Source organism: Bos javanicus, chromosome 26, assembly GCF_032452875.1.
Source record: "Bos javanicus breed banteng chromosome 26, ARS-OSU_banteng_1.0, whole genome shotgun sequence".
NCBI lineage: Eukaryota > Metazoa > Chordata > Mammalia > Artiodactyla > Bovidae > Bos > Bos javanicus.
Genome location: NC_083893.1, coordinates 21,461,118 through 21,603,309, shown reverse-complemented (window position 1 = coordinate 21,603,309; position 142,192 = coordinate 21,461,118). Strand labels below are relative to the sequence as shown.

General features: G+C 50.0%; 1 protein-coding gene, 1 long non-coding RNA gene, 1 other non-coding gene and 1 pseudogene across 14 annotated transcripts in view; 2 read left to right on the top strand and 2 right to left on the bottom strand.

Moving 5' to 3' along the window:
* Positions 1–17,453: 17,453 nt before the first annotated feature.
* On the bottom strand, positions 17,454–17,573 carry LOC133239697 (small nucleolar RNA SNORA70; annotated as a pseudogene).
* A 17,251-nt stretch (positions 17,574–34,824) lies between these two features.
* On the bottom strand, positions 34,825–125,924 carry PAX2 (paired box 2). 12 transcript variants are annotated; one of them, XM_061403137.1, is made up of 15 exons: positions 125,774–125,924; positions 125,253–125,363; positions 124,815–124,938; positions 119,847–119,912; positions 114,189–114,299; positions 110,559–110,727; positions 109,636–109,833; positions 83,159–83,244; positions 81,540–81,659; positions 75,964–76,032; positions 56,837–57,012; positions 54,475–54,601; positions 40,023–40,124; positions 37,699–37,785; positions 34,825–37,219 (listed from the first exon to the last, which is right to left on the bottom strand). In XM_061403137.1, the coding sequence occupies exons 2-15, from the start codon at positions 125,274–125,276 to the stop codon at positions 37,098–37,100; spliced, it is 1,581 nt and encodes a 526-aa protein (XP_061259121.1). In that variant the 5' UTR covers positions 125,277–125,363; positions 125,774–125,924; the 3' UTR covers positions 34,825–37,097. The 12 variants fall into 12 exon arrangements, with proteins under 12 accessions (XP_061259121.1, XP_061259122.1, XP_061259124.1 ...); XM_061403138.1 differs by having other exon boundaries at positions 110,559–110,724; positions 125,253–125,924; XM_061403140.1 differs by having other exon boundaries at positions 34,825–37,238; positions 125,253–125,923.
* Positions 85,337–85,409, top strand: TRNAG-UCC (transfer RNA glycine (anticodon UCC)). Its single transcript has one exon. It is a non-coding gene; the product is annotated as a tRNA-Gly (tRNA).
* A 10,287-nt stretch (positions 125,925–136,211) lies between the features above and the next one.
* The window catches only part of LOC133239294 (uncharacterized), a 12,978-nt gene continuing 6,997 nt past the window's right edge, over positions 136,212–142,192 (top strand). Inside the window, exon 1 of the long non-coding RNA XR_009733787.1 lies at positions 136,212–142,192. This exon is cut by the window's right edge and continues 3,436 nt beyond it. This is a non-coding gene — a long non-coding RNA (uncharacterized LOC133239294).

The following is a 142,192-nucleotide window of genomic DNA, read 5'->3' as shown; positions in this document are numbered from 1 at the left end:
ATGTGAGCCCAGAGGCTTCCGGGCTGCACTTGGGGTCTTGCTGCCCCCCTGCCCATCCTGTGTCTCTACTGCAGTCTCTCTTTGTCTCTCCCCCTTTGTGCCTTCATAAGGACCACCCTCCCTCTCCCCCTTTCCCTGTCTCTGCCTTTCTTTCACATCCTGCTCCCCTCTGCCCACTGCTTTCCTCTCCTTGTGCCTCTGGGGGTTTCTAAAGGTGGTCATCAGGCTGGGCCGGAGCTGAGGTCAAGGTCTCCAGGAATTTCCTCCCTAGTTGGGAAATTCTGTTACCACCGTACCCTTCAGCAAGGAGACAGGGGTCCTGGCTGGTAGTAGTCGCAGGTACTTAGGTCTGTGACAGGGCCCTATGGCCAGTGGGGGCAAGCTTACTGTTCTTCCTGTCTCTGAGATTAAGTGCCTCCAACACCCTACTTCCCACAGAATGCTGTGGCTGGACCAAACCCTCACCTCCTTCTCAGGCCATTTGGTCATTCTTTCGTTCAACAATCAGAGGGCACGTATGATCTGCTAAGCATTATGCCAGCCAACCTGAGGGACAGACCCTTGAGGGAGGGAGGACTTGAGGGAGACAGGTGTGCAAACAGATCAAGATTCTGGTTTTCCAGGGGGTGGGAGAGAGGGCCCAGTGAGGGCCAAAGAAGGCTGAAAATTCTATGGGTAGGGTGTGGAAGCCTGGGGAGAATCATAGAGAAGGGGGCTTTTTGCTGCACTCAAAACATTTTCTCTTTACAAAAATAATCTTGCTCAATGCAGAATGCTGAGAGAGCACAAGAAAGTTCAAAGGAAAACAAAAACAAAATAGAGCCTCTGAAGAAAACTGTGGAGAGTCTTACACAATGATTGAGTTTTACCTAGTGAATAGTAGGTGGTGATGGGGAAACTGGGGGTGGTGTTGGAGAAGGGCATTCCGGGCAGGGGTGGGGCATGAGTCCAGGCACCCTGGCATAAATTCATGAAGCTTGATAGCTGTGGGAGGAAGGGTTCTGCAGGCTGGCTGAGAGGCCTGGCCCTTGTTCGATAGAGGGGCCACCCTGGAGAACAGGGAGCAAGTGACTGGTGCCATCCTATTTTCCAAGTTAGGATAGTTATTCTGGAGGATGGATTGAGGTGGTTGAGGCTTGAAGCAGGGAGATGAATTAGGAAATCAGTGCAAGAGAGACAATGAGAAGTCATGACTGGGTTATTACAGTGGGAGAGGAAACCATTGGGAAGGCAGAATGAATAGGACAGGAGACTGGTGCAATGTGGGGGTAGGGGTGAGAGACAGGGAGGAGCCAAGAATGAAGGCCGGGCCCTTGGCTTGGTCACTAGTGTGGCTGGTGGTGCCATTCATTAGGAAGGGAAACTCAGAAGAGGGGCAGGATCAGCGTGGGGGTCGGGGGTGGGGGGGCTGAGTGTGAGATGGAAATAACCAGATAGAAATGTTCAGTTGACAGTGGAATACAAAGGTCTAGAGCTTGGGGGGGTACATTTGGAAGTCACTGTTCATTTCTACATATTAATCAAGTATTTACTGAGTGTGATATTATAGATTGGGCTGGGGATGTGGTGGTGAGTGAGGCAGGCTGTGCTCCTCCCTGGTGGGGCTCACAGCCATCATTGGAGAGGTGGTCACTGCAGCCATGAGTGTGGATGAACTTCCCAGAGGAAGAAGAGAGGAAAGAGCCAGCATCACAGGGTTGGAAGAGCAGTGGCCATGGAACCACGGTCTCTGTCTCCCTCAAATCCTGGAAGTTCGTCCAGGACGCTTGTTCCATTTTCTTCCTAGATAAGCTTTGCTTGGATGTCGCCTGCGGTCCCCAGCTCTCCCGGCTTGCTCCCTGCCAGTGAGCCCATGGACACACACACGTGTGTGTGAAGCAGCCAGGCTCCCTGTGTCTGCCCTGCTTCCACATATCAGGTCATGGAAGATCAGCCCAACAGACTCCAGTTCTAGCTGACATGTCAATCCTCTTTCAGCTCCCGACTTTGTTTGAAAGACAATGAGACTCCAAACCCCTTCTTGATCTGGCCTCTGCCCAGGTACCCCGACTCAACTCCAGCCCAACCTCCAGAAGCTCCAATGGCTATCTTCCCAAACTAACTCCCAACCTCTGGTCAGCCCTTGCTCTCCCCACCTCCAAGCCTGGAACATGCTCTTTCTCTGACACCATCTCCCTCTTTCATCCAGCCAGGTCAGCTAACTCTTAGTTACCCAGCTCAAGTGTCTCCCAACTGAGGGCTTTTCCTCTCTGTCAGAGCCCTCTGAGGGTCCCTGTCATGAGCTTCTCTTTATGAAGAGCTTATTAGCTCTGTAGTGATTTGTCTATTTGCTTGTCTGTCTCTAACTCTATGTAAGGAGATACTTTAAGGTAAGGCTTGTTTTTTGTTCATGTTTATAGTCCCAGTGACTAGTGCAGGTGCTCAAAATTATAGGCTGTGCATATTGAAGGTGGGCTGATGTTGAGATAGGGCTGGGGTTGGAGGTGGGGCATGTTGAGATAGGGCTGGGGTTGGAGGTGGGGCTGGGTGTTGAGGGGAGGTGGGCTTGGGCATACGGGTAGGGCCGGTGGGGGTAGGACAGAATATTGAAGGAGGGGCTGGGTGTTAGAGGTGGAATGGGTGGGTGCAAGAGAAAGGGTGGTTGTTGAGGTAGGGCTGTGTTGAAGGTGGGCTAGGTGCTAGAGGTGGGGTGGTGTTTGTGTAGTGCTGTTTGGGGTCTGGAGGGACGATAGTAAAGCAGTGTTGAGTGGTGAATAGGCAACTGGGTGTGGGAGAAAGGGGGCTGGGTGTTAAGGGAGATGGATTTGGGAGCACAAGAAGAGCCCCCTGGAGACCTCTTCAGAGTTCTGACTTTTAATGCTGCTGATCCAGCTCTTCCTCGCAACCAGCTTCTCCCCAGAAGGGGAGAAGAAGAAGAGAGGAGACCCGGGGAGAAGAGCCTAAAAGGGTGAAGAAGGATTTTCATTATGAAGTTAATTAGCTTCAGAGCCGCTGCACCTTTCAGGACGAGGAATTAGAGGGATTTAATTGCTTTATCAGCCTTCCCTTTGATTTTCAGCAATCAGGCCGATTCCATTTAATTTAACTGCCACAGACGAGGAGAAAATTGATGCGCTCACCTGCCTCCGAGCAGAAAGAGAGAGAGTGGGGAAGAGGGAGAGGGGGAGCCAGAGAGACTGGCGAACAGAGTCTGCAGATTAATGAAAACCAACAGCATTTGCTCGCAACTGGAGATGAAGTGTGCCCTCGAGGTGTTTAGAATTGTGTGTGTGGCTGTGTGATTGTGTGCGCACGACCGTGTGGGAGTGTTTGTGACTCTGAGTAACTTGGTTGATGTGGAGGTAGGAATGCGGGTGAATGTTGGTACTTGGCTGTAGGTGAGTGACAGCAGAGGTGTGTGACAGACTCTTGAAGACTCCTCATACATGAAGAACAGCAGTGTGCACACGGATGATTGTGTCTGCTGTGTAGCCACGAATGGTGACTACCTGTGTGTCACTCATAGGTAAGAATTTCGCTGTTTGTAAAGTGCACACCTATTAGTTCATTTCTTCAGCAAGCACTCAGTGAATCCCTGCTTAGAGCCAGATGCAGTGCTGTGGGGCAAAGATGACGAAGATAGGGTCCCTGGCTTAGGATTCATAGTCCAACAGAGAAGACGGATGAGTAAATAAATGTCATAGTATTGTGCTGCATGGCTTGCTCTGGGAGCACTGTTCTGGAAGGCCTCCCGGAAGAGGTGACTTAAAAGACAAGGAAGTTTCCAAGAGGAGGAGGGATTGATGGAGTTGTGGTGTAAGAAGGGCATTCACCCAGAGGGAACAGTGTATGGCGCGTAAGGAAAGGTGGGCTTCCCAGGAGGGCAGACCCCAGAGCAAGAAGGATTTTGGGTCAGACTAAGAGATGGACTTTTCCTATAGGGTACTGAGTGGGAAGTAACCCTGCCAGATATGTGTATTAGAAAGGCTTTGACAGAGGATGGATTAGCAAAAGCAAGAGCCAGAAGTCAGGAAGCTAGTAACAACCATTGCAAGATCCAGGGGTGAGACTGTGAGGTCAGAGGGAAGGTGGAAGAAAGAATGGATTAGATGGAACGGGCAGAATTTGGGGAGAGGGATAGGGCAGAAAGTATTGAAAATTTATAAGCATCTTAGTAGTAGGTGATTACATAATGGGAGATATTAGAGGAAGAGCAAGTTGGGAGATAAAGTCTTGAATATGTACGGTTTGAGATGAAACTGAATATCCAGGTTCAGGTATACAGCAGGCAGCTGGATATGAGTCTGAAAGCTCAGCAGAGACTTCTAGCCTAGAGACAAAATGAAAAGAGCCATCAGCATGTGCGGGTAGAAAATAATGCCATAGGAATGGATGCGACTAGCCAGGGGAGGTATGGAGATCAAGAAAAGAAAAGGGTCAAGGGCAAAATCCTGGAGATCACTCATGTGAGTGAGACTGGAGGAAGAAACAGAATCAGGGAAAGATGATGAAGAATCAGACAAAATTGAGAGAAAGTTAGAAAAGAGGAGAACATTGAGAGGTTGAGTTTGGTTTTGGAAACATTGAATTTGAGCTTTGCTATGAGACATCCATGTGGAGGTGTCCAGGGGACAGGATTTAGGACTCAGAGCTCTCAGCATGAGTGAAAGCTTGGGGCTGTGAAAGTTCATGATGGAACCTGGTACGGCTGACATATAGGATGAATGGATGTAGAAGACAATGAGATTGGAGAAGAGTTGGAGTATATAGGGTTGTGAATAGCAGCTTATAGGTTAGTACTTTAATCTGAGGGCACGAGTTTTTGACTGTTTTGAGTAAGGCAGATGACTTAATCAAATGTTCATTTGATAAATATCATTCTATATTTAGAGGCAGATGACTTGATCAAATGTTCATTTGATATATATCATTCTATATCTAGAGATTTCCCCTTCAAATCAGAGCTTGAGACAAAGACTTTATTTGGGAGATGATCCCAGGGAGGAGTAGTGGAGAAGTGGGAAGGGTGAGACAGAACAAAGCTGGTGGCCATTGTGGGTAACTGGGGCCCAATCCTTGGCCCCCTCAGTAATCATGTAGAATGTATGTCAGAATTGTCCCTCTAAAGCATAGGAAGCTGAGTGTTTATATACTGACTGGTTGAAGGTTGCCCTCTGGGCCATTACATTCCCTTTCTTAGGCAAGCTGCACTGAAATCAGAAGTGGGCTGAGAAAAGGAGTTGCTCAAAGTAATAAAAGCATCTGCTATTTTCTGACAGTCACTTGGGAGATGGATTAAAGAGAGAGGTGAGAGATAGAGATACCAGTGAGATGACTGTCATATTCAGACAATTCGAGATGAAGAATGTAGGTAGGAACTGATGGAAGGATCATTTTAGAAGCATAAAATTAATGGGATTTGAAGATAGGGCATTTGGGGTTTGTGGTAGGTAGAATAAGGGCCCCTCAATATCCATATCCTAATCCCAAGAACTGGTGAATATGTTGTGTTACATGGCAGGGAGAAGTAAGGTTGCAGATGGAATTAAAGTTGATAATCAGGTCCAAGAGATTATTTTACATTATCTAAGTGGCCCAGTGTACTCACAACGGCCTTTGAAAGTGAAAGGAAAGCAGGAAAGTCAGAGAGTAGCTATGCTACTGGTTTTGAAGATGGAGAAAGGAGCTATTAGCCAAGGAATGTACACAGCCTCCAGAAGTTGGAAAAGTCAAGGGAACAGATTCTCCCCTACAACCTTCAAGAAGGAATGCAGCCTTGCCAACACCTTGATTTAAATGCAGTGAGACCGCTTTTAGACTTCTGATCTCCAGACCTGAAAGATATTATTGTTTGAAGCTGAGCTTGTGGTAATTTGTTAAAGCCACGACAGAAAACTTATTAGTTTAATAAAGGGTCCAAGAAAGAGGACTCTCAAATGATTCCAAGATTTCTAGCTTGGGCTAGATAGGGAGGAATTCACTGAGAAAGGGAAGAGAAGTAAATCTGGGCAAAAAGCTTCTGAGCTATTTTAACCATGCTTTGTGTAGCTAGAGAGACGTCCATGTGGAGCTACACCTATGGAATATGAAACCAGAGTAGGAAAGAGTGAGGGTAAGAACTCTCCATCAGTGCAGTGCCATTTAAAGCTGTGGAAGCAGATGAAGTTACCTAGCAGAGGATGAGGACAGAACCTTGGGGAAATGCCAATGAGTTGGAGTTGATGGTGTTGTTGCTGATGTTGGCGGTCTGTTGATTTTTGTTTCCTCTTCTTTTATTTTAATAATTTTTATTTATTTATATTTTGGCTGTGATGGGTCTTTATCATTACTTGGGCTTTTCTCTTTGTCACGGCAAGCAGGGGCAACTCTCTAGTTGCAGTGCATGGGCTTCTTTTTGCGGTGGCTTCTCTTATTGCTGAGCATGGGCTCTAGGGCATGGGCGTCGGTAGTTGCAACTCCCAGACTCTAGAGCACAGACTCAGCAGTTGTGGCGCACAGGCTTAGTTGCTCCTCGGCATGTGGGATCTTCCCGGATCAGGGATTGAACCCTTATCTTCTGCGTTGGCAGGTGGATTCTTTACCACTGAGTCACCAGGGAAGCCCAATCTCCATTTCCTCTTTTTTTAAAAAAAAAAATTTTTTATTTATTATTATTATTTTTTACTTTACAATATTGTATTGGTTTTGCCATACATCAACATGCATCCGCCACTGGTGTACACGTGTTCCCCATCCTCCCACCCTCCCATCTCCCTCCCCATACCATCCCTCTGGGTCATCCCAGTGCACCAGCCCCAAGCTTCCTGCATCGAACCTGGACTGGCGATTCATTCCCTCTTAATGAACTGTTTGATTTCCAGTGTTAGTTTGGTGGCTTCTACTCTCAATCCTTCACTGTCCCCCACCTTCCCTAGTCCCTTTCTCAGGAGGTGGCCTGCTGGGCTGCTCTGTACTGTTGTACAGGTTGTACATTGCACAACTCTAAGGACGTCATTCACCAGACTTTGGTATGAATATGGTGCCCTCCTAGAGTTGTCAGTGTACAACCTTGCCAACAGTCCATGAAGGCTTCATCAGCCTGTTTAGAGAGATAAGGAAAGAGACTCTTCCTAGCCTCTGACTATATATCCAGAGTGTCAGCCTTGGCTTGAATCCAAGATGCAAAAGAGGTCTCAGGAGCAAGGCCCAGACTGAGACTGGGAGCAGCCTCTGGAAGGGATGGGGCCCTGGAGGCAGGCTGTCAGGTGTTCAGGCCTGGGCCTTCTGTCAACCCCCATTCCTTGGGAGGACGGCTCTTCCCTCTTCCCCTGGCACCCCACCCCTGTTGACTGCCTTTTGATTAGAATGTGGGCTCTAACTTGGAATTAACCTGATTAATGTAATGAAGGCAGGGCCGGCTCAGCACCGCCTGGTGATGAGGGGAGATGGATCGGGAGCGAAGGCGCTCAGATGGAGGCGAGGCCGTAATTGCTGCGTTTACTGCTACCTGCCTCGCTGACCCTGCTGTTTAGCCCATTAATGATGATGCACAAACCTCACTTTCCAGAGATAATGACAGAGGATCTCAGGGGAGGGGACAATTGGAAGCAGAGGGAACTGGGGGTATGGGGTCTCAGGAAGACATGGGTCTGAGGATGGCTTCCTGGAGAGGGTGAGAGATGAGGGACATAAGGCACAGAAGTGTATGGGGAGACAGAGGGTGCAAAGGTAAAATCTGGGGGCTTTCTCTAGGCGCCTGCCTCCTTAGGATAGTTTAGGAGAACTGCCTGGAGCAGGGGCTGCTACAGCTGGCAGGGCTCTCTGCCTGGGCGGGAGGCCAACACCGCTGCCTCCCCAACTCAGGAGGACTTCCTGAAGAAGGGGCCTTGGGAAGAGGAAAGAAAGCCCAGGGAGCTGGGCAAGGGCTAGCAGTGCCTTTCACCTTGCCTCCAGCACTGGCCTAGGGCAGGGAGGAAAGCATTGTGGGAGGTCAAGCAGAGTCTGAGGGGGCATGGTGTGGGCACATATATGTGCACTCATGTATTCAGCACGAAGAATCTGTGGGTAAGTCAGTGGGAAGCCTTATCACCTTGATTAACTCCTTTTGTTTTATTTTTGGCTGCGCTGGGTCTTTGTTGCTGCAGTGGGCTTTCTCTAGTTGTGACAGAGAGGGGGCTACTCTGTAGTTGCAGTTCATGGGCTTTTCATTGCAGTGGCCTCTTTTGTTGTGGAGCCAGGCTCTAGCGCACAAGGACTTCAGTAGTTACAGCACTTGGGCTCAGTAGTTGCAGCTTGGGTGCTCTAGAGCACGGGCTCAGTAGTTGCCATGCACAGGCTTAGTTGCTCTGCAGCCTTTGGGATCTTCCCCTGGACCAGGGATTGAACCCATATTCCCTGCACTGGCAGGTGGATTCCTAACCACTGGACCACCAGGGAAGTCTCTGATTAAACTCCTTGATGCCTCGAAGAAGATGAAACATGTGTTCCTGATCTTATATGCTGCCTTTCCATGTACTTTATCCTTATCCATCCATGTACTTCATTCATTCATTCAAGACAGTTCAAGGATTGTACTGGTTCTGCTGCAAACCTGCTGACCCCACTGGGCCCTTTCCCCTTCTGGCCTCAGTTGGCAACTCTGTAAATGAGGGGCTGGAGCAGGGGATTAGCCCTGATGTGTGGTGCAGGGGTCCAGCCTCTCTTTACTGACACCTGTAGTCTGCCTGGGACTCCCAGTGGGTGGAGGGCCCTCTCAGAGGAGCCCTGAGACAGTGGGAAGCTTCCCTGCGTCTGCTGGACCCCGCTGGGGCTCCTACACCTATGTCCTAGCTTTCTAGTTGTTGCTTTGAATTTAGTAGTGGCTTTGAGAACCCACATTAAGCTCATCAACAGCAACTCCCTGGTTACTCTCACATGTTGTTGTTTGTTCGCTAAGTCATGTCTGACCCTTTTGTGACCCCAGGGACTTGTAGCCCACCAGGCTCCTCTGTTTGTGGGATTTCCTAGGCAAGAATATTAGAGTGAGTTGCCATTTCCTTTTCCAGGGGATCTTCCTGACCCAGAGACCGAATCTGAATCTCCTGCTTGGCAGGCGATTCTTTACCACTGTGCCACCGGGGAAGCCCTGTTCTCATATGAGCCGCTGACAAACTCTGTCTTGGGGCACTGGGGTGATTGATTTGTGACACAAATCCAGACTTTGTATTTATCCCTTAAATTACATTATGTTAATTTTGATCCATTACTCCAAGCTGTCTCTGAGACCCTAATTTTTTCCTCTACCATTTAACAAATTTTATATCTTCTGATAATCGGATGAGCTTGGAGGTCATTAACAAAAATAGAGAATAGGAGGGCCAATAATGCAGTCATGGGAGCAAGCTCTGGCAAATTCTTTTCAACCTTACAGCATCTCCTTTTTCCTTTCCTTTCTCCATTTTGACCACTGGTTCTCGGTGAACCTACCCTGGTTTTTCTGTGCACAGATGTTCTCTGTTTAGTGCTCATGCACTGTGAGTGATGCATTTTCCAGCCAGAGTGCAAACCCCGTGAAGACAAGAACCACAATTTCCCTGTTTGTCATGGAATCCCCAGTGTCTGGCTCTCTTTCTGAGACTTAGAGGGTGCTTACTATAGAGTCATTGAGAGACTTAACGACGTAAATGACTCCTCTGACAGAAATGAGGGTGGTACTGGTATTAGGGTAGGACAATTATGGTACAGTTGTGCAAAATGTTGGGAACATAATATGTGTATGGGGCTTCCCAGGTGACTCACTGGTAAAGAATCAACCTGCCAATGCAGGAGACGCAGGTTGGATCCCTAAGTCAGGAAAGTCCCCTGGAGGAGGAAATAGTGACCCACTCCAGTATTCTTGCCTAAGAAATCGCATGTACAGGAGAGCCTGGCAGGCTGCAGTCAAGGGGTGGTAAGATTCAGACACAACTGGGCCACTGAGCACACACACATACACTGTGTACTCAGACCCCCACCTTCCAGCCTCTGCCACTAAGCCTTTGGTGTGAACGGGTAGAGAGGAGAGGGATATTTGGTGGAAAATTTTAAGCAAGAACTCTGGAGTACTTCTAAAGAGAGAGAGAGTGTGTATGGAAAGTGGGGAAAGAGTGCAAGTGAGCATGCTTTGGGGTTGGGTAGATTTGGCTTTGAATTTTTTTTGTTCATTAGCTGAATAATGGAAGGTGATTGCTTATCATTTTAGAGCCTCCATTTTTCATCTGTAAAATGAGCCTAATAATATCTATCCCCCTCAGTTATTGTGAGGAGTAAACACAATGACAAAGTCCCTTAGTCCCCGGCTGAGGCTCAGCTCTGTGCCAGTGAGCAGGAGCCCCACCTCCTCTCCCCTCCCCTCCTTCTTCATTATAATGGAGATTGAAACTTTCAGGGAGAAAGAGACAAGAGAGTGTGAGGAATGTTATTTGTGCTCCAAAATTAGTATTTTCTGCACAATTACCTGGGAATTCAACTTTAGTCTGGGAAGTCAACTTTGAAACTTTTTTAAAAAAAGCTGTTTCCCCTCATTATATGGATTCAGTTCAGTTCAGTCACTCAGTTGTGTCTGACTCTTTGTGACTCCATGGACTGCAGCATGCCAGGCTTCCCTGTCCATCACCAACTCCCAGAGGTTGCTCAAAATCATGTCCATCGAGTCGGTGATGCCATCCAACCATCTCATCCTCTGTCGTCCCCTTCTCCTCCTGCCTTCAATCCCTGCCAGCATCAGGATATTTTCCAATGAGTCAGTTCTTCGCATCAGGTGGCCAAAGTATTGGAGTTTCAATTTCAGCATCAGTCCTACCAATGAATATTCAGGATTGATTTCCTTTAGAATTGTCTGGTTTGATCTTCTTGCTGTCCAAGGGACTCTCAAGAGTCTTATCCAATGCCACAGTTAAAAAGCATCAATTCTTCGGTGCTCAGCTTTCTTTATGGTCCAACTCTCACATCCATACATGACTACTGGAAAAACCATAGCTTTGGCTACACAGACCTTTGTCAGCAAAGTCATGTCTCTGTTTTTTAATATGCTGTCTAGGTTTGTCATAACTTTTCTTCCAAGGAGCAATTGTCTTTTAATTTCTTGGCTGCAGTCACTATCTGCAGTGATTTTGGAGCTCAAGAAAATAAAGTCTGTCACTGTTTCCATTGTTTCCCCATCTATTTGCCATGAAGTGATGAGACTGGATGCCGTGATCTTAGTTTTCTGAATGTTGAGTTTTAAGCCAACTTTTTCACTCTCCTCTTTCATTTTCATCAAGAGGCTCTTTAGTTCTTCACTATCTGCCATAAGGGTGGTGTCATCTGCGTTTCTGAGGTTATTGATATTTCTCCCAGCAATCTTGATTCCAGCTTGTGCTTCATCCAACCTGGCATTTCACATGATTTACTTTGCATATAAGTTAAATAAGCAAGGTGACAGTATACAGCCTTGGCATACTCCTTTCCCAATTTGGAACCAGTCCGGTGTTCCATGCCCAGTTCTAACTTGCTTCTTGACCTGCATATGGATTTCTCAGGAGGCAGGTAAGGTGGTCTGGTATTCCCATCTCCTTAAGAATTTTCCACAGTTTGTTGTGATCCACACAGTCAAAGGTTTTAGCATACTCGATGAAGCAGAAGTAGATGTTTTTCTGCAATTCTCTTGCTTTAACATCCATAACCCATTATATGGGCTATGGCTGTTAATTGAAGAAAAACTAGAAAATTCAGATGTCCAAAATATAGCATTTAATCCTACCACCCACAAATGTGTGTGTGCTTATGGGGAACATGTTGCACTATTTAGTTTTAAACACATTGACTTGGGGTTGCAGAGGAACTTCCAGGTGGAGGTGTCTGTTAGGCTGATGGACATGTGAAACTGGGAGACAGTGAGCAGAGCTGAAGATAACAGGTTAGGAGTTGTCAGTGTGTCTGTGTGACCTCTGCAGCTGTGGAAAGGGTCACGGTGACTGAGGAGGGGTCGGGTTGAAGGCTAAGGGTGGGACCTGGCAGCACCAGCCTGTGAGGGGCAGGTAGAGTTGGAGCAGCCAGTGATTAAGGCTGAGCATCCCCATCAGAGAGGCTGGGAAAAAATCAGGGGTGTGTCATCAGGAAGCTGAGAGAGAAGAGTGGCCCAAGCAGGTGGGAGTGGGCAGCAGTGTGACCTGCTGCAGGGATGTCAGAGAGACCAGTGGGGTTTGCAATGGGAGCACATGAAGACTGTGGCTTTGTAAATCAACTATACTCCAATATAAAATAAAAATTAAGAAAAAGACCTTGGTTGAAACAGTTTGCCTAGGATAGTGGGGGTGGAAGACAGGTGATAATGTGATGCTTTTGAGATTCATCCATGTTATAGCCTATATCAGAACTTCATTCCTTTCTATGACCAAGTGACATATTCCATTGTACAGATAAACCACATTATATACCACATTTTGTTTCTCTTTTTGTTGATGAATGGGCATTTTCCCTCTAAATCAGAAATCCATTCATTCAAATGAAACATTTTTTATCAAAATACTAACTTGGAGCCTGTTTTCCATTATTTTAAACAGGAAAAATGGAAACAGGTTGTGTGTCAACTTGAATCTTTCAACAAATTTCCTAAAAAATATAACTCAGTTCAGTTCAGTTGTTCAGTCATGTCCGACTCTTTGTGACCCCATGAATTGCAGCACGCCAGGCCTCCCTGTCCATCACCATCTCCTGGAGTTCACTCAAATTCACGTCCATCGAGTCGGTGATGCCATCCAGCCACCTCATCCTCTGTCGTCCCCTTTTCCTCCTGCCCCCAATCCCTCCCAGCATCAGAGTCTTTTCCAATGAGTCAACTCTTCGCATGAGGTGGCCAAAGTACTGGAGTTTCAGCTTTAGCATCATTCCTTCCAAAGAACACCCAGGGCTGATCTCCTTTAGAATGAACTGGTTGGATCTCCTTGCAGTCCAAGGGACTCTCAAGAGTCTTCTCCAACAACACAGTTCAAAAGCATCAATTCTTCAGCTCTCAGCTTTCTTCACAGTCCAACTCTCACATCCATACATGACCACTGGTAAAACCATAGCCTTGACTAGACAGACCTTTGTTGGCAAAGTAATGTCTCTGCTTTTGAATATGCTATCTAGGTTGGTCATAACTTTTCTTCCAAGGAGTAAGTGTCTTTTAATTTGATGGCTACAGTCACCATCTGCAGTGATTTTGGAGCCAAAAAAAAAAAAAAAGTCTGATACTGTTTCCACTGTTTCCCCATCTATTTCGCATGAAGTGATGGGACCAGATGCCATGATCTTCGTTTTCTGAATGTTGAGCTTTAAGCCAACTTTTTCACTCTCCTCTTTCACTCTCATCAAAATGTAACTAGATCCCAGTAAATGCCTATACAGAATTAACAAATTATTACATTAGGATGTAAAAAGCTCAGTATATTGCTTCGTGATAACCAAACAAGAATATAGCTGTAATGAATGGTTGCTTTGTTAGCAGTAAGTCTTCTTAGCCTCAGTCACACTCCAGACTCACATCCCATTTGTTGACACTTTTCAAAACATTTACACATGATTCTGATACCCTATCAATTCTATTTGAAATGTAACTTGGGATTTTTCCCATCCATCAATATGTTTAGAATGCCATATTGAGCTTTGGGGATGCAAATACATATATATTTTCCCTCTGTAAACAAAAACTGACAAACATTACTGTGATTGATATACATGGGTTCTCTAAGGTTGGGGTACTAAAAGCCTAATGGTGTTTTTCCGGAAAATATTAATAAGGGAACATTTTCTACAGGATATGCCAACATAGTTAAACAAAAAATCCAAAGTATATGTTCTATATGTACATGTGTGTGTGTAAGTGCATGGAAGAACATACACCAATCTAGTAACAATAAAGAATGGGCAGAGATCTATAGAGATATTTCTCCAAAGAAGACATACAGATGGCCAAGAGGCACATGGAAAGATGATCAACATCACTAATTATTAGAGAAATGCAAATCAAAACTACAGTGAGATATCACCTTACACAAGTCAGAATGGCCATCACCAAAAAATCTGCAAACAATGAATGCTGGAGAGGGGGTAGAGAGAAAGGAACCCTCCTACACTGTTGGTAGGAATGAAATTGATACAGCCACCACAGAGAACAGTATGGAGATTCCTTAAAAAACTAAAAATAGAGCTACCATGTTATCAAATAAGCCCACTTTTTGCCATATATTCAGATAAAAACATGGTTTGAAAGGATATATGCACCCCAGTGTTCACTGCAGCACTGTTTACAATAGCCAAAACATGAAAGCAACCTAAATGTCCACCAGCAGATGAATGGATAAAGAAGATTTCTTACATATATACAATGGAATATAACCCAGCCATTAAAAAGCATGAAATAATGCCATTTGCAGCAACATGGATGGGCCTAGAGTTTATCATACTAATTGAAGTAAGTTAGTCAGAGAAAGACAAATATCATGTGATATTGCTTATATGCAGAATCTAAAAAAATGATGAAAATGAACTTATTTTCAAAACAGTAATAGACTCAAAGACTTATAGAATGAACTTGGGGTTACAGGGAGGGATAGAATGGGAGTTTGGGATTGACATGTACACACTTCTATATTTAAAATAAAATGCCTTTCCAAATATAAAATAAAAATGAGAAATAAAAAAATGAATATAATAAAAGAATGAACTAGAATTAGAAGGACTGATCAATGATAAAGGTTTGGCTTTATCTGTAATATTTGCATTTTAATAAGTATGTAATACTTGTGTGATTAAACATAAATGAATGAATGGATGGGTGAATGAATTAATGAATGAATAAATAAGTAAATAAAATTTTAAAATGTGTTTAATACCCAGAACAACCTTTGGGTTGTTGACGTTATCCAACGACAGAGAAAAGAGCTGCTATCTATTCTTTTTCCTTCTTTCCAGAGTGTTGAGGAGAATGACTTTAAATCAGAAATAGCAGGAAAAATTATGATTAAAAAGATCTAGGTCCAGACAAGTGTCAAAATCACATGGAATTAGGAATCTGCTTTTGGTGACCTTCATGGAATCCTGGCAGGTCAGAGGGGTGCTACAGCATGTAAATGGACAAGGACTACCGTAATGCTCAGCAAGGAGTAGACAATAGATTTGGAAATTGAGGACTGTCAAGATTGAGATTGACTCCTGGCAAAATTCTAGAAATGATTATTATATATAGGGTCTGGCAATGCCTAACAAGGAAAACATGTCTACCTTTTGGCAGAAGCCAACATGAGTTCTTTAGGAATACATGCCAAAGAGTAGATAAGGACACTTTTGTTGATAAGGACACTGAACAAGGAGGTTAGGGGAATCCTGAAGATACTGTTCTTTGATTTCAACAGGGGATGAAGCAGTTTGTCCTATTATCTTTGTGGATGCAATGAAGAAATGTGGGCTGATGATGACCCTGCTTGGAGCATTCATAAATGGTGACTCACTGTACCCAAAGAAGTGTGATGATGGTAGGGGTTATGTCTTTCCAGTTGGAGGTTTTTGAACCTGGTCATGTGATGTTTCTATCAGTGGCTCAAATGAAGATGTAGGTGTCCAGCTCATCACACTTCCAGATGACACAAAGAGGACCAGAATCACTAACAGGCTGGATGACAGAATTGCAATTAGAATGATCATGACAGGCTGGAACAATGATCCTACATGAACAAATGACACTTGGAGGAGAGTGGATGTGGAGTCCTACAGGCAGGCTAAAAAGGTCAGAGATGCAAACATAGGCCTGGGAGTCCTGGTTTAGGGATGAATCACTTGAAAAAGACTGAATTTATGTGACAGCTAATTCATTGTGGATCAATTGTATGATCCGGAAGTATGATGACTCCCAGGCTCCCTACCTGCCTTAGTAGATGCAGAAAGCTTGAAACAGGAAAGATTAATGGTCCCACTAAGGGTCCATATTTGGAGAAGGAAATGGCAACCCACTCCAGTGTTCTTGCCTGGAAAATCCCAGCAACGGGGGAGCCTGGTGGTCTGCCATCTATGGGATTGCACAGAGTTGGACACGACTGAAGTGACTTAGCAGCAGTAGCAGCAGACTAGTTTTTGGAGAAGGAAATGACAACCCACTCCAGTACTCTTGCCTGGAAAATCCCATGGACAGAGGAGCCTGGTGGGCTGCAGTCCATGGGGTCGCTAAGAGTCAGACACGACTGAGCGACTTCACTTTCACTTTTCACTTTCATGCATTGGAGAAGGAAATGGCAACCCACTCCAGTGTTCTTGCCTGGAGAATCCCAGGAACGGCGGAGCCTGGTGGGCTGCCGTCTATGGGGTCGCACAGAGTCAGACATGACTGAAGCGACTTAGCAGCAGCAGCAGCAAGGGTTCATATTTTGCTAGGTTCAAGGCTGAAGACACTTCTTCAGAGTAATGTCCAGGGTAGGGCAACCCACATTGGAAAGGACCTAAATACCAAATCCTATTAGAAGAGTGGCCATAAAATATTACCTAAACTACAGTACATTTGACAGTAAAAGAAAGTGTTATTAACAATTGCAATGCATAATAATTCTACTTTTGAAACATCATTGGAAGAACTGGGATTTTTATACAAAAAAAGAAAAGGAAAAAAAAAAAGAATGCTGGTAGCCAAATGGCTATCATATGAGAAGGGGAATAGATTTCTATGGCCTATTTTTTTTTGACAGGTAAGTAGGTTTTACTTTTTTTACTAGTGGGTATGAGTTAAGAGGGGACAGTACCGTGTCTCTCATGAGTGCAGGACCCACCATTTGTCCAGGGGGCCACAATTAGGGATATATTTGACCCCACAGCCATCTGGGGAGAGCCGCTCTTCTGCCACTATCTTTTCAAAGTCATCCCCATTAAACTTAGTAACTCAGCTGGTTAAGAATCCTCCTGCAGTGCAGGAGACCCTAATTTGATTCTTGGGTAGGGAAGATAAAATACTGAAAATTCAAATAAATCATACTGTATTTTTGAAAGTTAGTCTTAAAAGGTACAACCTTTTCCCTGGAGAAGGGATAGGGTACCTATTCTAGTATTCTTGGGCTTCCCTGGTGGCTCAGATAAAGAATCCACCTGCAATGCTGGAGACCTGGGTTCGATGCCTGGGTTGGGAAGATCTGCTGGAGGAGGGCATGGCAATCCCCATGGACTGAGAAGCCTGGTGGGCTACAGTCCATGAAATCGCAGAGTCGGACACGACTGAGCAACTAAGCACACACACAAACTTAGTAAATCCTCACTTCTTGGAGATGTGGATCTTCTGATGGCCAGGGAGCTTGAACCTGGCCCTGAGGAGGGCCTCAGCCACACGCTCTTTGTTCTGCAGCTTGGTGCAGATAGACACTATGATTTGGCCAACGTGGACCCTGGTCACTGTGCTCTGGGGCCTTCCAAAGGCACTTGCGCCTACCTGTCTGGAACCTAGATTGAGGACAGCATGCCAGCATGAAGGTCCTGGAAAGGGCTGTCTCCAGGGTCCCTTTGAGCAACCCACATGGACAACAGGCTGCATATACTGTTTGCAGGCATTGCACACTCAACCCTGATGGGGAAAAGCGCACAGTCGGTTTAACTGGCTGCAAATCTATGGCCTATTTAAAAAAATTATTGTTTCAAAAGGGATACTTTCTCACTGAAAAAACTTGAAATGATAGCCAACTCTTTTCTGTCAAATTGGGATGATACTAGTATCCACCTCAAACTGTTCTGAGGGTCAAATGAACAGTGAATGTATGAATTTGTAAGATAGCATTTAAAATGTAACTGTTTACATTTGTTTTTTCTGTTTAACAGAAAAAAATTCTCCCTTTCCTCACTACATTTCATCCCCTATATCCATCATGTGCCTCAGAGGTAGCCATATTATTAATTTGTTAACATTTTTTAATGAAAAAAATTTAAACTTTATGCCTACATGATACTGGTGTGGCAACATCTTGATATTGGCTAACTCTGAGTGGTTAGAATATGGGAATTCACTGACTATTCTATTTTCTTATATCTCCGAAATTTTCATTAAAGATAATTATGTAACTCAAAAATTTAACTAATAAGGGTGAGAGCTATTCCGTATTAGGTCCTCATGGACTACCATTGAAAATTGTTTAGTGACATCTTCTGATATTTGCTTCCCTATTTCTATTGAAATATCATGTTTATCTTGCTTTTTTGACTTTTCATTTTTTAGATACTTTTATTGACTATCTATTATGGAAGATGAGAATTGGGCTATCTTATACCATCATCTATATTCATTTTATCTATGTTCATTCTTTCAATATACTTTTGTCACAATTCAGAGTAAAATCAATATTTTGTGTTTATGTATATAAAAGTGTAAATATTTCTTTTCTTTTTTTTAACGGCTGAGTTATGTTGTGACTTTCATCACATTTTATTTCTTGCATATCTTTTCTGTTTTTCTTGGAGTTAATAATTGCTTCAGGTCCTCCCCTGCCACCAGTGGTTTGCTAAATTTTCTAGTTACTTATTTCTAATCATTTCCAAATTCTCAACAGAAATATGAAATATTTTATTATTGTCAAGCATATTTTGTAATCTACTGTTACCATATTTTTATTGGTGGCATCCTTTTCGGACCTATAATTTTCCTATTCAAGGCCATCACTAACACACATGTCCCTTCTGAGTAAATTTTAAATTAATTAATTAATTAATTTTTGCCCATACCATGCAGCTTATGGGATCTTAATTCCCTGACCAGAGATTGAACCCACACCCTTGACGGTGAAAGACCAGAGTCCTAACCACTGGACCACCAGGAAATTCCCTTGAGCAAAATTTTTTATAAGGAAGCCCCTCTGGCCAGAAGGATTGTAGAAAAGAGCTTCTTGAGTTGACAAATTACAGAATAGTGCTCTCTTTGGGAAGACTGATTAGTAAGGGTATCTTCTTCCCCAAGGTTTGATGCACCCCTTCACCAGAAATGTGACTTGGGAAGCAGAGCACTAAATGGGTTTTGGTTCTCACTCATGGTCCCCACACGAGACATCTTTAGTCAATTACACAGCTGTATGTGGTATGCCTGTTCTAGTTCCTGTGTGTACTGGTTCCATGGATACACAGCACACCTGTCATTTTGGGTTTTTCCTTCTCCATAATTTTCGTGATTCCCCTCATTTTTCTCCTGTGTTAGATCTTTTGCTTACTGAGTTGCAAGTATTCCTCTTTCTTAGTTTGGCCTCTTTTTTTTTTTTTTTTTGGCTGCACCATGTACCTTGTAGGATCTTCGTTCCCTGACCAGGAATGGAATCCAGGTCCATGACAGTGAAAGCGCAGTCCTAAGCACTGGACTACCAGGGAATTCCCTAGTCATCCAGTTATTTTTAAGGAAAGAAAGCATGGGGATTTTTGGAAGCTTTGGAATTGTGAAAAATATTTTATTCTCACACTTGAGTGATATTTTGTTTGAATATAGAATTATACATTTGAAATCCTTTTTTCCTAAGAATTTTGAGGGTATTGTTCTTTTATCTAATAGTTCCATTGTTGCTGTTGAGACGTTTGCTGCCATTATTATTTTCAAATTGCTGTATTTCCCCTCTTTCTTTCATTCTGGAAGCTTCTTTTTAACTTTCGGTGTTCTAAAACTTTATTATTATGTGCTTTGATGTGGTACTTTGTAAATCCTTTGTGCTGGGTATTTGATTGTCCTTTTCAATCTAGAAATTTCATGCCCTTCAACTTGGGAAAATTTTTGGAATTATTTTAAAAATAATTTTAAACTTTTAACTTTAATGAACCTTTTAACTTTCATTTTCTTTGTCCTATTTTTTTTTTTTCCTGAGAGTCCCATTAGATGTTTATACTTTCTGTACTTATCCTTTATTTTTCTTATTTTTTTCTTTTCTAATTTTATCTCTGAGACTGTTCTTCTACCTTCTGGATATTTTCTTAACTTTACCTTGAAAATCTTCTATTAAATATTTTTACTTTTGATGTTATGTTTATGAATATACACCTATTCATATATGCACATATCAGTTCAGTCAGTTCAGTCACTCAGTCATGTCCAACTCTTTGCGACCCCATGAATTGCAGCATGCCAGGCCTCCTTGTCCATCACCAACTCCCGGAGTCCACCCAGACTCACGTCCATCGAGTCAGTGATGCCATCCAGCCATCTCGTCCTCTGTCGTCCCCTTCTCCTCCTGCTCCCAATACCTCCCAGCATCAGAGTCTTTTCCAATGAGTCAACTCTTCACATGAGGTGGCCAAAGTACTGGAGTTTCAGCTTTAGCATCATTCCTTCCAAAGAAATCCCAGGGCTGATCTCCTTCAGGATGGACTGGTTGGATCTCCTTGTAGCCCAAGGGACTCTCAAGAGTCTTCTCCAACAACACAATTCAAAAGCATCAATTCTTTGGCTCTCAGCCGTCTTCACAGTCCAACTCTCACATCCATACATGACCACAGGAAAAACCATAGCCTTGACTAGACGGACCTTTGTTGGCAAAGTAATGTCTCTGCTTTTCAATATACTATCTAGGTTGGTCATAACTTTCCTTCCAAGGAGTAAGCATCTTTTAATTTCATGGCTGCAGTCACCATCTGCAGTGATTTTGGAGCTCCCCAAAATAAAGTCTGACACTGTTTCCACTGTTTCCCCATCTATTTCCCATGAAGTGATGGGACCAGATGCCATGATCTTCGTTTTCTGAATGTTGAGCTTTAAGCCAACTTTTTCACTTTCCACTTTCACTTTCATCAAAAGGCTTTTAAGTTCCTCTTCACTTTCTGCCATAAGGGTGGTGTCATCTGCATATCTGAGGTTATTGATATTTCTCCTGGCAATCTTGATTCCAGCTTGTGCTTCTTCCAGTCCAGCGTTTCTCATGATGTACTCTGCATATGAGTTAAATAAGCAGGGTGACAATATACAGCCTTGATGTACTCCTTTTCCTTTATACATAGGTATTAATATCTAGAAGATTACTAATTATTATTATTCTCTGAATGTGCCTTAAAAATACACAATTTTTGTTTCACAGAGGTCAGTTTCTTTACATCTCAGACTATTAATTATAGATTTTTTTGGGGGGGGGATTGTTTTTAGTTTTATTCTTTTCCCTGAACTGACTTTGATTCTTTCACATTTTTTTTGTGGTAGTTAATTCTGGCCTTTATTTCAAGTTAGAAGCTTATTTTAAATCATTAGTATCCTTTCTAGTCCATCAACACAAAAGTAAGGCAATAAAAGATTGAAAACACTGTGTGCATGTTTGAGATCTGTTGATTAGGAGATACCATTTAAAAGTGATAAGGTGGGGACCCAGATGTTTTGTGGAAGACCCCAATTGCCAGAATCTAGAGGTATTTTATTTTGGACTGGTCATTTTCTTCAGAATCTCTATCTTGGACAACTAAGCAACTGAATTTCTAAAAAGTCAAAAGAGAGGAGACAGAGATCCCCAAATTTAACTAGTTTATTTTAATATAAAAGTGGTTTAAAATTTTATTATTTCAAACATATATAAAAATAGAGAGACTAGTATAACAAGCATAACTAACAATTATCCATTTATAGCCAGTCTTGTTTTATATAGTTCCCCACCACTCCAACCCCCAGACTTGTTTCATAGCAAATCCCAGACACCATATCATATAATTTGTATATAAGTTTATATTTCTAAAATAAAATGACTTCTTAAAATGATCATCATATCACTAGCACATCTGAATGTGTAATTTGTGTCATATTTATTTTTTCCTGATTACCTTGTAACTTCTCCTCTTCCTAATCCTCTTCCTCTTTTTAACTACTTGCAGGATTCAAGTATATTGCAATTAGTGAATATGTTTTTTAAGTCTCTTTTAGTCCACCCTTTTCCCCCCTTGCAATTTCTGCATTGAAGAAGAGATTATTTGCACTAAAGTTTCTCACAGTCTGTGGAAACTATGCCAAGAAGAGCCTAGATCATAGGACTTCTTAGTGGTCCCGTGGCTAAGACGCCGTGCTTTGATTCGATCCCTGGTCAGGGAAGTAGATCTCACATACCACAACTAAGAGTTTGAAGGCTGCAACCAAAGATCCTGTGAGCGTCTACTAAGACCCAGAATAACCAAATAAATAAATATTAAAAAGAAAAAAGAGAAGAAGAAGAGCTTGGATCAGATTGCATCCTTGCGATTTCTCTATTTGCTTATTTTTGGCTGTACTGGGTCTTTGTTGCTGTGCTCGGGCTTTCTCTAGTTGCAATGAGAAGGGGCTACGCTCCAGCTGTGGTACACGGGTTTCTCATTTGTGGTGGCTTCTTTTATTGTGCAGCATGGGTTCTAGAGCATACAGGCTCAGTAGTTGTGGTGCAGGGGCTTAGTTGCCACACAGCATGTGGAATCCTTCGTGATCAGGTTTCAAACTCATGTCTGCTGAATTGGCAGGTAGATTTTTAACCACTGGACCACCAGGGAAGTCCCTTGTGGTTTCTTTGTTTATTTTGTTTCCTGTAAAATGGTAGTTACAGCTAAAGGCTTGATCAGATTCAGATTTGATTTTTTTTTTAAATACTACTTTTAAAGATTTTTTTTGTTTCTTTGTATTTTCATTAAGAGGCACATAGTGTTCTGTTGTTTCTCTTTTTGTGAAACTAACAGCCATTGACAATCACTGAAATCTGTTACTCCACTGGGGTTGCCAAATGGTGATGCTCTAATTGTATCCATTCCTTCTTCCTTTGTTAGTTGGAAGACTTCTATAAAGAGAAACTTCCCTTCTTCCACTATTTGATTTCCTGAAGTACAGTTCTTATAAGAAAAGTAGTAGAAATGCTTGATTCCTTTTATTTATCAGTTTCCCAAATAATGAGTTAGTTCCCTCCCTCCTCTAAAGAAGATCATGAAGATTTTTCTTTTAAGTATAATGATGAACTCATGGATTTAAATATGTCTGATGAATTTCAGTCAGATCATTGATGCTCAATTATTGGTCAATAGGAGCCTCTAATGGGCACCTAAGTCCTTTTAACATGATCCTAGTAATCTTTGATAGCTTTCTCGCTTCCTGTTATGACAAGATTTCCTTGATCATCTTGTGTATTAATTTTTCAAATCTGACATCTTCCATTTCCCCAAAGAGTCCTGGGTGCTTTTAGTGCAAAGTGGTATTTAAAGACCAGAGTCTAGGAACAAGAGGTGTTTACAGCTATCGAGTTGGTTAGTTTCTTGTCCTTTTCAGTGCACAGAGCCAGGAATTGAATTTTTTAAAAGATAAAATGCATCAAGAGTTACTATTTATACATCCAATTAAATCCAGAACTATGGGGGTTTTACTTATCTTAATTGATCTTCCATTTGGTTTGTTTGTTTCTCCCACACCAAAAAAAAAAAAAACTCCAAGCATACAAATATCATTGCTTATTTGCTTAATCAGTGTATGCCCCACTAGAGAATACATATTTGGTCAACTACTAGGTTTCAAATTACTTGGAATAATTTCTCTATATGTGGTTATTATACGAACTCAATAGAGTTAAGTTCATTTGTTTTATTTGGCTTTTGCTTTTGGGGGGATTGCTTATTGATTTAATTTTGTTGTGACATTATGTAAAATATTTACATGGTTCTAAAGTCATATCTCGGAGAAGGCAATGGCACCCCACTCCAGTGCTCTTGCCTGGAAAATCCCATGGATGGAGGAGCCTGGAAGGCTGCAGTCCATGGGGTCGCTGAGGGTCGGACATGACTGAACGACTTCACTTTCACTTTTCATTTTCATGTTTTGGAGAAGGAAATGGCAACCCACTCCAGTGTTCTTGCCTGGAGAATCCCAGGGATGGGCGAGCCTGGTGGGCTGCCGTCTATGGAGTCGCACAGAGTCGGACATGACTGAAGTGACTTAGCAGCAGCAGCAGCAAAGTCATATCTACAATATAAGATATCAGTGATGGCAACCTTCTACCCTGTCTTCTCCATTTTGTTTCCTCGTTTCTTCTATAGATGAATGTTTTAAAAAACCTTGTTATCTTTCCATTTTGTAAAATGATACATTCATAAAATATGCATTCATATTCCTCCTTTCTTATATAAATACTTGCCTATTATACACACTTTATCCACCTTAATATTGACCTTTTAATAAAATTTATGTCTAGGAATATGTTACATTATTTATGTTGTGATTCAACTTGTTCCCTGTTTTGCTTCTTACCTAGAGGGCCAAACTTCTTAAAGCAGATAACACAATGTCAAGGGCATGGATGTACTTTAAAAGGGAGATGGACCTTGAATTCCAGCTCTACCCCTTTCTTGCCACATTACCACAATATAACTTCAGATTATTCACCAGTAAGGTCACCCATCATTTCCTGGTTGACATTAGTAAATTGTTGTATGGTTGTGCTGTTTTTGGATTATGCCACTACAGCCCTACCGAATCACTTATACCAGCTGACACATCCTTACACACTATATTATATCAGGGCCACAAGAACACGCAGAAGAACTATGCCAACAGGTCTTAATGACCCGAATAACCACGATGGTGAGATCACTCACCTAGAACCAGATATCCTGGAGTGTGAAGTCAAGTGGGCCTTAGGAAGCATTACTATGAGCAAAGCTAGTGGAAGTGATGGAATTCCAACTGAGCTATTTCAAATCCTGGAAGATGATGCTGTTAAAGTGTTGCACTCAATATGTCAGCAAATTTGGAAAACTCAGCAGTGGCCACAGGACTGGAAAGGGTCAGTTTTCATCCCAATTCCAAAGAAAAGCAATGCCAAAGAACGTCCAAACTACTGCACGATTGTGCTCATTTCACATGCTAACAAGGTAATGCTCAAAATCCTTCAAGTTAGGCTTCAGCAGTATGCGAAATGAGAACTTTCAGATGTACAAGCTGGATTCAGAAAAGGCAGAGGAACTGTTGCAGGAAGGGGAACCCTTTCCAGGGCCTGAAACTGGGCTCTTATCTAACGCTCAGAAATGAATTGTCTGAGGAGACACATGTGTTGACAAAGCAAGAGATTTTATTGGGAAAGGGCACCCAGGTGGAGAGCAGTAGGGTAAGGGAACCCAGGAGAACTGCTCTGTCACATGGCTCGCAGTCTCGGGTTTTATGGTGATGGGATTAGTTTCCAGGTTGTCTTTAGCCAATCATTCTGACTCAGAGTCCTTCCTGGTGGTGCACGCCTTGTTCAGCCAAGATGGATGCTAGAGAAAAGGATTCTGGGAGGTGGTCGGACATGTGGTGTCTCCTTTTGACCTTTCCTGAACTCTTCCAGTTGCTGGAGGCTTATTAGTTCTGTGTTCCTTACCAGGACCTCTTGTCATAAAATAACTCATGCAAATGGTTACTATGGTGCCTGGCCAGGGTGGGCGGTTTCAATCAGTGTGCTTCTCCTAACAGAACCAGAGATCAAATTGCCAACATCTGTTGCATCATAGAAAAAGCAAGAGGCTTTTTCTGCTTCTCTATGCTAAAGCCTTTGACAGTGTGGATCACAATAAACTGTGGAAAATTCTTCAAGAGATGGGAATACCAGACCACCGTACCTGTCTCCTGAGAAACCTATATGCAGGACAAGAAGCAACAGTTAGAAACAGACATGGAACAATGGACTGGTTTAAAATTGGGAAAGGAGTATGTCAAGGCTGTATATTGTCACCCTGTTTACTTAACTTCTATGCAGAGTACATCATATGAAATGTTGAGCTGGATGAATCACAAGCTGGAATCAAGATTGCCAGGAGAAATACCAACAAACTCAGGCATGCAGATAACACCATGCTAATGGCAGAAAGTGAAGAGGAATTATAGAAGAGAGTGAAAAAGCTGGCTTAAAACTCAACATTCAAAAAACTAAGATCATGGCATCTGGTACCATCACTTCATGGTAAATAGATGGGGAAAAATTGAAAACAGTGACAGATTTTATTTTCTTAGGCTCCAAAATCACTGTGAATGGTGACTGCAGTCATGAAATTAAAAGATGCTTGCTCCTTAGAAGGAAAACTGTGACAAACCTAAGCAGCATATTAAAGAGCAGGAACATCACTTTGCCAAGAGTTTTTCCTTCTCCTCCTCGGATCAGCCCTGTGTTTCACATGCATCCACATTGCAGCACAGAGCATGCTTCCTCAGATCCTGGGTTTTGCTCTTTTAGCAAGCCCTGGCCATTTTCTCTACCATTCTAACCTCCAACTACCTGCAGCCTCCTTGGAACCCACCCAGCACAACTGACTTAAGTCAGTCTGATGGGCTCACAGATTGACTGAGTGTTCTCTGAGGGTTTCTCATCTTTCCAGCCACCCCAACATATCTTGGGTTCCCAAGAGAGGTCTGGCTCTGGGGAACATGGCTCCAGAGTCAGGCCAGGCTTAGGGCCAAGACAAGATTAGGCTTTTATTCTTTCATTTATTTATTCAACAAGTATTTTCTGGTTTCTATTAAGTGCCAAGCTCAAAGGATAAAGACATGGAGTCCATTCTCATGAAACTTAACATTTGGTGGAAAGAGAGACAGTGCTGAAGTAGGGTGACATGTTGATGGATGGGTAAGTTTGGGAGCTGTGAAATCTAATCACAGGTTCAGGGAAAGCTTCCTGGAGGGAGTGACATTTAATCTGAAATCTCAAGGATGAATAGGAGTCAGTCAAGTGGTGGGGATTGCAGGGTAGAAAGAACTTTTCAGGCTGCAAGAACAGTGTCTGCAAAGGCAGGAAGGGAAGGTCGTTGGGGCTGGAGTAGAGAAAGCAGGGGGGAAGTGTGCTGGAGGCGAGGCTGGACTGGTGGCAGAGGTTGGGACTCTGTGGCTTGCGAGTCAAGAGTTTGGGCTTCACCCCCTGCAGGCCCATGGTGGTCTACCAAAGAGTGTTAAACCAAAAAGTGTTAAACTGTGTATGTGTGTGCTGGCGGGGGAGTACACCAGAATATTATTTGCATTTTTAAAGATAACATTAGCTACAAGCAAGACAGAGCAGGCAGAGTTGCTGAACGTGGTGATGGGGAGCTAGAAGCAGGTGGCCCAGATTTGCTGTTTCCAGGAGGCTGAACTGACAGGACTTGGATTCTGATTGGCTGAGTGGATGAGGGAGAGGGAGGAGTCAAGGAGAACTGGTAGGGATCTGACATAAGCAGTTGAGTGGAAGATGGTGCCATTCTCTCAGATTAGGATCAATGGTTGGGACAGTCATGCCTTGGACTCTGCACAGAGAGTCACTCAAGATGGTTGAGGGTAATGATGGGGGCACATATGGGGCCTAACCCAGTCAAGGGGCCAGAGAAGCCTTCCTGGTTTAGACAGCTGATGGCAAGGCCTTGACTAAGTGTGTCCGAGGGTCCAGGATATGAGGTTGGGCTTAGGGTTGGGATCTGGGGACACCTGGAAGTTGAGGGGGCAGGCGGCCTGGAGACTTGGAAGTGGACTTAGGGTGGCCAAGTCCTGGGTGACTCTAGCCTTGGTTAGTGACAGACGGCTGGGCTGGGCCGGGCTGCCCTCTCCTCCACTGATAATTAATCCCGCACGGGGGCCGCGGGCGATGACAGGGCTGTCTAGCGTGCACTTAAGCATTAAATGACCAATTTCTGTCAGACTAACTTCCCCAGCCTCCCCGTCCCCTCCTCTGCCGCCCACCCCCCGCCCACACCCCCTCCCTCTGCTCCCTGCACTCTGAGTTTTTCAGCAACTGATGGCTCCTGGTTCATTTCTGTGGAATTAATTGGTCCCTGAATGAATTCTGTTGACAGGGCAATTTATCATGTGTTTGGGCTGACAGTGCGGGTGTCGGGGGGTAGGGGGGTGGGGAGATGAATGGGGGGGCTGAGATGAAGGGGAGGAGGGGATCTGGGTTGGGGTGAGTATTGACCGTAGATAGGGACCTGGGAGGTGCCAGCCCCAGGGTTTGGGGTGCCATAGAGCACCCCCAATCATGGCTGCATGCTTTGCTACACATCCTTGATCCCACAAGTTTGAGAGAAAGCCCTAAATTGGAGAGGATCTCCAAACTTTATCTGACTTCTCCCCTACCCTTCAATCATCTCAAATGGGGTGTCTTCATTGGGGGAATTCAGCACCATGCTATGTTAATCCTCTGAAGGCTAGAATGGTGCTGGGGCTCTGGGATAGAATAAGGGAATGTGTGTGTGTGTGTGTGTGTGTGTGTGTGTGTGTGTGTGCATGCTCATGCACTCAAGGAGCAAAGGGACTGATTAGTCTGGGGGGTAAGGGGGCTGGTCCCCGGGGAGTTGGGCGCTCAGCCGGCCTGGCTAACAGGGGCCTAAGGGACTGGCTAATTAGAGTATTGGGATGATCTGGGCTGGGGGAGTGTTGTGGGGAGGCAGGACATGGAGTTGGCCCCCAACAGCTTCTTTCTTTGTCTCCCTCCCATGTACCTTATCCGGAACCCTCAGTGGTCTCCACCATTCACCTAGAGATCTCTGGGCAGACACTGGGGAGAGAGAGAGGGAAAGGCAGTAATGACTCCCAGGTGGGAGAGATAGCAACAAATAAATAAATCCATGCCTCCTTTCCTAGCTTAAAAAGTCCCCCATCCCCTTCCCTATCTGAATGTATCCAATCTTCCACAGAGCTTTCTTGAACTCCTCCTGACCGTAGAGATTGAAGGCTACCTACCACATATAACTGCAGAAGCTTAGAATGTCAAAGTGGGAAGGCATCCTAGAGGCCATCTGGTTTTACACAGGAGGCAAGGACAGAGACCCAAGGGGCTTGTTGAAGGTCACACAGTGATCACGGGAGCCAACTTCTGGGTTCATGCTGCTCTCAGCTTGGAGATGCCTCTGTACACACATGCTTTTCGTTCTGCCTAGAGGCTGCATTTCCGGTCTGAGGATTCCTTAGGGAAGGGGTGGCTCTTCTATCAGTCAGTTCAGTTCAGTCGCTCAGTCGTGTCCGACTCTTTGCGACCCCATGAATTGCAGCATGCTAGGCCTCCCTGTCCATCACCAACTCCCCGAGTTCACTCAGATTCATGTCCATTGAGTCGGTGATGCCATCCAGCCATCTCATCCTCTGTCGTCCCCTTCTCCTCCTGCCCCCAATCCCTCCCAGCATCAGAGTCTTTTCCAATGAGTCAACTCTTGGCATGAGGTGGCCAAAGTACTGGAGTTTCAGCTTTAGCATCATTCCTTCCAAAGAACACCCAGGGCTGATCTCCTTTAGAATGAACTGGTTGGATCTCCTTGCAGTCCAAGGGACTCTCAAGAGTCTTCTCCAACACCACAGTTCCAAGGCATCAATTCTTTGGCGCTCAGCTTTCTTCACAGTCCAACTCTCACATCCATACATGACCACAGGAAAAATCATAGCCTTGACTAGATGGACCTTTGTTGGCAAAGTAATGTCTCTGCTTTTCAATATGTGGTCTAGGTTGGTCATAACTTTTCTTCCAAGGCTCTTCTATAGGCCTCTTCAACCAGGAAATTGAGGCTGAGCCCGGGCACTTGGGAATGGACAGTCACAAAAATCAGGCCGTGGGAACATACTGAGATGCATGTACTGAGATGCTGCTGGGGTTCAATCAAGCAGGGAGACCACACTGAGGAGGATGTGGGTCAGATGTGGGAGGGGAGAGCAGTGTAATCTGGGGGCCCCAAACCCTAGGTTCTGAGAGATGGAGCCAACCAGGGCAAGGGGAGCCCTGGATCAAGGCAATGATCTGCCACCCTCGTGTGCTCTCCTGCTGCAGGCCGGCGACGTGCTCATGCTCTCACAGACCACCTTCTAAATCTCCCAGGTTCTTCCAAAGCTCCCTACCCTCCACAAGGTGGGACCCAGTCCTGCTCCCCTCACTCTCAGCAGATAGCAACTGTGTCTCTTGCAAGCTTTCTGAGCAGCTTCTCAGCCCTATCCCCTCATGATCAGTTTCCCAGCAGAATTCTCTGATTCATCCCCACTCCTCAAACTGCACCCCATTCTTTCAGGCCTGTTTCCATAAGCCCCTCAGTCCATCTCTCAATAGCCCCTCCTTCCCTACTCAGACTCCACCCTCTGCCTCAGCCCCCAGGCGGGTTCACATAGCCCTTAGCTTGAAAGGACTCTCACTCGAGCTCACTGACCGCAGCATCTCCTGGCCCTTCTTGTGCCCTCTTCCCTTCCAAACTTTTCAAAAGAATTGTTGACCCTCTGCCTCCATCTGCTTCCTCGGTTCTTAGCTACCCCTCCCCCAGCAGCCCTGGGGGTTGGGTTACAACTGGCAGACACTCAACACATTTGCTTAAGTGATAAAAAGGAGAAGGTGCTGGCTTAGGACCCTAGAAATGCCAAAGTGGCCTTGCTTCAGGCCTAGCTGGCTCCAGAGGCTCGAATGACACCAGCACAGCTCTCCTTCAGTCTGCCTCTCAGCTCTGAGTGTCCCAGCCTGACTCTGAGTGTGTCTGCACTGAGATCTCAGGCAGGGACTCTCCACATGGTGGGGAACTGTCCCTAGAGATTCAAAGCCCTCATCATTGCAGCTCACAGCCCAAAGAAAGAAGGGACCCTCTCTCTTCCAGCCCCAATAACAAGACTTCTGAGAGGACTCTTCCTACCTTGATGTGCTTTGAACAGGGACACGGGGGTCCCCATTGGACAGACATAGGTCTCAGGCCCACATCTATGGTCAGGAGCTCATGAGGCATTTTGACTGACAGTCCCATAAGAACTACACAGGATGGGGGAGGGACAGTTTCAAATGGAATGAGAGGTGCAGAGACCTTAAAGAAGTGGGGAGCTAGTCATGGGACTGCTTGGGGCACACTGAGAGCAAGTGTCTTGATGTCTTGAGGAGGCTCATGCTTGATGTAAATGAAGCACAGCACAGAGGCCAGCTAGCTCAGAGCACAGTGAGCTGGGGGTGGTGGTGGGGGGTACAGGGTGGACAGCCAGAACATGTAGGGCCTTATAGATCAGATTTAAGATTCTGACTTTGGCTCAGAAGGGGAATCATTGGGGGGCTCTGAGCAGAGAAGGAGCATGCTCTGCTCTACACTTTGGGGATCACTCTGCTGATGGGAGAGTAGACTGGGGTGGGTGAGGCGAAGATGGAAACAAGAAAGCTATATGTGTGTATATATATATATATATATTTTTTTTTTTTTTTGCATTTCAAGGTGAAGGGTCATACTGGCTTAGACCGGAATGGTACAGTGCAGATCATCAGAAATGATCAAATTCTGTTAACCGTTTTTTTTCCCCCCCTTTGGCTGCACTTTTTCATGTGATCTTAGTTCTCTGACCAGGGATCAAACCTGAGCTCCCTGTAGTGGAAGTGGGTAGTTTTAACCACTGGACTGCCAGGGAAGTCCCTGGATCCATTTTAAAGGTAGAGCTGTCTGATTTTGCTGGTGGATCAGATAGGGGATGGGAGAGACAAGAGCAGTCAGGGAAGACTGAAAATCTCACATTCTAGTTTGAGGTTTTGGCTTGAGTGACTGATAGAATGGAGTTGTCCTTGACTGAGATGAAGAGGGCTGGAGAGGGCTTCCCTGATGGCCAGTGGTAAAAGAATCTGCCTGCCAATGTGGGAGGCATGGATTCAATCCCTGGTTGGGGAAGATCCCACGTGCTGAGGAGCAACTAAACCCGTGGGCCGTAACTATTGACCCTGGGCTCTAGAGCTCCGGAACCGCAACTACTGAGCCCACGTGACACAACAGCGGAAACCCATGAGCCCTGGAGCCCATGCTCCGCAACTGGAGAAGCCACTTTAATGAGAAGCTCGAGCACCACAACTGGAAAGTAGTTGTGCTCTTCGCAGCTAGAGAAGAGCCCGTGCAGCACTGAAGACCCAGCGCAGCCAAAAATAAAACAAATAAATAAAATAAAGGGCTGCCGAATCCCCCAGTTTCCACTGGGCTTTGACTATATATCACAGCAATGGCACCCTACTCCAGTACTCTTGCCTGGAAAATCCCATGGATGGAGGAGCCTGATGGGCTGCAGTCCATGGGGTCACTAACAGTCGGACACGACTGAGCAACTTCACTTTCACTTTTCACTTTCATGGATTGGAGAAAGAAATGGCAACCCACTCCAGTAGTCTTGCCTGGAGAATCCCAGGGACCGGGGAGCCTAGTGAGCTGCTGTCTATGGGGTCACACAGAGTTGGACACAACTGAAGCGACTTAGCAGCAGCACCAGCAGCAGCAGTATGGTCAAATGCCCTTATTCTCTCTGCTCCTCCCAGTTTTGTGTCCTGAGAGAGTGTAGTGATCAGCCTAGTTCAGTTTTGTGTGAGTCCAATTCTAGTAAAGTCGTTGGTGGATAGATGGTCAGGATGGGCTGTGAGTGGGACAGCTTCCTTAAAGAAGCCATGAGTGATGGATACCATTTGGACATTTCTAGTGTCCTGACTTTCAGTCACTTTTAAGTTTCATCTCTTGCCTCCTCTCCCAACCCCTTCTATCTTTCCCCAGGCAGCTGATACCCCAGCCCATTTCATCTGGTATATTTGCATGCCTCCATGTCTTTGCTACTGTTGTTTCCTAAACCCAGGACAGTTTCTAATTGTCATATTTGGTGAACCTCAGCTAGGAACTCTGTGGGAGCAGGGTGGGAACAGGGATAGCAGAATCAGAATTAGGTGAGTTCTGAGGAGCAACAGAGCTGGGGAACAGGCCCTGTTTGTGTTTGGGGCTGCATTTAGAACAGGCAACTGCTCAAGGATTGTAAAGCATGTTTTGGGCCCCTAAAGGCTGATTCTAGGAGGGAATATTCCCCAGGAGGGACACAGAATAAAAGTTTTTTTGGGTAGCGGTGGTCACTGTTGACAGCAGGCCCTCAAAATCCAATTTGGTATGAAGGAGACCAGAAAGAGAACAGAAGGTAAGAATTTCTGGTGGGACCCAGGTGAGATGCGCTGGCTCCCAATCTGATGAACTGAGCAGGACAGGGCTCCCATTCTGGGGCACCTGAAGGCAAAGCCAGGCACTGGGGGCCAGAGAACCACTCCATGTGATGTGTATGGCATTGCCTGGGCCAACCCAGTGCCCTGGCAGCATCCAGAATCCACTTGCTTGACTTCAGGCAATAAAATCAGGAGTTTTGCCACACTGGATTTGGGTTCTGAGCAGGCTCTCTGAAGTGGGGTAAACATTTTTGAGGGGTTGCAAAATAATCCATTTAGGCATGAGAAGAGAACATTGGAATTTCTTTGTATTCCAGTCTCATCCTTTTTCTATTTTATGTCTTATAAGATTTTTAATATGTTAGTTGAGTTTTTTATGGAATTTGTGAGTAAGTAAATATACTCATGGGCTTCCCAGGTGGCGCTAGTGGTAAAGAACCCACCTGCCAATACAGGAGACATAAGAAACACTGATTCGGGTCGGGAAGATCCCCTGGAGGAGGGCATGGCAACCCACTCCAGTATTCTTGCCTGGAGAATCCCATGGACAGAGGATCCTTGCCTACAGTCCACAGGTTCACAAACAGTCAGACACTGCTGAAGCAACTGAGCACGTATGCACAAATATATTTGGAGTACAAATTCAGAATTCTTTTTACTGCTAGGATATATGATCAAAGTAGTTTAAAGACCATTCTTCTAAGAGACTGGTGATTAAAAGGAGCAGTAGGGGCAAGTGGAAAGTGGGGCTGTCATTTAGTAATATGGGATTAGGGAGGAGACACAAGTGGTGATGCAGAAGGAAGCGGATGGACTTGACTGCTTCGGGGCTGGTTGATTTGTTGGGGCCCTGCAGCATCACGATGTGAGTAGGCTGGGAAAACAGGCCTGGGGAAAGACAGGCCTGTTGGAATCCTGATCAGAGGTAGGGGTCTAGGAGACAGTGTCCCCAGCCAATGGGAAAGGTCACTCCTTAGTTTGTCTCCAAGTCCTGCTTGCAGCTGCCCAGCCACCCCTGGCAGCTCAGAACTTCCAGAGTATTTCAAGCGGGAGGAGGCAGAGATGGAAGTTGAGCTGGGAAGGTTTCCCAGGGGTAGCGAAGGAAAGTATCCTAGGGCAGAGACCAGGTGGAGGCTGTGGCCTTTGTGGGAGGACTGGCGCTGGAGGTTGCTGAAGGGATGGAGGGCAGACCCCTTCCAAGTATAACAGAAGTAGGCTGGACAATCACTCCATCCCTCCCCTGAACAGGACAGAGAGACATAGGGACAGACACAATCAGCCTTCACTGGACACCTGGGCACAAGAACAGTCAGGGTGTCTGAAAAAACTAACAGTTCTCCCATTTCCCTACCCCTAGACTCACACGGGAACATGCAGACCCACGCAGAACAACAGAAATGGGAGCCGGCGACCAACTGCATAATATGCGCCCTCAAGATACACCCAGACCGCTCCGATCCTAGCGGCTGCTCGCCCAGGCGGGGACTCCGCAAGATCCAGGGGGCGCGCGAGGTCGCTTGAGCCCGCAGGTTCCCCCGGGTCTCTATGGGACTGGATGCTGTCCTGGCTAAGAAATAAATGCGCAGCGAGAAAACTGGTGGCAAGCGTTTGTGGTCTCTGGGCGGACTGGGGATAAAAACTGCGGCTGCGCGGAGGAGTGGTGGAAGGAGACAGGACAGCAAACCATCTCCCTACCACGCGGAGAGTCTCCGACGGCGAGTTGTGAGAGACTGCACCCTGAGTTTGGGTGTGAGTGGAGAGGTAGAGCGACCAAATCACTCGAAGTTAATCTCAAGTTTTGCAAAGCGAAAACTCCTTGCTCCAAGGGCGGGGTGGGGGTCGGGTGGGGGTGGGGATGGGGCGGGGAAGGGTGGCTTCTGATGCGCCGCCGATAGGTCTGGGCTAAGGAGTGGGAGAGGGGTCGCAAAGGGAATGCAGCTGAGAGGATTATTGAGGGTTTATTTGAGATCGACTAGTATGAGGGAAGGCCTGTTCCAGAGACAGGTAGAGACAAACTTGGAGCCATGGGGAGTGACATACAAAATTTTATTATTTATTAATTATTATTTATTATTATTATTTATTTGTCATGTGCACAGAAAAGAAAAGAAAAAGAATCAAAACGAACCGACGCGCTGAAGGTGGCCAAGGAGACCAGAGCCATCCGGGAATCTTTCGAGGGTTCGGCTGGGTCCTGGGTTTGGGCCCCTGTCGCGCCAGCCCTACAGGGACTGGAATGGGCCGGGCCTCGGCGTCTGAACCTCGGCTCCCTCGCCGCCCCGCTTGGGCCACTGGAGCCTGGCTGGGCACCGGCAGTTCCCTTAACTATTCTCTTTTCTCGTTTTCCTTTTCAAATAAAAAGGCTCGAAGGAGAGAGAGATCTGGGCGAGGACTCCAAGCCTTTACGGATTTGTTCAAGGATTTTTATTTTTCACTTTTATTGACTTTGTTTCTGTTATTTCGAGTCGTCACGATCCACGGGTGAGGAGACATGCAGGGCGCATCGCCGCTACCGAGAGAGCAACTACGGGGCGGGGCGGCCCGGCCGCCGGTGGCCCAGAACCCACGGGGCACGGCCGCGAGGGGCGAACCTAGGGGCGGGCGCTGCCACCTCTGATCTAGCTTCAGAGGGGCAAGGCAGCCGGGGAAGGGCTGGGGAGAGAGGCCGAGGGAAGGACAGAGACAGAAAGACAAGAGAGACGAAGACTGAGAGAGACCGAGACAGAGGCGGAGAGAAGCAGAGACGAGAGCTGGAAAGGGGAGCGATGCAGAGAGATGAGGAGGAGAGAGCGAAAACACGGAATTACAGAGAAATAGCCAACAAAACAGAGGCGAGAGGAGTCCACAGGACCATGTTCGTCATTTTGCATAGAGATTTCTTTTCTTTTGTCATTTTTTGTAACATAAAAAAAAAAGCCCCCCTCCCCCAGGACGTGCTGTGCTTTAGTGGGCGTGTAGCTGTGTTCCCCCCTCCCCCCCAGCGAGCGGCGACTCTCACAGCACAGACAGCGGGGCGTTATCTACAGGCAAGGCGGGCGGGCACCTGGGACTCTACCGGGAGGGGCGGGGCGGGAGGGGCGGGGTTATATACACGTGGGTTCGCCTTCACAAGACACACACCGTCTTTCTAAAAAGCAGCAGCCTGTTGGGTGTTTTTGTTTTCCTTTTTTGCAAAGACCATCATATTAAATAAATGTAGACTTGACTTTTTGCGGTTCTGTTCAGTTCCTGCTAGAGGAAGAGGATGGAGGTGGGTGGAGTGGGCAGCCCCCCACCTTCCACTCCGCGCAGCTCAGACGCCAACTCACATCCTGCTCCTACCACCGGCAGATTGAGTCTGTGTCGGGGCGGGGGACGGGGGTCATCGGGTAACTGCTTGGGGGGACCAGTGCCGCGGCCTGCAGAAACTGGTCCTGAGGCAGGCACGGGGACAGACTCAGGTGAGGGCGGCGAGTTAGGGAGGAGAGATGCAGAGCGACGTGGGATCGGAAAGGACGGGTAGGAGGAGGAGCTGCGAGGTGGGTAGATGGAAGAGACGCCGAGGTAGGGGCAAGGCGGGGGCTGAGAAGCTGGTCACTAGTAGGGGCTGCCTGGGCCCTTGCGAACTGGGCAGTTCAGGTGGAGTTGGGAAGAGCCAAGGGTCGGACTCGGTGGGTGCGGGCTGCTGGGGCCTGTGTGCCTTGGGTCCCAACCTTGGAAACGCCTGACGATCCCCAAAGCGCATCCGTGAAGCCCGGCCCCCACGCCCCCATTCCATTCCACCTTCTGGGCAGGGCACACTCAGAAGGTGGGGGCAATCTGGCTGAAGCCGGGATTCGGACATTTTCCCGAGGTCTCGGCAGGAGGCTCTTCCTCCTTCTGCAGAAAATCGTTTTGTTCTTCATTTCCTTTGCCCAGTCCCTCCAGCGAAGCCTCCCGGCGCTCGCCGGAGCGTCCGAGGCGGGCTGCTCCCGGGCTGGGCCAGGCTGCAGTCCGCGCTGATTGTGTGTCACAGAAGCGTGTCCCCCGCGCGCAGCGGCGGGCCCGGCCAGAGTCCGGCGGTGCGGCTGGTGGGCTCCAGGCCAGCTCGGGCGAGGCGGGGACGAACTGGGTCGGGCCCTCCTCGCGACGCGGCCAGTCCAGCAGGCGGGAAGGGGCGGCGGGCCCGGGCCTGAGGGTCCCGCCCGCGGCGTCACTCGTCCTGTCCCGCCTTGGACGGGGTGAAGTGAAGAGCTGGAGGGGTCCTGGGAGGGGGATTGGGTCTGGGGCGGTGGCCGGGAGGCTTCGGGTCGCGTCGATCCTGCCTCCCTCCGGGGCGGGCGGTCAGACAGGGACGATGTGGAGGCCGAAGCTGTCGGCCTGAAGCTTGATGTGGTCCCCGCGGTAACTAGTGGCGGTCATAGGCAGCGGCAGCAGCGGCAGGGGCGGAGCCCCGGGGGGCGGCACTATAATAATAAGGGGAACCTGGAAGTTAACACAGGAGAAGAATGGGCTGGGTGAGAGGACAAACAGGAGAACAAAAAAGGAAAGAAAAGCAGAGCAGAGACCTCGTGCTGGGGTCTAGCAGGATCCGTGCAGGGAGGCCTTGGCTGAGTTGCGGGGCCGGTTGCCCTCAGGAGAACTGCATTCACCGGGTGGGAGAGGGACCCGATCGGTGACCGCCGCCGCCCGACTGCGGACCTCGAAGGGGGCCCAGGGTGGGGCGGCGCAGAGCCTTGCAGCCGCCGGGAACAGAGCGGAGCGGAGGGAGGGGCGGGAGGCACGGGCTTCCTCTAGGGATCCCGGGGCCTCAGAGCTGCGCTAACGAGCCTGCCCGGCTGGGCGCCCAAAAGTCCGGTGGGGGGCTGTCGAACCCGCACGGCCGAGCTGGCGGGCTGGCGGACCGACACGCTGAGCCGCCGGCCAGCCAGGTGGCGGTACTCACTTAGTAAGGCGGGGTTGCTGAATCTCCAAGCCTCGTTGTAGGCCGTGTACTGGGGGTGGCTGTACGGGTTGCCGGAGAACTCGCTCCCTGCGGGGGGGGGGGGGGCGGGGGAGTGGGGATCAGACACTCGCAAGGCCAGGGCGGGCCCGACGTGCCCGGCCAGGGGCCTCCCCCGGGTCCGAGGTGCAGATGCTTCGCCAGGCGGACGGGCGGAGAGAGAACAATCCACCTGGTCCGCAGGGGGAGACCCCGTGCTAATGGTGGTGGTAGTGGTGGTGGGGTGTGTGTGTCTGCAGAAGCACCGACGCGCCTCCCACAGCGCCGCGGAGGTAGTTTCGGGGCGCTCCCTCGGAAGCGCTCCTAGTCACCCAGGAAGGGCTTGTTCTGAGTCCAGGGGCACCTTCGCCCTGCGATGGGGACCAAAGCCTTTTTAGTGGAGACTCTGGTTCTAGGAGCCACAGCCCCACAGGGTGGAAGCGGGGGGAGGATGGCGAAGACAGGCTCTAGGGACACTTTGTCCCAGAAAGTCCGGGGAATGGCATCTCAGCACTGTGCCAATGCGAGGGGTGGGGGCTCTGCTGGGAAACACTCCCCTCTCATCTTTCCCTCTAGAGATTTGAAACGTGGGCCACGCAGCAGGGGAAGGAGGCGGCGGGAGGAGGCAGGTGGACTGCCCGCGGGTTCACAAACGGTGAACGGAGGGCCCCGTGGGCTGGGAGCCGTCGGAAGCTGCTTCCCTCCCTCCGCGCGAGAAAGGCCAGGCCCCCGGGTTTCCCCCTCGCCCTTTCTCCTGTGTGATGACCCCAGACTGTTTACAGTGATCCCTAACCGCGGGTTAAGTAGAGGAGAAGGGGCCCCTCTCGGAGAGGGAGCTGGGGTGGGGGTGGGGGATGCAGCCACTGGAAAGCCTGTTTATTGACGAGGAGGGAAAGCATGCGTGCAGCAGGATAATGAGCTTCTGAGCTCAACTGTGACCAAGAGGAACTGAGCTATCTCCTTCCCCATCGCTAATGAAACAAGTGTAATTTCCTCATCAGCACTAGATTCTGTTTAACGACTCCCCCCTTGCCACCATGAGCTCTCTGCGGTTCTCCTCACCCCATCTCCTTGCAGGCTATCCCCCCACCCCCGCACCCCCATCTCTCTGAGACCTCCAGTCTCCACCTGCTCTCGCCTGGGACCTTCCCAGAAGAATCTCCTTGCACCCAACACTCCTGTTCCCCCTACTCTAAATCTGGGCAGGAATCCCCCTACTCACACCCTCAACTCTTTTTACCCAGTTCCTCAGCCCCCTGTTCTGCAACTCCAGGCAGCAATCTCCCCCTCTGCAATCCCCCTCCCCTAGCTCTGCTGATCAAGGGCTGTCCCTGAATGGCCCATCCAGGAATAGGGCCAGTCACCCTATTCTATCCACACTCCCCCTTCCATGAGAGCTGAGCTTCAGGGAACGGGCACACAGAGGGTGCCCAGCAGGACAGGATGCAGGGCCAGTGACTCTCATCCTCTTTAAGACAAGAGTTTTTCGGTGTTGATGTGAATAGGAACTTCAACTCTCTGGCTTCAAGCCCAGCTCCCAATCTGGGGTGAGGGGTTGGGGAGAGCACGGCCTCCAGGTGTATTCACCAGATCCTGCACATGGCCCCTTTCTCTCTGATCCACACAGCCCAAACCCAGCTCCTCACAGAGGGGGACAGGTCAGAGCCCCCAGGAGCAGTGAAGGCCCAGGGCTCCTCTGAGACGTGGGGGCACTCTAGGTTGTCTCTCTGAAGCCCGCCTCTCTGGTTCCTGCCACAGCCTGTCTTCTGTTCCTCTCTCCTTAGGGACTGACTCCCTTCTCTCCCTGGGATGGGGTTGGCTCCTGGTCTTCCCAGTGGGTTGGTGTGGACCAGGGTGGCTTTGTCTGAGATGTGAGTCCCTTTGACCGACATGCCCCTGGAAATGGTTCTCGGCTCCAAGTTTCCATGGAAACCAGGGCAGGCTCTTCTGAGCAGTGTCAGCTGGCTGGGGGTGGGCTAGGGCACTGAGGGTGGAGCTGAGGCCGAGTGCTCCCAGGGCACAGGCTGGGGTGGGTGGGCACTGCAGAGGGGCCAGGACATACAGGGGGTACTTCTGCAGGCTCCCTCCGTGGGGTGCTCAAGAGGGAGGGTGAGGGACCCCCGCTGCGGCCTCTAGGGAGACAGAGGGATAGAACAGCAGTAGTTTGTGGGAGAGGAGATATTGGGTCTCCCCCCCAACCCCCAGTCTCAGACTACAGACCATGCAGCAGTTTACCCACAGTTCAGCTACCCCCACCTAAATCAGGCAGCTACAGCTGGGTCACATACCAGGCACCATTCCTGCCAGGGTGGAGGTGGGGTAGCTTCCCTGGCCAGTGGGGGGCACGTGAGGGGGGTAACCAGGCAGAGTGGTGCTCGCCATGTCACGACCTGGAAAAACACAAAGGGGGAAGGGGTGAGGCCTGGAAGAGAGGGGTCTGCCTCTGCTCACACCAGGGTGCTCTGTGGGAAAGAAGTATTGAGTGCAGACACGTGGGAGCAGAGCTGAATGAGGAAGTCCAGGTGAGCCCTTACATGTACCTAGCTTGTCACCTGAATGTCCCAGGATCAGCTGTGTGTATGCACCTCTGCTCAGTGTAGCTCTTTGTGTGTCTCCGTGCATGTGTTGCAGAAGACAATAGCAACCCACTCCAGTACTCTTGCCTGGAGAATCTCAGGGACAGGAGAGCCTGGTGGGCTGCCGTCTATGGGGTCGCATAGAGTCAGACGCAACTGAAGCGACTTAGCAGCAACAACAGCATTGCATATGTGTGTGTGTTTGCCTTTGCTTGTGTCTCTTTCTAGCCCAAACTCAGTTGGAGAAGGGAGGGAGACGACCTGGCTTTACTCTTCCTTCCCAGTGAGATACTCAGCTGTATCTCTCCAGTAGAAAAAACAACCTCTATCATCTTGCTCAGCTCTTCCCTCTCTGGTGCATATGGTTATTCCCTGTCCTCTCCAAGTGAAGCTGCAGGTGCTGGGCCTGGTGGGTGTGAAGAGCAGGGGCTGGCTGGTGGGCTATTTTCCTGTTAGTGTTTATGACATTTAAGTGATAGAAAACCATCTCCAAAGCAAATCAGGAGCTTTGAGCCAGCAATACAAGTAGATTAGACCAAGTTTCAATGAGCAAAGTCTGCTCTGCCCACTAGCTGCTGGACTTCTGTCCCTGGAGGTGTCCGTTGCTAAGAGTCTGGAGAGTGGGAGGAAGGGCTTTCCTACTGTCCTGGAGTGAAGGCAAAGCATGCCAGTCTGAGGGAGATACCCATGGTCCACAGACATCTCTGGAACACAGCTGTCCCTGAATGGCTTTCCTTCCTTGCAGACCCCCTCCATTGCCATAAAGTGGTCACTGCCTCCTTTGCAATTTAGCATGCTCCAGTCTCTAACAATAATTTGCCCTCTCCCATACTTTCATGCCCTAGAGACTCATTCATCCTCTCCTGGGTCCCAGGTCCCATCTCTCCTCTCCATATTCCCCTTAGTCTCCTCTTCAGCCAGTGCCACTCTCCCACTTCAGTGCCTCTGTCCAACCCTGGGAAGAGGTGTGGCTGGAAGAAGTCACAGAACTATGCATCTCTGGCCCACTTTCTTCTCATTGATGGCGCTAGACCTCATCCTCCTGATGGCTATTCCAAAGCGCTTCCCTCTCTCTCTCCTTGACAGTCTCCCCTTAAAGTTGACCTCACCCCCAACTTCCCTGAAATGTGTGAGTTTCCTCACTGCTACCTTAACACATCTGAGTGATTCATCCTTCCCTAAATAGACAAAGACACAGCTCAGGCCTTTGCATTCCCAGCTGCCCATGAACCTTTTCATTAGCTGTCCCACCATCACCTCAAACCTGACAGGAATAAAAGTGATCATCTTCCCTACAGTCAGTTCTACTGACCCACTTGAAGACCATCAGACCAAAACCTCTGGAGTTGTTCTTGACATAGCTCCCACCCTCACCATATGAAGTCAGTCACTAAGTGCCGTCAGTTTTCCTTAGCAATGTCTATTACAGCCATTCTGTTTCCATTTCCTCCATTTGTGTTCCCTGCCTCCACATTCTTCTTCAGTCTATCCCACGTGTGGCTGCTTGGTTAGCCCTCATGAAACATTGCTTTCATCACATCACTTCCCTTGCAAAACTACTGCAGATTCTCTGTAGTCTATAGTTTGAGTGTCTGTCTGGCAGTCTAAAGTCTACCAGGCTTTCAAAGCCTCTCTGGTACTCTTCCCACTCAGCTTTCTCAGCTCTGATTCTCACCCCTCCTGGTTTCATTTGACTGCTGTCAATGGCTTGGGTGCTGTGAAATCTCTGCTTTTGCCATGTTATTTTCTTCTTACTATCATGTCCCTCTCCTTCCAGCTCAAGCCTTAAAACCCCTACTGTTCTACCTATCAGAGAAGTTTCTCTCTTCTGAAATTTTCTATTATTTCTGCCCTCCATGCTTTACCAGTCACTATAGTTCACGAAGCATCAGCCCTATTGTTTGCTTCCTCAAACAGATCATAACGAAACCAAGGGCAGGCCCTGTCTTCTGCTCTATCTTGCAGTTGAAAATATGGTAGATGCTCAATAAAAATTTACTGATTAATTCTCTCTCAGTCTATTGGATTTAATAGACTTAATTAATGGACTTCATTCCAGGTGGGTTATATTGTTTTCTGTTTCATATACGTTGGTGTCCTTTGGGGAGGAAAAGCTGAGCAAAATGTAAATTTTAAATCTGCTTTTTCTGTACAAATAGTTTGAATAATGGATTATGAATTTTTATAAGATGATGGAAGATTTATATAGGATGATGAAAATGAGGGACTCATGTTGTGAGTCAGCTTTATCATGCCATGGAATGATAGTCTTTCTACCTATCTAACATAGCTAATCTCTTACATTTCAAAACTGAAGAGCAGAACTGTCAAACAGAGATCACTTTGGACTCCCAGAGAGATAGAAGAATCTATGTTTGCTTTGTTGTGGGTTTTCTTTCATTGACTTCTATTGTCAACTAAATGTATGACCCTCCTTGACTATCTCTCAGTGGAGAGGACCAGAAGTGGACAAGTCAGCAACATCTATCAATTTCTAGGGAGATTAGTGATATGGCATTTTGTGGTCAAAAAAGTCCCAAGATAGAGGAGAGTTAGGGAGGATGTAGAAGCTTTGGTGGCTTAGACGGTAAAAAGCATCTGCCTACAATGCAGGAGACCCAGGTTCAATCCCTGAGTCGGGAAGATCCCCTGGATAAGGAAATGGCAACCCACTCCAGTACTCTTGCCTGGAAAATCCCATGGATGGAGGAGCCTGGTAGGCTACAGTTCATGGGGTCACAAAGAGTCAGAGAGGATTGAGGGACTTCACTTTCACTTTCAGAGGTTTTGAATTACAAAAATATAGAAGACCAATTCTTGGTCTTGTGACCCTAATGGCCACCAAACAGCCAGGAAAAGAAGGACGCGTCTTCTCAATAAATAGGAATTTAAATGAATTTGAATTTTGATTTTCAGCTGCATGGTTCTCACAGCTTGTTACACACAAATTCTTTGTACTCTAAGGTTGTGTCACACAATACCTTACCTAGCTTCAGGAGAGAAGAGGAAATGTGGGATAACCAGAAAGGTGTTACCAGCTACCTGGAGGCACCACTATGCAATGTTTATTTCCACTGGAGTTTTTCTCTTGCAAATGATCCAGCTTGCAGCCACAGAACTGTTGATTGAGAGGCACATTTCTAAATTCTATTTAAAAAAACAACTGAATCTGGGAAGCGCTATTCAAATATTTTCGAAGTGTGAGATAAGACACCCACGATGAGGAAAAAGCATAGAAAGCTTCCTGATGTTCTGCACACAGCTGTGCTTATACTCTCCTGGATTCTGTAACATCAGTATCACCACCAAGAAGTGCCTGTTCAGGACCCCTGAGCCAACAAAGGTATAAGCCACTGCATACAAAGCACTCTCAACGGCTTCATTAGCACACAGGTGACACCCGAAGAGCAGGAGCAAATTGACCAAACTCTTGCCAGAGCCATATATCCTTCTGGAACACCACTGTCAATAATGGAAAACACATACTGCAGGAAGTTTTCAAATTACTAAGACCATCATACCATTTGCCCAGCAGCATTCTGTGAGCAAGCCTCTTTCAGTGAGTGAATATGAATGGGTAATGGAATCTTTGCAAGGAAGAATCAACAGAGGACTGGGCCTTGCATTACTACAGATGAGTGGACGAGTGGGAGTGCAGGCGGACTCTAAAACTGTATGACAGCATAACCAACTTCTTCAAACAAACAGGCAAAAGTGCAGAAAGAGGAGGAAACAGCTTCAGAGAAGAATACATGGCTCTAAAATATGTATTATTTGACAGACATAGGAAGCAGTCAAGCATTTGCTTTGCTCACTGGTGATGCCAGGAACATGAAAGCGCGCCAAGCATCACACATGAATAAAACCCACACACTATAAGAGGATGGGCATTTCTCTTTGGATAATTGTTTCCTAAGATGACAAAGTTTTAAAGATGGAAGAGCCTTGGAGATGTTGGGTCTCACTTCCTTGTTTTAAAGTTAAGAAAACGGGGGCACAGAGAAGCATTGTGACTTTCCTATTGCTGCAGAGCTGGTAAATGACAAATGTGAAGCTCTGTCTGTACCACGCTGCCTTTCAATGATAACATGAAGCCAGATCCTCCCCAAATGCACCAAAGAAAAGGAAGAAGAAGTCCTCTGACAAACAGAATCTCATATTGTCACCACTGTTATTAGGATGAGGCAAGAAAAACAGGACACAAAGAACAAAATATTGACACTTAAAGTCTGCAGTAAAACTTCATGGGGTTGGGTATTAATCTCCTTTGAGAGTTTTCTGAGAAACAAAGAAGCTCTTCAAGAAACAGGAGTAGTTGAGAATCTAAAGTACCCAGAAGTGTTAGAAGCACTGTACTTGATGAGGATGTCTTCTCAGTTCAACTGCAGAAGTCCCTGAAGATTCTAAAGCCAATTTCTACAGCAATCGTTACATCTGAATCAGACAGCGCACTTCTGTCAGACACTCCTTACCAAATGGGCCAGATCAAATCAACTGTTTGGGAGAAACTAAGTGCAGTTCCTCCTACAAGTACAGAGAAAAGCAAAGTGAGGCTTTATTAAGAAAATTTCAGTCCCTGGTTAATTTATGCTACTTTGTCAGCTCTAAGATCCAAGGGCAGAGCTGTGTTTCTACTTGCACCTAGACTAGCTAGCATTCACTGAGCACCTACTAATTATGCTAGGCGTTGTCCTAAATATTTTCTATATATTATCTCATTTAGTCCCAATATCAACCTATGATGTTGATCTGGTTTTTTAAATCCACATTTTATAGATGAGAAACTGAACCTCAGAGGGGATAAGTATTATGTTCAAGATTTCACAGCTCATAGATGACAGAACCTGGACTACAGAACAAGCAGTATACTCGGAAATGGGTTCTAGAATGACATTCTCAACTACTGTAGACCCAGAAAATAGGTATTTGGTCCAGGAAAGTAACCTGGGATTATGCTAAGCAAATCCTTCCTATAACAGAACATTGCGTCACTTCTTGTTTCTTGCATATTTCAAGTTCTTCCATTTTCTATAGCAAGGGTTTTAAACTGGGGATCACTGATCCTATAGGGTATCATTGATGGGCTTAGGGAGTCCATATAAAGCTATACATAAGATGTCACAGTCATACTTATGCCATACTTAGATGGCTTTTTATCATGTTCTCAAAAGTATTCATGACTCAAAGATTAGTAGGCAGTGTTTATTAAAAAAAGACCAAAGACACTGATTAGTAAGAAAGACACTGGTTTGTTTGAAACCATTTGAATTGTACCAATAAACCAGATCATACAAAGAACAGTAGAATAACATGTGAAGAAATAGGAAGGCTTATCTCAAGTAAGACAAATGTCAGCATCCAGAAGACCAAGGAAATAATAAAAAGGAAGCCACCAAAGCAGCACAGATGCTTTCATTCAGTGATGGCAAGACAACAAGACTTATTAGACACAGATTTATACAGTAAAAGTTATATTCAATGAGCTTAGAGATGCCTTCCCTCAGCATCTTTCTCTGAAAATGAGCACTTTTGCTATCCACTTGACACTACGGAGGACCCTAAGGGGAGAAAACATAACTCTTGTTTTACTATCCTAACCTCAAGTTTTGTCTGCTTCTCATACGGTAGTGAAAATGAAGACATTAGATTGCTTCAAGGTTGGCAGTCTGTGCCTGCATTTGACACAAGCGTTTATAATACTTTCAAGAGCGCACAGTTATTAAACTTGTAATTACTGTCTAAATATACTGTACATTTACATTCACTACATCAATTATGATCACTTTAGGACCAATCCCAGTTATATAGAACACACCAAAGCAACAACTTTAAATCTGTAAAAGATGTTTTAATAGGAGAGGGGAAGAAATTTCTACCTATTTCATTTTGTTCTTGATTTTCCAGGTTTCCAGATTCTCTGGAAGGTTTCTCCTGGGGGTCAGAGATGCCTGTGTGAGGGCCTGCAGCCCCAGGCTCTGTCTTGGCCCCAGAGCTCCTCATCCAGAGGCTGGCCTGCCCTGGGCTCCAGCAGAGGGGGCTGTTTCTGCAGCTCAGGGCAGCTGCTCTCCCAGCCAGTCTGGCTTCCCACCCACAGCTGGACCTCTGTTCCCTGGGGTGTCCTAGGCAGGGATGCCACTCACAGCTTTGTGGGCGGAATGAGGCCTGCACCTTGACAGCCAACCTGCTGGACACAGTCAGTCGTGCTATTACTGCCCTTCTGCCAGCACACAGTCCGACTGGGCCACGCTAGCCTGCTGGCCCAGGGCCCCACAAGAGGTGCTCCTATAACTCAGCTGGACCATGGATGGAGCTGCAGCCTTAGGATCCTGGGAGAAGGACAGGGAGTGCTGCAAGAATCGCATTCTCAAAGGACTGAAAGGGAACTTGACTATCCTCTAGTCTAAGTCCCTCATTTTGCAGAGGAGGAAAGTGAGGCCCAGAGAGAGCCTCTCCTCTTTCACTTCCCCAGGCTACCACCTTCTCTGGCTCCACTAACAAGTCACAAATGAAGAATGGAGTCTTTAGGTGCTGGCACTCTGGAGGCTGGGCCTGGGCTCGCTGATGGGCTCCCAGCCCCTCGTGCTGGGTGGGCAGAGGTTAAGCCTGTTTGCACAGTCTCTCGATGCTCCAGGTCTCCCAGTTCCTCTCTGGCTTTATTTTGTTCTCTGAGATTGCTGAATTGTCAGCTCTAATCCTTCCTGAAAGCGCAGCGTTTTTCAGGCACTCTGTGTAAGTGAGACCCTAATCCCAAGGAAAACGGCCACTTAAGCTGCCAGAGCATTAGGCTGCTCTCTGAGCCTACTGCAGGATTTCCTCCCTCCCCAGCCGCTCCCCCTCCCTACTCAGCCGACCAGAGGAGGAGAGGCGAGGATTTCAGGCTGAAGGTGTGCAAAGCCCTCTCCGAAGTAACAACAGTGGCAGGGCTTGCCTCCCAAAGCTCAGGGCTGAAAAAGTGCTGGTTTGTTTGTCCCGAGGCTACAGCTCAGAACCTGGGAAGGAAGGGTTCTGATTACCCTGGGGTGGGGATCTTCCTGTCACCTCGTCAGGGTGACTGGCTCTATAGGGGAAATGGCCTTTTACTTAGGTGATTCCGAGACCACCAGGGACATTTCTGAGTCCTTGGTGCCAATACATACCTATAACATTCACTGGGACACCACTATTTAGGGTTTCTGGTCCTTCAGGAAAGGCTGGGCTGGCTGACTTCACTTTTACTTAGCCAACCTCTTCTTCTTAGTACCGAATAACGGGATAAACAGGTTTAGTGCTGGGGGATCCCTCCTCCCACCTTTGGAGAACTCTCCTTTGGGACACTTCAAGCATCTCTAAATATCTACAGCAGCAGAAAGGTTCCCTATAACCCAGCTAACCATGAAAACAGTGCCCAGTGTTCTCTCTCTCTCTCTTTTTGGCTAGGTCACACAGCATACAGGAGGATCCTAGTTTCCAGACCAGAGATCAAACCCTCGCCCCCTGCACTAGAAGCATGGGGTCTTAAACCACTGGACTGCCAGGGAAATCCCCAGGGACGTTTTCTACTAGGCAACACTTTTTTTTTTTTTTTTTTGTAGTTGGCTACTACATGCATTTGAAATAAAGATTGTTGCTCCCTCAAAAATATTTTGATTTAAATTCAAACTGTCCTCTCTCCATGATCTCTAAATAAATCAGTGAGACCATGCTGTGGAGGGCCAAATACAGTCCATTTGGCATGCTCAGGCTTTGGGTCTCATGGATGGAAGGAGGAGATGAAGGGAGGAGTCAAGAGGAGAAGCCCAAGGTAATGGGTCAAATTTGAGCTCAACTTAGAAGCCCATAGAATTACATCTTTGCTAAGATGCCGGAGAGCCCTTTATAACTTCTTCCTCTTCCCCATGCCTCTCCTTCCCTCAGTGGCTCCATTAGCAGCCCAGGGGGTTTTGTCCAAGGCACCCTGCTGGGGAGGGCAGCCCATCACTGCTGGGAGGGCAGCCCATCACTGCTGGGATAGCAGGTGAGCACAGTCATGGGTGTAGAATTGGGGCTGGAGATTAGGGTGGCACAGCTTTTATTGTGTTCAAATTTGACCTGACTCTCCCAGTCCTAGAGTAAATTAATGACTTTTATTTGAAATATCTTTTCCCTCTAGAGGTGGACTGAATGAAGGAGGAAGGGAAGGAGCCCTGATCCAATGACTCCCTAGGCTGCAGACCCACAGCACCCACATTATCTGTCAATGTCTCATTGCTATGGAAATGCCCCCATAATTAAATCAGAGTTGATGTCTGGGGGCTGGTGGTCCTTGGGGATGTGTCTGGAGGCCTCAGGGATGTTTGGAGGAGGCTAGCCTCTTATCAGTGGGCCTTCTCAGCTGAGGAGAAGCCCTCTTGGCTTCATTCAGCCGCCATAGCACGAGCTCTATGACTTGCTATGTGTCTGAAGTTGCCCTAGCCCTCTCCTTTCAAGGTTGGAGAGAAACTCTGATGTCTGTGCCCTAAATTCCTCTAGCTAATCAGGGGCTTTGAGCTGACAGACAAGGCTAGGAGACTCCTAGCCTCCTTCAGAAACATTTCTCAGCCTTTATTGCCCTCTCCTCCCCCAAGGGGCTGGCCAAGGGCTAAGCTGTTTGTTTTATGGAGGGAAATGCAGTCGCATTGGAACGGGGTTGTTAACTACAGGAAAGAGGCATTTCCTAGAGGTCCTCAGGACTCCTGGAGCAAGAGGAGGGTTTCCCAGGGTCCACACCTCTAGGCCACTTTCGCTCACCATCCCAGCTGTGGGTAAGAAGGCTGAACTTTTAATAGTCCACAACCTTTTCTCAGAAGCTGAGCCCACACAACTCTGTCTAGGCCCCAGGGGCCAGTCCCTGGTTTTCTTTGAACTTTGCCTTACTGGTTTCCTCCACCTCTGCTCAAATTTACCAGCTTCCAGAAGAACCCCGTCTTCTGCTCCCTCCCCTGCCGTGGGTGGTATTTCCTGCTTAGGCAGCATCTCCTCCCAGATCTCAGCTACAGGTTCCTGCAGACCTGCAGTCTCTAGGCATCAAGAGAAATTTCCCTGAGCTCTTGAATAAAACCAGCTTATCCCCACCAGGGTGGGGAAGCTAACAAGGCTTTTTAGAAATTTCCCCATAAGGGAGGAATAGACCGTCCCTGCTACAGTTGTCCAATGTTCAGACATTTTTCCGAAAGGGAAGATTCTCTGCTGAGACTTAGCAGTATGGGAGCTTGGATAAGAGGGCGACAGGCTCTACTTTCAGGGCTGCCTGGGGGTCCTCTCTTTCCATGCCTCCAAGTCCCCAGAGAACACAATCTAGGTGTCTTCTTTGCCTTTTTAAGGTCACTATTACCTGACTAGTTGCTGAGCAGTGGTAAGGAAGGGGATGTGGGATCCAGATCTGTGATTAACACAAAACATACTTTTAGATGGAGGAATAAATGGCAACCCACTCCAGTATTCTTGCCTGGAGAATCCCCATGGACAGAGGAGCCTGGCGGGCTGTAGTCCATGGGGTCGCAAGAGTTGGACGCAACTGAGTGAGTAAGCACACCCACCCATACTTTTAGAAATACCTTTTAGAATTTTAAACACGCTTACTATATAGTTGCTTTTGGATTGTTCTGGATAGTTTTGGATTGTTATTATCTCTAATTCTTGGGGGGTACTAATTGTTCTGCTTATTACTTCTACTAACTCTCCCTCATAATAGTCTGTATTTATATGAGGTCTGTCATTTGTTGTACTGAGCTCATCTTTAGTGGTGGACTTGTTTCTGTGGGAGTCCCATGTCCTCTGGATTGTACGATGTCTCTGCAAAGAAGATTTGCCCTTGTCCTGCTGGGGTTTCTGAGTAGGTTACTATCCTGGATAAATTTGGATGTAAGTTCTTAGCTGGGAGTTCCTGCCACATCCCCATGGTGTAAATTTGGACTCAGGGTTAGGCTTGGGGTCTCCACTTCTCAGAGAGACATCACTTTGCCCTTGCTTGTTTCCGTGGGCCCTGGGGATGACTTTGCGGTTTCCCTTTCATAGACAGTGTTGTCCTGCTTTGTTCCTGACTTTATTCAGGGGAATACTCAGTTCTAGTTGTTGCTTCTCTGGGGCCCAAGATCATGTTTTCTGTCTGGTATGTTACAACCCCAGCCTCCCCCAGTTAGGGTCTGCCTCCACTGTGGCCTCTCACACTTTGCTCTGGGTTTGAATCTCCCTCTGTTTCTGATACCAGAGGGTGAGGTTTGGTTGTATATTAGCAATTCTCATTGTTATTTATCCAGCTGTGTTTTGGTAAGTTTAGCTTGCCTTGTTTCTGGACATTGATCTTATTCATCTGTCACCCCCTGGGACTTAGAGGGTGGGGAGAACTTTACTTGCATAAAGCTCCCTAGTGTTCAGCACTGAGCCTCACCAGAGGCTGTGAAGCCCACTCACTCAGGGCAGCAGCTCTGGGGCCCAGTGTATCCCTCGGGTTCTAGAGTGAACATGGAGAGCCACTGTACAAGCCCTGACTTCCCCCCCACACCATCTTGCTCCACTGGCGCTCCCAGGCAGGGAACCTGCTCTCATTATCAGGGTGGATCTTCACCAGGCAAAGGGACTCTCTAAATGCTCAGAAGCATCTGCAAGTGACTTTGGGAATCCTGAAACTAGTATTCATCTTACTCTTGCAGATCAACATCACTGCCAAGGTCCCTTCACACTCTCTGCAGCTGCAGACCTGGCCAGGCACACAAGAGGAGTCACAGTGAGGAGGTCATGGGAAAGAGAGGCTTTTTTCTACCAGTGATGGGAGACTTGGAGGCATCAGCACACAGTCAGAACCAGAGTCCTCCCTGAAAAGACCCTGACTCAAAGGCCCTTGGGACCACTGAGGGGTTGATGGCAGCCCTGCTCTGAGGTCCTTTGAAAGGGTAAGAAGGTGGTAGAAGGTTGCTGCAGCCAGGCAACCTGAGGAAGCCTGGGGCTAGAGTGCCCCCCACCCCGTCTCTCATCCAGTTGGCCCCCTTTTCCTTATCACTTAGGAGAGACTCGGCTCTGTTCCAGACCAGCAGCCTAGAGCAGTGGGCTGGAGAGAAGAGATGCTGCTGAGCTGGAGCGGCCCAGCGGCGGAAGGGAAAGTGGGTGATAAATTTAAATAACCAGCTTGACTTGGCAGCTTGCTGAGTTGTGATGCGGTGAAATTAAAATCTCGGCAGAACTTGCAAACACTACCCAGAAAAATCCGTCTCCCTCTCTGGTTCCATGATGGAAGGTAGGGAGGGGAGGCATTCGGGCCAAGCCCCAGGCTTCAGCAGCCACCCTTGCTTGCAATGTGATTAGCTGTGTCCTGGCCCACTGGGCTCCACTCTCCCCTCCAAACAATAGTCCAGGTTCCTCTCTCTTCTCAGTCCTGACCTTGTGGAACAGTTGCATCAAGTGGCTGGTGAAGTTTGAAATCAGCCTCTAGTGCCAGGAGGTGGCAGGAATATCAATAAGGTCGGCTTGTCGGGTTGGGCTAGGGCTTCCTGAGCTGTTTCCTTAGGACTCACTTGCAGAGGTTTACAGCCTCAGCTGCCTGTCCCCTGGGAGGAAGATGAGCTGGGGGTTTAGTTTAGGATATAGGAGGTGAAGAGGGCTCCTCAAACACCTGAGCACATTCAAGCTGGACTGTGGCCACAGGATGCCCTCTCTTACCTGGAGCACACACCTGGCCAGAATCACCTGCTGGAAAGCTCCAGCCCTTTCCTCCCCCACCAAAGCCCTTCATACTCTCCAACCAAATAAAATCATAAAGAATCTTACGGGGGGGATTTTTTCAAATACACCAAAAGCCATTCCTGTATCTGAGCTGTGCTTGGAACCCAGTTCTAGATATCAACATCCTTCTAGAAAAACTCACCCGAAATCCACCTCTCTGATGTCCGCTCTCTTTACATCACTGCTCACTGCTACCCACAAACTCCTGGCCTGAAGGCCAACTTGCTGGACCCAACTCCTGAGATGGTCCAGGAAACCTCTGGGCACTGCCCTGTTTCTCACCTTGACAGTACCTCCAGCAAATTCTGTTCGTCCCCATATTAAACACATCATGAATCATTCATCTTTAAGAGATTATGCAAATTAGGAGGACATAAAATCAACAAAGATCAATAACTGCAGCCGTTTAATTGCCAGCAAAAACATTTTAAGAATGAGCATAATCTGTAGCCCTTTCTTGGGTAATGGCACCATTAATCCAAACCTTGGATCTTGGCCTAAGTGTAGAAAAATCATTCCCTGCCCCCTTACCTCCTCCCATCGCCCCTCCCCCACTTCTCCACACTCTTCTCTCTTTTTGGTAATTTCCAGTTTCTGAGCGAGTTTCCCCGTCATTACCACTGGTGAACAGCTCCGAATGTTAATGGTTCTGCTTTTGTTACTCCTCGCTTGATTGAAATGTCGCATACAGATTGAGATGTTAGTGCTAACTTGCCACCTGGGAATGTCAAGCTGGGTCTGAAATGAACTTTTCTCACACTTGGATCCAGATGGATCAGCCGGAGATGTTCCCAGGCTGAGCTGGGACCGTTCCAGGGCCATGGGGGGGAGGCGGGCGGGGGGATGCTCAAGGTGGAGGCACTTTTCTGCACCAGCCTGAGTTCTCCTGCTGTAGGAACCCTGCCCCAGAGATCCTTATCGCCACTCCAGAAAGCCTCTACCTTCTGGATGGTGGCCCTGGGCCCAGGGAAGCATAGCTGGGGTTAGAGAAGTCTCCTGGACTCTGATTTGCTGCTGCCTTGGGGTGGGCCACCTTTGGGAAGTGACGACTGTAACTCTCAGCAGATCAGAAGAAACGTGACCCATCCTAGGCCATCGCTCTTCCTTGGGTCGGAACGCCCACAGCTCAGAGAGCTTCTGTACTGGGCAATGGACTGTCTCCTGCTGAGGGCCAGTGGGCCCTGTGTTGTGTCCTGACCCAGCTTTTGGCTGTCACTCCCAAAAAGCCTGTCCAGAACTCAAACTCTGACTGCCTAGCTTAAGAGCTCTACTCTGTCCAGGCCAGAAACAGTGGGTCTGGGACACCCCTTAGGGAGAATATGGAACAGCAAGCATCAGGGCTCTCCCAAGCTCCCAGGTGGAAGACGGTGGCTGCTTGCAGCCTGTCTCAGACTTGAGCCACGTTCAGAACAGCTCCAAGTCGGAACCTGTCCTCCAGTGGGGCCAAGCCCGCTCCCTGTCTCTGCTGCTGGCTGCTTACAGCTGGGCTGCCAGGTCCCCAGGCCACCTCCGCTCGCCTTGCTCGGCAAGTAATGCCTCAGCATCTCCCAATCCCCACCGAGACCCTTCTCAGTCATTCTCTCTCCCAAGGAACAAACGGCACATTGGCTTTATTGTCTCCAGAATAATTAGGTGAATTTTAATAACACCTCGATGTGTGTCTCTCCCACTTGGGCACTTTCCTGGCCCGGAAACCCTTTTCTGCAGTGCCAGCCCGCAGCTCAGAGGCCAGGAGTGTCATCAGCTGGGCCCTCCACTGCGCTGCACCTCGGCCTTCTTCCCCTCTAGCTGCCTCTGCTGCTCTGGATCCACCTGGATTAGGTGCCCCACCCCCTGCATCGAGGGACGGGACCCTGTCTGGCCTTGAAATCAAGCCTTGGTCTCAGTGATGTCTCTGAGAAGCTGGAGAAGGGCTGAACTAATTGAGCTTATCTGTTACCACAGAACCAGATGCCATGCCCTGAAGCCCAAAGCCACAATTTTGGTACTCCCGGGCCACCCAGAGGAGAGGGACACAGGTCCTCCAGGGGACTTGAGGACACGGGAGTGTGGAGGCTCAACATTGAATGAGCACTCAGGCTCCATTCTTGCTAGCCTGGCTTATTTACCCTCCTTCTCCCATGCACATCCTAGCGAGAGGCTCATAATTCTCACCACCCTGGTAGAGGCAAGAAAAAAAGGCACAGAAAGAGGCAAAAGCATGGGCAGAAAGAACCAGCTATAACCCATCCTGGCTTTGACCTTTCCAGGCTGCAGCACACAAAGAGTCTGCCCATGGTGTTTTATCCTACATCTGTACACGTCTGTTGAGGAAGTGCCCTGGCTTTTGGAGACTTGCTCTTTCTACAGAGATCATGGCAGGGAGCCCACTTGTCGCACTGGGCCCCAGATGGCATAGGCTGAGGCGCCCCCACCGAAAGCAGTTTCCCCACCCTCCTGGAAGCCCCCTTACCAGTCACAACAGGGTATGTCTGCGTGCCTGACACGTTGCTGCCCAGCTCGGGGTTGGTGGATGCAGATAGACTCGACTTGACTTCATCAAGCCCAGGGGTCAGGGCTGGGAGGGAGTACTCATTCCCCTGGGAGGAGAGAGAAAAGAGACAGCTCGCTATTGACGCACACATGCGGAGAGGCCTCGGTGTGCAGATGGGGAGGAGGGACGGGGAGCCCTCCCAGATGGGGTGGAAGGAGCTGGCCAGGCAGAGGGCGGGGAGGGTTGGGGGGGTGGGCTCAAGGGATGATGCAGAGTTGTGTGTGGGGGAGGCAGACCTGACTCTGGGAAGTTGAGGGGCAGCCTGTCCATTCTTGGTGGGTATCCGAGCACCCTTGACCTCTCTGCAGCCTCTCCTGCTTAAGAAGCCCCCAAGGGCGAGAGGTAGCAGTGGGAAACCCCCTGGTAAGAGGCCAGGGGTGTTTTCAGGTGCCCAGGGGTAGGGAGTCTCAGAGAGGAGAGATGAAGCCTGATGCGATGGCAGAGGCAGGAGCTGGGGGGAAGGGCCTAGTGGGGCCTCCAGCCTGGCACTGCTGGGCCGCTGATCGGGTGCTGGCGCCCCTTTTTAAAAAACAAACAAAGACAGCCTCACGGGCCCCTCGCTCTCTGCCTGTGCACTGGGGTATGAAATTGGGGAGGGGGAGAGTCCACATGGCTAACAGAAGGGTGGGAGGGGGCCAGTCATTGACTCTGAAAGGGTGTCCTGCCTGAAACACTCCGGTAATTGCCTTTTTATTGCAGCTACCGCCAAGCCAGACCCCAGAGCTGGGCTGACCAGGAGCCCGCACAAAGCAGGAAAAGTTGCTCTGATTAATATTACGTTAAATTAAAACTGATTTTCTGTGCTTTCGGGTCCGTTTTTTTCTCTTCCGCTTCCTGGCCCCCCCCCCCCAGAGGACCCCCTCCCCTCCTTGGCTGGACAGGATTGCCTCGTCATTTCCAATTCCTTCTCGTATTGATCTTCCTGTAGAAATCAGTTTTGTAATTAGCTGCAAATTAGGCCTTCTACTGGGGGTGAAGCTGCCCCCTGATTTATCACCAGAGTAATTCGCTGTGATCGGAGAGAAATTAAAATGAACTCAATTAGGCTTCGGATTTGCTTTATGGGCCCTGCTCCGAGTTTCAGGGGGAAAAATGACTGTGCTGGTGTTTAATAGTCTAATGAAAGTAAATAAAGGTTATTCATTGTAATACAGCCGGGGACTCGGGGAGGGTGCACGAAGCCGTCGGCCTCGGCCGGCTCCTCCTTTGTTGGTTTATGGCTCAGGGCACCTTAAAAAGACTTTTGATTTTTGTTTTATGAAGACAAACAGCTTATGGGATAAAAGGACGGGCGGGGAGAAAGGCGAATGGCTGAGAGCTGTTGGAGTCCCAAGTAGAACTGTGCTGTGCAGAGTCTGCACGGCTGTGCTTGTGCATTGCGTGTGGGTGTGTGCTGAGTGTGCAAACATGGCAGGCCGTGCTGTGCTCACTGTGGGCCTGGCCCGGGCCGTAGTGTGGGGAGAATGTGTGTGTGCTCCCGTGTAGGAGCATGCACGTGCGGCGGTGGGCGGGGGGCTATCCTATCTTCTGGGTGAAGGCCGCCATGGAGGGGTGCTGAGTTGGTGGTCTGGGGGAGGGCACACCAACTGGCTGATGGGCTGTGGGGGAAGGGGTGGGGAGGGAGCAGGTGGGTGGTGGATCGTCTGTGAACACATGCACAGGGTTAAGTGTCAGGAGTTAGGAGATGTGTTTTGTGTGTTGTGCTGGGGTGTTCTGGGTTGTTCTGCATCTGTGGGAAGTACTGGGTCTGAGGGGTGGGCTGTCAGCCTGCCTGGGGTCATGATGGACAGCCGGGTGGGGGAGCAGGAGGCGGGCACTGGGCTCTCTTCCTGACACCTCCTGGGGCAAGAAGAGCATCCAAGCTTCCTCAGACTTTCTGTAGGACTCTAGGGGCATTTAGGCAAGGGCTGTTCCTGAGTACCCTATGCCAGGAGCACAGGATGGCAGGGCTGGAAGCGACCTGTCAGGTCTTCCATCCAAGCCCTTCATTCTATAGACAGGGAACCTGAGGACGGGGCTGAAACAGAGGAGGTAAGACTCGCCTACGGGCCATACTTGCACCAGAACTCACCGTTTCTAACTGCCACATACCACGATGATTTTCTCAGCTTTGTCATAATGTCCTAGTGTGAGGGTGCTTATAGGGTGTGCACACACGACACACCTATAGGCAGCACGTATGATGCTGGGTGTGCACCTGGCCGACCTGTGTGCATGTCCTCCAGAAGCCTTGCTCTGCCCAGTCCCTCTCCCTTCTCCAAGCAGAGAGCTCCTTCCTCACCTGCTCTGATTTGATGTGCTCTGATGCCTGGAAGACGTCAGGGTAGGAAGGACGCTCAAAGACCCGATCCAAAGCTTCCAGCTGCTGCTGGGTAAAGGTGTCGGCCCGCAAGTGCTTCCGCAAACTGTCCACGCCACTCTGGGAGTCTCCATTGGGGACTGAGCCCTCGGACACATCTGGAGGACACAGGGGCACTTGGGGCATGAGCGCAGGTGAGCAGAGACACAGAACAAAGCAGTGGGCAAAGGGGGTGGGCACTTGGCTGGGCCCCCGGGGCTCTGTACCCCTTCTAGGACTCCTACGCCCAGTTTTGAGGCTTAAGGGGCTGACCTAGGGGCTGGCCATGCGTCAGAGTCCTGACTGAGGGAGCCAGCGCCCCAGAACGACCTGGGAAGACAAAGGGAAGGTATAACAGCTGGGGGTGGGGGTGGGAAGGGCTAGGCAGAGGTGGGGGAGCCAGAGGGGCTCTTGGGACATATCTCCCCCGAACCCCTCCTGTCCCTCAGCCCTGGGTCAGCCTGGGGGGAGGAGCTGGGTGTCTCAGGCCAGCATTACTGAGCCTGTGGAGAATTGAACTTGGCTCTGAGATGAATTTCAGTTCCACTGACTCCAAGGGTGGAAAATCATCAAATCTCCGAGGCTGACTGTAACACAGAGACTGGGTGAAGTAATTAACTTCACCACTGAGGGAGGAGGGACTCGGGGCCCAGCGGAGGCGCTCTTCTTACGTTGGGTCAGGCCTGAGACTGGAGCAGGAGGAAGGCAGGTGACAGGGAGCCAGGAAACGCGACTCGGGCAGAGACTGAAGCCCAGGTCCTTGCAGATGCTGCTGTGCTCTGAGGCAACCCCCCCCTCAGCTTCTGTCCTTGACCTGAACTCCGGCTAAACTCTGCCAGAGGCCTGCTCCTTGGCCACTTGCTTCCTCCTGCCATCTCCACAGAGACCTGAGACCCACCCCAGGTCTGAAACACCAGGACAGTGCCACAGAGTGCCCACTCCCTGGGGCTGCAGGCCAGTCCCATCTGTGTGCTGCTTTCCCTGGGCCTCCCATCACTTGGCTACCCCTGCCTCCCTGGCCCTGCCCTCTCTATCTGACCCGCAGGGGTTTTCAGAGTGCACAGTGGGCCAAGCACCCACTCTGCCCACATTCTCTGAACCCCTGCCCCACCACTCCCCGGGCCCAAAGCTGGGTCCTCGCAGCCACCGCTTGGCCACTCCTTTGCTTCCCTTAGCCCGAAACCAGCTGGGGAGTCTTGGGCCTGGGGCCAGCCATGCTGGAGGCCCCAGGGTGTTCCTCTGGGTCTGTTATATATATCAGTTTATAGGTGATTATACGATATGATATAATCAATATTGCATTATATACAGTAACACCATACAGTATCATTCAGGAGACCATAGAAAATATTACATATTGATTAACCTCAACCTGCAGCCATCGTCTCTTGCTGGTCTCCCAGATGGAGCAAGGGGATCTGCTTTCCTAATGGGACTTCCTGTCTTCACTCCATTCTGGAGGGGGTGGGAAAGCAAAGAAAGTGTGTTGTATGTGTGTGTGTGAAAGAGAGAGAAATGGAGACCAGGATGATGTCTGAGGTAGACAGACAGACACAGGGACAACATGAATGATATTTCTGTTTCCTGTGTTCCTAAGGCCACAAAACGTGTGTTTTTTCTGTGTAAGCCTCTGGGATGATTTTCTGTCTTAGAGGGAGTGTGTGCTTCTCTCTATCTGAGTCAGGTGGTGACATATTTATTTTCCCCTTTTGTGTATCTTCTGTGTATATGCATGCATTTGCACACATATACACATCCAGATAAGCGTCTGGGTATGTATAAGTGACAGCACAAGAACCTTTCTGAAAAGGTGTGTGTGTACAGGTGTGACTGCACAGGGAGTGTGAGCCCACATCTCTATGTTTCTCCTGTGCCTGCTTCTCTTTCAAGGACGTGCCATCATCCTAAGGCCATCCCTTGGAGCTATTAATATCTGCATGTTTCATTGTGTCTAATCCTCTGTTGCTGGAGTCCTACCTTTTTGGGAAGCCTTTCTGTCAGGGCAGAGGGAGACAGTGAGTGTCTTTGTGTGTGGTTACTCCAGTGTCACCCATGGGTCCTGGGGAGTCAAGTGCATTTGTCTGTGAACACAGCCTCACATGCTATATGCATGGGTGTGTGCTATGTGTAGTGAGACTCATACTATGCCTCTCTGTAGATTTGTGTATATGCCTGTGTGTGGCTTGGCTCAGCCCGGGTGTGTGTGTGTGTGTGTGTGTGTGTGTGTAGGGGCTGAACTGAAGCTTTGTCCTTAGGTCACTGGCTGGAGGAGTCTCTTTTCCTTCATTTATTCAGGGGCCCTTCAGATCTTGACAAATCTGTCACTCTAAATTTGCGAGAGATTATGGTGCTCTCTCCCCAGCCCGCAGAGAGGTGATATATGATATCTGCTGCCCCTATTGATTGCCTGATCTGGTGGCAGAGGCCGGCGAAATGAACTTGAAATGAACATCATGCCTCAACTCATTGTGCGTATAATACACTACTTAATCCCACATTTTTCAGCCGCTATGGAATTCAATTGATCAATCATGTTCCACTGATAGTACTGTTTTAGGGGTTATTGCTGCTCCCTCCACTCACTGACCTTTTTATTTATTTATTTTTTTTCGTATACTCAGGCCCTGGTGATAAGACAGGTTACAGAGGCAGCCACAGAAAGGGGAGGGAGGGAGGAAAGAAAGGTGAAAGGAAGGCTGCTCCTGGAAGAGGTGGTGGGGAGACTGGGAACGGGGAGAAGGGAAGAGGGAAGGGGGGTGGGGTGGGGAAGAGACAGAAGGTGCCAGAAGGGCAGAAAAGCAAACCAGGGTGATGGAGGCATGAGGCTGCCAAAGGCTTGAGGAGACCCCCCAAAGGAGAAGGAAGGTGATAGGGAATGGGAAAGGCAGCAGTCGTGATGAATGGCGGAGGAGCACAAAGAAAGTTGTGGGGAACAGGGTGGAAAGTCGCAGGGGCAGGGAGAGGACAGTGGCATTACTGGTGGGGGACAGGGAGGCAGTGCCCCCCGGGTCAGCCCGCGGGCCCACAGGCTCTCACAGGCTCTCCCCAGAGACCAGGGTGGTACCCTTCCCTCGGCTAGAGAAGGGAGGCGGGAGCAAAGGCAGGAGGAAGGGTGGGGAAGGGAGGCAGGCAAGGAGGCCTGGACTCAGAGGTCCAAGGCAGAGGAAGCTCGGTGAAGGAGGAAAGCCAGAGACAGACAGGGCAGAAAGAAAGAGAGGAAGAAAGGGAAGAAGCTTCCCGCAGCAGATGCCTAGAGAAGCATAGGCTGTGCTGAGGGCATTTGCCCACTTGCTGTAGGAATGAGCCCAGCTGGCTCTGCTTTCCTGGAAGCTCGAGGATCCAGATGGGGAGCACAGCCCAGGACCCGGATCAGGGTGGGGCTGGAGGGTAGAGGGCAGAGGAGGAAAGAAGAAGAGAGTAGAGGAAGAACAGAGACCATGGAAGAAGAGAATTGAAAAGGAAGAGAACACAAAGCCATTGCCTGTGCCTCCCACTGGCGGGGGTGCATCCTCAGGATGTGGAGAAAGAGGGCCCGGGTGGGCCTTCCCACGGGTGGAGTCTCAGAGGTGGCATCGGGGAGGGGTGGGGCTGGGCTAGGAGACACTGCCAGGCCCAAGCACTGGACAGCTCTCTGGGGCGAACATGGAGGAAGAGGCAGAAGCGAGTCTTGATCTGGGCTGAAGAGTGAGCAAGAAAGAAAGTGATTAGACAGCATCCACCTTGCTAAGGAGCCAGGCTGGGAGCTCCCCATAGGCAGGAATCATGACTAGTACGTCTCTATAGCTGCAGTGCCAGGCACGGTGCTGGGCACAGAGTTGGTACTCAATGAATGAATGAGTGAATGAGGCTATCCTGAGTAGCATTCAAAGCCAGACCCCTGGCAGAAGGTCTCTGAACCAGCCACCTGGCAGACTTGGCATCCCAGGACATCCAGTCACTTGTCAGGCAAGTCCCATGCAGCCCCAGGTGTCAGAGGGTGTGAGAAGCCCACAACAGGCCCCTGCATCGACTCACACACATTCCTCACCCGCTCCACTGCTTGTTAACTTCCAATAGCATCAACTGTGGTCCCTTCCCACTCACACCAACACCTTCCTGCCTACCTACAGTACCTCTGTCCAAGAAACAGAGCACGCTGTGTTCCCAGTTAAGAGTGAAACTTGACCTCGGAGCTGCAGATGCCGTCTAAGGCAGCCGGCAGAGGCTGCTTGAGAACAGGGCCCAGAGACGGCCCTTACGTTGGACTCCCCGCACCTCGGCTCTGGTCACAAGGTGTGGGATAAAGCCGGTCTACCTGCTCATTTCTGGTTCCAGGGAAGTCCTTCCGTAAATGACACAGTGGGCCCTAAACCTTCATCTTGATGGTAAAACCGGCCCAAGTCTTGTCAGGGCTCCAAGAGGAGGGCAGGAGTATGATGCCACATGTCCTGGGCTTTCTGGAGCAATTCTGATTTCCAATATCCTTTCCCACTCTCAGGCCCCACTTTCAGATTGAGGTTGGAAAATGTGGTTGCTGAAGGTTTAGTAACCTTGCCCCCTCCCCCGAGGGGACACCCTGCACTTGTATGTGGAGGGTTCAGCCCTGTTCTGCTGTCCCTGCTCAGCCACCATCCATTAGCAGCTCACAGCACTGAGAGCTTGTTCCATTTAACCCTCCATCTGATCCTCCCAACAACCTGTGAGGTAGATGCTGTGATACCTCTTTTAAAGATAAGGATGGGACTTCTCTGGTAGTCCAGTGGTTAAGAATCCATCTGCCAGTGCAGAGGACACGAGTTCGATCCCTGGTCCAGGAAGATGCCACTTGCCGCAGGGAGACTAAGCTTGTGAGCCACAACGACTGAGCCTGCACTGTAGAGTTGGTGCTCAGCAACGAGAGAAGCCACCTCAGTGAGAAGCCCACACACCACAATCAGAGAAAGCCTGCAAGCAGCAGCAACGAAGACCCAGCACAGCCAAAAATAAAAACATTTTTTAAAAAAGGAAACCGAGGCAGAGAGGTTAAGTGGCTTATCCAAGGCCATGCAGCTGGTAAATGAGTTGGGATTTGAATTCGGGTCTGTTTGAACCCAAAGCCTGCCCTCCACATCACTTCACTCTGCTGCCCAGGTTCCAAACCCAGGAGACCCAGCTGAGGGGCCCCTGACCCCATCCAGGACGCTGTGTCCCTCCCAGGGTCCCCCCTTTCCTGATTTGCACCCTCCCTACACTGAAGCTACAGCCTATGAGCTGCTGAGCCCAGACTGTACGAAGAATGATGAGGGGACACTTGGTCCAAACTCCTCATTTTAAGGTAATAAAACCCAGCAGGGTGGGCAGTGAGGTGGGGGAGGGGAGGTGACGTCCAAGGTCACACTACGAGGCAACAGGACTCTCAGAACTGGAGCCCATTCCAAGTGCCGTGTCCACTCTGGCATGAGCCATAGCATATCTGAAGGAGAGTGAGCTCCCGTAAGTCTTTTCCAGAAGGAGACAGCATATAAATAAATTAATTAAACAAACTGCTGAGTTAAAACTTTGACGCAGATTATTCTTTCAAAGGGAACAAAGGCTTGTATTGTCTTCTCTGACCGCTTCATATTTGCCTAGCAGTTAACAGAAAGCTTTCGTAGATCTTATGTTATTTGGGCTTCCTAACTACTCTCTAGGAGAAGGCAATGGCAACCCACTCCAGTGTTCTTTCCTGGAGAATCCCAGGGACGGGGGAGCCTGGTGGTCTGCCATCTATGGGGTCGCACAGAGTCGGACAAGACTGAAGCGATTTAGCAGCAGTAGCAGCAGCAACTACTCTCTAAGATAGCTAGGGATTATAATCTGCTTTTTACTGGTGGCTCAGATGGTAGAGAATCCGCCTGCAATGCGGGAGACCTGGGTTTGGAAGATCCTCTGGAGAAGGGAACGTCTATCCACCCCAGCATTCTTGCCTGGAGAATTCCATGGAAGGAGGAGCCTGGTGGGCTACTCCATGGGGTCCATGGGGTCGCAAAGAGTCGGACACCACTGAGCAACTTTCACTTTTTACTGGTGAGGAAACTAAGGTTCAGAGTAACTGAAGTGCAGGTTAAACAAGGATAAATGGCTAGATCAAGGGCATATCTACCAGGCTCTACCAGGGAGCCTGGCACACGGAAAGTCCCTGTGGACAGTTGTGGCCTGAGCAGCAACGAGTAGCAGTATCTGCCGGTCCAGCCCACAAGTAGGGCTCCAGCAGTGGGGCCCTGAACTCCATGCAAAAGAAGAGAATTGTAAAACCAAAGATCACCTTGACCAGGAGAGCCACCCACAGGGTAACAGTGATTACTCCCTGATCATGAGCAAATGCTTTACTTCTCATCTAAGTTTTTCCATATGATCCAGGCTTTGTACAAGAAGCACATACCACTTCGAGAATCATTAATAAAAATGACTTTTACTCCTCAACAAAAAAGGTGTTATCTTCTCATTCACTTAGCCTTGTCACTCCCCATCCATTCCTGGACTGCCTGGGAACATAGCCCTACCTCCCGCCCCTCTGATCCCAGGCCAGATCCCTCTGGCTGGCCAACCATGAATAGGGCTGGCCAGTGAGGTCTCAGAATCTTAGGGAGGAGGGCAGGCACTGATCACCACATATTAGGGATGAGGGCTCGAGACAAGGGACAAAACACAAGAGTTCTGTCTTCCTTTTGTGTTGACACTGTACCTGAATTCCCCAATGTAGGTGGGGGTGATGGTAATAGACAGAATAAAATTATGCCATTTCCTTGGTTAGAAAGCACCACGGTTCATCAAAGTCAATGTGGAATGAACAGGGGCTGTCCACTGAACCCAAGGAAGTAGGAATCAGGCATTTGAGAGGAATTCTTTTAAAGGATAGCAAAGAAGTATATTAATGTCAAATTAACCCAAATACACATGTCTACCCATCTATAGGGAAACTGACAACATCAGGGCTTCCACATACACGCATTAATCCATTCAATTTTATGAGGTATTTACTATCACTATTCTCATTTTTTCAGATGAGAGGCAAAAATTATTTGTTCAACATCTCCTAACTAGAAAGTAGCCAAAGGCTGGATTTGAACTCAAGAACGTCTGACTCTAAGGCTCTCTCCACTCTATCAGATTTGTTTTCCTTGTCAAAGATCATCATCACAGCCATTTACTGAGCACTAACTCTGCATGAGGCAGGCTCCAGGTGCTTTCCACACATTATCCCTAATCCCCCACAGAACACTTGCAGAAGAGATACCATTAGTCTAATGTTACAAACGGAGAAATAAGCTGAAGGAGAGTAAAAAACGTGTGTGATCACACAGCTAACAAGAAGCAAGCTCAGGGAAAGTAAGCCTTACTTCACCTGTAGACTAAAAATGACCTGGAAAAGTGATACAGGAAGAAAAGAGAAAAGTGTGGAGGAAGTGGGGACACTAAGTCATGGACCTCGGCCTCTAGGGGATTTGGGGAGCAGGAGCGATCAAGGGTACTGGGTCCAGGTGGGGGCTCTTTGCTGCATCCCATTCTGATTGGTGGCCTCTACCCCCTCTCTCTGCCTTAGCTCCTCTCACACCACCTTCTTCCTCTGCGGGGTTCACCCCCAGGCCACCCCCAGTCTCCCCAGCTGCCAGTTGTTGCAGTTTCAAACTCAATTGTTCTCCTCGGTACTGAGGCAAATGGAGTCATTAATTACCTTCTATCGGCTGGGCTGAGTTCAGAACGCGATCAATATCCCCGCTTGTCATTCAGGGCAGCCCGCCTGTGCAGCCCCGGCCCCACCCCCACAGCGGCCAGGACCAGAGGTCTGGGCTGCCACCCTGGCCTCCCCTCTGATGGAGGGCTGGGAGAGAGGTCAGAGATGCTGAAGAATCAGGCTGCTCTCCAGACTGGGAGAAGAGCGAGGATTCAGAGAATGGAGAGGCGAGTGGGAAGGAGGAAGGAAAAGGAAGGGGATGAGGGGGTGAGGAGAGAAGGGCAGGAGACCAGAAAGGAAGGAGAAAGCAGGAGAGCGGAGTGCCACATGCTGGGAAGGGGCTGCAAGGGCCAGGTGGGAGAAGGCGCTGATGTAAATAAACACTGTCCAGGGAGGTAGGATGACATTCTGGAACCATGGCCTCTCGTCCTTATATTAATACTAGACAATCCGTGGGACTGCCCTGGCCAGGCACCCCAAGCCAAGTTCAAGAGGAGAGCATAAAGAAGCCCTTGGAAACCTGGCCCGAAGCTTTGGCTCTGAGCAACAACAGCTTCTGCCCAGCCTTCCAGCCCTGGCAAACCTGCTAATTGTGACCAGGCTCTGCTTCTCAACACTCCATGTGTTCAGGACAGGGTGGAAGACAGGGGGTGGCTACCTGCCTGCCTGACCTCAGTCTTACTGTGCCAATTTACACCCATGTGTCTCTGGGGACATGAACTACATATGTGGTCCTAACATAATACTGGACTAGGAGTAACATCTTGCTGGGCTGAAATTCTACTTTTATCCCTCACCTGCTATATGTCCTTGGCCACGTCTCTCGAGCTTTCCTAGACTCTTTCCTCAGATGAACACCAGAGGGTTGCTAACTCCTACCTCAGCAGGATTCACTTCTCTGTTCTCTGCGTTCCAACAAACATCTATCCAAACCTCTATTGTAGAAATAATAATAACTAAAATCGATCCAATTCCTATTATGGTACCAGACACTAAGCCTAACATAATCCAATGATTTAATCCTTACAATAACAGCAGCTAACATTAAGTGCTTACTATATATTGGGCACTCATCTAAGAAGTTTACATATATTAACTCATTTCATTTTTACCAGAACTTAAAGCAGGAAGCTTCTATTATTATCTCCATTTTGTAGGTAAGGAAATGGAAGTGCAGAGGTTCAGGAACTTTCCTAAGGTTACATAGCTAACTAGTGAAGGAGGAGGCAGAAGCAACCCAGGCGACATGCCTCTGGCAGCTGAGCTCATAACCTGGAGAAACTGAGAGCTAGCGAGGTTGGGTAACCCGCTCTAAAGCACTCGTTCCAGACAGTAAGTGGCAGAGTCAAATTTAGAATCCATATGTACTTAAGGTTTGTTTTTTTTTTTTTTGATGTTTGTTTTCTTCACTAAACTGTGACTATTTTAAAGCCAGGGACCCATCTTTTTTTCATTTTTGTAAATCTAGCCCAGAGCCTGACACATAGTAGCTGATAAAAGAATGCTGGCTGCTTTGTAGTATAGAATTCCCAAAGCAAAGATTGATTCATTCTTTACTTGCCTTACAGTTTACCTTTAGAAGGAAAAAGCAGCAGCATAGGACTTTACTAATTCACATAGGAATTCAGTGTTATCACATTTTATAGCTAGAAAGTATCATGGAGATAATTTAATCTGATGGCTTCTTACAGATTAAAAAAAAGAAAGAAAGAAAGAAAGAAAAAAAAAGAAAGAAAAAAAAAAAGAGGCTCAGAAAGGTTGGGTGATTTTCCCATGTCACACAGCTAGTTATCCTTAGGATAGGAACGAAAGCTCTCAGTCTTATGCCCTTTTCCAGTATTCCAGGCTGCTTAATTCTGATCAAGAAAGAGGAAACTGATCACAGGGACGCACTGGGGATTTGGGAAGAAAAGAACCATGTCTAGAGTTGACAGTGGCAAAAGAAGAGGACTTGGGCAGAATCCGACTCGAGGAAAGCAAACTGCTACGCCTTGAGGGAAAGAACGGCTGTGTGCACCCACAGCAGGAGATTCTAGAGGGGAATATAATTCCATGAGGACAGGATGCTCTAAAAATGAAATTCCACTGCCACAAGCTCAAATAATCAACCTGACAAAGTAAAGAGAGTGGGAGTGGGGGAGGGGTGGAAAGAGAGGGCATTTAAGGGAAATCGTTGTTGCCGCACACGAATGAGCTTTAAAATATGATGAGCCTAGATTTTAAAAGGACATGTACATGGAACAGTGGAAGATTATGCAATCATTAAAAAAATCATGTTTTCAAAGAATATTTAATGATATGTGAAAATGGTCCTATATAATGTTAAGTGAAAAAAGTGAGATGCAAGCTGTATGTACAGTGTCATTCCAATTTTGATAAAAATTATACATATATATGTAATATATATAATTATACATAATATAAAGACTTATATACACACAGGAGACAAAAAGACTGTAAAGAATATGCCAAAATTCTAACAGTTGTTATCTCTTGGTGATGCGATTATGGGTAATTTCTTTTAAAAACGACTGTATCTTCTGAATATTTTTACAATGAGCATATATCACACTTAGTATCAGACCAGTTATTTTTTTCTTCTTATAAAGGACAGGAGGGAGGAGGGGACCATAACCAGGGATAGATATGAGAGTAGCAGGAGCCTGTCAGGAAGACAAAAGCTCAGAACAGTTGAAACAACAAAAGGGCCTTGGCAACCACGTTTGGAGAAAGAACAGAAAGGAAGGCAGGCATAGGCTCAGTGCTCAGAAAGGAGGTAACACTGAGAGAAATGAAAGAGAAGGCAGAGCTTCTCAACCCCTGGCTTGACTTTGTCTTCTCCATCAAAGAAGACTCCTCAAAATGAGACCGGCAGGAGATGCCCAGGCAGGCGGGAGCCAGGTGCGTAACTCTTCACCATTTCAACTGAGTTACCTCTCCCAGGCTCAAAGAACTCAAATGTCAGGACCTCAGGTGGGGCAGGGTGGTGGGGTGAGGTAGACAGGATCCTAAATTTTTTGTTGATAATCCTTGAGCAGTCACAATGAAAGGGCAAGGCAGTGACAAGATCAATGCCATAGCGAAAAAGGGGGACAGGTAAGCTTATGCAAACAACACTCTAATATATTTACTATTAGGGTCTGGAAATCTTTAGAAGAAATTATCATGCAGGGGCTTCCCAGGTGGCACTAGTGGTAAAGAACCTGCCTACCAATGCAGGAGACGTAAGAGTCATGGGTCCAATCCCTGGGTTGGGAAGATCCCCTGGAGGAGGGCACGGCAACCCACTCCCAGTATTCTTGCCTGGAGAATCCCATGGACAGAGGAGCCTGGTGGGCTATGGTCCATAGGGTCTCAAGAAGTCAGACATGACTGAAGCGACTTAGCACAGCACACACTGCATATCGTGAGTTAATTTGTGGGCATTAGAAAAAAGGGATACCATGGAGGCTGCATGCACTCACCAAGAGTAGGTTGTAGCAACCTAACTAGTTATCATTATTTAGGTCAAATGCCAGCCCCACCAAGACTTCCTCCATTGCCCTGGTGAGAAGCAACTGACCCCCTCTTTCTTGACATATATCATTAGCACTTTATACTTTGATCATAGATCTATCACAATCTGCTTGTATAACGGTATGCACTATCTATCTATCTATCTCCCTACTAGACTAGAAGGTTTTTGAGGTCAAGGACAGCGTCCTTCCTGTTTACCTTTGTTAAGTCAGTTCTGTTATGCTTTATCCATAGCAGACATTCAATCTGCTCATCAACTTATATTGGATTCTTTTAACTGATTGAGAAAACACTGCAGATATGGCAAATGTTAACATTTCACAGAAAATCTTTCTAAACTTTATGAACAAGATGAAGAACAGCGAAATGGGTGACGGTTGTTGGGCTCAATAGTTCCTAAAACAGCCAGGAGGGACAGCTTTACTGGTGTGCCTTGTGGCTCTCCTTTATTTTAAAGGAAAATAACTCTTTAAAAAAAGCTACTTGGATGATGACATAGAAGACATCCTTAAGATCTTATTCAGGTGAAATTAAGAGCCCAAACCAACAAGATAAAATTCAACAGGGATAAATGGAATGCCCTGTGTTTAGGGTTTTAAAAAATCAATTACACAAGTGCAGAATGGGGTAGACTTGGCTTGATAGCAATTGATGTGAAAAAGATCTCGAGGTTTTCGTTGACCACGAACTCAATATGAGCTTCAGTCTGACACGGCTGCTAAAAAATCGAATGTAATCTTAGGCTACATTATGGATGTAGACTCTCCAGATGGACAATGGCAAGGATTCTACTGTACTTGGCTTTGGCTAGATTGTCTCTAGAGTTCAGCGGTCATTTAAGAGGGACTTTAACGGTCAAGAATGAATTCAGAGATGGTAACCAGGATGGTGAAGGACCTCCCTTAAGTGCAGGGACCACACCATGTGAGAAACTGAAATCCACCCAGGGCTCAGCCCAGTGTCTTTTCAGATGCTCATTAAACCAGATGGAATGAATGGAAGGGAGGGAGGAGGGGGAGAGAGGACTGTCGCATCTTGGCCTCCATTCTGTGTGGTAAGTGTTCTTATCTGTTTTAAAGATGAGGAAACAGATGCAGAGAGATTATGTAATCAGCCAGAGCAAGTAAGGAGCAGAGATGAAGCCCACATCCAGACATCGAGATCCCAAGTCCCATGTTCTCCCCTTACCACCACACTGACTCAGTACAAAGGCTGTGTCGCTACCAGTAACAACTGTCCATCTGGGTCCTGTGTCCAGGTAGGGGCCGTGACCTGTCAGGAAGAACTGCTGCTGCGGAGAGTTTTATGTGCATGGCAGATAAGACCAGATGACCTTTAGGAATCTGACTCCTCCTTGTCACCACTCTCAGCCCAGCCACTGGCCTCCCTCCATGGGGGAGACAGCCCTAGGGACAGCCTCTCCATATTTCAGCCATTTCCAGCTTCAAGTTCCATTTCCTGCCAGCTCTTCTAGCCACTTGCCTGGATTCCTACTGAACGCTCAGCCACGTGGCTCAGCATTGAATTAACAGCTTATCGTCTGATCTAGGCAAGCCTTGCCTCTCCAAAGACTGTGAGTGCTGTGAGGTACACATCTTGGTTATTTGCCTCTCTTATACATCCCAACACAGTGGGAACTTCCGCCCACAGAGAGCCCCAAAGAGGTCAGTGAAAGCTTTCTCAGTATCCCACAGGCTCTCAGTTCTCTGAAACTGTTTGTGGGAAATATGCCTGTGGACAGAGGGATGGACTGAATGATCATTTAGGGAGAAGGGGGATATATGGAGGAGACCTAGAACCCCAGAGAATGATACCGGTACAGTTACTTTCCCTGTTTTGGATAAGTTAGCCTCCAGTTTGCAGAAAAGAAGTGCACAGGCTCCCGCTGCCAACACACTGCCAGCATGGTGTGTGTGACCTCCGATGGAGAAGCAGGAGGGTGAGCAGGGACAGGTGGGGGAAGGGGAGCAAACAGGTAGTGGGAGAGAGAACAGCTGCAGAGAGGAAGAGGAGGGGTGAGTTTTGGGTGGATTTGGGTGAATTCCCCACAGTGATCAACTTTCCTGGCCAAGAGTATGCGCTGTGCCTTCCTGTTGGCCGTGGGCAGAGGCTGGGGCTCTGGGCTCACTGGCCGCTGGCGGGGAAGGAGGGCTGGCTGGGGTTCTGTTTGGGTGGGACCTGAGGCCTCCTTTGGTCCTGTTTGGGCTCTCAGGAGGGCTGGGGCCTTCTGCCTGGGGCCGGGCTCCAGCTGTGGCCAGAATCAGTTAGAAACCTCTCTGGAGCCAGAAGGGAAGGGGGCTTTGTTAGCTCAAAGGACACAAGCAAGGCGAAAAATTACATACCAGGCCGCTCTAAGTATGCTTGTTTAGAGAAACTGCTTGCATTTATGAAGTCTTTGGTGCGGAAAGCAGGGTTGCAAATGACTGCATCAGAGCGACAGTAAAGGCCATTAATTTCCTGTTATGTTTTCCTGTGTTGGGGGCTTTATTAATTTAATTTTACACTGTCGAACAACAACGAGAGCTGACACTGCCACACCGCCACGGCTGGGGTTTTCTTTTTGTGTGTGGAGCAAGGCTTTGCCTGACATGCAAATCAACGCTATTACCGGAACCAATAAAGATGTGTGGAAGCAAGAGGGAAGGGATGAGGATGCGAAGGGAGGGAGAAAGGGAGAAAAGAGGAGAGAAAGGGCAAAAGCCATCCCTGGGCAGTTTCTGCCTCGCTCCATGCCTCAGGTCTCCTGGCTTCCCAGAGCATCCTCCTCAATCAGCGATTTCTAGCCACTCTTCCCCTCCTCCTTGACTTCCTGCCTTCAGGTGACTCCATCTCTGCTGTCTTTCTCTGTCCCAGCTCCTGGAAGAACGTGAGTAGGGACATGGGGCTCCCAGGAAGAGGTGTGTGTGTTGGGGGGGGGTAGGCTTCTCCCCTTGCCCATTCTCAGCCCAGGCATGTCAAGGAAGCACAGGGACAAGAGACTGGAGGTTGTCCTCTGTCCCCTCCACCTCTCCCCAGCCAGAGCTAAGGCCTCTGCTATATAGTTCCCTTTCCAGTCATTTTTCTTCACACTCCCCTTTCCTCTAAAGCTAAGGATTCTGGCCTGCTTACATATTATTAGTGAACACACACATGAACCCATGTGCTTGTGCACATGATGAAGAGTCTAGAAAGTGACTCCAGCTTGCTTGTCAGTCCCTCTGAGCACTCCCATAGCCTACCTGGTCAACCATTTATTTCCTCTGAATTCCCAGAAAAAGATACTGTCTCTGATTGTTTCTCCTTAAGAGATTCTTAAGTTTCTCCTTCAGAGCTGTCTTCAGTAGCCGCGAGGTATTACATTGGTCTAGACCAAGTTGCCAAAGAAAAATGGATCGCCAGTATCAGAAATACAGGCAGGTTCCTGGGAGACCACTTTTTGGTCCCTTTTCTTTCCAGGACCTCAAGATCACCCACACTGCCCTTCTCCCAGAGCTGCTTCCATAAGCTGGTTGCTCCAGTGGTCCACACTGCACAAGTGATGGAGATGGGGGTGGGGAAGTAAGAGGGCAGGGAAGCACCCGGGGACCCTCCTACCAAACACTTATCCGCATCCCTCATCGCAGGCTCTGCCGTCTGCTGGGGCTGAGAGGGATCTGTGAGAGCCAGAGAGAGAGGGGGAGAAAGAGAGTCCGTGCATCTTGCCCTCTGTCACTGGCTTGCTCGCACTCCTGCCTGCACTTTCTGCTTTGGGAGCTGTCTGGCAGGCTTGGAGAGGCTGTTGGACAGATTCCAGCTCTCCCCAGGAGGAAAGCATAAACTTCATAAACTGCATTTACTTTAATGCAGGTTCCTGGGGCTGCTTTCCTCCAGCTTTTCTTTCCTCCCCTTGTCTGCTCTGTCTCGATCACATTTTATCTCTGCCCCTGTGTGCACCCGGACCACACACACACACACACACACACACACACACACACACACACAATGTGGCTAGTGCTCCTGTAAAAGCTGAAGTCGGGGCAGGAGGAAGACAGGCATGCATGTTGTAAAAGCTCTGTCTGAAGGAGAAAGCCTCAGCCTAGCCCCAGAGAGACCCTGTGAGATGCCCACACGCCTGTCTCCAGTGGAAATGAGCACAAAGGGTGCTTTGAGGCAAGCAGGCGGGCACCCCAGGGGAGGGAGGGATGCTGGCATTTCGCTGGGCCGGCCAAACGAGGAGCCACCTGAAGGCTGGGCCACGGGCTCCGAGGCCGGGAGGGAGAGAAGGCGATGCCTCCACACAGGTTGAGGTCTGTGAGGCCTCCCTTGTCTGGGGCTGTCAAGGTCAGCAGGTTTGGGTTCACCGAAGGGTCAGGATGGTTTGAATTACTGGCTCTGCGGCAACTCTGCTCTGAGGCTCGTGATCGGTCTCTCAGCCCTCCCCCAACCCTCCTGGAAGAATGGGGAGGGTCCCAGAGACCCCTACTGGCCACCAGGGCCCTGAGGAAGGCAAGTGATGGTGGGTGGAGGCTGGGGGGAGGCTTCCCTGGGCCCCAGCGCCCCTCTGGAGCAGACACTCATGGTTGGGAGTTTACTGGGACCCATTCCTCTAGCAGGCGGCAGGGCTGCGTCTCCCAGGCTGCCTTTTCCCTGACCCTTTTTCTGAGGGATCCTTTAGGACCCTGCCTTCTCATCTGCCCGTGGGCCTGCAGAGGAGATGGTGCCTGGAGGAGGCGAGCCTTCCAGCAGAAGGGCCTGAGGAGCAGCCTCAGGGCCCAGCTCTTCCCTCCATGGCCCCGCCTGAGGGAGAAGGGCAGAGCTGAGGCAGCGGAATTCTTGCTTGGTGCCCTTGCCCATGGGGGAAGGAGGACAATGCCTACCTGCAGGGCTTGAAGGGAGTTACCAAGTGAAGACATTCTGACAAGGTGGGTGTGCATACACAGATGTGGCGGTGGGAGGACCCGAGGTCTCTGCCCAGTGCCCTACTGCGCTCCTGCCACCCCAGTTTCCAGTGGTGGAGGGTCGCACACAGCCCCTCCAATGCGAGTCTGTGCATTCTTTCCTGGGGAGTGGGGTCGACCTATCCATTCTGACTTTTTTGACACTTTACCAAAAAAAAAAATACATGCTTTTGTGCTAAACCTTAACATACTTCCTCAAACAACCAAATGTAACTCTTCATCCACAGCAGCATGAACTGGCTGGGAAACTAAGGTGGTGAATGACTCAGCTGCATACGCTGGTATAATTGCAGGTATTTATGTACAAATTCACGCACCTACGTCAGCTACACACAGTCCTGGCTAAACCCTGGTTCCTCCCTACTGAAAAAGGTACGTTCAGGTGTACACAGGGCCCAAGGCAAAGGTCTTAATAAAACCTTTAAACCTACCTCTGTATAATGACCTGGTTGGCGTTCAACAGGCTCGTAGCCAACATTACCAAGAGTTTAGCTAAAATATGCGATCCAACTATGATAGAAAAATTCCCCGCTTAGGTATGAACGGTCTAATTTCCCAGGTTACTAGGAAGATATATTCATAACAATGAATGTGTGTTCAGAAGTGGATTTTTCGGGGGCGTGTGTGTCTTAGTGAATGCTGACCTTTGAACCTTAGTTCGCTCTTGGGCTGGATAGACAGCAGCCAGGTTTTGAATATTTGTTGGAAAATGAACATAGGCTGAGCTTTGTTCACGCAAGGTAAGGTCAGGTACCTGTCTGGATGGATGATTCCCTCTATGGAGATCTGGTTTCTGAACTTTCAGAGGACCTGGCTCCTAGGGGGTCAGAGTCTGTGACCTGTGCTAGGTAGCAGGCAGTGTGTGTGAAATCCTATCATTCCAGCAATGATCCACAGAAGCACTTTCCTTACAGAAACTCAAGCTCTGCATGACTTCCCTCTGCCAATCTGTCTTCCTGCAGTGCCTGGTCGGGGCCTGGAGGACAGGAAAAGCCAAAAAGGCTCTGCCATGCCCAGCCCATGATGTAAGCTCACTGCAGAGGTGTGAGAGCCCAGAACTTCTGGGTCCATGCTCCTGGGTGGGTCTTCTCTAAGAAGGAGCTGGATGGCTGGGTTTGGCTGTGATTTTAAGGGTTTGGTGGCAGAAAGACATAATTGCGCCCAAGTACCGAGTTTAGGTTAAGGAATCAGTGCAACCTCCTTTTGTTTACCCAACATAGTGCAACCTCACCTTGCCTTCTGGGCCCTCCTAGATCTGCGGACTCAGCAAAACATCCCTAAGATCTTTTCATGAAGGGAGCACTCAGATCCCTCTCTGCTTTCAGAAGCCCCCAGCCTCTGAACCAAAAGGTCAGAGAGAACCAGCCCTGTGGGCCCCAAAGAATTGGCTCCTGCCTCTGCCTCTAAATGTCCACCCGTGCAAACCTGCCACGGAGAACTCACCTGCTGACCCCCTCAACAGGACTGCAGGTCCAGGCCATGGACACCCAAAGAACCAGAGCCTGGCAGCTGGCCAGGGGCAGTCTCTCCTCTCTCCTGGGGTCCTCCTCGCCTGCCTTTTCTGACACCAGCACTCCTCCCACTGTCCCTCCAGAAAGACAGCGGGGAAGGGAGCCGGGTGACCAGGGCATGCCTGGTTTACATTAATGAGATACACCGAGGGTAATCCAGCCATGGAGGCAGCCTACAAAAGGAGGTGATCGCGGGCGGCCAGGAGCAGAGCGGCTCAGGTAATTGGTTTATCTATCTGGAAGCAGGGGGAGCAATCTCAGCACAGACAGACTAGCAGTAAAGTCTCTTCCTTAAGGCTATTTCCTTTGTCTTTTCAATTGCTTGCACATCCATGTGAGAGAGGGAGAGAGTGTTAAAGAGAGAGGGAGAGGGAGAAATGTTAATTTGTGAATTAATGGCTTTTCTCAGCGGAATTGTAAATTCAAATGTCACCTCACACGGTGACACCACGGCTGGTCTGCTGAAGAAGCAATGATAAGATCCCCCACCTCCCTCGGTGCCCCTCCCTCCCCAAAGATAGCTGCGGAGTGGAACATGCTACTTTTAATTTGCAATAACAACACAACAGAGGTATGCAGTAATGACTGCCTTCTTCTCCCCTCCTCCTGGCTTCCTGCACCCCCCCAGTCCAGTTGGCTCCCCACTTCCTCCCTCCCACCCCTGTGCTCTTCTGAAACAACACCTCACCTCACCCTGGCTCACCCCCCCCCACCCCACCCCACCCAGGCCCTGATCACATGGGGGGGGTGTGCCTTTGGAATTGACGATGCTGCAACCCTCTCTTCTCCTTCAATAATCAGGGAATTAATGACCCTGAAGTTAAAGTGAGGCTGATACCGAGGCCCTGCCCAGCGTTGGGAAAAAGCCTTCATTGTTTTCAAGCAGGAGGCGGGCAGCAGAGAGGGAGATTCATGGATGGAGATTGAATATGCAATTTTCTTTCACCTTGCCAAGAGCTGCCCCTGGGCTGTGCCTGGCCTAAATTTTTCCTTTTACCATCTCTGCCTTATCCGGCCCTCCCACCTCCCTTCCATTCTTTCCAGAAAATTACCTTCAAAATTGATTTCCACTTTTACAAACAAATATAATGGGAACACAGGAAAAAACTTGGGCCGTGATGAATTAGGGCTGTCAGGTGCTTCCAGGTCTCCTTTGCTTTTGTTTTACTACCCGATCTGCTCTTTGTTTTTCCAAGGGCTGGAAAAAGTGCCCCCATCCACTGAAGGCCTGACCCTCCAGGCCACCAGGGCCTCAGCCCCCCAATCCAGCAGGGCCCAAGGCGGAAGTGAGCCAGGCCCTGAGACTCCGTTAGCCTTTGGTTTCCAGTGGAAGCCTGGGCCACCTCCTCCTAGTCTGCTCTCTGACCCTTAGGAACCCACTCACTAAAGAGTCTCTAACCGCCTCCCCAGCTCTCTCCCCTGGCCCCCTCACCAGGTTCCCTCTGGCCCCCATACCTCTTAAAGTCCAGACCAGATGCAAACCTCCACCTCCTCTAATGTGGGCAGGATCAGTGTATACCTCGACTAGAGCAAATAAGAGACAGACAGACACTGAGAGATCACGAAAGGTAGGCAGGTCAAAGACCAGAGGTAAATCCAGAGACTAGGAGACCAGGCTCCTCTGTGAGGGTCCCCAGCCTCAGTCTCCCTTGTGGTGGGGCCCAGGCCCCGCTGGAGGCAGGACCAGGACAGACCATCCTTTTGCCAACAGGGTAATGCTGACATGGGCCTTTGGGCAAAACTCTACATGCACATCTGTGTCTCAAGACCAGGCAGCCTGAGCACACCCAGGCCTGGCTCAGGACTCTCCCCATCCCCTGGCGCTGGTGTCAGGGACACAATTGTGCACCTGCTCACATTTGATCATCTCTCTGCCTGTATGCACTACCCAGAAAACTGTGTGCCTGCCCAATGCATGGCATTCCATGTCCCTTTCACCCAAAGGTATCAGAAAGGTAGAAAACACACAATACCCACATCTGCATAAACCATGTGAGAAAGCACCTATGTGCACAAATCAAACACACATTTCCCAAGGTAAATAAATAAACGTGTGTGTGGGGGCAGAAATACACAGCAATGGAGGAAGGGAGGGAAGACTCCGTGTTGGGGAAGAGGAGGTCCTGGGTTTATTTACACACATCTGAAACACCTTTGGAGGCTAATAAGAGATGACACGTGGCCCAAGCGGATGGCCACAGAGCAAATGTGAAAACAGAGATGGACAGAGCTCCTCCCGGTTACACAGGGAGGCTGGCATCTTTCCTTGGCTGCCCTGGTCCCATCCAGGTTGGTTTATCCAGCATCAGCTTCCCTAGGCTGCTCTGTTTAAAAGGAACCGTACCAAGATGAGGGTGCTGGCACCCACAAAGTTTCCTTTTGACACAACTGCATTTCCCCTTGAAACATAAACCTACCGATTTTTCCTTCCTCCCCAGACACACAGTGAGCCATCTTCAAAGATGGAGTTGGCTCAGCCCATGTCCGTGATCTCATGTAGTCCTCTCCATGGTCCCCGTGAAGTCAGTGCTGTCACTACCTCCATTTTACAGAGGAGAGGACTGAGCTGATGAAGGCCAAGAGGCTTGCCCTAGGCACTACGATGCAAACCCAGCTGCGCCTCCCTCCAGAGCCCTTCCCCACTAAGTCACATTGCCCAGCCCAGTCCAGGCAGGGATTGCCTGCTGGCCTCTCTACCGAATCCTCCTTCTACACGGGGCCCTTTGCAGCCTTCACTTGCTTGAAGCCTGGGATCCTAGATGGGGCAGGAGCTGCTCCTTCCTACAGCATAATCCCTTCATCTTCTCAAAGTCAAACCCCAGCAACACACAAGGGACTTCAAGGAGGGAAACTAAGGAAATCACTTCTCACAGTGACGGCTTCAGCCAAAGCAGAAGGGAGCTATTAAAGGCAGTGACAGGGCTTGGCTGTTTGCAGCCATGCAACCTGCTCTGCCTGCAAACGTACAACTGCACTGCCTTGGCACCACTCAACTGCACAATTCATTGTGTACCTAATTAATGGAAGGCAGAGTCATGGCCCCCTGCAATCCCATGCATCAAAGGATGATACCGACACACCTCCCCTTGCACAGATCTAAAGACTCACACCATACAACTTCATTTGGATTTTTGGACAAGTGATGTAATGGTTCTGGGCTTCACCACCACTGATGGACGGCAATGCTTTAAACCATGGCCAAAAGCAACTGGGTGAAGGCAAAGGACTTTGGTCCTGGAAAAATACAAGAGTCCCTGTTCTGCAGTCACATCAGCCAGCTCATGCAATATTCGGTGATGCAGTGTCCCTAAAAAGGACTCTAACATACCCACTCATAGTTAGAGCTAAGAAGAGGGACAGATTTCAAGAGGGTACTGAATGGGAATCTACTTTCTCAGACTGATGGATGGCCTGTCTGCCAGGTGCTTTATGACATAACTTCCCCATCTATTCCTGGTCTGTCTACCTGTCTCATTCCAGGATCTTCTGGACTCTTGGGGGGAAGGGGGAGGGTCAAAGCTTCTTGACTAGCACCTTTCTCAAAGGAAAAGTCTGGAGATTTTTCCATCCTTCCAAAGGCCAGGGCATGAGAGGGCGTCTCAAGCAGGCTCACAGTCACTGTTGGTTTCCTTTTTCCCCAGAGTCACAGCTGATCGGTCCTTTACTAATGTCCCCACAGATCTGATTGCTGCAGATACTAATAACGCTGTCCATATTCTGAGTGCCAACGCCAATAATGCTCTGGGTATTATCACTGTGAACACCAATAACTACTGCTGAGATTGTGTCCAATAATGCCAGCACATGCCGCAGCGATTGTCCTCGCTAATGCCCACCACCGTGACATTGTTAGAGCTAAAGAATAGGCCGCACACTGTACCCATAGGCAGGAGCAGGAGTGGCTTCCTTGAGGACAGAGACGCTCACAGCTGGCCCCTGGGCTATGACACTGCCAGGGAGATGCCCCCCATGTGTGGGGCCAAAATCAAGCTGGCCTGGCAGGGGCACAGGGCCCTCCAGTAGGAGACCTGTCCCTCCACTCCCACAAGGTCTAGTGTCTTGATGAGCACCCTTGTTCCCATCCCAGCCCCCCTCAGGTCCCTGGGCCAGCTCTCTCTTTCGCCTGCAGTGCCGGCGGTCCGGGAGCTGAAGGACACACCTGGGTGTCTCTGCGGCCCATGCCCGAGGCTGCCTCCTGCGCCCGGCCTGCCAGCCGCTGTGCTACCTTGGCCTGACTGCAGAGTTGGGCTACATCATCTTGACACTTAATTATCTCCCCTGTTCTTAATCATCTGAGCTGCTCCCTAATGCAAACTGGGCCTGGCTGCTTGGAGGTGCCCGGAGTTGGGGGAGGGGGTGGCTGTGGAGGGTCTGCCTTTCCTGTCCTCTCCCTTCCCACCTGGCCCGATGGATCAAGTGCGTGGATCATGTGTGGTGTGGGGTGTGTGTGTGTGTTGTGGCACAGGGTGGTCAGGGAGAACTGGCTTTCCTCATAGGTTCTGGCCTCCATGAGGGAAAGGACAGCTCCATCTGGCCTGGCATTGGTCAGAAGGAAGGGTGAGTCAAGGCAAAAGAACCACCCCACTTCCCCAAAAGAGAAGCAGGGTCTCTGATCCTTCTTGCCACTGAGCTAGGCCTTGGGGTACGTATTTATGCAATAAGAGTAAATTTAGAGACTGCCATTACCTCTCACCTAGAATTCAACTGCTTCCTGAGGTGTCTCCCTGCTGCCATCGCTACCACCATGCTGGACCCAGCCCTGCTCTTGTGCCCTTCCTGATCAGACACTTTTGGTGGCTTCTCATGTCTGCAGGCAAAAGTCCCGTCTTGGCCTGCTCTCCCATACCCCTAACCCCTCCACTTAGCCCTACCTCCACAACTTCCCCTCAGGCCCTTTCATCCGAGCCAAAGCACCCCTGTTTTCTCCGCACAGTACCTTCTGGCCACCAGACTCAGTCTGTCCCACAGAATTTCAACTACCATTGTCTTTGAACTGTGCCGCTCATCCATCCCTTAAGCCCCTCCTCAGAGGGCAGCCCTTCCTGGGGGCTCACTCCTTCCTCTGTCTGAGTTCCCACAGCCTGCAGCCCAGACCTCCATCACAACACAGATATCCAGATACCTGAGGGGCCTTTCTGCTCTCTGGGCTCATGTGTTTTATATGCCCCACTAGACTATAAGCTCCTTAAGGACCAGAATCATATCTTGTTCTGCTCTGGGAACCTAGAGCACCAAGCCTTTCTTATGAGTGATGCCCAGAAAAGGTTCACTGAATTGAATTGACTTGAAACAATGAATGTGATCAATTGCTCAGAGAGGAGAGCACTCTGTTCTGCCCACCTGCAGTGGCCACAGCCTCAGGCTAGTGCTTCTCTATCTCCAGCCTCCTTCCTTGACCTACAGGAGTCCAGGAAGCAGTGGACATGCTTGACCCCAACTTCAGACCAGTGGGGAGGAGTCCAAAGGGGGTCCTGTGGCCTCCCCCAACCCCCTGGTTGTCTCACAAGTGCTAAGCGTTTAAAGGAGAAATCCTCAGGGTCTGAGGCAGAATCTTCCAGATTACTCAGGGTGCTGGGGAGCTTGGTGAAGGCCTGAGTATGGGGAAGCCCCAGGGAGAACTGAGATGCAGGCCCTTTCACACAGCCGCCCCCTGCCCATCAGTGGCTATTGCCAAAACAACCACAATGAAATTTAGTGAGTGGCAAAGGCCGTGGCAGCCAAATGTGTTTGGATATTTTGGAAGAAGGAGAAATAGAGCCAGACAAGCTGTTTTCCTGTGAAACGAGGCCATTAGGGCTTCTGGAAGGAGGCCAGACCCGGGTCATCACTGTCTTGCCAGACCCAGGCCTCTCCTACACACTGTCCCTTTCTGCTGGAGTCCGGGGCTCTCACACTCTCTTTTCCCTCAGCCTGGGCCTAGGGATTCTCAGCTTTGTCTCTTTTCTCTGTTCCTTACCCTCTAGAGCTGTCCCAATCAAGGGCTTGTCTGTGCTTGGAATGACTGCAAGATTTACTGTCCAAATAGGACATTTTTGAGAGAAAAAGGAGATGCTGACTGGCCAAGATGCAGAGACAAAGGCATAAATTGAGACTGTCTGGATGAATGCGATATATGGTCCCCCACCTATGTTCATATTTAGAGGGTTCTATTTCATGGGAGATACCCTTAAAAGTTCATCCTCTCTAGATCAGGAAGTTACTGCTTCCCCAGCAGGGACGGTAAGATCAGGGCAGGAAGCAGGCTCCAGACACTGGGGTCTCCCTTTGTCTGGGCCTGCCAGCCCTGCGCCCTGGCCTCATGCATCAAAAGAGAACCAGATGGTCACCAAGGGACCCTTACTATCACAACATTTGAAAAACACCTTCTCCCAAGCTCATCGCCACCACTCTCTCCTCTGATTTTCTTTCCCTGCTTCTCCTCCTCTTCATCCCTCTCACTATATAACTCCCTGCCCAACAGCTAGCTGCCCCCAAGGAATTACAGGGAATGAGGGGAAGGGCCAGAGAGGAGCCTGGAGGGTGTCTTCTCCCATGGCAAAGAGCAGAGAGGGCCCATGCCCAGCTCCCCTAGTGGTTTGAATGGGCACAGGGTCAATGTGTTACCGAGAAAGCGCAGTAGGGTCAGCTGCACGTGACATAACTCCCCCATTTCCTGATGGGTTGAGATCTGGGGAGGACAAGTCAGTTTAGCTTTTCATCCCCAGGTCAGAAACCAGCTGTCCCCTAACCTCCAAAACCTTCTCATGGTCCATGGTTCCTGCTTTTCCTCCTGGCATCCCACAGGGATGTTTGGGGTGAATCCCGGCGGAAGGTGAAGCAGTTGGGGCTGCTTAGCAGATGGTGAAGCTGACGGCCCCACCAGCAGCCTGCCTCCCTCTCTCCAGGAGCCAGCAGGGTAGTGGAGGGACTTGGGCTTTGCTACTAAAAGTGATCTCACAGCAAAGCAGCTGCGAAGCTGGGCCGAAACCGGAGCTCTGAATCCAAGGACAAAGCATGCACAGGGGAAGCCAAGCCTCTTCCCTCCTCCCTACCTTCATCACGTTTCCTCTTCTCGCCATTGGAGCGAGGGATCCCCAGGATCCCATTGATGGAGTAGGATCCCACTGGATCATTGGAGGCGCTGGAAACAGGAGGGGAGGCCGTACTGGGAACTGGATGGGAGGAAGGAGGAAATGCCATCAGGATAGTGGTTGTGATCGCAGGCCAAAGCCCCAAGTCTGGGGGCAGAGAGAGGCAGAGGGAATGAGCGGGGATGGGGAGCCCATAGTCTCCTTTCTCTGAGATTTAAGGGGGAACGAGTTGCTGCATACAATTCAGGCTCTTCAGTGCTGTCCACCCTGGGCTTAGTGGGGACCAGTCAACCCAGGCCTTCTCTGCAGACCTGGAGATTTCATTCACTCACTATAGGTTGAACCCACTCTTGAGGATGGATGGAAACAGCAAAGCGGACTCAACCTAGAAAGTGGTTCAGGGGTCCTGAGAGCACAGCCGCTTCTTGCACAGCTCATCCCCAGATCCCTGGGGCTGGGCAAATCCATTTAAACAAGTCCCAGCCCATTGTTTCTGGTCTCCTAGGCAGAGTCTTTCCCAGTCCTGATTTAGAGTCTGTGGCTTTCTAAGATCTCTCTGATTCTCTTAGAGACACATGAATGGGCCTGATACTCCCCAGGAGTATGAAGCTCTTCACTCCCACCTGTTGCTTCTGGTCTTGAAATCACCTGAGAAGTTCCTAATTTCCCCTTCAGGGCACAGAGTAGTGAACACATTCACTCGGCAGTGATCAACTCAGGTACAGCTCGATCCAACCCTCCCCCTCAGCACACGCTGCAACCCAGGCCTAGCAAACAGGGCTCCTGCCAACTCCCGGAGGGCTGGGACCAGCCCTTTTCACTTTCTGCTGGTCCAGAGAGAGGGGACAGCTGCCAAGAGGGACAGCAGGAGAAATTTAACCACATCCCAGTCCCTCAAGATCTCACCTATGGCTTCGGCAGCACTGAGTGCCCTGGGGTCAAAGGGAAGACAGTGCGTGGGAGGGAGGGAGGGGGTGCTGGCAGGTGTTCTGGTGGGACTGGTCGTGTCTCTGCAAGGCTGTGAGCGAGGGTCAATAAATGAGGGGGCTGGAGAGGGCAGAAGGTATGGCAGATGAGACAGAGAGACAAAGACATCAAGCGAGATGAACTGAGAGGAGCGAGACCATGAGGAGGGAGGGGTACAGACAGAAGAAGAGGTCCAGGGCCACTTGGACAGAGAGGAGAGGAGAGGGAAAGGCAGAAGGGGGAGAAAGAGGAGAGAAGGCAGAGGGAGAGAAGAGAGGAGGAGAATCTTAAAAATTAACAAAACAAAAATGGAGTAAGCAAGTAGATATGAAAGAGAGAAGGACAGAGAACAAGAGATGGAGCAGGAGGAGGATGGGAAGGAGAAGGAAAGCTAGAGAAAAGGGAGGGAGAGAGACAGACACACAGACTGATAAAGGCAAGGAGATGCGGGCAGGAGGCAGAGCGCGGTCCTCGTGAGCTGGTCTCTCAGGCAGATCCTGCACCTCTAGAGAGCGCAGGCCTTGGGCCTCAAACAGTGTGCATTCCCCAGGGCTGGAGCTGCACTGCCCAGCTCTCAGGGGGCCCAGCATTCCCCCTTCCCTAAGTCCTCTTACCAATGGTGTGGCCAGGGGCAGTCACTCCAGTCCCGGCTCCATCCGGCGTTGGGTGGAAAGGCTGCTGAACTTTGGTCCGGATGATCCTGCAACAGCATCACCAACAGCATCACACGTCACATGCCCTCTGATGCCCTGGCCAGCTCCAGCCAACCCCTATGGAGGTGGCTCCCCCAAGCTCCCTAGCTCCCTCCTCCCTCAGCTGCTCTCTGCACCCCCGCCCTTCCTGACTGCTGCAAGGCAGGAGCTTGCCCTCCTGTTGGCTCTGCGGATCCAGGTTCAGCGCATCCCTGGGCCAAGGCAGTCTGCATTCTATCCTGCAGTGCATTGATCAAATTGCCGTTTGATGTCTGGTAGCAAGGATCAGGGTAGTGGAGCGAGCAGACCACAGCCTCCTTCCCTTTTCTGGGAGTTGGGGCTGCCCTGGTGACTCGCTGTCCACCCTTCCCTTCTGGAGATCATTTTGGAGCTGGCTTTCCTATTGGGACTGTATCACAGTCCTCCAGGATCAGGGAGGGGATGACATCTCCCCATTTCCTGAGCTAAAGACAGAGTCAGGGAAGGGCTGGGTCACAGTAACCCTTTCGTCTCCAGGGTTCCAACACAGCACACAGTCCCTGTCAGGCCCTGAGCAACTCCTTGAACCATTCAGTGCTTTCACACCCCACAAAGTCCTGTTGCTGCCCAGCTCGCTGGCACACTGGCCTCCTTCCCAGAGGCGTTACTTGAATCTCAGCTTCTTTACCTGATTGGGTGAAGAGACTGGTGCCTTCCCCATGCACTCCAGGTGAGGATGGGGGTGAGGGCTCCAGATCCAACATTGCAGGGCTGAGGCCTGTCAGTGATCCAAGGGCCCAGGGCTCAGGGACGCAAAAGACCAACCCTAGGGCCAGCATCGAGGAACATTTCCCTCCACCCACTGGTCCATCAGGTGCCCTCGGAAGCCACTTTTCTGAAGGCAAGTCCCCCTCCCCGCAGAGAGGTGTGTGAGCCAAGTTCATCTCAACCGGCCAGGTGAGTCACAAGCTGTGCATGGACTGGAACACTCGCAGGTGGCCAAGATAAGGTCTCTGCCTCCCAGGACTGGTAATAAAATTGGGTAGGGAGGTCACACCCTGAGAAACCTAAGTCACCCCAAGGGAGGGAACAGGCAGTAAGTACCAGGAAGATGCAGGAGAGGAGTCACCTGCTGTGCGTGGGGCAGAGGAAGGGGAATGGGAAAAAAGACACTGAGGAGGTGGAATCTGGAATTTGATGTAGAGCCTCCAAGCAGTGTAAGGCTGAATACACACACACACACACACACACACACACACACACACACGAGCCAAAGGCACAGAGGATAGTGGAAAAGTCACTGGGCTACATGTCTAAAGTCTTGATTCTGCCTTTAATTGGCCGCATAGCCTTGGCCTCATCATTTTCCTTCCAGGCCTCAGTTTCTTCAGTTATAAGGTAAAGAGGATAGATGACAGGCTCTCTAAGGTCTCTTTCCCCAGTGAAAAATAGCATGCTTTTAACGTGAACAAAGAAGTGGGAAAGAGGATGTTATAAGCAGATGCTGGAGGAGGGGGAAAGAAAAGCAAGGGAGGGAGCAGGGGGTGAGGGGGTAATGCCTATCCAGGAACGCTGGAGGGATGTAAGGGACTAAGAGGAAATGAGGCTGAAAAGTTGGAAGTAATGATGACAGCAGTGATTTTTCTATTTATTGAGTGTCTACTATGTGCCTTTATTACTGTACTTATAAAATTTTTAATTCTCATAACAATCTTCAAAGCAATACTATTATCCTCATTTTGCAGACTTAAAGTCAAAACTCAAAGAGGTTAAGGGGCTTTCTGAAGATTACACTGTCAGCTTGTCAGTGGAGATTGTCAAAGAGGGGCGTGTTGGTTGGGATGAGAGGCCTAAGGAGGAGTCCCTGGAGGACATCTCCTAGCAGAGGCTAAAGTGGAGGGCTAAGGGCAGGGGTGGAATTCAGTCTAAAATGTGTACTTCTCATTACGTTGTCAGACCTCCCCCAGTATATAGGAACCAGGTTTACAGGGTCTTAAGCCATGAGTGATTTCTAAACAAAAGGAGACAGGTACAAACCGATGCAGGTAAAGCAACAGTCAGGCACAAGGCCATAAGGGGCTGGTCTCAGAAAAGAGAAGGAAAGGAGGGGGAAAAGGGAATTCCCTGGTGGTCCAGTGGTTAGGACTTGGTGCTTCCACTGCTGAGGGCCCAGGTTCAATCCCTGGTCGAGGAACTAAGATCCCACAAGCCACTCAGGGTGCCCCCCCACCAAAAAAAAGAGAAAGAAGAAAGAATTTGCAAGACACAGTAAAGGCAGAATGGCCAGGATTTGGCAACTAACTGGAGTCAACCATGACTCCACTAGTCTGCGGCTCTGAAACCACAGTGGTGCGTAACTGGAAGGCTGGTGGTTTGTCCAGCTCTCAGGAAGAGGAACGCAGCATGGTGACTGGCTGGTCCTTGACATGCCTCATTTGAGGAGGCAGGTGAGTGCCCAGGTGGAAGATTGTTCACTACCCAGAACAGCAGACACAGATTTAGGAGACTGTCAAAGAAGGGCATGTTGGTTGGGATGAGAGGCCTAAGGAGGAGTCCCTGGAGGACATCTCCTAACAGAGGCTAAGGAAAAGAACCTGACCTTGCACAGCACTCAGAATTGGTCATACAGGAAATGGCAGAACCAGGATCACGTAGTGTTAACCAAGTCAACAGAGAAGAACACTTCCAGAAGGAGAACATAACCCACAGCCTCCATGATGACACCATCCATGGTGACATAAAGTTGGAAGGGAACTGGAAATAAGAAGAGGCACAGATTTGGGGATTTTGGGTGGCCACTAATGACGTTGTGAGAGTGGTCTCAATAAAGCAACTGAGGCAGAAGCCAGACAGGAAGAGATTTGGGAGTGGACAAGAGGAGAGGAAGGCGATGAAATAGATCATTGCTTCAGAAGTTTGTAGAAAAGGAGAGAGATGTGTGGAAGCTGAAGAAAGCAGGTGAGTGGAGGGAAGCCTGTTCAGGGCAGGAAGGGCCTGGACATGTCTGTAGGCCAAGGAGAAAGAACTGATGAAGAAGGAGAGGCTGAAGTTGCCAAAGAGAATGTGGGTGACCGCCAGACAAGGCAGAAGAAGGAGAGAACAGAATGGTGGGCACAGGGAGGAGGCAGCGAGAAATGGCATGTGGTGATGTGGCCCAGAGTTTCTGGGTTTGGAGCATGATCATGATGGCAAAGACCTGACAGTCGCTAAGGGCAGTGTAGTCTGGTCTACAGGAGAAGTCTAGAGGCTGAGCAACTCAAAGCAGCTGCTCCTAATTCACTGCAGCAAAAAGTTTCTGGGGTCTCAGGGGGCTGGTAAGTGGCTCTGATTTGAGGGCTGATGAGCTGTGGACAGAGGGAGCCCCCAGACTGAGGCTGGGTGAGACAGACAACCGGGTGGCCTCATGCAGCTGCTGTCTTTGTTACCCAGAGCCTCTGACCCCTGGGGCGCTGGTGCAGATTTAGCTGAGGCAGCAAGTGATGGAAAATCACTACTTCCTGACAGCGGCTTGGTGGTGCACAGGAGGGGAGCTGGGCAGGATGCCTGCTGTGACTTACTAATGTCCATCCATGCCCCCCAGGCGGTGGACACTCACCAGTCCCCAAAGCTAGATCTCAGAATTTAAGGACCAGGACTGTGGAAACCTGATGGCCATCCATCACCCTCCTGCATCCCATACACAACCCAATGACTCATGGGAATATCCCTAAGGGTTAAATGGATACAGAGGTTGCTTTGGGTGACTGCCTGACACTATTTCCCCCTGTTTCTCCTTCTGTTCCTTCAATTCTTTTTCATTCTTGGCCCCATAAGACAGCCAAACACATCTGTAGCCCCCACAGCTCCAGGCAGAGTTGGCCTGCAAAGTCAAGTTCCCACACATGCATCCTTGGAGGAGACAGTCAGGAGTTCTGAGCACATTTACTGGGGGCCGGGAGGTGCCATTTCCTGCAGAAAGCCTGCCCTGCCGGGGTACCTGCTCTCCACTTCTCCTCCAGGCACACTTTCCTTGACAGGGATGTTTTTTCTCCCCCACCTTCCAGGGAACCTCCTGGAGTTCTCCTTGGCTCAGCACAGGGCCTGCAAGTACTCAGCATCTCCACTCATGAGGCTGTGAGCAGAGCAAAGGGGAGTAGAGGGTGGGCTCCGGGCTCAGTCTGCCTGAGCCCAAGTCCCAGTTCTGTTACTTATTGTCTGTGGAATGAATCCCAGGTGTTTCTCATTCTCTCATCTGTAAAATAAGATGGCACTATCTACCTCATAGGACTGCTGTGGGGGTTAAATAGGATAATTCCTGTAAAATGATTAGTGTGATGCTTGGCTCAATAAATGCTAACTATAACTGTAACTACTACTACTATTATTCCTGTGGGTGACCCCCAGGCCAGGCTGCTCTCTATGGAGGGGCTAAACCAGGTGCAGATGAGGAGGCCACTGAGGCCCATCTGCCCCTGCCTGGTCAACGCAGCTGCTTCCAGGACCCTGGGAGGCGCACTGAGAAGACAGGAAACAGGAGCAGCAGGTGTCAAGCCTGACCCGACAAGAGATGTGTCAGAGACTCTTGGGAAGACAGACTGGGGGCCCCGTCTGGCAGCGCTGGGAAGGGTCCTTAGACAGTAGGAGCAGCAGTTCCCTCAGGACCCAAAGATGCCATGGGTTTGTGGTAGAGCTTTGGAGTAAAGGAGGACAAGGCAGGTGAAGTCCCTCCCTCTTTGGTTAAATTCCCGGGAGGTCTCCACCCCTGGCCATGCTGGAGATCCAAAGAGTCTCATGAGGGGGGACTTCCCTGGTGGTCCAGTGATTAGGACTCTGCTTCCACTGCTGGGAGTACGGGTTCAATCCCTGGTCAGGGAACTAAGATCCTGCATACCCTGCAGTTATGGCCTAAATAAATAAACAAATTTAAAACCAAACCAAACCAAATTAAAAAAAAAAAAAAAAAACCCAATCTCAACTGCTCTGTCAGTTAGCATGAAATCAGGTAATGAGGCTCCCATTAACAGTTTGTTAAACTCACGAAGAAAGAAAGACACTTTCGACTCTAAGAAAGCGCTGGGGGGGATTCTTCACTCCTGTTCTGATTTTCTTCCTCCTCTTCCTCCTCCTTCCTCTGCATCTCCTTCTCTCTCTCCCCTTCCTATCTCTGCCCCTTCTCTGTCTCCCTTCTCTATGTCTGTCCGTCTGTCTCTTGGCGCCCTGAAGTCCCACTGTGGCTGTGTGAGCTTATTGATTCCTGGGAGCTGGGGGAAAGCGGGAGGCAGGGCTGGGGTGCAGGCTCGGGGATGGAAATGGAAGGCTATAAATTATTTGTGACAGGAAAGCAATAGTGGCAGAGTGCTGAGCACAAGTCCTGTGTCACTATTAGATTCCTTTTAGCCTGATGACACTGTAAAAAAGGTTAAGTGTCTGCTGGAATCGTACACCTGGGGGGCCGGGGCAGCCTGGGAGCAGAACAAGCCACTGAGAGCAGGTATATCAATTCTCCAGGCCAATAATATTCCTCTCATTGATCGCCACGCAAAGTTCAAAAATCTCATTACAGCCAGGCAGACCGGGAACTTTTTACAAATCAATAGAATGATATAATGTATGTATACTTAGTACAAATGTATCTATTCATCTATCCATCCATCCACGGTCCGCCTCAGGGTTTCCAAGTTAACCTACCCATCATATTATGTTATGTTATGTATGATATTATATTGCATTATATTATATGATAATAAATGGTGTGCAAAAACTCCCCCTGAGGTGGAGACAAGAAGAGGCCCTATTAGCATTGAGGTGACCTCAGACAGCTCACCTTGGAGGGAGTCAGGTGGCAGCATTTCCAGGGCTGGGCTGCTCAGGATTTCTGGGAGCAGTGCTTCCTTAGCAGAGACTCCAGTAATAAAAACCTATTGTTTACTGAGTATTTACTATGAGCTAAACCCAGGTAGCTCAGTGGTAAAGAACCTGCCTGCCAATGCAGGAGATGTGGGTTCAATCCCTGGGTCAGGAAGTTCCCCTGGATAAGGAAATGGCGACCCAATCCAGTATTCTTCCCTGGAAAATCCCATGGACAGAGAAAGCTAGAGGGCTACGGTCCATGCAGTCACAAAGAGTTGGACATGAATGAGCGACTAAACAAGAAAAAACAATGTTCTAAGTGCTTAAAACAAACAGTTCATTTAATCCTCACAACAACACATTTTGCATATAAGGCATATTATAACTTGCCTAAAGTTACCTATTTAAGAAACGGAAAATCTGGAGTTTTAATTCAGGCAGACTAACCCCAAGACCCCTACCCTTAACCGTGAAAACATACTGCCTCCAGGAAAGAGATACCCCAAAGCCCAGGATTCCATGGTTCTGTTCTCTTGTTCTATTGTGTTTTGAGAAACGAAGGATAAGGGACTCCCTGGGATTTAGCATTCCTTTCTATAAAATGGGAGTATAACGCCTGCTGGAACCAGCTGCTGACAGCATGATACACACACGGGACCTCCAAGCATGTCCCCACAAAAGCCTGCCCAGCTACCTAGAACAGACTGCTTTCTCCACTTTGGAAGTACTTCTTAGTAGAACCACAGGTTGGCCCAGGGCCTGGTCATATCGCTGATTTGCTGAAAGTGTCTTTGGAGCAACAAGTCAAGTATTAACATACATGTGTTGTGTACATATATAAACCAGTTTCAGTTGCCTACTTCTAGAGGTTTGCAGAAAATGTTTCACCTCTGGTATGGGGAAAGTCTTTCCTGATTGAGTAAATCAAAGGAACTCCAAGGTAAAGAATGTTTCAGACTAGCTGGCCCCACTGATTGTTAAGAAAATGATGGTGGGAGGGGCCTCTACCAGTGACTTTGAGCTGCCCGGGTATTACAGGCTGGATCATTCAAGAGCACAAAATATTTGCTTCAGCAAAGGCTATTTTGCACAACGAATGCAGGTAATTGATTTAACTCAGGCCTTTGAGAGCTGCCTTCAGCGGGCAGGAGTCCCTGGCTCTGCCCTGAGGCAAATTTGAGCTACAAAAACAGCTGGAGACTTTTCATGGCAGAACCTCAACTGAGATCTCATAGATTATTCAGGAAAATTTTGCCCTTCCCCAGAACAGTTCCTACGTCTCCCTACTCCTGAGAACTCTAAGAAACTGACATTCTCCACTCTGTACATCCCAGGAACTGAAGAACTGAAATTCATCCCCTCCTCCCCACAGGCACCAAAAGCAGACGGTAGCCACCCAGCCCTCCCCGTGGGTAGCCTGGAAGTCCTTCACATGAACTCTCTTTTCCTAGGCTCAGGCTCTACATTTGGTGCAGAGTTTAGAGTTGTTTGCCCACACCCGCTTGCATGCCCCTCAGGTTTCAGTTTGGACAACTGACCATATGGCAGGCAGGGTTCTGTGCATGAGAACAGCCCCTGATGAGTGGAACCTGAGGGCAGGCCCTTCCATTCTGGCCGCAGTACGGATATAATTAGAATACACAGGTTTCCCCTAAATGTGTTAAGAGTTTCTGCCTCTTTTGCTACTTCTCAGAGGTCATAACTGAGCTCCAAGAGATGACAGTCCTACCTAAATGCTTACAGAAAGTTGTCCCCAAACTACCATCCTTGAGCCACTGGCATTAGAATCCCCTGGGGTGCATGCTAACATGCACATCCCTGGAACCTCCTCCAGACCTTACCTTATGCATTTAGAATTGCTGATGGGATTGGGCTCAGAAATCTGTATTTAAGAAATTCTCCAGATTACTCTTAAACTCTCTGATATTTGAGAAACCTAGCTTAAGCCAAGGGGTAAGGAAACCATTCTCGAGAGAGCTGAGAGAACATCTTAGTGAGTTGAAGGTTTCTTACTCACATTCTAGCAATGCACGTCTCCCTCATCAGCTAATTCTGACTCCATCTGACACAGTAAACAAAACTCAAGAGGCTATCAGTTCCTCTGTGGAAACAAACAATAAGCCACAAATAAATATAATTTCAAAATAGTTTTTGGTACCTTCCCAGGCTGATGGGTTCCCAGTGGGTTGCTTAGATGCCAGGCATACTTTCTGCATCAGTTTAGCTTCCTAAGACTGGCACTGAGGATGATAATCCTTCTACCACGTGTCCCTGGGAGCCCAGGCCAGATACAATTTACCAGGCTAGATGGGCCATGGGGCTGGCCCAAGGGGGCAATAGTGACGGTTTATATGATGAATGGTAAGCATATGGATTGATTTAGCTTCAAGATATGCATAGGTTTAAAAATTAAGGGGCAATGTGATTAACTAACCATTTGGAAACCAGTCTGCAGTGCATGCCAAGCTCAGAGCGTGACCAGACTAGCTCCTCTCACCACCGGGCATGCCCTCATCTGTCAGGACTGCCCTGGGCTAGAGTTCGGGTCTACCAGCTGTCCACCGCACAGTCCAGCGGCTACAAGACTGCCTAATGTGATGGTGAAAGGGGTCCCTGTAGACTCGTTGCAGGGACAAGACGTCCCTATCCATCCTTCCCAGCCTTCCATAGGCAAGCAGAAGGGAGCCTGGAGAGGAGAGGTCTTCAGCGGCAGCAGCCAAGGTGGGACCTGCTAGCTGCTGCCTGGTCTGCCTCTGGACCCTCCCACTGCTCACCTTCTTACTCCATATTCAAAAACAATCCATTGGTCTCTCTATGCCTGCTCCTGAAAGAATGTGATGTGGCTAAACCCAACTATTGCTTCCTATTACCTACAGGATAAATTTAAAATTCCTCAACCTGGCCTTCAGAATGTTTCCCAATCTGGCTCTGCTCTGGTTTTCCAACCTATTTCTCTCTGATCCCCTCTCCCATGTAGGGTCCAGCACAGAGCTGAAACCTGTTTTTTTGTTTACTCAATCCACAGTGAGTCCTCCTCTGGACTCTGAGCTCTGTAAGGTCACATGTGACGCCTATTTTTCTCACCATTGTATTTCCCGCACTTAGCAACAGTGCTTGGCATGGTATAAGTACTTAAAAACTACTTGTTGAATAGCAAGTGAATGTTATTACTATTAAAAATAACAATAACATAATCTTAAGGGACATAGTGAACTAATATATGTTCGCTATGTGCCAAGGCACTCTGCTGAGTAAATGGATTCTTTGTTTTTCACAACTCCTTATGAAGACTATTATCCTGTTCTGCAGAAATGGAAGCTGAGGCTCAGAGAGGTTGTGTAACTTGCCAAAGGTCACACAGCTGTTAAGTACCAGAGCCAGGATATTTGAACTTGGGAGCCTGACTCCAAAACCCATGTTGCTAAACACTAGGTAGAATAAGTCAGTCAGATCAAGAACAGGTGGTAAAATCTATGAGACACTGGGCCTGGATAGAAGAGTGCATATAAAAATAGTAAAAGCAATAAATATCATTTATTTCATACTCATTATATGACAAGCATTATAACAAATGCATTTTCGTATCCAAATCCTAACTATAACTCTCTCAGATGGAGACGTTTTCTATTTTCCTAAGGAGACAACAGAGAGGCTAAGCACCTCGCCCAAGGTCATGTGCTTAACAGCACTGGAGCCAGACTTTGGGTCTGTGACTCCAATGTCTATAGGCTGAACCATATCACCTCTTCTGGACATTTTTGTTATTAATATTTCTTTTTATTAGCTGTTTGGGCATAAGCAAATTTTTTTCCTTCAGTCTTTTCAAATTCATGATCTGGACAGTTGTGCAAATGCATGTGTAGACAATAAACAGAGACTGAAGGTAGCTGTAACTCTAAACATACCTACCCTCTCCTGTGCACGTGCCATGGTTGTATTTGATAAGCATCCTGTCTGTGTTAGCCTCAATTTCAGGTTAAGTGGTTGTGGTTTCACTGTATTTTATACATGAATACATTGGTAGGTTGGAGGGATAGGTTTTCTAAATTCTTTGTATCTATCTATCTATCTTATCTGTCTACTTTCCCAATCATGTACACAATTCTGTGGCGATGCTGAATACAAATGTGTTTGTCAGTTTCTAGAAACTATTTCTATGATTACTGTATCTTTATATTCATGTCTGCTCTAATGCATTGATCCAAGATTTATAATACTGGATATATTTATCAAAACTCCCCTCATGAATTCTGCCCAGTTATGCCTTTCTGTCAAATCTGTAAGCCACAGTCATACATGACTCCACACACATCACTGTTCTCTTCCCAAGGTGTTTCAGATGCTCACGTCACAACTGTGTTTTTATATTGGTCTGTGCACCGATATTGATGTGCATAAATGTGCATTTGTATACCTGTGTATCTTTCTGTCCATGGCCAGGATGGGGTGGGGGTGGGGGACTGTGGAAATGAGAGAATTATTAAATGCCAAGTAGATGTGCAATAAATTCCATTGATTTTATAAACTCCTACTTGTCTTCAGTCTCCTTCCATTCTTTATCCTGGGGGCATTACAACAAAAACCTATTTTAAATACCTTTACTCCCCCCTCCCCCTCCCCAAAAAAGTGTCAATATTTTATTTGGATTTTTAACTTCGCTCCATAACAGTTGTTTGACCTCCTGACTCGTGCAAGTCACATAAATTCTGGGACTTTATTCAGGAGCCATGTTCCTGCTATTGAATAAGCAATTTGGGAGGGTGAATTAATGACTTGTGCTGTTGCTGGAAAGTCCCTGAAGAAATATTAAAATTGCTTGCAGACTGAATCGATACTCAGTGAACACCCAGCAAGAGGGCTTCGGCTCTGGAATGGCCACAGGAGGCAGGGCTTGGTGGAGGAAGGGGAATTCCCGCACCCAGCCTGGCGAGCCCCCTCCCAGGCCACCTTGCTTGCCCTCCATCCCTGGAGCTCTGTCATTTTCAGTATCGGCCAAGTCTTATTAAACCCCAACCAGTAGACCGCTGATTTGTCCTGTCTCGGGAAGCAGGCTCAGGGGACAGTTTACTCTCTTACTAGCAACGAGAGCCCGGAGGCTTTATTGGAGGTGATGGTCTGGACACATCCACCTGCTGGAGAGATGGGAGGGCGCAGCTGCTGTCTGGCAGGCTGCACTGCGCTGGGGACCAGAGAGCACTGGGTCTGGGGAGGCGGTGGCAATGATCTCTGCTGGGTGTGCAGGAGGGCTGGGTATTGCACTGCTGGCTCCATCTCTGTGTGTGCCCGACCAGTGTTTACTATCACTCAGGTGGCCACATTGTGCATGGGTGTGCCAGTGGGATGGAGTGCTTGAATTGTGTGTGTTACATGTATTGCTGACACATTCTGGCAGTTGGCTTAAGGTTTGTTACTTGATGTTTTGTGGTATTGTATTAAGGTGACTGCACTTTGTGTAACACTGAGTTGGAGGAATTTGATTATTGTTCGGTGGCAATGTCTGTATTTCTGCTTTGAATTATTGCATTCGTTGATCATATCAGCATCTTTCTCTTTCATAATGTATGTCTCAGAGCTTAGGTTAATGGGTGTCTCCTTAGTGATGTGGGTTGAGTAACAATGTTGGATCTGGGTGGTGGTGTATGATACGGTAATTACTTTCTTGGTGGAGCTGTGGGTGAGAAGACCTATCCTTTAGCTTTTTTAGTTCACTCTGGCTTGGTCATTTGCCCTGCTCCTTTCCAGGAGGAGGATTCTAGAGATGCAGGACAAGTCTCTTCTTGATGACCATCTCTACAGTTCTATTATTCTTGGAAACATGCTTTCTCTGCTCAATGAAACAGATCTGATCTTACCACGGTGACACAGGTTCTGGTGCCATCTTCCCTTTATCTGTCTAATTTGGAGAGTTAAACCCCAGGGCCAAACCCTATGCCTGTCTAAAATCTAGATCCCTGGTAGAACTAGAGGAGGATGGATGGGACTAAACTCCCCAGTCCCGACGGGAATAACAACATGAACTCTAGTTCAGAGAATCCCCGGTTCACTCCACTCTGTGACTCTGGCCATCAGCATCTTCTTCCTTCCCAGCATTCCCAGATGATGTGGCTCAGCTGTGGCTTACATTTACAGGGACACACACACACACCAGGGAAGAATACAGAAACTCATACTAGGCATGACTTTCTATTAGGTGCAGAGCCTTTGTTCTGAGCTTGTAAGTAGAAGTATAAATACATCCCTGGGCATGAGACTGCAAAATATACAGAGCTGCCCAAGGAATGCCTGTACTTCCTTTGATCCAAAGCTGATACGAAGTATGGGGTAGTGGAAAAGCACAAAGGTTTTAGAGCCAGTATTGTAGGAGTTCAAATCCTAGTTGTGGTACTTAGCATGTGACCTGAATTAGTTACTCAGCTTCTCTGGATTCCAGTTACATTATCTATAGACAATCCTATAAAGCCCTATGGGGTTGTTTGAAAGTGAAAATGTTAGTTGCTCAGCTGTGTCCAATTATTTGCAACTTCATGAACTGTAGCCCACTAGGCTCCTCTGTCCATGGGATTCTCCAGGCAAGAATACTGCAGTGGGCTGCCCTTCCCTTCTCCAGGGGGTCTTCCCAACCCAGGGATTGAACCCAGGTCTCCTGCATTGCAGGCAGATTCTTTACAGTCTGAGCCACCAGGCAAGCCCCTATGAGGTTGTTTATGAGGTTTAAATCAATTAATATATGCAACATGCTTATAACAGTTCCTACTGTAGTAAGTACTTGTTAGCTATTATTATTGAAAACATAGGACTTACCAAGTAAAGTGGCCATAAGATTGTCCTAATCATGTGTATAACCACATATGTTAATGTGAATACAATCCAAGATAAGTCAAGGGGTGTGTGTGTGTGTGTGTGTGTGATTAAGGCAGAGAAGTGCAAAAATTGCAGTGTGAAGGCACTTGGCTTTCTATCCTTGTGGAGAGTAGCAGGGGTTGGGGATTGATAAGAGTTCACCACTCCCCATCTCCATACTGAGGGCTGTACCCAGGTGATGAACAGGCAGAAAGAAAGATGGTAGCCCTTATACATTTGCAATTATAAAAAAAAAATTCAGGATGATTGAGCTCTTTCAAGATTAAAAATATTTACATGTTAAAATATTATTAACTCACTAAAAATATTTACTTTCTAATTTTAAAAATCAGGACTAACAGCTAATAGGTGTCAGTAAGGAATAATGGAATCTAGGCATTAAATTGGGAACTAAAGAAGAGATAAGAAAAGAATCAGAGGAGTGAATATTAACGCATTTGGTATGGATTTTACAGAAGTCCATGGAGCTGGACTTGTTTACCTAACTAGGCCTGAGGGGCAGAGAGAACTTGGGGCCTCAGACTTATTCCACAGGCTTTCCCATAAAGATAGCAAGCCAGACTATAACATGAGTTTGGGAAATGTCAGTTTTCATTTTTGCTCATGGGCACAGATTAAGTAGGAGAAGTCACAGAGTCCAGTTACTTTGAGCCATTACACTGAGGACTTTAAGCCCAAAGTGATTTTTTTCTCCTGATTTTTAAAAATTCTTTTACCCCTTAGTGGTGGAATAACTGCAATAATTATCAACCTCCCATGATTCCCTGGAATATCCAGGTATGCAGGGCCACAGGAGATAGATTTGGTTTGAATTTGTCAGATGTTTGCTCAGTTCTTCCTCTCTTCTTTCTTCATCCTTTACCTTATCTTCATTTTCTCTCCTCTTTTCTCCTCCTCCTTCTATTTATCTCCCTGTCCTCTCCCCTCTATGACATTTAAGAATCGGAGGAACCCTTCAAACCCATCAAATAAGGATTTTTCCCCCATAACCATTTCGTCTTTTAAAAAAACTACTAAATGCAAAGCACCACAACCCATGAAAATGCCATGAAGCCCAGAAAATGCCAACCTTCAGCTCCTCAAGCAATCGTAGGCTCGTTCCAGAGAAGGAGTGTGCAATCATTAAGTACACATGCACACACACACACAGACAGGCTGGGCTCTCAAACTAAGTGGATGAAGGGGGCAATTATCTGACTAATTCTGTTCAATGGTCAGATAACAGTCATAAGGGTTTCTATTTTTCTGGAAGTACACAGAGCAGATCCCCTTCTTAAATCCAGCTGGGCTTGCAGTGAACCATAATTCTCACTGGCATTCATGATACACAATTCTGTTCACGGAATATCCTTTTGGCTCCTCAAGCTTTTTTATTTCAAAGATTTCAGTGTTTATGCATGCACAAGCCAGAACTCATGTACACTGACAGACACATAACTTGATGATTACTATTGCTGTAATAATAACTAACATTTATTGAGTACTTGGTATCTGCCAGGTGCAATTCTAAGCAGGTTTATGTGGAATAATGCATTCAACCTTCACAAGAACCTACGGCACTGCTATAGCTACATGATTACCTTCCATATTAGATCAGAGTAAGGAAACTGAGGTCCAGAGAGGACACTCCCACAACCACAGAGCCAAGGAGTAGGGGAGCTAGATCATCAACACAATGGACATGAGTTTGAGCAAACTCTGGGAGATAGTGAAGGACGAGAAGCCTGGCACACGAGAGTCCATGGGGTTGCAAAGAGTTGGATAAGACTTAGCAACTGAACAACATAACAACAAGGGAAGCTAGATTCAAACTCCGGCAATCACTTCCCAGAGCCCCCTTTCTTGTGTTCTCTGTACTGCACATGTTTATGTCTGGCACATAAGTCTTTGCTTAGCAAAGACTTTCGGAATGGGTGAATGAAAGAACAAATGAAGGATGGATTACATCTTAAGAACCTTGACATGCCCCAAGATGGTGCAGTGGGTTCCCTTATGAAGCCAGGCCTATCAATAGCTTAAGCTTTATTTGGACAAAGTAATTTGCCCTCCCAAGCAATTTTCCGGGGAAAGTGTCCAGCAGCCATGCTTGCTCAGATATTAAATGTTCCTGACCACCAGCTCACCACTTGACTTTCAAGCCAAATCCAGACTCCCTTCAAACCAGATATGAGACCCAAATACATCAAGGATGCTTTCTAACATTTTGTTTCCTAGAATATATCCCTCCAAAAACGGGTGTTTCCCAATACAATCAAACACCAGTGAAATGAAAATGGGTGTTGGTGCTGTGTCTGGATAAAAACTAAGAAATTCAATCAGTCATGCCAACATCTCTAAATCCCCAGATATTTGGCATCATATTGACAATGTTTATAGATGATTGTCTGAAGGTTTGAGTTTTCCTCCAGATGTTTGGGAGTTGCCACAGTCATTAACCTGTTTGTCAGCCAGTGCTCATGCATTTCTAAGAGACATAAGTGAACGCTAAAGAGGGAAAGAATAACCCAGAATAAAAGAGACTAAAGAGGAGCAGAGCAGCAGCCATTCGATGAAACTAGTCAAGCAGACTCCGTTCCGGGAATGGGCTGCTGCCCTGGAGATCCATTAGAATGTGGATCCAGCTCACCAGAGACTTATGTGCTCAAAGACCTTCAAAAACTTCTTAAGACTGTATTCTTGACTGTCTATCGAACCCTACCCCACCAGATTGCTGTGTGGCAGGGTGGGTGGACCAGCCCCAGCATCGGCACAGAGAGCTCATGTTGTGGTCAATCCACCTTCGTACCAACCCAGCCTCAGCCACTCTCCGGACACCTCATGCCTGTGTACGTAGTATGTCTACGCACTGTCAATCCAAGCCACGGACTTACACAAAGCTTGTCATAAATCTGGTTTGTGCCTTTGTTCGTGTCCCCATTTGTGATTTAGCACTCTGCCTTTTATCATCTCTCCTACCTCCATTTTCTTTCCCTCTCTACTTTTTAATGCTATTTACAACTTCCTTAGCCATATTGCAGCACAGCAATCTTTCAGTGTCTCTACTGATAAACCCAAATGATGTTTCTTGCCCAGGTTTTCTCTCTATTCGACTTAATTTATGTTTTGGTAAATAGGAACTTTAGGTCGTTCCATTCAATAGCATTTAGAGTTACCACTTTTATCAGAGGGATCAGGGCACTAAAGGACTCCCTGCAAGGGACATTTGTTTATTCTCATGAGTGATCAGCTCTCCCTACGTTCGAGAAGGCTGCGTGCGTGCGGGCGTGCATGCACAGCGTCCTCGGTTAGAGCCTCTATGCTCCACTGCCCTGTGTCAATGCCGCTTGGCACTGGCAGGAAGAGCCCAGTGGAACCATTATGTGGACAGCAGCTGGCCCTCAAACTGCTGGAGATAAATCCAAGCCCTGGACCCTTGTCTGCTGATGACCACTTGGTTCTTTGAGGAGCAAGCCCACATCTGCTGGCAAGGCTGCTTCTCCAAACTCTCCCTCCCATATCCGCCCTTCTTCCCTGAACTGCAGGGGAGGCTTGTCAGGACATTACTCACAAGCAACGTCTGGGGTCCCTTCTCCTAGAGGTGGGTGTTGGAGGGGGAAGGTGGGAAATGGGGATAACGCCTCTTTCTCTATTTCTGGGCTATCTATTGTCTTTTTCTCCTTTTCAATTCTTTCCACACCTTCCCCTCTATTTCTAACTCTATTTGACCTTGAACTCTGGCCTCTCCCTTCACACCAGAATGTGTCCCAAGGATGACAGAACCTCCAAAGGAGCAGTTACCTGGCTTGACAGGCCGGGAGACCAGTAGCCAGAGGGGCCAGCCCGTCACTCCACTCCTGGAAATAAATTCCATTGTATTTGCATTTTAATTTTCCACATAAACAAAGGCCCAGAGTACTCGCTTGGGCAGCATCACTGGACGAATTTAATTAGAAATGAAAAGTTTATAGGGCCCTCTTTAATGCGATTAATGCTCAGTTAACATTTATCACATTCGTATGCTGGAATCGCCTTTTTTAAGCAGCCACTGGCCATGAAATGAATTTCTCTCAACTTTTTTTTTTTGTATCCAACCTGGGAAGCCATCTCTTGAGGAGTCTGCACTGCCCTCCAAGCTGTCTCCCTGGGGTCAGGAATTACTGTGTCTTCAAAGCCAAGTTAAAGGGAGACAAGGGTAGGGAAAGAGGCATACGTGTGCTGGATTGGGAGGGCAAAGGGTGGGAGAGTGAGCGTGAACACAATTTCTAGGAGGGCTGTACCCTCTGCAGTGAGCTGAGTGATCAGCCCAGCAGACTGGCTAAAAGATCTCAGAGTATCTACCCCCATCCCCACCCCCAAAAAAAGACACTCCCCCGACTCCCTTCCCAACACACATACTCAGTCAAAAGCCAGGCTTTGGCTCTCGCTTCTCTCCATCTCAGCCATCTCTCTTCTACCACTTTTCTCTCTCATCCTGGGCTCTCTTAGACTTTCCTCCCCAGGCCCATGGTGAGCAGGAAAGGCAGCCCTAGTCTCAAGCCCAGGGATACGCCCTCTTCTCCGGCTCTCGCAGTCACAGTCTGCAGGAAGGCGACTGTCCTGGTGTGTCAGCTCCTCCAGAGAGGCAGAGCAGAGTGTGCGGAACACGAAACCTCTTTTGGTCCCTAGAGGAACGATGGCCTTCCTGATCTTATCGAATTCTCTTTACTCTTCCCTTAGAGTCTACTGAGATTCGCCGCCTAACTCAAACCAGCTAACCTGAGTAATGTTGAGGAAGAGAGAGAGAAAGGAGAGGACGAGGGATGAGGGGAGGGAGGGGAGGTACCCACTCCACAGATGATAAAAGGAGATAAATAGCTTGACCTTTGTCCCTATCTAAATGTACACTCCCTGTGAAGACCTCAGCAGACACCAGCCAAGCAGCTGCTGCTAGTATTCCCAGTAGCGTGTCACACACACACCGGTCCCGCATCGCACACGGCTCCACACCCTCACCTCCAGCAGAGTAAGTGCACACGTGCCTGCACACAGACTAAACTGTGCTGGGACCCTCTGTGCACCCAATAGGGCCCCCCTCATCCACCCACTGAGATGCTGACCATCTCATCAACCCCATGATTTTCAGACAACATCCCAAACAGGCGGGCCATCCTGGTGAAGGCAGAGACTTTTGTCCTGAAAACCAAAAATGCCTTCAGCTGGAAACCCTCTGAAAGGCAAACCAGTTTGCTGTTGCCCACTGGACAAGATGGGCAGCTAAAGCCTTTTAAGAGCTCCTGGTGATGCCAGGCCCTTTGAGACAGCTTCCCAGGGCATGAATGCAAGACTTGGCCAGATGCCACAAGCCCACCCACTCTTTCCAAAACAGAGCTACACGGAGACCCCCAACACAGACGCACCAACCCCTCTCACTACCACACGCTAGGCGGGCACCATCTTGTCCTCTAGAATTAGGATGAAAGGTCACGGGATACAGGGCAGAATGAAGGCCTCTTCCCTAACCATCTCTGGGGCCTGTCGGGCTGGGGGCTGCCCACAGGCTCCTGGTCACCCTAGGCTTCCTTCACCAACCCAGCAGAGACCCTGGGGCCATGAGGGCGCATGAGGCCCGGGGGCAGCTGTCCCAGTGCTCGCTCCCGTGTGTTCACGCTGGAGGGCCCCAGCGCTCTCCCTTCTGCCCTCCTCCAGTCTCCTGAGTCCTTCTCATCATTTCTCCAACTGACTATGCTTACAGTGGGCACAGCTCCCCTTGCAGCCTGCTGCTTGTCTCACAGCCCTTTCTCCTCCTGCTGCCAGGAGCCACCCAGCTCGTCCTTTGGCTTCCTCTGTTCCTGAATGGCTTCGGGAGGGGTTCGCTGCAGTGGAGTTCGTGCCGGGCTGAAAGCAGGCAGAGGAGTCCAGAGCCAAGTGGCCAGGGCTCCCAGGTGGAGGGGGCTCTAACCTGGAACACCCAGGAAGCCGGCCCTCCCTTCCTTCCTCTTGGCTTCCCTCCCACTCTCCCTTCTGCCAGGGACCAGGCTGGAGTGGCCGCACTGCAGCAGCCCCGCAGCTGCTGCCCGCCTGCCTTGCGGTACGCTCCCTGGTACAGGCAACCGTGGGCTCCAGGTCTTAAGACTTTAGCTCCCACACCACATCCTTTGCTCCGCCACCTTTCTCCTCCCAGGCTGGCCTCCCCTTTTCTCCTTAACAACCTTCCGAGCCTCTCCTGGAGGCCACCCCAGCAGCCTGCTCTACCAGCCGCTCAGAGCTCTGGCTCCCTGCAACCTTCTCACACATTCGGTCCCAGGCAAGCCCAGCCCAGCGAAGCCAGGTCCCAAGCCTCTGCCTTTCACCTCTCAGCCTCATCACCTCCTTCCTCACTCTTCCTCCTCATTCTTACTTTTGTCCTTCCCTTTCCACATACATCACCCCCTCCCCTCCTCTAGCTATGGGGACTTAGAACTCGTTCCCTTCCTCAGGGGCTCCAGGACTCAGGGGCTCTGGAAATGTCACATCCCCGATACCCACCCTGAGGTGACAGTTCTGGTCTGAAGCCAAGAGGTAAGTTATGTCCAGTTACGCAGACCAGGGGCTGCAGACCAGTGGCCCATGAACTGAATCATGCCCAGAGATGTATTTTATTTGACCAACACAGAGTTTTTAAAAGCGAAATCTCAGCACCTCTAGGCTGGGCCTGTGCAATCCAGCTCCTGATTGTGTGGCTCTCACCACCTCTGTCCCAGCCTCCTCAGCTCTCCCACCAACCTTCCTCGCGGGGTCCTGGAGGCACCTGTCCTCACGACTCCTGCAGCCATACAGCAGCTCCACTAACGTGTTTGTCACCAGTCTGGACTTCAGGGCACTGCTTTCCTTCCCGCATAGCCCCACAATAGACCCCAGCCTCTTCAGAATGCCAATAACTCTGTTTCTCTCTCATGAAAAACTCAAATACCTTCTTATCATATTATCACTCAAAACCCACAAGAGTCCAGTTCTTTTTGTGGTTGTTGAGGATGAGCCACAGAGGAGCCTGGCTCCGCAGCCTCGCCCATCTCCCTCCTACGTGCCTTCTCCTCCTAGCAAAGAGCTCCCAGGTCTACACAGGGCCATGCTTCTTCTTCTCCTGTCCCAGGTCATCCTCCTCTGGTTTCCCACACCCTCCATAGCTCCCCTGCGCCCAGACCCCAAGCATCTGCCTCTGCCATCATGCCCCGTGCGGTTTGGTGTCCAAGCCCTCTTTGGTTCCCAGCTCTGTTTCTGCCCTCCCCTCCCCCGCCCTGCCCTGCCCCAGCTTCTTATTTCCCTGGCACCTGGATTCCTCAGGCAGGATTTGGAGGCTGGAACTCAGGCCTGGCACTTGGGAGCTATGCCCATGACCGTGTTCCAGTGCTGCTGCCATGCTTCCTGCTGGGGGCATGGTGGGCCTTGATGGGCCACTGCACCGTAACTCTGCAGCAAGGGGGTGCACCAGGAAGGGCATCTTCTTAGCTGCTTTTGCAATTGGTCCTTTACTAGTTCTGCTGACAGGGCTGGGACTCAAGTGTCAAAGTGGAGATGGACAGTGGATCACACAGCTCTCTATCATAAAGGAGCATCACTGTAGCAAAGCCCCTCATATTGAGGGCTAAATAGAGTGCTACAGTACAAATAAAAATTGAAGAAAAACTTGGCCCCAGTTTTTCCAAATTTGGAATGAGGACTCCTCAACTCAGCCCTATTACTGTTGCCCAGTGGCCTGATGACCGCATCAACGATTGGCCTGATGGTCCCAGGGACAAGGTGTCCAGTCTGTCTGTGACTGCAGGCCACGCTGTGTGGGCCTTCCTCTGTTTTCTGCTCTTGACCTCAGAGCCCATTTACCAAGGAACAGACACAAGTAGGCACAAACACACACAAATCCACAACCTCTGTTGCCCATAAACCATCATGAATGTATTCAAGCTGCACCTTCAGAGCACCGAAACAACGGGAAGAAAAACATTTCAACGACCTGCTCAACGGGAGAAAAACATTTCAACCCAGTAGTTCAGTGGTAGACAGATAAACCCACAGTGATTTAATTTTAAACCCATTCAATACTTTACCTGTTACTGGGCACTGGTTGTGAAACACTGTCCCACACCCATGAGATCTACCAGAGGCCCTTCTCTCTTCTCTAGGCTCACCCACGTGGCTGGATGAGTGGCACTGGACGTGGCTGCACCTGTACCTGTTTCCCCAGCATGAATGCAAGAAACTCCCCCTTGGAGAATCTGACTAGGGGAGGGCCGGTGGAGGGAGTGGGGGGTGAGGTGAAACAGCAGGGATTCAGGGAAGTGGCAGGCCAGGTTCACACCCTATACTACATTCTTTTAAAGAACAGGAAGTGAGAGAGGAATTCTTTCCAGTATACAGTTTCCTCTTAAAAGAAGAACTCCAACTCCAGGTAGCAATAAGGAAGGGCTAAGAACAGACCTGAACTTTAAGAGGTGAAGTTTCAGAGCAGTTGGAGTTGGAGATCTAGGGAGCTGGGGACAGAAAATGAAGCCCCTGGTTTAAGGCACTCCTTTGTGGACTCAGAGGGAGAGAGTGCAGGCTGGGGAGGGTGGGGAGTGGGGAGGTTGATTCATCTTCCACATCAGTTACTACTATCGCTATTCTTTCTATGCAAGCATAACGATCTAGTCCACAAACACACCACCACATATACAACCACACTGTCTCACATACTGGAACAAGCCCACTTCCCAACTGTTCCCTAGCACCCGAGCTTCCAACGGTGCCTCCAGTCCCCTGGGTCTACTTTGCACAATAATTCCTTCTTATATGCACACAAAGCCATTGCTCCATCTCACTCCCTCCCAAATATTCCCTTCACTAGGCACCCTGTCTCCCTTCTCCAGGGGCTCCTCCTGTCTGGTCTATCTCCACTTGGCTAATTCCCCCCGTGGCCCCTGTATTGAACTGTTGTGTTGTCCATTTCCCTGTGACAAGGGCTCTGGTTACAGAGTTATTGATTGGTTTTCATGCAGACAGATGGGCCCTTCCGAGCTCCCATCGAAATCCCTGGCTGTATGGGCTGATTGTTGCCTCTCGGGGTGTAGGATTGCACTAGAGACCACCCTCTACGCAAGCTCCTTTGCCCAGACTGTGGACGGTAATAAATGGAGGCAGCCTGAGCGATAATAAAAGCAATTGAGTAGGTTACCTGTGCAGACACAAGATTTATGCCTCTTCATATTTGATGTGATTGTTTTATTGAGTTCTCGGAATAGTTGGGACACACTTTATTTATTTAGGGTTCCCCCCTCTAGTTTCCTCTTCGAATCACCCTCCAAAATGCACCTGGAGTTTTCGTTACGGACAACCCCTCCTGTCTTCCTGTTTCCTAGGGTTGCCAGTGGAGGTAAGAACTCAGGGCAACCAGCCATCACTCTCACCTGAAAGCCATCTTGTGGCCTGGCCTCCCACTCAAAGCCTGCCCACAGGGAAACAGTTGGACCAATACAACTGCTGGCCAAGACATCTAAAATAACTAAGTGAACAAAGATGGCTTTTCAGGGGGACAACTCCAGCTCATTTAAAGAAATAAGAGTGCCAGCAGTCGTGACTATTTCACGTGCTATTCTAATGAGGAGAAGCCTCGTTAGAAGCAGGAGACATTCTCTGGGGAAGGACAGGTAGGCAAGGGTCTTCTGACAGAAACTGGCACATCTGTCCCTAGAGGTGGCCTGATCCAGAAGACCGAGGGGCACACAAAGCAAGTCCTTTATCCTTATTTTTCCCATTCCTCTGTGGGGAGAAGCCTTCTTCTTAACCTACCTACTTGCCTTGGCTCTTGGCCACGAGACCAACAGCCCTGACCACCAAACAAGTGCAAGGGTACAGAAATGTGGTGGGCAATGCAGCCTCTCTGGTCCAGCTTTGTGCCAAACCAGGTCTGTCCAAGAGTCAAATATGCAATGTTCTAGAACCTGAGTCTCAGAAAAGACACAGACCCCAGCCCTGAACGTGTCTTCAGCATTCCCTTGGCTGGGATGAGTGGCTCCCAGCTTCCTTGGAAAGACCTCTGAATGAACAGCTAGACCACCTGTCACCCCAGTGCCAGATTCTGACGAAGACCTGCAGATGACACAAGATGGAACTGTTTAACAGCCCTGGGGCTGGTGCCTTCTTGAAGCCAGTGTTGCCACCACTAGGAGAATACATATGTTCACTTATAAGCCAAACAGGTAAAGGAAGGGTGTGGGTAGCAGGTGATTGGTGGGAAATTGACTTTGGGAGGGTCCACTTGAAAGATCTAGGAGCTGGGAGTGCCCTGGTCCCACATAATATAGTGCCGGCTGAGAAAGCTAAAAGATCGATGGCCTCTTTGTCAGCTCAGTCCAAGACAGTACCCTCAGGGGATCTTCAAGAACACTTGACTCTCACTGGAGTCTGCGCCTGTGCCTTCAAAGGAGCTACATTCCCTTCCCAGAGCAACGGCCAAACCTGAAGACGTTGGCATATAATCAGGAAAATCCTTCCTGCCTAGCCAATTGCTCAGCGATGTAACTAGGTAGGTGACTGTTAGCAGGGTGGGTGTCCTTCCATCTCCTCCCCACTCTGGGCCATTTCCCACACGAGCTTTCAGTCTCAAGTCACCTGTTTATAAACACCACCCCCCCCCCACATACACAGCAGCAGTGTTTAAGCACAAGCTGAAGAGCTGGCAACTCCACACTCAATGACCAGTAACCCAAAATTGAGAGCCATTCAGATAAATTCCGCATGCTAAACAATCCAGTTCAGCTTCCGGATTTTGATGGTGGTTTCTGGGAGTGAGGGTGAGATTGGGAAGGCCCCCCTTATGTACTCCATTGGCTCAGAGAGGTACTGCTATGAGGATTTGCCAATGGAGAAGGGGAGTTGGATGTCCAAGCCTTTATCACGACAGGATCAGAAAAAGCCAAAACCATTTTTAAAGCAGGAAAAGCAATTTAGTTTATAACCATAATAGCATATTTCAAGTGTGGCGACAGCATCTGTTTGGGGGAGGAGAAGATGAAAACCCTTGCGATTTGGCTCAGGTGGATAAGCACGCGTGGACTTCCTTTCTTGCCAACAGCCAGTACAGACACATCCTCGACTGTGAGTATTATAAAGTGCCCAACACAAGGGGCACCTCACCCACAGTAAAGGTCTAAACTCGAGAACCACCCAGTCCCCAACACACCATACTTTTGACACAGAAGAACATCTCCAGGTTCCTCCTACTGGGAGTGAGAATTCACAAAGTTCCTGGCATCAGCAGTACCAGCAGAAATCCCACTTTTAGAAGCCTTTGGGGTGAAGCAATGCATCTCAGATAAACCTTCCCCTTCAGAGCAAAGCATCTGGAGGCATAATGCTAAGGGCATTGGGCCCAGATGCATTCCCCCAGACCCGATTCAGCAGCATACCAGGAAGCTCCCAGAATTCTTTCCCACATATGAATCACAATGCAAAATCAAGAAAACTCTGACCAAGCCTTGTTGACAAAGCCAGATAGGCAGCCTCACTGCAGACCCAGGGCTGGCTGCCCGTGCTGCCAGCGGCTTCCCGTTCTCTTCCCACTCCCTTGCCATCTCCAGCAACACCTGCCCACAGATGGCTATTGTTCCACACCCAAAGGTAGCCTCTGTGTCCCTCCGGTGATCACGCTCTGTGTTGAGCAAATTCTGCTGCTGTCAGAGCTGTTAAACCGAGGTCGTTCTCCCACTCTCATCCCACTAGCAGCTCACTCTTCTACTTTCTCCCCGTTCTGGTGAGTGCACCTCAAGGCCTCTGGAGCTTGGTCCTGGGGTCATCTGTCCCCTGCTCTCCGTGGCTTTTCAGAATGAGAGCATTCCCAAACTTGTGCATAAGCCAGCTTCCCAAAAACATCTTAGCCAGTGAGGGGTATATAGTGGGGAGAGGGGGGAAGAAGGGGTGCTAGGCAAGGGGTGCTGCCACCACACCTGCATTGACTGCCCCAATCTTCCATGCCCCCAAAGCGAAGCGCACTGCTTTAACCAAACATATCTTGGGCTCCTCCAAAGGCTTGCAAATCCTATCACAACAAGATTGCTCCAGAACACTAGCACCCAGTCCCAGCAACACTGCTCCTCAGCAGGGCTTGTCTCCTCCCAAGACCCTGGTTCAAACCCACTCCCTAGACCAGTAACCAGCCTAGAGGTTGAAAGGAGACACTGCTTTGTACCCTTCCCACTCCTGCTCCAGCCCCAGAGCTTCTCCAGCCCCCTCCACTGGCTTTTAAATGCAAAAGACTCATTCCGCTCCCAATGCGGGTGGGGGTGGGGGAGGGCCCAGTCTTCCTCCAGCTCCTTTGGAAGGTGTCTGAATGTCAAACCGCTATGCTCTCAATACCTAGCTGAGCCAGGCCCAGGGAGCTGGAGGGTTTTCGGAGGGTGTATAATTAGCTGATCAGTATTATGTTACCCTGTTCATAACTGAATAACCATTTTAATACAGATGGCACACAGTGGGATAATTTCTGGGGTCGCCTCGCAGTACGTTACAGCACGAGTGTGGCAGAGGGAATCTTCTTTAGCCAAGGTACATTCTACCAGCTAATTTTACCTGCTGTTTTCAGGATGATTTGGGATAATTCCATATCATTTGCAAAATATTTTTTAAAAAAAAGAACCTTGATACGTGATGCCAGTTTCAGAAAAAGGCACCAGCTGAATTATTAGTTGCTCTGATAATGAGCCTATGAAGAGTGTAAAGAAAAACACAGGTATGAAACCCTCAGCCTTTTTCTCATTTGGGGATTTGCCTTAAAATGCAAGGGGCCGGGGTTGAAAAGCTGGCCAAGGCTGTCTGGAATTTGCACAGGGTCTCTGCTGATGTCAGCTTGCACAGTTCTGTGATGGGAAAGCCATCCTGGGTCCCCATCTCCAAGTGCTCCTGTTATGTGCTGTACCTGCCACATGTGTACACTGGTCTGGGTGGGGTGGTAAATACGTGGAGTGTGCACGTATCCTGGAGAGCACACTGGAGTGGCTCGAAGATTGGGAGGCTAACTTGTGCTACTGTATATTGAACTGACTCCAGCCTGAGTTGTCACCCTGTGCCTGAACCCGTCATCAGTGCAGCCTCAGGCCTGGACACAGGTACTCTAGGTGGTTGGAGGCATCTCCTGAGGTTCAGCCTCAGGGTCCAGAGTTCTCCCTCCTGACCTGGCATCCCACTCCTTGTCTAGCTTCTCTGCTCCCTGCCAGCAGTTTGCTGGTCGTTGGTGTTTGCTCCACAGGCCTGGATACTGGTGCTAATAGGCCAGAAATTTGTGTGGAGCTGGCTAACAAGGCCTGGGTTCCCAAGGCCACCTTTATAGGAGTCAGCAGAGATGATGGGTGAGGGGAGGTGGGGAGCCAGGACAGGTGGCTGCCCCTGGGGAAGGGAGCATGCCTTTAGAAAGGAAAGTCTGTTTCGAGGCCATGAATAGGACACTGGTCATTTTAAAGGCTTCAGCTGTGGGCTGTGATTGTCTCTAGATACCGAGGCTCGTAATCTTGGAGTCTTAATTACCACAAACACTTGGATTCATTTCCAGGACTCTGGCGGGAGAAGCCTGGCAGGAAATACCCAGTCCTGAGCTGGAGACAGCCCTGTCTGTCTGTCTTTCTCTCTGCCTTCCAGGTCCCCTCTCCCTGCCCAAGGACCTGGGGGCCTAGGAGCAAGGGCAGGCAGAGGCTGGAGAAAGAATGAAGCTGGAGCTGGGAGAAACTCTGGTGCTGGGAGCCCCACCCTGCAGCCCAGTGTAGCTTACTCACCTGTTGATGGAAGAGACGCTGGGCACTGTGTCGTTGTCACAGATGCCCTCTGCCAGAAGCCGGTCCCGGATCTCCCAGGCAAACATAGTTGGGTTCTGTCGCTTGTATTCAGCAATCTTGTCCACAACTTTGGGTGTTGCCACTTTTGGCTTGGAGCCACCGATCACTCCGGGTTTGATGCTGCCGGTCTCGTAGTACCTGCACGGGGAAAGCCAGCAGGGTCAGTGAGAAGCAGGTGGTGGCAGAGAGTGGGGCTGCAGGCTCTGGAGCCGCTGAGCCACTCTCCCGCAGCAGGCGGTGGTGCGGAGGGAAAAGACCTAGCGTGTCTGAGTGGGCTTCCAGAGCCACTCGGCTAAGGCAGGGATACATCGGAGGATGAGGGCAGGGACAACAGGGACGCTCTCTCCTGGAAGGTGGTCATACCAAAGGCTGAACACACAGCAGCTGCAATAGGCGATGGGGGAAGCCTGGCCTTTCATTTGAGAAGAGCGGGAGGAACAGCACTTGGAGGCCTCCCGCCCATTCCCACTGAGCACAGGGCCCCTATGGGAACCAGGACTAACCTTGCACCTCTCAAGCTGATTCTTCTTTTCTCGGGGCACCCATCTTTACCTTTACCCTATTCATCCAACCCTCCCTTCCAAAGAGAAGAGCTGTCCTTCCGTTTCTGAAGACAGGAATCCGGCTCTCTCCCAGGGAGGACGCTGGAGCCTGGCAAGCGCGCTGTACCGCGCTTCTGGGGCCGCAGTCACCACCTGCGTGCCCTTGCCAAAAGGAGCCGCTCTCCAGATAGCCCCAGTCAGGGATCTCCCACGCCCGCTAGCGACCTGCACTTTTAGCCAAGCCCTCGGCTGGAGACCCAGGGCTGTCCAGCCCGCGAAGCAGACGGGGGCATCTCTCAGGGGCGGCTCCACGACCCTCACCTGCCCAGGATTTTGCTGACACAGCCGTGGCTGACCCGCAGCTGCCGGGAGATGTCGCAGGGCCGCACGCCCTGGTGGGCCAGCTCCACGATGCGCTGCCTCACCACGTCGGGCAGGGGCCTGCCGTTCACAAACACCCCCCCGAGCTGGTTCACACCCCCGTGCCCTGCTGGGGAGAGACAAGAAAAAGACACAACACCCCACACACAGCAGGGACCGGCCATTAGTCAGGGTCCGCGCGCGGCCCAGGATGGGCGAAGGGAGCAGGCAGGGCGGGAGGGCATGTTCCTGGGCTCGCGGGCGAACGGCGGACGCCGATCACAATGCAGGGGATTAGGGACAGGGAGCCGCGGGGCTGTAGAGACGCGGAAGCGCAGAGGCTGGGCGGCGGGCTGGGAAAGGACGCGCGACTCGAAAACCGGTAGGAAGCCAGGGAGAAAGTGAGGAGGGGATGGGCAGCGGGGCGAGAGGGGGTAAAGGGGGAAGAAGGGGAGAAAAGCAGCCAAGTGGGAATCAAAGCCGGCAGGAAAGAATGTAGGCAAGAGAGGGCCGGGCGGAGGACGGTGCGGAATCCCGCCTGAGCCGCAGGCGAGAGGGAGTTGTCGGAGCGTGCTTGGACGTGGATGATTCTGGGGTGTTGGGTAGGAGAGGAGCTAAGTCCCTGACATTCTCCCCTCTGCTCCCTATTTCCTTGTATTTATTTGGAATTGGAGTCTTCCTACATCTTTCCCCGTGTTTTTATTGTGATTTGGGGGGGGGGCAGGGAGTTTTTCTTTCCTTTATGTTTTCTATCTTTAGGTATTTGGGGAGCCATATTTTCCCCCCTGCCTAGTGTTTAAAGTTCAAAGAAAGCCAACTGAAGGAAGGAAGGGGCTAGGCTGTAGAGGCAGGGGCCCAGAGTCTGCTGCGCTCTGAGACAGTGAGGCAGTGGAGAGCCGTGAGGTGCCCGCTAGCAACCACAGAATGCAGACTGCTTGGGTTCATCCTCCTGCAGCGCTGCGCCAGGCTGGGGACCCATCGCCTCGCCCAGGACGCATGGTACAGGTCGCCTAGGTGGGCTCAAGGTTCACAGGGCACCCTGTGCAGCCAGCCTCAGCCAGCTCGCGTTCCTCTGACCTTTTAGACCTCCGCTGCCACTCAGGAAAGGGAACAACAAGGGCGTTTGCTCTCCTGGGCAAGAGGAGGGTGCTGGGTCTCCAACCTGACTCCTACTGCAGGCGCCCAACCTCGGAGCCAAGGTGGTCGCCAGATGCCAGGCCTGAAGGCGCTGCCTGGCGCCCCATTCTCCCTGACTCACAGCAGTCAAGAAATCCTGCACCCAGAGCCATCAACACGCAGTCGCAGTTACTGAGCAATCCAAGCACAGAGTTCTAGCGGCAGAGTCCGACCTGACCGGACCAACAACCTGCAGCCCTGTCCTGCTGGCCTCTGGCGACTTTCGGAGAAAGCGGGGACACCTGCACCCGGCTCGCTGCTCTCTCGTCCCCTTCTGGGGGGACCGAGAATAGGGGCCGGCTAAACCTCTAGGGAGAGGCCTCCAATCTCCAGGCCGGGGGAGGCCGAAGCCTCTTACCCTACCCCTCACCCATGCGAGGTTCCCTACCTCTAGCCCCACTCCTCACCCCTCCCCTCCCTCCAAAGCCGACCATCAATAATTTAGGCCCCGGGAGAACTCGCGTTACCGGTATGAAAAGGCGGCAGCTGCGGGCAGATTAAAGATGAATAATTCAGCCTCCCCGGGCTCCGGGCCCGGCCCCTCGACCCCAATCTAAGGGGTGGGGAAAGAAAGGGGGTACCGCGGGAGTCCAGGGCTGGGGCCGAGAGCCGGTGCTGAGTCGGGCCTAGACTGCGCCACCGCCGCCGCCGGCGCCGACTCCGGCTGCCGCTGCTGGCCGGCTAGCCCGCGCCGCGATCTCGCCCTTCCTTCGACCACCTTCGGCTCGCCTTGCTCCCCTTTGGGCTTCAAAGTGGTACCCAGTGGGCGGCCAGGACTCGGCAGTTCACCCGCGGAATCGGCGAGAGAGGAGAGAAAGAGAAGAGGCAGCGGGGCCAGGAGGCCGGCTGGCTGGGCGAAGACGGTGTGGTAGCCTGGTTCCACTCCCTCCGAAAAGGAGACAGGATTTCAGGCTCGGCTCGCACAAACCGGCGGCAGCCGGAGGTCTCTGGCTCGGATTTCCTGTGTATGCTTGGAAATTATTTAGGGAAATATATTTTATCCCAGGAGTACTTTTAAAAGCATATATATACATATATATGCTAAATAAATGCTTAGAGAAAAATGCAGCTCTCCCTCCCTCCTGGGCTCTCTTGTCCAAAGCACAGATCCAAGCCAGCTCTAAAAAGTTTCCTTGTGAAAAGTTACAAATCATCCTTGATTATTAATCTACAGAGAAGTTTTCTATTTAGAATCTATTTACCTTTGGGGGGGAAAAAGCCTGCAAAAAAAAAAAAAATCTCTGAATTGTTTTCCAAGCTAAAGACATAGGACAAGAATTAGATAAATTCAAATTTAATTTAAATAGTCCTCCTTTCCTATTTTAAATTTATTTTCTCCCCTTCTCTTTTTTCCTGTAACATTTTTTTTTTTCTGTTTTCTTGCTCTTTCTTAGCCCTGGTTTTGGTTTCTCTCTCCTTTCTCCCCAGCTTTGGCATTTGCCTTCCTTTTGTTCTTCTCACCTCCTTTTCTCCCTCTTTTCTGATCCCCTGGCCAGGTTACTGGCTGGATCATCCTTACCAGGGAGTGGGAGACTGGCAAAGAGTGTTTAGAACTAGAAGGAGGGCAAAGCTTTGGAACCGCCTGGAAGGCTTTTCTATGTGATTCTCGCTGACTTCGATTTCTCCTTGGAACCCCTCTTTGTTTTTAGAGCATCTCCCCAGGAAAGGTAGAGAAAGATGATCACCAGGTCCGGCCAATCTCAGACTCCCAACTCCAGGACACCAGAGGGGAAGTAGGATGGAAGGCAAGAAAGAAAAGATGAGAAAGGAAGTATTTCAAACCAGCCCGAATGAAGCCTTGCCTGGGCTGGTAGGGCCAGGAGAAGCTGGAAGCTGAGGGTCAGGAGGGGGCACCCCACCCCCACGCTCTTCTGCCTGATTGTCCTGACACTGAGGCTGCCTGTGCGGGGAGTCTTCTCCTGGACAACCACACTCTAAGTTCCAGAAAGGTACAGATGAGAGGAAGGATGGGGAGGCAAACAGAGAGAGAAAACAAAGTAAGCATAACAAAAAACCCTAAAAACTGCCTGCCCATTAGTCTCCCAGCCCCAGGCAAGAGGGTGGCCAGGGGAGCGGTGGTTGGAGCCAGGGTCATGGGCTGTGGATCCACTATTTAAGAAGGAGCAGGTGGAAGGAAGGAAGAAAGGATGGGCACCCGGGAGGTAGGAAGGCAGGTAGTAGGAGAAGTATGAGTGACATAAGGCAGAAGGAAGAGAAGGGTCTTTAGATATACCGAGAAATGGGAGAAAGAGGAAGAACGAAAAGTGGGGACCAGGAGAAGCCAGGGTGGCCTCCAAGATGTGACCTGAGCATAAGAGGCCAGAGACGCCTCAGGACAGTACAGGACAGGACAGGACAGGCTAGGGTGAGACGGGGAGCCCCGAGCTGGGACAGGAGCCGGGCGCCGGTACTCACGGTGCATCGCGGAGAAGGGGTCTGCTTTGCAGTGCATATCCATGGGGAGGCAGAGGAGCGGGAGCAGCGCGGCCGCCGCCGCCGTGTCGCCTCTCAAACTCAACTTCAGGACTTGAGGAGAAAAGGGAGGGACGGGGGGGGGGAGGGTGAGTGGGCTCCCGGCTGCGACCCGGCGCTCGAGAGCGGGGGGCGCTGCGCTGCGCTCCCCGCGGGGACTCCTCCCGGGCCGGTCGGAGCTCGCAACCGCAGCGGCCGCAACTTCCCACCGTCGGGGCGCGGGGCTGGACGGTCAGCAGAACGGCCCCGGGGCGGCAGGCCGAACCGGGGGGACCTGGGGGCGCATGGCGCGCGCGGCAGCTGCGGCCAGGGCTGAGGCTGGGCGGGGAGACGGCTCGCTCAGCTCCCCTGGAACCCGGGCATCCAGAGGCGGCAGTCGGGAGTGAGCGAGGAGCAGGGGCGGCCCGAGGGCGCCGGGCGGGGAGCCGGGCCGCTCCAAGTGCTGGTGAGTTGAAGAAGTTGGCAAAGAAGTAGCAATCCTCGGGATGTCCGAGTCAGCGCCTTCGGGAGGGGAGAGCGCGAGCCGGGCCCCCGCCCCCGGAAAAGGCTTGCGCGCGCCGCCGCGGCCGAAGGGCCGGGAGGGAGGGAGGGAGCCGAACAACGCCGGCAGCACTGGACTGGCCCCAGGTGGGTTGCGTTTGCGAGAAGACTCGGCCGCAGACTGGAGCCTGGGCTCCCGGTGTGTCTCTCTCTAAAAGCTGCAAAGCCCCCTCCAGACCCCCTCCCCCTCCCCGCGCTGGGAGATGGATGACTTGTCAGACAAAGGCAATAGATTCCACCACTCTGTGATTCGCCAGCGCCGGAGCCCGGAGCTTCGGCGAGGAGGGCCCCGCGCCTGTCACTCCGGTGCCGGCGAGGGGAGGGCAGGGGAGGGGGAAACGGGAGGGAGGGAGAGAGCAGCGGGCGAAGGAAGAGGGAGGGAGGGGAGTGGGCCAGGGGGAGGGGGAAGGGGAGCCTGGGATTAAAACTACACTGAGAAACGAAACTCGCCGATAAGATAAACGTTAGATAAGGATAAAGAACGGCCAGTCTAATGAATATTCAGGTAACGACAGAGGGCCGCAGAGCGCGCCACGCTCCGAATCCGGCTCGAAGTCTCAACTCACCCAGCCCTGCCATCCACCGGCCAGAGCCCGCATGAGCCACGGAGCCCCCAGCTCGGTCCGCATCCCTAGTCCTGTTCCCCCCGCTACTCTCAGCTGAGTTCCCTTCCGTTCCTCCTGGTTCTTCCTTCCTCTCTCTGGTCCTTCCCTTTCGCCTGTCCCTCCTGAGGTACCTCCCCACCCCACACCCCCAATTCTCATTCCGGGGCAAAGTGTCCGGCAATTTGTCCTCTCCCGTCCCACTCTCGGCTGCGTGCAAGGCTTCCCTCGTCCCCTTGCCTAAAGGGGTCTGGACAGTCCAGAACGCTCAGTGTAGAATCGAGCTGGAGACCTCCGGCGGGGACCCACCTGCCTCAGTGGGACCCAACGGACGGTGCGGGAACCCGGGGACTTGGCTCCTGGACCCTCGGGTGGCCGGGGAGGGGGCTTAGGGAGACAGTGCAGAACGACCGGTCGCTGGCGGCAGAGGAGGCGGGAGATCGAGGCTCGCTCTCCCCGGCTGGGGAGAAGAGGCTGCGAACGAGGCTGAGCGCCGCCCGCTGCCAGCTCGGCGGATCCAGAGCCAGCGCAGGAGGCGCTGCGCGCTCGACCCGGCCAAGCCGCCGCAGCCCTCTTCCGCACTCGCTCCCTCGCTCGCTCGCTCAGGTTAGCTCTCGCACGCACCAGGCAGGAGAAGCCCTTTGTCTCCTAACTGGTTAAGTACAGAATATCCGGGAGATCTTTATGAAATATTTTCCCTCCTGTCATAAATCATCTTGGCACTTCAGCTGATGTTTTAACTCTCTCCCTCCTTCGCTCTCTCCGCACCCTGCCACCTTCCTGGGTCTGCAAAAGGGCGGCTCAGGGAAGCCCGCGATGCGCTCTTGCAGCCGGTACTGGAGGCAACTCTGGCCCCTGCCTGCTGACCCTGGCGCCTGCAGAAGAGCCGCGGACTCAAGCCGCTGTCTCTCTGTCCGGAACCTAGGCTGCAGCTAGGTTGGGGGCCAAACGCGGCGGCCCCCCCCCTCACCCCCCGCTCCGACTCAGGTAGGAGGAAACTCCTATAAGGCCTCTTGCACGGGGGTTTTCAGAACTCCCTTCATCCTTGGGCCAGTTTGGGCCAGGTTCAGACCCACAGGGTTTCAAGCTCCCCACTCTTTAGAAGGTCGGATCTGCTGGGATCCTGGCATTTCCTCTCCTTCCTGGATCCTCCGGAGCCCAGTTCGTTTAATCCACTTGCGGAGTAACTTCTGGAAGGAAAAGTCTCCTCCCCACCTGCCCCCGCCTTCCCAGCTCTCAGCCCCACATCCCTTGGGCGGCCCAGCTGGTTCCCTCCGGCGGGAGATGAAAGACGCAGGGTCCAGCCCCGAAGGTCAGTCTCTTCCTCTCGAGACCTGCAGATGGCGCTCCTGGGTTTCCTTTGGCCTCACAGTCCCACGAACACGCACTAACTTGGTGTGGGGAGCGAGAAAGGAAAACCGTTTCTGGCAGCCTAAAGGGAATGGCTCTCGGGCCTGGGAGCAAGGGGCTCTCGGGTGATATTAGCTAGTACAGCTTCGGGCTTCTTTCAGGGAGGTAATTAAGTCACAATTGAGATGAGGGGGCCCCCCCGCATGGAAGAAGGGTCTTCTTCACTGAGAAGGAGCTCAATACTAAAGGAGCCCTTTGCCCCAGGTCTCCTTATGTTGGTCTAGGAAGTTGTCTTAGGGAGTCTGAACTCTTGGAAAAACTGGACAGTGGACAGCACCCCTGTCTGCACAGAGACTCAGATTTTTCTAGAATCAGCCAGCCATATCCTTAGGTTACACAAACTATGAAGAAGTCTGGGTGCAGACAACAGGCTTTTTTTACATACCAAGGAAGAGGGATTTTCTTCTCTTGTAAGGAAGGACACAGTGCACAAAGTGTGCTGGAAGTTACGCTCACACACCTATACTTGACATGTACCCCCGAGAAGTGAAGACCCTTCCATGACAGTCCAGTTCCCAGGTAGTCCCTGAGACTCCAGAACCCCACTCGCCCTGCTCCTGAGACACTTTTCCCTGCACTACGCCAGCTGGACATCCACCCTCCCACCAAGCCAGCCCCTGGCAGCTTCCTTTTTGGCTCCAGCCCATTCAAGGACCTAGAAAACCAAAGAGCAATATTCCATGATGATTGGAAACCCTTTTAGTCAAGCCCCTGCCTTCTCCCAGGGCTCCAGGCTGAAGGGCTGGCACAGATTACTCTCCAGAGGCGCTGGTCTCTCCCTCTGATGTTCTCTTTCCTGTTCTTCCCTTTCTTCTTCTATAGTCTTAGTAGAGGAGGAGAGGGGGAGAAAAAGCCAGAAAGGAAAAAAAGGAAAGAAGAGGAAAAGAAAGAAAAAGAAAGAAAACAACCCACCCCCAAACACAACCCGGGCTCCGACCTGTCAGGGTTGGTTGCTTTTCCCGTCTGCCTCTAAATGAACCTTTTCTCTCTGGTGTTTTCAAAGCGGCCCTTCCACCCCCCCAACCTAGGGGCATTTACACTTCAAACAAGGCGCCCGCCTCCCTGCGGAAATTTAAAGGCAAATAAACTTTTGGGGAGTTGCTCTGATACCCATCTCGGGATTTGCTTCATTAGCCGCCTCTGTGCATCTGATCTGCCCAATAAATCTTCCTTGTGGATCTCTGCTCCTTCACCTTCTCTGCTCCCTTCCCTGCCAGACTCGCTGGGCGCCTGGCGCCCCCGCCCTTGCCTCCTTCCTCGCTGATGAGCACTGGCCGCCTGACTCTCCGGCTGTCTCCTGCCTACTCTGCCGGGTGTAGGTGTCTTCGAGGCTATGGTCTCCACTGAGCTTCTCTCTCCTCCCCCACAGCATACACACGCAAAGGCGCCCCAAGCCAAGAGCAACTAGCACCCAGAGCTCCCAGATGCATTTCTGGGTAGACTGTGCTTGAACTGAAGTGCTCAAAACCCTGTCCGCTACCCCTAATTGCACCCTCTCCCTACACAATCCTTCGGCTCCTTTTCACGTTTCCCATGTAATTTACTGGACTGAATTCCCTAGTCTGGCCCAGTGCTTTCTGCCCTGGTGAAGAAAGGCTGAGGGTTGGCTGCCTACCCTCTGCAGGCAGGGCCCTGACCCAGGGCCTGGATGCCTGACCTGGAGCAGTTGGGGAAGGTGGCTGGGCCTCTGAGGGGAGGGGTTGGTGGGGGCCCAGGGAGCATCTCAGTCATGCCCCTCCTGGACACCTCAGCCAGCCTTCCTCCTTCCACTCCTTCCACCTCCAGGGGAGCGGCAAGGGGAGCCAGGGCTGGGGCTCTGAGTGAGGGGATTAGAAATTCCGAAATTAAATGTATCTCCCTAGGAAATGCTCCCCACAGTGCGGACCAAATTAAATGCATTAAAGTTCAAGGCGGGGAAAGCTGTTTAGAACCAAGGGGAAAAACAAAACAAAACAAAACTAGTCCAAAGGGAAGAAAAGCGAAAACAGAGGAGGGAAGAGAGGAGGGTGGAGCAGAGCATCAGCTCCACAGCCAAGCTCCTTTTCAGAATTATTCCTAGTTTTGGAAGTCACCACCACCAGAAAAAAAAAATTACAAGAAAAGAAAAAAAAAGTTCGACTGACAATCTAAGTCTTGGACAGCCAAGGCCCACTGGCCCCCAGGGTCCCGGGGTGCCCCTGGGGCGCATCCTCTCTGGGATCAGGTCCCAAGCGGCAGGCTCACGCACTCGGGCCCCACTCCAGCTCGCCCTGACCAGCTCCGGCCCGACCCTTTCTCCTCCTCCTCCCGCTTCTCTCCCCGCCCCTCCCCCTTCCTAGCCCTCTGGTCACGTTGGAGGATGGTTTTTTTTTTTTTTTTGGAAGAGCTTCTGGTACAATATGGAGCACCATGGGCTGCAATTTCACACTCCACGGCACATTCCCCCTAAAGCTACTTTCTTTTTTTTTCATCTAAGACCCCCTAATTTCTGCTTCCTCGCTCCCTCCCTTGCTCCCTCCCTCCCTCCTGCGCTCACTCTTCTTTCCCCGCTTTTGTTCCCAATATTTGGGCTCCCTGCGTGAAGCCCGGGGGGCCTGACTCCCGGCTGGCCCCGCCCGCTCTGTCTGTTGGTCCTGAGGAGGCCGGGCGCACGTGCTGCGCCTTTATCCTCCCCGGCCCCTCCTCCTTTAACCCGGCTTTTCCTCACAAGAGGTCCTAGCGACCTGCCGGCCCTTCACAGTCCCTTTGACGAGAAACGACAATGCAAGCCACTTGGCCACCAAAGCGGCCTCTTAGCGGCACGGGCCTGCCAGGTGGCTGCCGCCAGTGGGCCACCGGACTGGGGAGCAGGGAAAAACAAAAACAAAACACAAAAACTGTCAAGCCAGGAGAAACTGGGCCAGCAAGGCTATAGGGTAGGAGGTAACGTAATGAATTCTCTGTACAACAGAGAACAAGCTAGAAGGCGGTGAGGGGGACACAAGAGGCCCAATGAGGCTCTAATACTCCAGGACACAGCCTGCCCTCCCCCTCTGCTTCTAGACCCCCGCACAGCTAAGGGGCCACTCACCCAGGGAAGGAGCAATAGCTTCCACGTGCACAGTCCCTTTGCCTCTTTGAGCCTCAGTTTTCTTGCCTGTAAAATAGGGATAATTCCACCTGTCTTGCTTCTCCATGGAGTTAGCCAATAGGAAAACATTTTAAAAACCAACATGTCTACAGTAGATTGAGGAATAAGTGCCTAACTTTCTGAACACTTAACCTTTCACAAAGAGGGAAGAGAGGGATCTAGGCACTCGGGTAGGGCAGGGGGTGATGTTTCTCATCCAACTTCTACCCTATAAAGGTAAAGAGGATTCCTCACTGCTTTCCTTTCTGTGTTCCTCCCTTTCAGACTTTTTTCTTTCTGTTGTCGAAATGCACCCTTGTCCATGTTCATCACTCTACTTTTTTTTCCCTGCCTTTCTTCCATTCCCACTTCTTCCTGCGCCCCTCTCCCCACTGCAACTGCTAGAGGATCAGTTAAATACCCACCCCCACCCCTCGGCCAACAGCCCAGGTTAAGTGTGGCCTCAGGCGTGGTCCCCTTTGGGCAAAATGGTTGGGAGGAAGTGGCTTGCTGGTGGAGACAGTAAGGAAATCCCGTCCAGTTCGGTTCCAAACAAAGAAAGTTGTTCCTCCCAGGATCTGCAGTCAACCTGCCAAAGCCAGAGCGGAGATAAGCTGGCAGGGAGAGGCCTGACCAAGGGTAGGAGTGGAAGAAGGGAGAGAGGAGGAAAAGAAAGGGATGTGAAAGGTGCTGAGGGACCAGCGAAGGCACGTGTCTCTGGAAGGGCCTAGGAGGCTGGTTGGGGCCAAGCCGAGGTGCCCACCTGGCCATCTGCCCTCTTCACTTCCTCCCCCAGGGTGAGAGAGTCCCAGTGAGGCTGAGGGTCTGTGGCGAGTAATGATTAACCCTCTTCTCAGCCAGGCCCTGAGCCCTGAGCCTGACCTGGCTGGTGAAGGGCGATTGTGCCGGCGGACCTCGGACGTCCCCAGCGACACCTTCCAAGCCACCGCCAAGAAGGGGGCTGCGGAGGAAGGGGACAGAAGGTAACATGCGGAAAACCAAAAGGCAACGGAGTACAGGGCAGGGGGAACGCAACTTCAGATGCTGGGCAGACCAGGGAAGTGAAATAGCCACCGCCGACGTACAAGGAAAGGAAGGGGCCAAACGCGGGCGAGGGCGCGCGGCTCCGAGGCGCTGAGGAATAGTTGAAGAGGGGCGGGCTGAGTTTTCTTCGAGTTGCAGCAAGCACCAAATCTACTCTCTCGGATCCGTCCGCGGCGCTCCCGCCCTCCCTGCCTCCTCTTCCAGCAGCTGTGCGGACGTGAGGAGCAGGCGGAGAACGCGCCAGAGCCGAGAGCGGGTAAGGAAGGCAGGGGGAGCCCCGCCAGCCAAACAGGGAAGCCAGGGGCAGGGCCGCCCAGGCAGGGGCCAGGCTGCTCGGCGCCGCTAAGTGGCCGGAGACAAAGGACCGGAGCGCAGGGGAGAGGGTACCACGGTGGGGAGAGAAGGGCTGATGAGACGGGGAGAGTACCAAGGAAAAGGGGTCTCTCTGGGGACCGGCCGAGGGTCGTCTGCCCCTGTCGCCTCTGCCCACCCCAGCCTGGAACTGGGATGTCCCGGGGGCTCACTATCGCTTGGCTTCCAAGCCGGAGGGCCTGTGGCCTGGAATCGGGCAGCGGGGTGTTGCTGTGTCTGTGGGGTCGTGTGTTTGTGTGTCTGTGCGCGCGGACGTGCGCGCGCGCGACTCGGTTTAAGGAAGGGGGGAGGGGTGGAGAGGGGAGGGCCTTCGCCTTTGGGTCAGACCCTTATCCCTGGCTGCCACAAGCCTCCGCCCTCTATCCTGCGCGGTCCAGAGCGGTCCATCCACCGAACTTGAAACAAAAGGGCTTAACCGAATCCCTCTGGAGTCGGGGCACGAACTCTTTCTAGAGAAAGCGCTTTGGTCTGAGACTTTAAGGGTTACCTGCATCCAGGATTGTTTCTTAACTTTCTGCAACTGTTCCTGGGAGGAGGGGCGGGGAGGGTGGGGGGAGATACAAAGTATATCTCGGACAGAGAAAAAGCCCAGGTCTCAGTAGTTCACTCCGGCTATGTCTGAACAGGCTGGTCGGGAAGTCTAAGACCTGCGGATAACGAAGGTAGAGAAGAAACTGATGGAGAGAGGAAGCCTCTTTCAATTTCTAAATCTATGGAGAATTTCTGATGTGTCTCCTTGAGGGCTGAACGCCTCTTGGTGAAGGGATCCTGTGAGTGTGTGAGTGTTGTGAGGGTGAGAAAGATCTGTGAGGCAGGTGGAGTAAGTGTCTAGGCAAACAGCTGTGTCCCAGGCGGGGCTGAGATAGGCGCTCAGGACCCATACCCAGCACCTCCCCCTCCCCTCTCTGCCCTCAGCCGAGGCTGCACCGAGGCCAAGGCCTCCGCAGCCTCTTCCAGCGGGGCCGCCAATCAATCCTGCAGGTCAACACAGCAATTAATAACGGGGTGAGGAGGCCTGGCAAATGAGGGCGGGAGGCGTCAGGCTGTGTCTCCCCCAGGCCCCGAGGGCCCGGCTGCAGGAGTAGGGAGTAGGAGGGGTGGGGGTGAGGGATAAAGACCCCTGAGAACTCAGCGTGGGCCCAGAGCCACAGGAGGGAGAGGCAGGGGATCAGTGACAAGGAGGCAGAGAACCTGCTGGGTCAGGCCAGTGGAGTAAAAGGAAGGTTATTAAATAAAGGACTTATTTTTATGGTTCTGAGAGTAGAGGCGTCGATGGCCAAAAACCACAATTGACCTGATAGCCGATCCTTTCCAGTTACCCCCTCCCTCGCTTTATCCTGGTGGTCTTCGCTGTTTCCGGACAGGCTCAGCGATACTAAATAAAACCCGCCTCCTTCGCAAACCCGTCTGCGCCGGTTGCGCCAGCGCGTCCTCCAGGCACGCTCGCTCCTGCGCTTCATTTTGAACCAGCCGTATGGGTCTAAGAGGGGACCCGGGGCCCTCTAGGGCACGCAGAGTCCTAGTTTGTGCTGTGCCTCGGCCAGAGGTGTTCAAAAAAGAGGGGAGAGCCGAGGGACCGGAGGAAGGCAGTGAAAAAAGAGTGAAGGCGCCTTGGAAGGGAAACATTTCCTTGCTCAGACCCAGCCCTGCCTCCTGCCCTGTTCCGCAGCTCCTCCCTACCCTTCCCCAAGGCCCGGCTGGGCTGGCGGGAATGTGATCCCCGCGTCGGCCAAAGCGGGGAAAGGAGGGAAGGGAAAATTGGAATGCTATGCGCAGCCGGTCTTCCCCGGCCGCCGGGCCGACCGCGCCGGGAGAGTGGATCATCGGGCAGATGCAGGTAGGCGCAGGCGGCCCTGGGTAAGCGCCCTCGCCTCTTGTGGACTATCCCCAACGCCAGGAAGCTTGAGATGAGGGCCCGGAGAGGTGCCCCAGGATGCCCCCACCGCTCTGCCTTCTCCTTCCCGAGGCGCTGGGGATTGGGTCGGGCTGTGTCTTCCGGGAGACTTACAGGGACTGGGAGCCAGGTCCATACACCCCAGGCCTGCGAGGCAGTGAGAGCCGCCTTCCACGAGGGAAAATGGCAAAGTGGGAGTGTCGTGAGCCTGAGCAGACAGGACCGGGAAGGAAAGAGGGGTGGGGGCAGGAGGCGGTAGGAGGCAAAATAAATAGATTCAGAGGGAGAGAGAAGCTCTGTGCAGGAGGGGAAGAAAGGGGGAGAGAGGTTCCCAGGAAGGCCCAGCCATTAGGTCTGTCCTTGGGCTGCATATTTATACGGTCGAGGGGGTGCACAGATGGGCTCTCAATTGAATTCCATCTTCAACACCATCAGAGATTGATTTTGTACTCGCTTTTAATTTTGCCATAATTAATTAGATCATTACAACTGTTTGCTATTGATCTCCCTACTTAAACCTCTGGTGCGGAGGGGTGGCCCAGATCCCTAAAAGCCCAAGAGGCCCCAGTTGACACTCTTGAGGACCCAAGTTCCCCCAGTGAGGACAAGGCCCCCAAGAGGGAATGGAGGTAGCCGAGGGACTAGGCCAAGAAGCTACAGAAAGGGCAGTGCTGAGGGTGGATAAGCAGTTGAAAGAACTAGAGCCTGAGCTGGTAGATGTGGGGAGGAGGGAGAGGAAGAAGGTGATTTGGAGAAGGAGAGGAGTGAGGCAAAAAGGTCTGGAGTTAGTCCTTGACCTCTGTGGTATTATTTGAAAAACTCTTGGAAACCTGATCCAACCCTCTCCCTCCTTGACAATCTGAAACTAAACTTGGGTCCCTGGCTTTCCACCCTGTGCTTCATCAGGAAACCTAGTGGGCAGACAGTGGAGGTGGCCGGCCTGGGGGAGGGAAAAGAGAGAGGGAGAACAGCCTTCCACTGCCTTAGCCCGTTGGGTAAGAGCTTCAGATTCTCCTCCCTACTCGGGTCCCTTGGGGCCTGCCATCCCTCTTCTTGTCCCAGGCCTCCCTGGAGTTGTTTATTTTGGGAGCAACCTTCTCTCCACACACTTTATCTACACCAGTGCTTACACTCTCGCTCATACTCAAGTACACAAGACCCTCACACATGTGCACAGACACTTGTGCACACAGCCTGTCCCCACCCACTAGCACACAGGCACATGCACCCACATTCCATCCCCACTAGAAACTAAGGCCTTCCCAGTGCTCCCAACTTGGGGGAAGTCGGGTAAAATATTTCTACACTGAAGGAAAGCAAAGCGGAAAGATCAAGTCCTAAACGCAAAGCAAGAGAGCAAAGGCCAGATTCTGCAAAGAGACCAAGAAAAGTTGTAAAACTCACGTTTTCTGGGTGGAAAGTTTTTCGTCGGTTTAGAGGACACTGGGACGGAAGGCGGGAGGCCTCAGCGGTGGGAAAGAGGCCCCAGGGTCCCAGTCCCCAGCCGTGCCGCCCGGCAAGCACCAGAAATAAAGAGAAGTGGAGTCCTCAGTTGGCCGCCCCCGTGCGTTTCAGTCACCCCCTTGCCTGTGGCGCCTCAGGGTCCTCCTCGCTCTTACCTGCCCGGCCCGCGCGCTGTTCCATGCTCTGCTCCCCGCCGCTGCCGTCTGGGCCTGGGTCTCGCTTCTCGGCTTCTCTGCGGCCCGACAGCGCGTCTCGCCTTTGCCGCCGCCGCCCTGAGATCTGGGCGCAGTCACCCAAGACCGAGCGGCTCAGATAACCTGGGCTGCCCGCCGCCTTGGCTGTGCGTTCCGCTCGCGCCCGCGCTCACCCAGCCGGCCGCGCCGAGGCACAGCCACGCGCCCGAGAGCCCCAGGCTCTCCGTCCCGCGCACACGCGCGCACACGCACCCCGGCCCCGAGCTCGCCGCAGGCAAGCCGCCGCCGCGCTGCCGCAGGCACCCAGAGACCGAATCCCCAGCCTAGACGCCGGCACACCCTCTCACCCCACCCCCCTCTTCTTCGCTGTCACTCGCTCCCGTCAGTCGCCAGCCTTACACGCAGGGGCGTCTTCACTCTCATGCGTTCCCCAACTTTGTGCGTTCCTCTTCTCCACGACGCTCAGCGTTCGCCCCCTGCCACTTTCTCCACCAGCACTTGCTCCGCCGCCTGCCACACACGCCTTAGTCTTAATACATGTTTCCAAGATTCCTACAGACGCACCCCAACTTTCTTGGGCGACATAATCACTCTTTGTCGCCAATACATTGTGGAACTGCTCGCTAAATCCCTTACAAGCCTCTCCTGCTCCAAATTTTCTTTCCATTCTTCATTAAAAAAAAAAAAAAATCAGAATAAAAGGAAAAGGTTCTGGCTTCCCTGCCTTCAGGAGATGAGGCAGGCTCAGAAGAAAGGGAGAAAGCCCAGAAACCTCCCTGGCTCCGGCTGTGCTCAGAGGCCCACCCGTCTGAACCACCCCCTTCCGCATTATTCTGGTCTTCTCACTCCAAGTTTCTTGGACTCTCAGATTCACACCTCTCAAGCACACTCATGCTTTCCATCCCTGATCAAAGGCTCACTTGAGCTTTGTCCCACTTCGGGGCTCTCCCAACCTGGAATTTACACCTCTCACACCTTGGTCACAAGTTCTCCCTCAAACTTCTACACCACTTTGCCCACACACACCCTCTTATACTCCTTCTTACACACTCACACACTTCTCAAGCACCACTACTCCCACTTCTACCCCCCAGGAACTCTTTTCTCATCTGCCCCATTTCACACTCCCACTCTCTTGCAGCCTTTGCTTACACATGCTGAGTAACACTGAGAAGCAGGCAAGATAAGTGCTGGGTGAGCCCCAGTGTGCAGGCAGAGGTCTGTGGCTGGTCCCATCTCCTGCACAAACACCTCCAGGCTCCAGGCAGAAGGCACCAAAGCAAGGACCGAGGCCCAGGTCCGAAAGGCCTACCAAGACCACTTAGCAATGGATGCTCTTTAGCGAGAGTCCCAGATACTTCAGTTGAAGTTCCTTCAAAAAGATTGTGCACCTCAGGACTGGAGAGGCATAGGCACCCAGAGGCCAAACCCATATAATGGCTCCCCAACTTAAAAAAAAATTTTTTTTTTGCCACGCACAGGTTTTGGGATCTTAGTTCCCTGACCAGGGGTTGAACCAGGGCCCTTGACAATGAAAGCTTGGGGTCCTAACCACTGTACCACCAGGAAATTCCCCTCCCCAGCTTAAATTAAAACAAAATCATACTCCAGGACCATGAATCTCTACTCTTTCAGGCAAATCATGGCCGAGTTACCATCTCACCACCAGTGTGTAATTTAAAACATCAGACTTTGCTGGGGTTTCTTTTCTTCTTAACTTCTTTTTAAAAAAATCAAACAATGATTTTCCAATATAAGCGTATGGAAACTTAGAAGTAAAAAAAAAAAAAAGTTTTTGCTTTTTGTTATACACAGAACACTATTCCCAAGGACAAGGATGGGAGAGCAATGTGTATAAATGAAACCCTAGTCTATCCCCTCCCCCCAATGCATTCTCACGCTGTTATTCCATTACACACAAGTGAGATGTTCACACACATAGACTCTCTGTCACCCACTCACATGGGCCATGACCTGCTGAGTCACACCTCCTCTGCAAGGCTCTTTGTGCCTTTGTTACCACTTCTAAAATAGTGATTATAATCCTTGCCCTTCTCCCATATTTCTCTTGAGAAACTTGGGTGAAAATGATTGATAGAATGTGAAGTGTGACCACAGACATATTCATTGCTTTTATTCCTGTGTTTTCAGAAGCAGAAACTGAGACCCAGCATTACACACACACACACACACACACACACACACACACAAGCAGGGAGGCACCCAGTGGGGAATCAGGTGTTTTGAACTGGGGACACTCACATACACAGCTTAGTGTCCCTGCCGGCTCCTGAGCCAGCTTGTCACAGTTACCTGAACACAGGGCCCAAGGTTGGGGCAGTGCCAGGACTGGGGCCTAGGCCCAGGGGAAGGCAGCTGAAGCCATTGTGCTAAGCAGCCTGTCGCATACCAGTGGGACCAAGAGGAGGAAGTTTTCTTAGCTCTTGGCTCTGATACTTTTGGAGGTTTGGGAATTCTGGAGACCTGCAAAGTGATGCCAGTCAAAGGGCAGGCCCTGTACCTTAGCCTCCCTCCAGCCTTCTCTTTGTCTCCCAGGCCTCACCCCTGTCCTACACAGTCTCTCAGGGCCCTCCTGCTCATTGCCCGCCTCATTGATTGAAAGTCTCTCTCAGGTTCTCCAAGGAGTCCCAGGAAAAATGATCCGCCAGCCTATTGATTCTTCATTAGAATTACATTTTCACGTGTGCTAAATTGGTTTTAAAAGCTTTTTCTGTTGTTATTGTCTTGTCAGACCCTGCGGTCCAGGGCAAACCAAGTTAAAACGTTGTGGCTTCTTAGAGAAAAAAAAAATCACCGGGGCCAGGTCTGTGATTACTTGCTTTCCTGCCTTATTGTTGTCATGATGACAATTGTGATTTGCTTTAAGTATCTTTAGGAAAAGAGCCCTGCAGGAGGCCACTCTTGTCAGACTAGGGCTGGCTAGGGGTGTGAGGGGGTGGATGTGTGTGGAGAGGGCTCTGAAGCCCATGGAGGAAGGACACAAGAGTAGTTTTTCTTTCTTTAAAAATTAAACTTAGCACTTGAACCTGTATTAATTGCTTCTGGGACAAGAGGAAAGGTGAAAGTTTTAGAAATCACTTTTATTTTCTCTATCTCCTTCCAGATTGAACACAGGAGAAACAGAAAACACAACCTCACTTATTCTAGCTCCCTGCCCGTTCCCCTAAATAACTGGAGAGGGGGTGTGTCAGTATTTCACAAAGTGCTGAGGGCGAGGTTGCAGACTTCTGCTTTGTCGTGGGGCAGAAGCCCAGTCACAAGGATGCTTTTAATCATTACACTTTGTGCTGGGGGAGGAATGAATCCAAATGAGGGTAGAGAAGAGGGAAGAGAGAGGTAGGGATTCCTACAGAGAAAGGGGGCTGGGGGCCCAGACTATCAGAGAGAGACACACAAACAGACACAACCCAGAGTCAGTCTGATGGACTATTCCTTGCAGAGAAGCAGAGGATAAAGAAGAATTCAAGGGAGGAAGAAAGGAGGAAGAAAGAAGAGGGAAAAGAGGGACTGAGAAAAGGAAACGTATAGAGGAAGGGAAAGAAAGTGAAAAAGGTAGGCAGAGGAGCAAGCCCCGGGGAGCTGGCAGCCCCTCCAGCCCCGCCTTCTTCCTGGCCTGGCAGCCGGAGGCTGTCCTGGGGTGTGGGTACAGGGCGGCTGCGGAGCCCAGGCAGGAGAGCCGAATGTCTCCGTGATGTGTTTATCCCCTAATCAGTTCATTAGTTATAAACAACATGACATTAGAAGTTAGGAGGCAGTTGATATTAATTTTTATTTAACTAGTTGATGTTTAATCCGTCACGCCAGGCTGGGTAGCAGCGAGAAAGATCTTCCTGACACAAAACCAGTTAGAACTTCATAAGGCGCAATCAGTGTCCGCGCGTTGAAACAAACAAGAGAGACAGAGACAGAGAGATAGGGAGAGACAGAGAGACAGAGGCAGCCTCGCCAGAAATGGAGGCTGCTAGGCGGCGGGGGCGGGGGAGGGCAGGAGAGAAGTAAGCTGGAAAGGCTGAGAATACAGAGAGGACTGCTCGGGCGAGTGGCTGGCAGTCCAGAACTGAGCCCCAGGCCCAGCACTGCCGGAGGCAATACTAAGGGGCTCAGCGCCCCCCCGGCATGCCCGGTCCCAGGAGCGGTGGGGCCATGAGCTAGGGGCCCTGCCAAGCCGGGCCGCGGCCACCAGCAGCCTTCGGCCATGCAGTGCTTTGGGTGTCCGGCGGTCTGGAGGGTGGTCAGAGGCTAAAGTCCCAGCCAGGCTCGGCCCAGACTTTCCCATACGGTCCTCTCCGAAGCCCAGAACGCCGTCCTGTCCTGCTCCAGGAAGAGCGGCCGGCAAGGAGGGAAGTAGGGAAAGGCGAAGAGCCCGTGCCCAGCGGCTCAAGTCTGACAAAGTTTGTTGCGATCGCAAGCCAGAGCAGGATGTGTGTGTGTGTGTGTGTGTGTGTGTGTGTGTGTGTGTGTGTGTGTGTGTGTGTTGGGGTGCTCGGCGGTGGCAAAGGGGGAGGAAGCGATCGACAGTCTAGCGATTCTGCAGGCGGGAAAGGGTTTTCCTCCCAAGTTGGCCAACCCCTCCAAGAGCGTCCCCGGTGCTGGACTCCCAAGTAGAGACCAGGCTGTGTCGGTCGCGGGTTCCTCGGGTGGCCTTGCCCAGTTAAGCTCCCTTTTCAACCCCGCCCCCAAGCACGAGCTGTTCGGCTTTTTCCACCTTCACCCCGGGCACCGGCCGGGCACTGGCTCGGTCACGGCTCGGTGACCCGGCACGGACGGGGAAGGGGGGTGGCTCGGGCTGTAGTTTTCCGCCCTCGCGAGGGACACTATTTGGAGGGGCCGAGGCATCCTCACCCGCGCGCAGACTCAAGCCGAGCATCTCACCATTTGCATGTTAATCTGCCTTCACCGCGAAAAGGAAATCGCTGAAATTCCGAAGAAAATTGCCTCTCGCCAGCGGTTAATAGTTAACTCAGACGGGAAAGTTCCCAGGGAAAGGCGAATGCTGGGGCGAGTGGCGCAGGGGAGGCGGCCTGGGAAGGCTGCGGCCCGGCTCCGGCCTCTCCCCTAGCCCGGCGCGCCCTCTCCCTTCGCCGGGCGCGCCTCCCCTCCTCGGGGCGGCGCGTCCCCCACCCCATAATTAGCATCGTTTAGTTCACAAAACCCTTCCTGGGAGAAATCTGTTCCCTCGTTCCGGGGCTCAGTTCAGCACCTGATTCCGCCGGGTGAGGCGAATAAATCACGCGGTGGTGGCGGCGGCGGGAGAGCCCGACCCGAGCCCGCCAGACTGGGGCAGCCGGGAAAACGAAAAAGTGAGAAAGAGGCGGCCAAGTCAGGAAAAACGATTTAGGGAGATGGTGCAGCCCTCGCGCAGGGAAAGCGAAGGGTCAGGGAGGGGAGATCCAAAGAAAGACAGGGACTCAGAGGCAGAGTCGGGACCAAAATAGAAGAGGGAGGTACAGAAAAGGACCGAGAGAAGAGAGGCAGAGACAGAGAGTGAGAACAAAAAAGCGAACGAAAAGGAAGGGAAAGGGGGAGGTTAGGGAAAAGGGAGGAAACAAAAGAATAAAGGAAATAAAAGAAATCCAAAAGATCAAATGCTTTTGTTGTTATATCAAAAAAAGAAAAAAACAAAACTCCCCTGCGAGGCTCAGCTGTGGAAGCGCGCCCCGCGGCGGCCAGTGCTCCCGGCCCAAGGGCGGAAGACCCGGGAGCGCAGTTTGCGCCCTCAGCGCTCTAGGCCGGGTCGGCGTAGAACCCGACTCCCGTTTGAAGTTCCAGGGCACGGGACGCACAGGAGTATCTGCCCTCGGAAGCAATGGAGTTTGCGTGTGGGATGTCCTCCTGGATAGATGGCCGGGAGCGGATGAGTAAATAAAAGGCGCACGGCTCTTTCTTGGGCGCGCACTGGGCACCAGGAACTTTCTGCCCCAGCGCGAAGGGAGGCAAGGACTGGGAGAGAAGAGGCTTCTGCTGCTTAGCTCAGAGACCAGCTTTCCCGTAGCTAGAACCCCCCTCCCACTACCACACATACTCTTTGGCAGGGTCCACCTGCTCCACCACCCGCTCCCCCACCAGCCCCCTTACAGATTCCTAGCGCCCAGGCGGGCTCTCAGGGGCACAGCTACGAGCAAAAAGTAACGCGTCGAGAACCGCGACCCGCACCAGCGGAGGGCGCATTTCCTGACTCTCCTTCCCGCGGCTAGAGAGGCGCGGCGCAGGTTCAGCTGGCTCTAGGGGCCTGGCACGGCATTGGGCTGCCCAGGCCAGAAGTTGGGGAGGAAGAAAGGGAAGAAGAGAAAGAAGCGGGGGAGGGGGTAGGGAACGTGCAGAAGAGAAGCAGAGAGAAATGAAAAGTGGAAATGCGGGCTGGAGGGAAAGGCAGAGCAAGGGTGTTAGGGAGCGTCTCCCCTTCGGTCTGACCCTCGTGGGAGTGCTCCCTCCCAGGTCTCAGTCATTTCGAGCCCCTGTCCTCTGGCCCTTCCTCAGGACGCCAGGCAGGAGACGGAGACCCGGAAAGGCCTCTGTGCGCGTGTGAACAGAGGGTGAGGAGAGACAGGTTTCCCTGCCAGCCGGGCAGACCCCAGGATGACAAGCATTCCCAAAATTTCCAACCTTTGGGACTTCCGGGTCAATGTGGTCCAGCCCACTTCGCCCCTCCTCCAGGCTTCTACCCCTTCCTCTGTCTTGTTCCTCTAGCCTGCTCAGCCACTGAGCTGACTAGAGGAGTTGGGGGGGCGGGGGGGCGGGGGTTAAATACCTCCAAGAAGAAAACCGGTAATTCAGTCAATTCCAACTTTTTCACAGGGACAGGAGAAACTGATATCTAGACCAGAACACTTTGGGCTGGGGAGGAGGCAGTGACCAAGCTGACTTATGTGGGAAAGCACTGGTCAGTCAGTCAGTACGACATGGGGCTGCTCTGTGATGGACACTGGGTTTATGGTACTGTACCCCAAGTTCGTATGCCTGAGGCACAGTGAGGCCGAACAACACCAAAACGTTGGGAATTCGGAGCAGAAAAAGGTTTATTGCAGGGCCATGCAAGGAGAAAGGGTGGGTTATGACCCCATCAAAACCCTGAACTCCGAAAGGTTTCAGCAAAGCATTTTTAAAGGCAAGGTGAAGAAGGGGCGTGGTTGGTTGTTGCAAACTTTCTGGTGGTGGAATCCTTTGTTCTTGCAGCTGTCCATGTAGGTCAGGTCCCTATAAATCTTCAACAAGGCAAATGCTATTCTTTGTTCTGCAACTTTGTATTTCTGTATGAATGGTAACGTGTTGTACCTTTAAAGATCAGAGCCTTGAGAATGGGCTATCCTGTATATTTCAGGCTACAGGCAACATTTTTAACTCAAAGCAAAAGCAACAGAATACAAAGATTGAAGTAAAATAAACATCTAATGTGGAGTCAGATTTTTTTCTTCCCTATTATTCAGTTCAGTTCAGTCACTGAGTCTGACTCTTTGCCACCCCATGGCCTACAGCATGCCAGGCTTCCCTGTCCATCACCAACTTCCCGAGCTTGCTCAAACTCAGGTCCGTCAAGTTGGTGATGGCATCCAACCATCTCATCCTCTGTCATCCCCTTCTCCTCCTGCCTTCAATCTTTCCCAGCATCAGGGTCTTTTCCAGTGAGTCAGTGTTTTGCATCAGGTGGCCCAAGTATTGGCTACAGCTTCAGCATCAGTCCTTCCAATGAATATTCAGCACTGATTTCCTTTTGGATGGACTGGTTGGATCTCCTTGCAGTCCAAGGGACTCTCAAGAATCTTCTCCAACACCACAGTTCAAAAGCATCAATTCTTTGGTGCTCAGCTTTCTTTATAGTTCAACTCTCACATCCATATATGACTATTATATTTAAGTAGATAAATCACACACTGGCTCTGCTTTTAAGGAGGATATCACCTGGTGGCAAAAAGAAAGTTTTTGCCAAGAAACTCCAGAAAGTGTCACAATATGGACTGGAAGGGTGACTGAGACACAGGGGGTGTCAGAGAATGCTTTGTAAACAGATGAGGTCTTGCAAGATGATGAAATGTACACCAAATGCGGGGGATACCTGGCTGAAATATTCCCAGGCAGAAGATCAGGAGCAAAAGCGTGGGGAGGGGGCAACAACCCACCTAGCTGGGAAACTGCAAAGGATTCTGTGAGGCCAATATGGATGTGAGAGTTGAGTCAAGGGGAGCAAGGTTGGGAGGTAGGTAGGGCCTAGATCAAGGAGCACTTTTGCAAAGGAGTTTTGATTTCTCATTTAGGCCATGGAGTGTCATTGGAAGATTTTATACAGGGAAGAGAAAAGATCTGATCTGGAGAGGAAAGACCACTGCAAATGTAGATGGTGGGCTGGAGGTAGAGAAAGCAGCAGAGACTGGGAAAACTGTCTCAGCAAGAGAAGATAAGAGGTCTTGGAACAAAAACGTCTGAGGGAAATAAAGAAGAGAGGGTAGATGTGAGAGATGAAGGCAGGATGGTCAAGACTCAGGCACAGATTGGATGTGTGTGTATATTGTGGGGTGAGATGATAAATTAAGGTCTGTCTGGGTCTCTGGGTAACTTAAGTCTCAACTCTGATCCTTCGCCTCCCCCTCCCCTCTTGTCCCCTCCCCCTCCACCCATCCCCTTGCAAACCCTTCCCTTTCAGTGGTTATATAAGTGGAAACCCCATGTATCATATCTGGAGGCAACCCTTTTCCCCTTGTCTCATGCACCCTTACCAGGCAGTCCCATGTACATCACAGGAGAGGAAATTCTCATTAACTCTAAGACAGAGAAAGCAGCATCTAAGAATGAAAGATGGAGCTGAGGTAGACCCCTCCCCTCTTTCAGTTCCAAAGCATACCAGTTTTCTGGTCTTGGGCACATCCCTTGAACTCCTTGTGCCTAAGTGTTCACATCTATAAAGTAAGGACAGGATATTTGACTTGGGGAATTATTGGGCGGTATTAAACATGGGGTATAGTAACCACTGACATATAGAAGCCCACCCCATGCCCAGACCTCTCGGCAAACACTGATTGAGCATTGTCTCATGCACAGGCACAGGGTGTCAGCGGGTATAAAGAGCAGTAATATAAAGATATTCGGGGAAGTTGTTGATCCAGAGGGAAGACCAGGTGTCTGACTGGAACAAAATACTAAAAACCAATATGTCTGAGAGCTTACTGCATGTCAGACATGCTTTGCATACATTAATTCTGTGCGTTCTGCCTACTATTTATTCCTAACTACTTTAAAGATGAGGAAACTGAGGCACAGAGAGTTTCAGTAACTTGTCCACAATCACACAGCGAATAGGTGGCAAAGGTAAGATCTGTACCCAGATACTGCCTCCATAACCTATGCTCCTAAGCACATGCTATGCCAAGTATTCCTAGGGCCCACTGCGGAGTCAGAGAGAAAAGAGACACAGGCTGTGGTTCAGAGGTTGGGGGGTCCTTCAGCACATCCAGTTGGTGAAACTCAGGAACCCTTCTCCCCTCTTCTTCCAAATCCTCATACCTTTCACCATCTCTATACTCTTCTCTCTCCTCTCTTCTCTCTCTCTCTCCTCAGAGCCTTTGAATCTGGAAACCCAGAGTTAGCTCCTGTGACCTGGCCAGCCAATTCTGTGAGGCTGCAGGGCCAGCAGCCCTCACCCAGCCTTGCAAGAAGCTGGGAGCCCCACCCTAAGAGTTTTCCAGCCAGGCCTTGTCCCTTCCCATGAGACCTCAGGCTTTTCCAGCTTCCAGGCCAGCAACCTCAATATGGGGTGGGGGTGGGGGTGGGGGGCTCCCTGCCACTGGGCTTAGCCTCTGATCGGGCCTCGTGGATCCTGATCCTGAGCACCAGCCCTGGCAAGAATTCCCTGGATTGAACCTGATACCCTCCACCTACAAGCCTGACCTGGGTTGTCCCATTTGAATCCCCATGAGCTGGGCCAAAGCACCCTGGGAACTGCAGAGGAGCATGAAGGACCCTACTCATGAGCCCATCCTCATTACTGGCTCTTCTGGGTCCACAGAACAGCCACTGTGACAGGTACCTTTCCCCTATATGCTAGAATCATCCTATAGTTGCTCTTTTCCCTAAGCCTGCAGAGGTCTGTCTTTTTCCTCTTAGAGCGGGCGTTATCTTTGCCAAAGGCAGAAATTGAAGAAGTTCTGGAATAATCCAGGACTGTGGAAACTATCTTTAACCCTTCCAGTAAGAGTGAGACAGAAATGAATGTGTGTGGCAGGAGGAGGGTTTTGGGCCTTTTGGTTTGGAGGGGTCTCTTTTTTTTTTTTTTTTTAACTGGAATTTAACCAATTCCCCACCTATTACACCGAATGGCCTTTTCTCAATGATCTGTGAGTTCTTTAAAATACTCACTGTGGCCAGGCAGATATTATACCCAAAGTGCCAGTGCTGTGGAGCAAAACCATTTATGAACTTTTGGGTGTCTGCCTTCCCAGGTTGCAGCCCAGTCTTTTGAAAATCTTCCTCCAAGATGGACAATGTGTTAGGCAATACGCTGGGTCACCCAGAACAGACACTAGGAATGAAGGTGACTGCATGGATGTGAATTAAGAGAGAGTTTTCTCTGTTGTTTCCTCCTCCGCCCTCCACCCCCCACAGCACTTGGTCAAGGGAAGCTGTCTGAGGGGTGGCGGGGGTGGGGCGGAGAGAAAGGCTGCCTGCAGCATCCTTAAAGTAAATATATCCCCTCCCAAGAACAAATTATTCTCTTAGTTTCCTCCTCTGAGTGAGGAGGCTCATCCATTCTGCCCGGCGAAACTAAAGAAATAAAGCCCCCAGCACAGCTCCTGGCACACGTAGGGGCTCGCATAAATGCTATTGTTCTTTTCGTTTGTCTCTAAAGGAGCCCCGCACTGCATCAGTCACAGGCTTGGGGTTGACGGGTGGGAGCTGGGAGCCCTGAGGGTGAGCTTCCTGTCGCAAAGCCGCGCCTCCTGGACCTGGGGCTGCGGACCCGACTTGTTCCCCTGGCGCAAAGCTGTACGTTCGGCTGCGCAGGCGCGCGGACCAGGGCTAGAGGTTGGACCACAGGTCAGAAGCGGGATGGAGATGAGGGATGCGGACTGCGCTCGGAAGCCTCTGCATCCTCAGCCAGTCTGCAAAACGGTACTGGTGGCCGCCGCCGCGGAGCCCTCCAGGCTTGGAGCTGCCCGGAGCCCAGCGCATCTTCCGCGCTTCGAGCGCGCTTGCCCGCCGCCGGCTCCGCCCCGCTCGCCGAGAGCCCGCACTCGATTAATAATCATAAACCCCCCGCTCACCCTCCTCTTAAAATTAATAACTCTGTAATTAGAGTCATTTCAGAAGCCTCCTGAGCCGCCGAGGCCTGCCCGGCCGCTGGCCGACCCGCGCGCTTGGCCGAGAGGTAGAACGAGGCCCGGCGCGGCGGCCGCGGCATCTGCAGGTAGAGAATGAGAATTAAAATCGCTCTCAACAATCCAATACACTTTTTATCAGCCATCTATCTGAGAGCCGGGCCCATTCATCATCCGAGGCATTCTCCCTGAAAACAAGACCCATTCAGATTTTATACAAATTATCATATTTATCATCGTCTCCAACTCCGGAGTAACATCTCCGCAAAGTGTCTGCCGTCTCCCCGGGGAGCCGCGCGGCTCGGAGCGCCCGAGCGCCCGCCCGGCAATTCCCCCGCCGAGCCCCCTCCCTTCGCCCCTTCTTCCCCCTCCCCCTTCTCGGGTCTCGTCTCTGGCCTTTGATCCACTGTCTCTGCTTTCCCCACCGCTCTTTTCTCCCCACTTCCCATCAATCTCTCTTTCTCTCATCCCTCTCTCGCTCTCTTCTCCCTCTCATCTCGCCCTCTGGCCTTCGATCCGATCCATTGTCTCTCTGCTTTCCCCTCACCTCCTAGAACACTTACTCACACACTCTTCCTTGCACCACCCACCCCTGGCCCCCCAGTCCACCCCGTGTCTCCCACCTGGTCTCAAGGGCCTGGTCAGGTCTTTCTTCTCTTCCTATCTCTCTCTCTGTCTCCATTTCGGTCTGTCTCTCTGGGTCTTTAGTTTAACCCCACCCAGCATCCCCATTGCCCTGCCAGAACCAAGCAGCAGGAAGGGCCGTTTGTGACCGCAGCTCATGCCTCCCCTCGTGGATGGAGGAGGTGTTCCACAGTGGGAGTCCCCAGGTTGATTCCAGGTGTCAACTCTGGCCCACATCTGGGAGCATGAGAAAGTGAAGCAAGGCCACAGGAAAGACACAGCCATCACACACTACAAACACACACACAACCCACCACACGTACACACACTACACACATGCACACACATAGCCCCCAGTACATTCATCCCCTCACCACAGACCCACCACACATATACACCCTCATACACACACAGCCCATCACCCAACACACACAGCCTCCAACCCACAGCCCTCAATACACACTCCACACATACCTCCTGACTGTAATCATGTAACTGATCTCACTACACATTAAGCCCCTCTCATACCACACACAGCCCCCAATACATACATAGCTCCCTACCACACACCTGGCCCCCAATACGTACAAACATAAGGGCAGAAAGTCACAGCTTCTAAAAATCTAAGTGTGCTCACTATACGCTCTTGTCCTCTTACCCAGATTCTCAGGCCCTGTCCTCTACCATCTGTTACCGTGGTTTAGGCAGGAACAGATCAGGCACTACAGCCTCTGGAAACACCTTCTGGCTTGGGTGGGGAAGTAACCAGCAAGAACTTAGCTCCCTCAACCAGTTACTGAAGATGCTCTGCACTGACCCTCAGGAGTTAATGAGGCCTCCCCAGTTCAGACCCACAGACATTGGGGGCATTTCAGAAGGGGCTTTTATTCAGATTCTATGGAGGGAGACCTCACAAAGAGTAACAGCAGGAATGTTGAGAACACAGGTTTCTGACTCAAAAAACCATCTGTGAGTGATTACTTCCTTTCTAGGCCTCAGTCCTGAGGGGTGACCCTGCTGGCCTCTCTGGGGACATTGAGGCTCCAGTATTATATTAAGGTCCTCCATGACCCAGCCCATCCTATTTCCCCTTAAAAACCTGCCTCAGTGGGGTGCTGTGGAGGAACCTCTGGCTGTAAATCCTCTGGGCCCTTGGTTGGTTGATTTATTTGTTCCTCAGCCATTAGTTCAACAACCATTACAGAGTGCCTTCTCTGTGTCAGTTCTGTGGTTGGCAGGGGTCATGGTGATACAAGAGATACATAGTCCCTGCCTCCATGGAGCTTACAGTCTAGAACGATGCTGTCCAGTGGAATTTTCTGTGATAGTGCAAATATTCTGTATCTGCACTTCAAGATGGTGGCTACTAACCATATATGGCAGTTGAACACTTGAAAATCTGAGGAACAGATTTTAAATTCTATGTATTTAAATTAACTTTAATTGAATTTAATTATTTAATTTAAATGTGGAAAATGGCTACTATATTTGCCAGCATAAGTCTCACAGGCAGGTAAGTCTTAATTTCTTTCAATGGAGCAGTGTATATATGAAGGAATTTCCCTCCTCTTCCAGAGATGTGGAAGGTTTGTGAGCAAGGGGCCTCTGAGCATGACTCCTCTTCCTGTTTGGACCACCAGTTTCCCACATGCAACAAGAAGGCACCCCAGCCCCACATGTGTGAACATAAGAACCTGTGCCCCTAAGACAGGCCCATTTGAAAAATTGTAGATGAGTAATTCCCCATGAGAGAGTAATAATAGCATTTTTTGGCTACCAGACACTATTTGCACATGTAATTTCATAAGTCTTATGGGGGTTCATAAACACAGATGCCTGTGGGGGCAGAAATGGCTGGGAAGACAACAGGCAGGGGGACAAAGTTCTCTCTAAAGGATGGGATTGTCATGCTGAAGTGGGGGCCAGTGATGGCTAGCTGTCTAATTTTTTAAGAGTAATGAGGAATCTTAGTTTTTCTTTGAAATTCATTTAGAAATTATTTAAAATTTTTAAAAAATGTGACCAGGCAGATGACCAAATGATGGATGTGTAAGGATAGTCACTGTGGCTTTGCTTGAGAGTAGAAGTAATCTTAATGTCCACTATTAGGAGTCTGCTTGAATGTCATGAAATATTTATTCAATGGAATACTAGGCAGTCATAACCAAGAATCAAGTGAATCTTTGTACATAGGTGAGGAAAGATCTCCAAGGTGAACTAAGTGAAAAAAGTAAGGCATAGAACAATGTGTAACAGACCATTTATTTATTTTTTATGTTGGTAGGTACCATTTATTGATAAGTGCTTTTTTTTTTTTTTTTGCCACACAGCATGTGGGATCTTAATTCCCCAACCAGGGATCAAACCATGCCCCCTGCATTGGAATCATGGAGTCTTAACCACTGGACCACCAGGGAAGGGCTGGGACCATTTATTGAAAGAAGAAGAGGCATACATATATATGAAAGTGTTAGCTGATCAGTCATGTCCAACTCTTTTCGACCCCATGGACTATAGCCTGCCAGGCTCCTCGGTCCATGGAATTCTCCAGGCAAGAATACTGGAGTGGGAAGCCATTCCCTTCTCCAGGGGATCTTCTCAACTCAGGGATCGAACCTGGGTCTTCTGAACTGCAGGGAGATTCTTTACCATCAAAGCCACCAGGGAAGCCAGATATACATATACACACACACATTTGTACCTGCACAGATTAGCTCTGGAAAGATATACAAGAAACTGGAAATAGTGGTTACCTCAAGGAAGAGGGCAGGGGTGGAAGGAAGACTTATTTTCCTGTGTATACCCTTTGGCACTAACTGCATGATTATGTATTTACAGTGTAGGCTGAGAAAACCTAGCTAAAGGCCAGCTGTGGCTTTGGGGTCACTTTATTAAAGTCTCTTAAATCTGTTACAATCTTGCTTCTGTTTTTTGTTTTGGCTGTGAGACATGTGGGATCCTAGCTCCCTGCTCAGGGATTGAACCCACACCCCCTGCATTGGAAGGCAAAGTCTTAACCACTCATGGGGTGTCTGTTTGAAGTAGATGTTACTGACCCTATTATATAGATGAGGAAGCTGAGGCTCATTTGGATTAAAGTTGGTCAAGTATATGTAGCTGGTTAGTGGTGGCACTTCAATTCTAACCAGGTCCCTCTGGTTCGCTAGCACCACATGGCCTCCTCCCGGAAGTGGGGAGGAATGATGATGTCAATAACATCATCACTGTCAACAATAGTGTTTATTGGAAACGTTATATGCCAGGTGCTGTGATAAATATTTCATGTCTCATTTAATTTTCGCAACAACTTTATGAATTAAACATCATTATCATTCCATTTTATAGGCGGGGAAGCTGAGACTGAGAGATTAACTGCTTCCAGAGTTACACTGGCCAGAAGTGGTGGAGCTGAGTTCCCTGCCTGGGTATTCAAATTCCAGAATTTGGTTCTTAATCATGTCAATGCAGAAAGTTTTGTATCCTGGCAGGCGCTCATCCCCAAAATACTCTATCATACCTCCCTGGGGCCTGCCATGAGTGTACACTGTCTCCTACAGTGTGGACCTGTGAACACATTTGTTCAAACACATCTGTCCTGAAGTAGATGTCCTCAGGGGACAGACTTCTAGTGTTATCTTTCATAGTGAGAAGAAATGGATATCTGTTAGCAATGGTTCTTTGGATTCCTGGTGACTTGCCCTTCCTACCTACACCTTTGCACTGCCCTTTCCTCAGAGTGGCCAGAGTTGCCTCTTTTCTCCAAGTAAATATGTGCCTGGCTCCAGGGCCCAGGCACTGCCAATACTAAGTGATTGTAGAGCAGGTTTTCTTTCGAGTCTCTTAACATCCATTGAGAAAGGCAGGAAAGGAGTATTTATTCCCGTTGTGTGGATAAGGAAACTGAGGCTCACACATACACACATACCTGCACATACTGGTAAGAATGAAAACTATATTGTGGTGCAAATTAATCCACTTACTCCATTATCTCATGGCAAAGTCTCCAAAGTCCCTGCCCCCATCTGGGAAACATGCGAGGAGCATTCTCCAGGTGGGCCCAAGCTGGAGATGAAAGAAGACAGAAAAAGAAGCAAAGAGCTAAGGAAACAGCCATGGCCTTTGAGCAAGAAATTCCCCCATTGGCGGCTTGAGTTCTATGGTTAAAATTGTGGCTAAGTGCGACTGACAATCTGGTGTAGCTCTCTGTGACCAAGGACGTGTGTATACTCACTCCACTGGCTCTTAAGGCACTTGCTTCCCACACTGTTTCCCTTCCCTCATGACAACCCTGTCCTCCTGCCTAGTCTGATCCAAAGAGCAAGTGAATGGGAGGGTCTGAAGATTCTCAACCTGCCCCCTGAGCCCCCTCAGCCACAGGCCTAAATGCATGTGCTAGCCCCAAGCCCAGTGCATGATTCAGGAAGAAGAAGCAGGCAGACATTGAAGGAGCATCCCCTCCACCCTCCGAGCTGTGTCCATGTCTATGATGGCAAAACATGTGCTCTGGCAGGATCCAGAATCTTGGAGGGTCCAGGGTAGCCAGAGGCATATTTACATGTAGATGGCAAATCTGGCGACTGATATATTAGGCCTTTCCTAGGGCCTCAATAATCTCCTCTTAGGGATTCTTTTTAATATTTATTTATTTGGCTGTGCCAGGTCTCAGTTGTGCCACACCAGAATGTAACTCTTGGATGCAGCATGTAGAATCTAGTTCCCTGACCAGGGATTCAAGCCTGGCCCCCTGCATTGGCAGCTCTGACCCTTAGCCACTGGACCACCAGGGAAGTCCTGCCTCCTCAGAATTTAACAAATACTTAAAAGGAATTCCCTGGTGGTCCAGGGTTAGGACTTGGAGCTTTCATTGCTGGCTGGGGTTCAATCCCTAGTCAAGGAACTAAGATCCCATAGGTGTGTAGTACAGCCAAAACAAAAACAAACAAACAAAAAACAAATACTTATAATGTGTATGCTGTGTACTTGGTTGGCACTCCTGTACATAGTTTTACAAGGGCGTTAGTTTCCTCCGGCTGCTGTAACGCTGCTGCTGCTGCTAAGTCGCTTCAGTCGTGTCCGACTCTGTGCAACCCCATAGACGGCAGCCCACCAGGCTTCCCCGTCCCTGGGATTCTCCAGGCAAGAACACTGGAGTGGGTTGCCATTTCCTTCTCCAATGCATGAAAGTGAAAAGTGAAAATGAAGTCGCTCAGTTGTGTCCGACTCTAGCGACCCCATGGACTGCAACCTACCAGGAAAATCCTCATGGGATTTTCCAGGCAAAAGTACTGGAGTGGGGTGCCAAAACAACACATTTATTAGCTTACCTTTCTTGAGTTCAAAGTCTAAAACAGGTCAGCAGGCTATGTTTCTTCTGGAGACTCTAGGGGAGAA

Excerpts from the sequence above, each read along its gene's own strand:
- PAX2 (XM_061403137.1), bottom strand. The coding sequence starts at position 125,276 with ATGAGAGTGAAGACGCCCCTGCGT. Across the intron at positions 124,939-125,252 it reads GAGTGAAGACGCCCCTGCGT|ATCTCAGGGCGGCGGCGGCA; the intron begins GTAAGGCTGGCG and ends GACTGCGCCCAG. Across the intron at positions 76,033-81,539 it reads GAAGAGGAAACGTGATGAAG|TCGAGGTATACACTGATCCT; the intron begins GTAGGGAGGAGG and ends TATTTGCTCTAG.